Here is a 141471-nt window from a genome sequence, read left to right as displayed (position 1 = left end):
ACCATGTGGAAGTCTTTCAAATAGGTATCAAACAACTTAATTGCTACTTGCTCTTTGGTTTGGAGGAAGTAGTGACTTTGCAGGCTTCATCAAAGCCACTGGGCATCTGCTGGCTTATCAGAGAGCAAGGCAATAGGCACCTCACAAGCAGAAACAGCAGCTGTGTGCCTACCACTGGCCTCTCCAATACTGAAACAGCCAGGCACATTTACAGAAGCCGTTGCATGCGTACATAGCCTCATCTCATTCACTTGCAGCTGCTTTCACAGAGGGCTCAAGATGCTGGCAAAGATGTTGACAGCTACAGGGACACACCCTGGCATTCTTCCTCCATTCTCAGCGGCCTGAGAAAAGCACTGGGAATGTACGCAACTGGAGCAACCTAGAAAGACAGACAGAATCGGAGTGTTACTGTCAGTTCTGCTGGCCTTACATAGTTGCAACAGATAGGGGCAAATATCTCCCCACCATGCTGAGCTGTATCTGTGAGAGAACAGCCAGCAAGGCAACTGAGACATTCTAATCCTCTTTTTGGCAGAGATGAGACCATGTCTTTATACCAGGTCCCCAAAACAACAGCTAGGACACGACATGACATGTAGGACATCCTCTCTCAGAGACACTCTGAAATGCAGTTTCCACAACAAAAGAGATTGTTGGGAAGGGCATCTCGTGAGGACACCAGCAACCCGCTCACAATTTGCCCAGCAGATCCCAATACAGCTCTGAGCAGCACCTGGGGGCTGCGGGGGCAGCAGCAAATCAGGGAAACCCTTGAAAATGCATCTCAGACCCACAACACGGACAAAGTTTCCTGCACCCAAACCCCACCAAGACGCCCAGGCCCAGCTGCTCGGCGCAGGCCGGCACGCCTGGCTCGCAGGTCAGTTCCCCTCGGTGACAGGGCGCTGGGTCCCCTGCTCACAGCCCCAACAGCCCCTTCGGGAGCTCCTGCAGGGAAGCAGCCCCCTCGCCAGCACCGCTGACCCTGCTGCAGCGAGAGGGCACCCGCCGGCATTTGAACGCACCCGCAGCCCCCACCAGCCCCACTCGCACCCGCTCTCACTCCCGCTCCCTTCTCGCCTGCTTCGCTCCCTCCCTTCTCGCACCTCTCTCTTCTCTTGGCCTTTTCCCACTCTGGACTCCGATTGGCTGTCACAGCCGTCATTGAAGTCCATCCCCGCCCTCCTCCTCAGGACAGCCAATAGGAGGGCCGCACTCAGGCGATGCCATGGCAACGCTGCGCCCTCCTGCCCTGGAAGCCAGCTCCGCCCCCTCCCCCGCGGGATGGCGCCATCTTGTGGGCGGCAGCGCAGGGCGCGGTGGGGCCTGGGGGCAGCTCGGCACCGGGTGCCCGGGCAGTGCGGGGCCCCAGGCGCGGCCCCTCTGCCGCAGGGGCCCCACGGGGCTCCTCGCTGCCCTGCGCCCTGGGGGCCGTGCTGGGCTTGGAGGGCGGCCCTGGGGCCTGTGCTGGTGCCAGCCCTGGTGCCGGCACTGGGGCCCTGGGAATGGCCGGGGTGCCGGAGCCTGCGGGCGACGTGCTGCTGCTGCCAGGGCAGGGCAGTGTCCTCTCGGCCCTCCTGCCCCGGCCCCTTCCCCAGGGTAGCCCCAGGGCTTGGCAGCCCTCCCGCTCCGCCTGGCAGGGCTGGTCCACGGCGCAGCAGGGGCTGCTCTGTGTGGGGCCGGGCTGTGCCCCGAGGGGTCGCTCCGGAGGGCTGAGGAGCCCCATGGGGGCACAGGGCAGTGAGGCTGGGGACCAGCTCTGAGCCAGCTGGTGCTAGGAAGTAGGGGTGTGGGGTCATGAAGGGACTGGGGGAGATTGCTCTTTTGGGCTTACTGCAGCACTGCACCCCATAGCTCAGAGAAAAATCCTTGGGTCAGTCAGGACTTGGCAGTGGGGACCGTGCCTCCACCTGTTTCCAAGGTGCTCTCCCAAATAGGCTTTCTTTTGCATGCAGATGTTTTGAGTCCAATCTGCGCAAGGACACAGGCTATGACCATCTCGAGATGGTTCTCTGAGCCCAAAACATGCTGTACCAACTTGTACCAAGCATGAAAGGAACAGAGGTCCTCTCAAACAGGCAGAGGACCTGGGGTCATTACAAGGTGGTTTCCTTCTTGTACATGGACATTTCAGCAGGTTCTTGAGAGCCCCATGAGAGCAGCAGGTTGCCCCAGCCTCTGGGATGCAGGACCCTAATTCTTCTCAGAGCCGGATCGCAAAGGGGGACACGATCCCAGGGAAACCTGCCATGGATTCCCATGCCCCCCCACATACCCCAAAAGGCAATGGAGCTGGCCCCACAGAAGCCTTGAGGCTCAGCGCATCTCCTGACCCATGACCCAGGAGGCCTGGCTGTCCACTAAGACAGATGGGACCCTCAGAGATGACTCTTGTGGCAGCCCCCAGTCCTGTCCAGCCACCCCCACAGCCCTGGATTCACAGCAGTTTTTGCAGTTACCAATCTTTGTGCAACATCTCGGGAAGAAGTACCCAAAGCCCTTACCCTCAGTGGAGAGCTGCAGGAGCCTTGGGAACAAGGAACTGTGGTCTCGGCTGATGGTGTCCATCCAGCAGTCCTCCATCTCCCCTCTTTGCCCTCGGCTCACCTCTGCAGCCCAGGAGGAGGGATGTTCTTCCCTTCACCCAACACTCCTTTTCATCATGCTCCTGTTCCTCTGCATGTCAGCGACGGATCCCAGCACAGCCCCCATTAACTCCTGTCTCCAGTCTTGCCATGGAGCCACAACAAGGGCAGCGGCAGGGAGGGCGTGAGCAGTGCCCAGCAGCACCTAGGTCTCAGAGCGAAGTGAGGGCCCTCACCCAGGACACCATAGAGACCTCCCTGTGATGCAGCACATCCCGCTGTGACCTCAGCTTGTGTCATCTGGGGGCACAGCAGGTCAGTGCCATGGAGATTGCACCGCCAGGGAGAGAGCAGAGAGATTTCCTCTCCCCTCCTGGAAAGCAGGCATCTCCCTTCCCCCAGGTATTTTCCCAAACTTTCTGATAAATTCCTTCAAGAATGTCTCCAAGTGGTGCCAAAGTCAGGGAAATATCTGAAGTCGGGACCTGGAGAGGTCACTGCTGTGCTCCTGCACTCCCTGGCTGCTGCACGAGGCAACAGGATTCTGTGCAGGAATCTGGGGTTTGGGGGTTGGATTGGGTTTTGGCATTTTTACAGGATCAAAGTCCAGTGGGATGAAAAAGCACAAAGGGTGGCCACAGGCTGAGATGCTTAGATGAGCCTCAAAACTGGTGGCTGCTGTGGATCTCGCTTTTATTTGAAGTAGGGTATAGGAGAATAAGGGACAGGACGTAACCTTCCTCCTTTAGGCACCAAAGCAGGCTCTTTGATTTGAGAAGCCTTCAGCAAGGTTTCTCGCTCTGTGGTGCTTAAGATAGAGATGATACGCCAGAAAAGAGCAAACACACATCATCCAGAGAGCTCTACCCAGGACCCTCGTCCCTGCCAGACTCCAAAGCCATTGGTCAGGCCACGTAGCCAATTGGAGGAAGTTTTCCCATTTCCCATGAACTTAGTCCACCTTTCCTTCTGTGTGAGCCTGAGAAAAGCCAGGTCTCAACTCTGGGCTTCAGATGGTCCTTGGGCTTTTCAGTGTCACTTTGGGGCTCTGCTTCTCCCCTGGGTATGCTCCTCAGCCCCCTGCCCTTCCCCACACCAACCCCCTGGCTCCTCCAGGGATCTGTGCAGCCCAGGCACCCTGGATCCACACTGGCACCCTTGCTCTCCCACGATCTGTACAGCTCTGGCACCCTGGATCTCCGGCATTTGAGGATTCAAGGCTTCTCAGGACATCCCTCATACTGCAGTGCTGCTCTCTGGGCTCTGGTGCAGAGCCTACGAGGCAGTGCAATGCCTCAGGGCCTGCATTCAGAAGTTTGTAAGGGCACCTCCCAGCTCTGCACCTGCTAAAGCTTGCGAGCCTCCCTACAGTCAACCTTCCTGCTCTTCCTAGTCTCTGCAGAGCGCTGGGGCAAGTCTTGCAGGAGGGAGACTCCACCCCCCTTAAATACTGTCCAAGATGTGCCTTTCCAAGTCCCTACAGGAGTTAGTTTGCTTAGTCAGCCTCTAGTCATCTTTGACACAGGGAGCCCAACTCTACCTGCTGGCATCTCTGCCCTTTCTCTCCCTTGTCTCCTGTGTGCCTACCCAGTCTTCTCCATGCACCAGAGGCATGGGAAGTGTTGCCTGAGAGAACTCACCTGAAGCTATGACACGTTGTGGAGCTGAGGGCCTGACGGAGGCAAGTCTGGGATGACTGTTCTCCCATCTCCTCTCCTACTCCCAGCCCAAGGGTTAGGAAAGTCCTCTGGAGAGAGTGGTTGGTTTGGTATGGCTGGGATGGGTTTCCCTCGACATCGCTGGGTCCTGCCTGTGTTGCTCTGAGTGCCCAGAAAATTTCTCTTCTCTGGGGGCATGCATCAATGTTTTCCAGACTTTTGTACAGAAAGATAGCTTGCTCCAAGAGCCCCCAAATCCCCCTCCTCGCCCCCACACACACCTGCAGGACGGCACAGTCTTGTGGAGATATTTGTTTTGCTTCTCTGTCGTGACAGACATCTTTTGAGCTAACGTCCAGATTACAGCAGGGAAAAAAATGTTTGTTTAAAAAAATCTTATCCCTGGCAGCAAATACAAACTGACTCCTTACCCCTGCACCTCCACCATTCAGTAGAGCAGCAGCTCATGCCTCTCTGCTTTCCCCGTCAGTTTCACCACCCACCCAGAGTGTTTCAGCTTTCCATTAGGAGGGAACATCAAGCAGTAGAAGTGGCAAAGAAAGCGGCTTCTCTCTTCTTTTCACTCTTCACCTGCTGCCTTAGGTTTCACTAGTGATGGAGCTCTCACAGCTCAGGGCTTCTCTGCACCTCTCAGGCTGCCGTGCTGTGACAAGAATTTCTGCTCTAAAGCAGGATTCAGGAAATGTGGAGGTTGCTGCGAGTTCTTATGCAGGCACAAAGCTGAGTGTATCAGCTAGTTACAGATTAATAATCTACAAGTAGAATCACAAAGAAAGGAATAGTTTCCCAGCAGATACAGAAGTATTCCTAATGGCACTTGAGGGATAGCATATGACGTACTGTGAGTAATTCTGGTTTCCTTGGAAAAAAAAAGGAACTGAGATTGCAACAAAAAGCAACAAAGGCAGGCTATGCAAATGCCCCAGAAGTGAAGTGCCAATCACACGGAAGCACACTAGGAGAATTCAGTTTGACATAGCCAAACTAAGACAGAGGAAACAGGATTGTTCCGTACAGGAGAAGTTGCTCTATGGAGAGAGAATCAGTTACCCTCACAAGCAATGCTGCCACAAGGAGCAATACCCATAAAGTTGCCATCAGGAAATGCCACTTGGATTTGAAAAGACTTCAAATTCCTGAAAAGGAAATTCTGCATGTGGCTCTCAATCAAGGAAATATCTCACAAGGGAACTTAAGTCTATCTATAAAATCGATTCTGCGATAGATTTGCCTGGAGCAGGTGACTGAACTCCAGGACCCAGGAGATTCTTTGGGAGGGGATGAGATGTCAAGGAAAAACAGGCAAATAGGGACCCAAACCTGAGTCACAGGGACAGGCACAGGAAGCTAAGCAGTGCCCCTTTAGCCTCTAGGCTAACCCCACTGCCCAAGCACACAGCGTTCTTCTGTGCATAAGGAATAAGACGACTTAGTAACTGAGGATCAAACCACAACAAACTAAAAGCTGCTTGTGCCTATGCGATGGAAGGCATCAGGCAGTCTTCTTGCCTCTTTCAACCCCAGCCATCACTTGGGTAAGTTTTAGAGTGGAAAAAAAAAGGAGCATGAAGTGTATATGCCAACTTCTCACTGTTCCTTCAGTTTTTCTGAGGAAGAAGATAGGTCCTCCCTGATTAGAGGATACCTCTAGTATGGCCATACTTATCAATTTGTAAGTTATAATGAGACAGGGATAATAAAAGTTCTCTCGGACAGTGACACTCTGAGAGGGTGTGAGAGACTGTGTCACTCTGAGAAATTGAGACAGGTACATAAAACCATAAAAAAGAGGAAAAAAAAGAAGGAAATGGTCCCTTTGGAGAGATCATTAAGAACAAGCGTTTGAGAACTTGCAATTACATGCTGCACTTAGATTCCATTTTCCCTCCTGCTGAGTGCAGTGAAAGAAAAGCAAAGAATTTGAAAAGAAAATTCACATACACAGTCAAGAGGTATGAGAACATGACTACACGGCAGCAGACATTACCTCATCCTTGAACTAGCAAAGCTTCCTTAGTCTATGGATATCCTCAGGGGTGGCAGTGAGGTCGAAAGCACTACTCCTGATCTCCTCTGGCTTGCCTTCCTCTGATGCAGCAGTGAGCTCTCTCACAGTGGCCTGAAAAAACATAGTGAAAGCGCAAAGGGCTCACTGAGCGCACGAACCGGGATGGAGCAGTCGCCTGAAAAAAGGCCCATCAAAAAGCCGGTCAAGTTAGACCTTGGAAACTGTCACAGTGTTTCAGAGCAGAGGATCACAGGCTTCATCTCGCTGCTCAGGTAGCAACAGCAGCCGGGTTCTTTGTTTCACACTCCTCGCTTGGAAGGGCACAGTTGTTTCAGGCTGTTCTCACTTCAGCAGTAACAGGGGAAAGAGAGGAAGCTGACAGAAAACAGGAGGACTAGCACAGGAGGACTAGCACAGGAGGACTAGCACTAGCACTGAAAACAGGAGGGCTACACAAGAAAGCAGCTCAGGAATGAACACGAGAACAGCAAAGGCCTCTTGTGCCACATGACGCTGTAGCCCTCCCAACACTGAGGTTTCAGACAACCACAGCAGGCGTTCTCCAGACCAAGGCACCAAAGACAGGAGTCTGGAAGACCTGGAGGCGGCTGAGCTCCAAAGGGAGCTGAGCTGACAACCAAAGGGGAACAGACAACAACACTGGAGTCAGGCAATAAAGACACCACGGTGTGCATTAGAGTGGCTGCAACATGGCTGTTGGCATCCAAGTGTGCTTAAGGAAGGCAAACAACCCATGGGCCTGTTAGGATAAAACACTTGGATCTGCAGTAGGGATGGGTTCACAAAAAACAGAAAAAGGAAAGAAAAAAAAATCCCTTTTTCCTCAGGCTGTAGCATGACTCTGCAGGCCCTTGTTTTCCTAGCCCTCTGAAAGCCAAGTGCTAGCAAACAAGGACAGACCGTCTGACTAGCAGACAGTGCAAAGAGTCTTCCTCATGCATAAAACAGCGAGAAGGATACTTTTGCACACAAAAGCACCCAACCAACCAGCACATTCCTCCCTTTCCAAACTCCCAAGGTCCTTCTTTGGGATGGCTGCTTTCAAACTATCCCACTGTGTACTACTGTTTCTGTGCTCAGAATGGCACAGAAACAAAGTAAGTGACAGCAGGCAACCTCTGGGAAAGTGTCATTTCCTGAAGAATGCTCTCCTCTCCCCTGGGGAAAAAATAAGGCAGCAGAGCATTCTTTACAACATACAAAGAGTGCAATGGCTGAATACACTCAACCATCATTCCCTAAAAATGAAATGATAAGGAACACTAGCTTACCTCTGCACTGGCTTGCTTCACTGCTTTGCCCTTGTCACAAGCATTTTCTGCTGGTCTGTAATGCCTGAGAGAAGCAGAGAAAGACAGCAACGAGTTGTTTCAATGTCATCACCTCCAGTGCTGATGAATCCACCTCACGGTTAGGAGGTGCCCTTTTTGCAGTGCTCAGTCTGGATACATCCTCCATTCCACAAATGGACAAGGGAAAACATCACATCAACTTCCAGCACTATTCTTTCTGAGCAGCAAGAGAAAAAAAGAGAAAAGAGAAAGAAGAGCTCACATGCTTTCCCACTGTCTTCTCTCAATGCGTGGCAGGAGCCTTTCTCTTTTGCTGTGTCACTTTCACTCATTGGAAAAGGGGGAAGCCACCAGCACCTCCTCTGTAAAGCCCTTGTTGATCTACTGGGGAGGAAGACTGCAAGACGCATGTTATCCTGCCAGGGAAAACAGGAACATTTCCAAGCATACTTGCCTCCAAGCACAGTTAGCTCACTCCAAGTAAAGACCGGCACACCGAGTTACAACTGGACGTCTCCAAAATGCTCACTTGCATTTTAGAGGCCAGTCAGCAGAGTGACTATCTCCACCTGGAAAGGAGTACCATTAAACCACAGAGGCTCTGAACACCAAGCACATACACAGACATTCCCTGTATACACCTCTACTGCCCCCCAAAGGAGTACTTTCACTGTCACCAGAGATGGGACTGTTCACTCTGGCTCAGCCTTTGCGCCTAACACCTGGCTCCTGCTGAGGCCTGTGGTAGGCTGCGGGCAGCACCAAAGAGTCTGGAACTCTTTGGAATTAAGTCAATCCTTCCCCAGTAACCAAAAGGACCAATAGGGATGGTATGGACCAAACCTCCCAGCTCGAAGGTACGGGAAGGAAAATGCTCTCCACGCAAGGGTGTGTTCAAGTCCTTCTCCTTGGTCTAGCAAGGACAGTGCCCGTTTGCGGCCATCCTGTTGCTTTCTTCCTTAGCAACTGCAGGAAGAGAGGAAGCTTTCAACAAAGCTCTAGAGTGCTACATATAGTTACCTCAGGGCTCAGGCCCTGCTCTTTTCACAGTCCTCTTTTCTTCCCACTCCTGGACATGACAGCTTGTGACTGTTCCTAATTGAAAGCTGAAGAAAGATGTCACATTTTCACAGGTTGATCGAGAAAACTGAATACTGCACTGCCCCTGCACACTACGACAGCAGCTCCTGCCTATCTGCTTTCACCAACAGTTTCTCCACACACACCCAGGGTGTTTCAGCTTTCCACGAGGGGAGAACATCCCAGGGCAGAAGCAGCACAGGAAGCAGCTGCTCTGGTCCTCTCCCTCCTTGCTGCCTGCGGGGTCACTAGTGCTGCAGCTCTCACAGCTCAGGGCTTCTCGGCACCCGCCAGGCCGCAGTGCAGGCTGAAAACCCCCACTGTATCCCCGGGATGCTCACGGGCAAGCTGCTGCCCCCAGCACAGCGCAGAGGTTTCTCTCCCATCCCTCCCCTCCCCTCCCCTCCCGCAGACTTGCCCAGGCCCCGGGGCAGAGCGGGGCCCTGCGGCAGCAGCGCCCGGCAGCAGCGTTTCCCCACGCACCAGCACCAGCAGCCAGTGACACTCAGGCCCCGCCCCCAGAGCCGGAAGTGACGCCCCCTGCACCACAGACCCTCCCACCCCTCACTCCTCCAATAGCTCCCGTGGGGTGTGGCCTCGTGGGGTGGGACCCCAGGGAGGGGCGGGAGGGAGGCAGCAGTGCGCGTGCGCTGTTCAGGGGCCAGGTTGGGCGGGGCAGGGGAGCCAAGGGGAGGGACCAAGAGGGGCGTGGCAAAGAGGGAGGGGTGTGGCCGGTCAGGGCGGAGCATGCGCAGTGGCCCAGAGGAGAGTGAGGAGCGCGTTGGGGGCAGGTCCGTGCCTGGCCGGGCCCTGCGGGCGGGGAGGGCGCGAGAGGCGGCTGCTGCCGCGGGGCAGCATCTCCTGGCCCGGGGCCGCCCGGAGCCTTTAGCCGCAGCGCCGGGAGCTGCCACGCCGGGGCCGAGGGCCGCGGGCTGGGCAGAGAGAGTGGCCGTGCATGCGGGGGCAGCCAGAGCCGCCGCGGCCCGGCTGTGTGGCAGCAGCGAATGGGGAAGGCCCGGCCTGGCCTGAGCCGCCTCCGGCCCCCGGCAGCCCCCGGCTCTTCCGTCCTTTCTCCTTGTGGCCCCATGGCTCGGTGCTGGATGCTGTGGTGCCGGTTCCTCAGCACCATCCCAGCTGTGAGGAGAGGGTGCAGGTACAGCGGTGCTTGTCGTTTCTCGAGGCTGGAGGCAGGAGGCAGCCAGCGCCCTGGTGCACCTGCTGACAGCCCCGCTTTCCCCGGGGCAGGTCCCCAACTCCTCTCTGAGCCCAGCCCAGCTGTGGGCACCGTGAGGAGAAGGACGTGCGGAGGCTCCTGATGGCCGTGGCCAGAGCCAGGCTCTCAGGTATCGCGGCAAAGCGGCTGTGGAAGAGCTGTGCCCTTCTGGAGGGCGCTCACAGCCCCTCGGGACACCTCCCCAGAGACAGTCGAGGGTCTGAAGGTGACATTTCCTCAGGAAAGCAATGACCCACAGGCCCATCACAGCCCTGTGTGCTCAGCTCTGCCCCACAGACACCTCCTGGCAGCGAGGCAGTGTTGAGGGGCATCTGCATGTTGGCAGATGCTCGGGGTAGCGAGGACAGATCCAGCTGGGGTTGGCAAAGGTGCTGCTGGTGCTGTGCATGTCGGGGAAGGAACTTTGTGAGCTTCCTTCAGACCTGCTGGTCTCTCCATCAGCTTTGGAGTCTCGGGCTCTTGTCCAGGCTTGGCAGCCCCTTTCCCTTCCCCCCATACCAGCAGCAGGGACCTGAAAGCAGAGATGTGGGGAAGCTCCTTGCCTTTGGTGTCATCCCTGCCTGGAGCTACCTGCTGAGAAGCCCCTGGGAAGTGTCCTGGGGGTGAGCAGGAGCTGTGAGGAGCCCTGCCCCATGCAGACCCCTCTCCGTGGGGGAATGACCCTGCCCTGCGTGGGCCACTCCTCCACCCTAGAGCTTCCCCAGCCTGTGTTCAGACTGTTTGTAGTTATCCCTGTGTTGTCCCCAAACTGCGTTCTATTACCCAGTGTGCAAGCAACCAACAGACACACAGGGTCCAGAAAATTGTTTATTTCTGCACAGAGATGGGTGCCAGGTGGTAGATCCAAAAAGCTAGCACACCTTCTCTGCTTCTGACTCTTCTTCCCTTCTTTTCCTTGAGTCTTGTTTGCTATTTGCAGGGTTTTTTTCACAGCATCGCTGAAACAAGGGTGGCAGCGTTTCTTTGGCAGGACACTTGCCAAGTGCTGAGCTGATGGTGATTCAGCTGGGCAAGCTGGTGGGGGAGCAACCTAGAGGAGACACTGACTGCAAGAAGAGTGAGGAAGCAATGGCCTGGGATGGCAAGGAAAGGTGCCAGGTGGTGTGGGGAAAAACAAGCCCATCACGACAGCAGCAGGAATGCAGGGAGCTGTGGCATGGGCTGCACAAGGAGCCACTGGAGAGGGCTGAGGATTAGCAGGCAGAGCGAGGGGTAGCCTTGGAGTGGCTGTGTGCTCTGGAGTGCCTGAAGAAGGGCAGCCTGTGCAAGGGGCATGGAGTGCAGGGGTGGAGAGAGGCAACTTGGTGGTGCTGCCCAGCTGTCAGCTGCCAGGCAGGCTCCAAAGCTGAAAGCAGAGGCTTGGAGGCAAGGCCATGGGGATGGGTGTGCCCATGGGGACTGCCAAGGCGTTGTGCTGGGGGTGCCCCCAGCGATCCCCGGGGCTTGGTGAGGGGTGTTTCCATGGTGAGCGGCAGTGCTTTGTGATGGTGGTGGCATGGTGCCTCCAAGGCCCTGCTGATGGGGCTGTCTCCGTGGAGACTGTGTCCCTGCTGGAGCAGAGCCCCTGGGGTCCTCACTCTGAGGAGAGCCGCTCCATGAGGTGGCAGCAGCTGCCCTTGGGGCCAGAGCAGCAGGACCCTAGGAGAGGGTCATGCAGAGTTACAAGGAGCGGCAGCAAACGTCTGCTGCCAGGCTGCACACACACTGCCAGGCATGCCGGAGCGCAGGGGCGAGGTGAGCAATGGGGCTGGAGGCAGGGGCAGGCAGCAGGCATGGGAGCTGCCCGGAGAGCAGGCAGCTGGTTTGGCAAAGGAGCTGGGGTGAAAGAGGCAGGCAGGAGCTGCTGCAGCCAGTGAGGGATTTCTTGCCGGTCCTCGGGACTTTCCCTGGGACAAAGCACAGCAACCTGCATGCTCCAAGGCCCCCACAGAGCCCTGAGCTCTGCGCTGAGGGGCAGAGAGCAGCTCTGGGCCCAGCTCAGCCAGGCCGCGTGCAGCCAGAGCTTCCCTTGCCCACGGCCCTCAGGTTTCCTGCTCTTCGCCAGCCACTCGGACCAAGTCAACCGCCTCCACCCTGTGAGTCCTTCTGCCCACAGGTCGCCAGCAGGAGCTGCACGCAGCAGTGCAGCACAGCCGGAGCCCAGCTTGCTCCCACCAAAGGCACAGGCTGCCTCGGCTGCCCAACGCACAGGGCTCACAGGCTTCTGCACGTGTCCTCGCAAAGGTGCAGAGATGACCATGATGGTGACTTTGTAAGCCTCTGCCTGACTCCCTGGAGCTGCTGAGGAGCAGGTGGGAAGTGCTGGCAAGGAGCAGGAAGTCTCTGCCTGCCAGCAGGCTGACTGCATGCTTCGCCTGGCAGCCTGCAAGGACATACCTGGGGGTGCCCAAGGCAGCTGCCATTTCCCATCTCTTGCCCCACACTGACAAAGCCTCTGCCCAGCCAGTCTGGCTAGCAGAAGAAGCAGAGCACCCTCAAGACCCCTGCCTTGCTCTCTCCTGCTCTTACCAGGGCTCAGCTCCAGCCGAGGCTGCCTCCTGCAAGGCTTGGCCCTCTCCCAAGTGCTTCTTACAGCCAGGTGGCCCTGGCATCATGTACAACCAGAGGCACCAAATTCAACAAGCCTTCAGAAATGTTTGGCTTTGTACGTCATTTTCACTTGGCAGATTTTGGAAGGACGTGACTTCTTTGGGGTGTCTGACATGGCATTTTCATACACCACCTGCTTTGCCATCCCACTGCTGTTTGTGCTGGCATCTCGTTATTTATTTTATTTCCCTCACATACACACCCCACTTAGACTTTCTCAATCTTAGCATGCTGCTGGAGCAAAGGAAAGGAACTGGGGTGTGTGGTAGCAGTAGGCGGGGAATACAGAGGGAAATACTGTTCAAAAAGTTCAGAAAGCAGATGTGTAAAAGTAGGGGACTCTGCTGAAAGAGTGAGATTTTTCTGCTGTCTTGCTATGGGCAAAAGCAGGAAATGAAGAGAAAAGAAACTTTTGATTTGCATAGCAGCTCTATGGAAAGAAGTGGGGACAGGATGCAATGGGGCCACATTGGGGCCCCTCGCCAGCAGGCAGTGGGCTCATTGTAAAGGAGTTTTGGGTGCCAAACCAGGAAGAGCATTCCTCCTCCTCAGCTACAGAGGTGAGCCAAGGACAAGGAGCAAGTAGAGATGGAGAACTGCTGGACCAATACCATCAGCCCAGGCAACAGTTCCTTGTTCCCAATGCTCCTGCAGCTCCCTGGGGGCCTTCAGGGGCTCCTGTTTGAGGAGGCACACAGAAACTGTGAACTGAAAAACTTGCTGTGGATCCCGGGCAAAATCCTGCCTGAGAGACATGTGTGGCTCGGGAGACCATGTGGCAGCCAGGACGTCTGGCTCCTGGGGCTGGGGCTGCCCTAATGCCCAAGGCCCCTCTGGAGATGTAGGAATTTATAAGAAATGTTTGGGAAATAACTGGGGGGAGGGAGGGGATTGCTTTCCAGGAGGGGAGAGGAAATCTCTCTGCTCCCTGGCTGGGCCATCTCCACGGCAATGGCATAGTGAGCCCCCACATGACACGAGCTGAGGTCACAGCAGGATGTGCTGCATCACAGGGAGGTCTCCATGGTGCCGTGGGTGGGGGCCCTCACTGCCCTGCGAGGCCCAGGCGCTGCTGGGCACTGCTCACGCAGTCCTCACCACTGTCCTTCGTAGTGGCTCTGTGGAAATGACGGGGGACAGGAGGCAACGGGGCTGCACTAGGAGCCCTTGTAGACATGCGGAGGAGCAGCAGCATGTCGGCAAGGAGTATTGGGTGATGAGATGGGAAGAGCGTCCCTCGTCCTGGGCTTGAGAGGTGAGCTGAGGGCAAGGGACAAGCGAGATGGAGGACTGCTGCAGGGACACCATCAGCCAGGAATGCACTTGCTTGTTTCCAGTGCTTCTGTAGCTCTCCAGTGAGGATTGACACCGTTTGTATCCTTTTAGGATTCTAACTTGGCAGAGCAGATTTGGGGCTCTGAGATTTCATCCTGAGATGGCCGCAGCCTCTGTCCTCCTGCCAAACGGGCTCCAACCTCTGCACCCAAGACAGCCTGTTTTGGAGAGCACTTTGTGAACAGGTGGAGGCGCCACTGTCACCCTCTAAGACCTGGCTATCCCAAGGACTTTTCTCTGGGGGGTGCACTGCTGGGGTGAGCCCAACATGACCAACTCCCCCAGCCTCCTCCTGACCCCACACCTCCACTCCCTGGCAACAACAGGCCCAGAGCTGGTCTCCCCCTCGCTGCCCTGTGCCCCCATGGGGCTCCTCAGCCCTCTGGAGTGACCCCTCCAGAACCCCCTCCCAGCCCTGCCAGGCACAGCAGGAGGGCTGCCAAGCCCTGGGGCTGCCCTGGAGAAGGGGCCGGGGCAGGAGGGCCGAGAGGACACTGCCCTGCCCTGGCGGCAGCAGCACCTCACCCGCAGGCTCCGGCGCTCCGGCCATTCCCAGGGCCCCAGTGCTGGCACCAGGGCTGGCACCAGCACAGGCCCCAGGGCCGCCCTCCAAGCCCAGCAGGGCCCCCAGGGCGCACGGCAGCAAGGAGCCCCGCGGGGCCCCTGCGGCAGAGCGGCTGTGCCTGGGGCCCCGCACTGCCCGGGCACCCGGTGCCGGGCTGCCCCCAGGCCCCGCCGCGCCCCGCGCTGCTGCCTACAAGATGGCGCCGTCCCGCGGGGGAGGGGGCAGAGCTGGCTGCCAGGGCAGGAGGGCGCAGCGTTGCCATGGCATCGCCTGAGTGCGGCCCTCCTATTGGCTGTCCTGAGGAGGAGGGCAGGGATGGATTGGAATGACGGCTGTGTCAGCCAATCGGAGTCCAGAGTGGGAAAAGGCCAAGAGAAGAGAGAGGTGCGAGAAGGGAGGGAGCGAAGCAGGCGAGAAGGGAGCGGGAGTGAGAGCGGGTGCGAGTGGGGCTGGTGGGGGCTGAGGGTGCGTTCAAATGCAGGTGGGTGCCCTCTCGCTGCAGCAGGGGCAGCGGTGCTGGTGAGGGGGCTGCTTCCCTGCAGGGGCTCCCAAAGGGGCTGTTGGGGCTGTGAGCAGGGGACCCAGCGCCCTGTCACCGAGGGGAACTGACCTGCGAGCCAGGCGTGCCGGCCTGCGCCGAGCAGCTGGGCCAGGGCGCCTTGGTGGGGTTTGGGTGCAGGAATCTTTGAACCTTTTATGGGTCTGAGATGCATTTTCAAGCGTTTCCCTGATTTGCTGCTGCCCCCACAGCCCCGGGTGCTACTCAGAGCTGTGTCTGGGATCTGCTGGTCAAAGTGAGAGCAGGTTGCTGGTGTCCTCGCGAGGTGTCGTGCCCAAGTCGTTGTGATTGCGCCATAGTTCTTGGTGTGCTCCAGGACCTGTGACCCTGGGAGCAGCCTGAAGGGTGTTTGCAGAAGAGCTCTGTTAAGTGTGAGGTGTTTTGCTTTTCAGGGGGCTTGGAAGTTGAGGAAAGGCCATTTTCACACTCGCGGTTGTTATTCGCATAATCCTAGATGAGGATGAAGAATTGCTGAATTCTGGCTCTGCTGATTTCAGCAATTGAAATGTCCTGTACGGAGTCCGTTGCCATGTCTCAAATTGTCAGTGCGTAAAATAGGAGAGTGCTTGTTGTGCTTGATGTGCAGAGGATTGGCTGTGCTTGTTCAGCATTTGGGAAGGAAGTAGACTTGTGAGCTGTGGGAAGGCTTCTCCCTCTGACTGGGACATGAGGCCCTGCTCTCTTGCTACATATAGAGACTACCTAGGCAGAAGAGAATCTTTTTTGGGGAGGAGGGGGGTTGCAACTGCTACGCAATGGGTGCTTTGCTGCACTGTGAGCATTGTGAAGCCAGAAGTGAATCAGGGAGGCCATTTGGGAGGTGGCTCAGCCGTGGGAAAGGGCAGGGGGAGCTGCAGGCAGCAGCAGGGTGGGCAGTGAGGTCCCTAGTGTTTAAAAGGGCTGTATGAGAAAATGCCCTGTGTGCCATCAAGTGTTTGTAGGTAGCTGGTGGGGCTGGAGGAGGCCCATGGCTCAGCTGTTGATGGTGAGGTCAGTTCTGCGCGAGTCCCTGATAGGCCGGCTGGAGGGAGAAGGCGTGGCTGTTGCTTGTGATGTCACTTCCCGTGGAGCAGTGGATAGGGCAGCAGCAGGTCCGCACTGGGATGCGTTTTTGAGATGGTTTCTGCCTGAGCAGCGGATCAGCCAGGATTTGTCTGCTGGCTGGGGAAGTTCTAGTGAGGTAATTCCTGCCTTGGGGGCTTTTTGGCCAGTGACACAGACCTGGTTGTGCAGGTGGCTGTGAGGTCCCGTCTTTCTGAGTCCCTGATAGAGCGGCAGCAGGCAGTTAGGCCTGGGCATTGAGAGTGAGGTCTCTTTTGTTCGAGTACCTGCTAGGACAGCAGTGGCTTATGGCTGGGGAAGTTATTTTTGAGGCAAGCCCAAGTAGTGTCTGTGAAGCCCGTAGGCCATCAGCAGGCATGTGTTGGGGGTTTGCCCTTGTGAGCAGCTGACAGGTCAGGAGAAGCCTCATGGCCTGGATGGTGGTGGTGAGGTGACTCCTGGGTTTGTTGCATGTGCCCAGAGGAGAGATTGAGCCCTGCAGAGCTCTATAGCAGCAGAGAAAGGCAACAAATTAATCAAGCAGAAGTAGATGTCCCCCATCATCTAACACAAATTCTAGTCTACTCTGTCATCCTGCGTTAGTACTGCTACGTTTCAAATGTGGATGATGTTCTCTGGTGAACATGGACATGGAGCTTGACTTGTTGAGTTCCTAAGTAGAAGCTTGCAGCCTACTCCTGGTCATCATGGGAGTCCAACTAGATCTTTTAAACTACTGAATAAATCTAGTGCTGGTGTACGCAGTGGTGCTAATAATCTCTTCTTCCCAAGGTGTGTGTTAGGCATGGGCGTTGAGTGTGAGGTCTCTTTTGTCTAAGTACCTGCTCAGGCAGCAGTGGTTCATGGCGGGGGAAGATATTTTGAGGAAACGTGTGTCTCTGAAGCCTGTAGCAGCTGTAGGCGTGTGTTGGGGGTTTGCCCTTGTGAGGTCACCTCTCTGAGCAGGTGGTAGATCAGGAGAAGACACGCAGCCTGGATGGTGGTGGTGAGGTCACTTCTGGGTTTGTTGCGTGTGCCCAGAGGAGGGACTGACCGCTGCAGAGCTCTACAGCAATATGTAAATGTAACTATTAGGTCAAGCAGATGTTCCAAATCGTCTGACAGGAATTCTGTTCCAGTCTGTCATCCTGTGTCAGTACTACTACATGAAAAATGTGGGTGTTGTTCTCTGGTGAATATGGACATGGAGTTTGACTTTCCAGTTGTTGCTAAGTAGAAGCTTGCAGGCTGCTCCCGGTCAGCTAGGGAGTCCAGACAGAGTTTTGAGGCTGCTAAATAAATCTGATGCTGGTGTAAGCACTGGTGTTAGTAATCTCTTCTCCCCATTGTCTGTGTGTGCTTTAGAAATTCCCCCTGTGGAAACAGCAAGGAGCTTATGAGATGTTCCTGCAAGGTCTAAATGCTGTGCCTGTCTTTCAGGTGTCCATCTCCTTTTATGACACATTTGGAACTGTAATACATTAGAGGTTGGTGCTTTTCTGGCCAAGTGTGCAGCCAGTGGAGAATGGGTGCAAAGTCTGTTGGAGGAGACAGAAGGAATGTCACCCTGAAACAAGTATGGGCCATATTTTGAAAGAGATGTTCTTTTCAGAGAAGTTGAGGCACAAACGAATGGCAAGAGGTGGCCTGATCAGGGCTTGTGAGAGCACTCGTCTGCTTCCTGGAGAAGGGAAGTAACTGTGTATAGGACTGTGAGTGGATGCTGAGAGGCAGTGATTGTTGCAAAGCCTTGGAGGACTAGAAGGGAACTGCAGAGTTGGAGAGCTGGGCTTTCTGTGTTGTGGGGCACTTGGGGTGCCCTCTGTGTTGCTGATGCAGAGGTGCACGTTTGCTGGCCCCCGTCTGTGAGGCGAGCAGTGGTGTGTGCAGGGTGTCACAGTGCAGGGCTGCCATGTGGTGGGTCCGGGTGGTGATCCCAGTATTTTGGTGCTCAGCATTGGAGGAGAGAGCTGGAGAGGGCGGTGCTGTGTGTGGGCAGTGGTGCCAGAGTGGGGAGCTGGGGAGCACTGCAAGGTGAGGGTGTGACTATGCTGGCTGGGCCTAGGCTGCCCTGGTGTCATGGGCCAGAGTTGCTGGCAGCCTGCTGCCTTTGACGCACTGACGTTCAGGCCTTGGGGTTGCCAAGCGCTTGCCAGCACCTGCAGCATGGATTTTTCCTGAAGGCCAGGGAGTGTTTCTCCTTGCTCCAGGATGTGAACCAAGCCTGCTTTTTCCCTCTTTCCTCTCATTTCCTCTTGCTCATAAGAGCTTTGGTCTGCAGCAGTGTGTGCTTAGAGGAGCGGACGTTGTGGGAGATGCGCTTTTCTGGCTGGGCCTTAGCCTGCTGGAATCCCTTTGAAGGAGTGAAGGCCTTGTGGTGTTGTGGTCTTTGGAGAAAGGCAGGTGAGTTCTTGGGAGCTGACTGTCAAGGGGCTGAGTCCTTCCTGTACCACATTTCTTTGGAGGAGTGCCTTTGAATGGGAGCAGCAAGGCAAAAGTGCCCTGCAAGGGATGTGCAGCCCAGGTCTCTCTTCCTTGCAGGTGCAGTCTCTGCAAGTTACCCCACCATCGTGCTGTAGTGTGAGCTTTCTGTGCTGCAGCGGGGAGATAAGGAAGCAGCCACGTGCAGACATTGGTGTGCTAAGTGTGGTGTGGTTAGGTGCTGACCCTGCTGACCCTGGCAAGGGACTGGATTTTGCCAGTGCTTTGGGTGGTGGTGGTGAGGAGCCCCACTTCGCTCTAGCTGCATTGCTCGGAGTAGCTGGAATCATGGCAGTGGTGGTGAGCACATACATCCCACTGCTAGCCTCCCAGCTGTTTGGCGTGCATTATGTCCCCTCTGTTCTTGAAGCCTTTTACTGCTGGCTATGTTGTGGGAAGGCCTAAGCTCAGGAGCTGTGTCATGTAAGGTACTGCTCTGGAGATGGCTCAGCACCACACTTTGTCCTCTGGCATCACTCCCTGGATTCTCTGAGGATGATCGATGGTGAATGGCAGGTCATCAACGCTAGGGCCCAGGTCTGTGTGCTCCCTGACTGAGTTTCTGTGCCAACCTCAGCTGTCGAGTGTTGTGGAGTGGCTTGTGAATGGGACAATCAAGACCTTCTGCTCCTGTCAGGCATGGTGGGTCATGCTTCCTGGTGTACTTAAGACATGGAACACCATCTTTGACCCTTTCTTGCCCAAAGCATCCCTCTGGCAGCATGCGATTCCCAAGCAGCCTTGCATTTATTTCAGAGATTCACAAAGCTGCCATGAGCTCGAGCTGTCTCTGAGGCCACTGCATTTCCCTTGGTGCTGAAGCCTGCCCCCAGCCAGTCATCTCTGGATACCTTGTGGGCTGTCAGGGGCAGCTGTCATCTGCATGTGGAGAATGAGCCTGTGGATCTGTCCTTCCTTTTTGTTCAAGTGAAGCTGCCTTTTGCCATTTCAGAAGAAAGTGTTTGTCCTGCTTCCCAGCTGTAGGGAAGAGAAGGCGTGAGGATGGGCTTCCCTTTGAAGGCTCTAGGGGCCTGTCAGTAGGGAGGCCCCTTTGGGTGAGTGCCTTGAGGGCATGTGAGGCAAAAGTGAGCGGCAAGAGCTGGCCTGATCAGCAGCTGTGAGAGCGCTTGCTCTCTGCTTCCTGGAGATGGGAAGTGACCATGTCAGGGCTGTGAGTGGATGTTCAGAGGAAGCACTGTTTCCAAGGCGTTGGAGGCCTAGAAGGGACTGGAAGGGCTGAAGAGTTGGGCTTTCTGTGTTGTGGGGCCCTTGGGGGTGTCCTGTGTGCTGCCATGTGTGGTGCTGTGCCCTGTGCGCCACTGATGCACAGGCACATGTTGGCTCAGTGTTATGCTGCTCAGCATGGGAGGAGGTGTGTGGAGAGAGCAGTGCTCTGCTCCCAGAGGCCAGCCTGCCATCCCAGTATCCTTGTGGGAGCCCTGGGTGAGCACTGGTGCTGACTGTGCTCCCTGCTTGGAGCATCCTGGTGTGAGCGAGGGACACTTGCAGTTAGTTGTTTTCTGTCAGCTGAGGGTCCAGGCTTGCAGTTTCTGAAGGTCTTGATGCTTCCTGAGTCTTCTGGGTTTTACGGACTCTGCTGGAGAAAGTGGTCTGCTAATTCCTTCAAGGCTTTCTGTGGAATCTGGACCCTCCTTGCATCTTCCCATCTCAGAACGTACTGCATCCTAATCGATTCTGTCTTTCTTTCTTTCTAGGTTGCTCCAGTTGTGTAGGTTCCCCGTGCAATCCTCGAGCCACTGAGGATGGAGGCAGGATGCCAGGGTGTGTCCCTGTAGCTGTCAGCATCTTTGCCACCATTGTGAGCCCTCTGTGAAAGCGGCTGCAAGTGAATGAGATGAGGCTATGCGTGGATGTGAAGGCTTCCATGAATGCGCCTGTCTTCCATGGGTGACCTGAGGCGTGTGGGTTCACCTCCTGGTACCTCTGCTGAGCTGCACGTCCCACATCATACAGCTGCTGTTACTGCCAGCACACTCAGGAAATGAGATTGTGGCCCTTGCTTTTCCTAGAAGGTTGTGGTGCCCTGTAGGATGAGTGAAAGACCCTTATAATGAAAGCCAGCATCTGTCGAGTGCCTTTGTGTGAGTGCCCGAAATCCTTGGTAGCTTGAACAGAGGTCTCAGAGCTGTTGGGCTCCTGGCTCTGCGAGGGCTGAAGATGTGCCCAGGGCCAGGCTGCTCGTGGCACTCAACCCTCAGTGCTGTGTGAACCCAGCTGTGGAGCCGGGACTCCTGCTGCAGAGGCCGCGCAGCCGGGAGAGCTGGCATTTCAGCAGCCCTGCAGCCTGGGGCTGTCTCCTTGCTAGGGCCTCATTTCAAAACCTCTGCATCTTTGCAGAGTTCCCTCCATACTTAGGTGGAGATTCTTGAGCAGATTGGGGATGGAAAGCAGCAGCCTGCTCTGCCCAAAGAGAGCAGGATCCTGCCCAGTGTAAAGAACCGCATCATGCCAGGAGCCAGCTCTGTGCCTGATCATTTGCACGTGCCTTGTGAGCCTGGAGTGCCTTGGCCACCTTTGGTGTTAGTGCAAGAGGTTCCCTGCGTGCCTGGGTTTTGGAGTCAAGGGAAGGCAGTGAGGAGAACAGTGCCTGGGGAGTGTGCAAGTGGGGAGTGCCCTGCATCCCTGTCTTCTTGATGGCACTTGGTTGCATGTAGTAGACGAGGCAGCTGCGTGGGGCAGAGACGGTGGCACAGCTGGCACAGCAGAGGTCTGGCATTATGTGGAGGGCTGTTGCAGTGCTGAGTTGCTCTGTCAGTGTCAGACAGCCTTTGCAGTGCAGCTGCTGCCTGGGCTGATCTCTCAACGTTGGCCCTAGAAATGGAAGTGGCATCCTGCTGTCAATCTGTAGGTGCTTGTAACCGTAATATGTGAGACTTGATGGGAATGGTCTGTGTTGTAACGTTTTAGTGCCTAGATCAATATCGCTGTGTTAAGCGGCATACAAATACGTAACTAACAAGGTCTTGGAAATCTGTGAGAAAGAACAGCAGTTGGTTACATATGGATTGTGTGGCTTCCAGCCACAGAATAACCATGAGAAGCAGTTAACATGAAGGTCAGAAGTTGAAGAGTAATGAAGTAGCGACCCCCAAAGTCAAGTGTGGCCCCCGAAATAAGTCTGCACACGCGTGCAGTATGATAGCCCGGTTATGCGACTGGGGCGGAGTTGGGCTAGACTCCCTGCATTTGATGGCCCCATGTGCCAGGACTCCTGCCTACCGCAAATAATCATAAATACCTGATTTTTTCCGAAGGAGAGAGAGGCTGCTACACAACAGAGGACCACTTTGCCTCCTCGGGGACGCCCGCAAAGATTGTTCCTGCCGACTCTCTCTCTCGCCATGCAGACGATCGGGAGAAGCATTGGAGTGGTCCTTGTCGAGATTACCATCGTGTCAGTCTGTTTGTAAGTATCTCCTGATAAACTGCTTGCTACTGAAGAGTGTTTGTGTGTGTCTGTGTATGTGTGTGTGTGTGTGTTTGAACTGGCTTGCCAAACGAGATGTTTGCCCCCGGGAATCTAATTAGAACATAAATTGGTGACGAAAATGGGATTCCTGGGGTTTGCAGCATTGTCAGATTGGTGAAGCGAACAACTGTATGGAAGCTGAGCCACCTGCATTGGTGGGACTCGATCAGTGGGGTGCACAGCTGTACTGAGACCTGCATCACCTGCATTGGTGGGACTCGGTCAGTGGGGTGCACAGCTGCACCGAGGCCTAGCCATGTGCATTGGTCAGACTTGGTCAGTGGTTGCACAGCTGCACGAAGACCTCGCCACCTGCATTGGTGGGACTTGGTCAGTTGAGTACAGGGATGTACTGAGGCCGAGCCACCTGCATTGGTGGGACTCGTTCAGTGGGGTGCAGAGCTGTACTGAGTCTGAGCCACCTGCATTGGTGGGACTTGGTCAGTGAGGTGCACAGCTGCACCGAGGCCGAGCCACATGCATTGGTGGGACTCGGTGAGTGGGTTGCACAGCTGTACTGAGGCCAAACCACCTGCATTGGTGGGACTCGGTGAGTGGGATGCACAGCTGTACGGAGGCCTTGCCACCTGCGTTGGTGGGACTCGGTCAGTGGGGAGCACCGCTGTATCGAGTCCGAGCCACCTGCATTAGTCAGACTTGGTCAGTTGGGTGCACAGCTGCACCAAGGCCGTGCCACCTGCATTGGCGGGACTCATTCAGTTGAGTGTACAGCTATAACGAGGCATAGCCACGTGCATTGGTCAGACTCGGTCAGTGGGTTGCATAGCTGTATGGAGGCTTTGCAACCTGCATTGGTGGGACTCAGTCAGTGGGGAGCACATCTGTAACGAGGCTGTACCATGTGCATTGGTGTGATTCGGTCAGTGAGGTGCACAACTGAACAGAGATCTCACCAACTGCATTGGTGGGACTCATTCAGTTGGGTGCACAGCTGTACTAAGTCTGAGCCACCTGCATTGGTGTGATTCGTTCAGTGTGGTGCAGAGCTGTACTGAGGCCGAGCAATGTGCATTGGTGGGACTCGGTCAGTGGGGAGCACAGCTGTACTGAGGTCGCACCACCTGCATTGGAGGAACTCGTTCAGTGGGATGCACAGGTGTACCGAGGCCGAGCCACCTGCATTGGCGGGACTCAGTGAGTCGGGTGCACAGCTGTACTGAGGCCGAGCCACGTGCATTGGTGGGACTCGGTCAGTGGGTTCCACAGCTGTACTGAGTCTGAGCCACCTGCATTCGTGGGACACGGTGAGTGGGGTGTACAGCTGTACTGAGGTCCCACCGCCTGCATTGGTGGGACTCGGTCAGTGGGGAGCACAGCTGTACCGAGACCTGCACCAGCTGCATTAGTCGGACTCAGTCAGTGGGGTACACAGCTGCACCAAGGCCGTGCTACCTGCATTGGCGGGACTCAGTCAGTGGGGTGCACAGCTATAACGAGGCCTCGCCACCTGCATTGGTGGGACTCAGTCAGTGCGGTTCACTGCTCCCACGAGGCCTCACCACCTGCATTGGTGGGACTCAGTCAGTAGGGTGAACAGCTGTACTGAAGCTTTGCCACCTGCATTGGTGAGACACGGTCAGTGGGGAGCACAGCTGTACTGAGGTCGCACCACCTGCATTGGACGGACTCGTTCAGTGGGATGCACAGGTGTAACGAGTCTGCGCCATGTGCATTGGTGGGACTGGGTCACTGGGTTGCACAGCTGCACCAAGACCTCGCCACCTGCATTGATGGACTCAGTGAGTCGGGTGGCCGAGCCACATGCATTGGTCAGACACGGTCAGTGGGTTGCACAGCAGTACTGAGTACTTTCCACCTGCATTGGTGGGACTCGGTCAGTTGAGTACAGAGATGTACTGAGGCCGAGCCACCCGCATTGGTGGGACTAGGTCAGGGGGGTGCAGAGCTGTACTGAGTCTGAGCCACCTGCATTGGTGGGACTCGGTGAGTGGGTTGCACAGCTGTACTGAGGCCAAACCACCTGCATTGGTGGGACTCGGTGAGTGGGGTGCACAGCTGCACCAACGCCGTGCCACCTGCATTGGCGGGACTCAGTCAGTGGGGTGTACAGGTATAACGAGGCGTAGCCACATGTATTGGTCAGACTCGGTCAGTGGGTTGCATAGCTGTATGGAGGCTTCGCCACCTGCATTGGTGGGACTCAGTCAGTGAGGTGCACAACTGAACCAAGATCTCACCACCTGCATTGGTGGGACTCATTCAGTTGGGTGCACAGCTGTACTAAGTCTGAGCCACCTGCATTGGTGTGATTCGTTCAGTGTGGTGCAGAGCTGTACTGAGGCCGAGCAACGTGCATTGGTGGGACTCGGTCAGTGGGGAGCACAGCTGTACTGAGGTCGCACCACCTGCTTTGGAGGAACTCGTTCAGTGGGATGCACAGCTACACCAAGACCTCTCCACCTGCATTGATGGACTCAGTGAGTCGGGTGCACAGCTGTACTGAGGCCAAGCCACGTGCATTGGTGGGACTCGGTCAGTGTTTTGCACAGCTGTACTGAGTCTGAGCCACCTGCATTCGTGGGACTCGGTAAGTTGGGTACAGAGCTGTACTGAGTCTGAGCCACCTGCATTGGTGGGACTCGGTCAGTGAGGTGCACAGCTGCACCGAGACCGAGCCACGTGCATTGGTGGGACTCGGTCAGTGGGTTGCACAGCTGTACTGACACCGTACCAGCTGCATTGGTGGGACTCATTCAGTTGGGTACACAGCTGTACTGAGACCGAGCAACGTGTATTGGTCAGACACGGTCAGTGGGGAGCACAGCTTTACTGAGGTCGCACCGCCTGCATTTGTGGGATTCGGTGAGTGGGGTGCACAGCTGTACGGAGGCCTTGCCACCTGCATTGGTGGGACTCGGTCAGTGGGGAGCACCGCTGTATCGAGTCCGAGCCACCTGCATTAGAAAGACTCGGTCAGTGGGGTGCACATCTGCACCGAGGTCGCACCACCTGCATTGGAGGGACTCGTTCAGTGGGATGCACAGCTGTAACGAGTCTGCGCCATGTGCATTGGTGGGACTGGGTCAGTGGGTTGCACAGCTGCACCAAGACATCGCCACCTGCATTGATGGACTCAGTGAGTCGGATGGCTGAGCCATATGCATTGGTCAAACTCGGTCAGTGGGTTGCACAGCAGTACTGAGTATTTTCCACCTGCATTGGTGGGACTCGGTCAGTGGGGAGCACCACTGTATCGAGTCCGAGCCACCTGCATTAGTCGGACTCGATTAGTGGGGTGCATAGCTATAACGTGGCCTCGCCACCTGCATTGGTGGGACTCAGTCAGTGGGGTTCACTGCTGCCACGAGGCCTCACCACATGCATTGGTGGGACTCGGTCAGTGGGGAGCACAGCTGTACTGAGGTCGCACCACCTGCATTGGAGGGACTCGTTCAGTGGGATGCACAGCTGTACTGAGGCCGAGCCACCTGCATTGGTGGGAATCGGTGAGTGGGGTGTACAGCTGTACCGAGACCTGCACCACCTGCATTGGTTGGACTCGGTCTGTGGGGTGCACAGCTGTACCAAGGCCGTGCCACCTCCATTGATGGACTCAGTGAGTCGGGTGCACATCTGCACCGAGGCCGTGCCATCCTCATTGGCAGGACTCAGTCAGTGGGGTGCACAGATATAACGAGGCTGAGCCACCTGCATTGGTGGTACTCGGTCAGTGGGGTGCACAGCTACACCAAGACCTCGCCACCTGCATTGATGGACTCAGTGAGTCGGATGCAGAGCTGTACTGAGGCCGTACCACGTGCATTGGTCAGACTCGGTCAGTGGGTTCCACAGCTGTACTGAGTACTTGCCACCTGCAATGGTGGGACTCGGTGAGTGGGTGCACAGCTGTATGGAGGCCTCGCTACCTGCATTGGTGGGACTCGGTCAGTTGGGTGCACAGCTGTACCGAGACCTGCACCACCTGCATTGGTGGGACTCGGTCAGTCGGGAGCACCGCTGTATCGAGTCCGAGCCACCTGCATTAGACGGACTTGGTCAGTGGGTTGCACATCTGCACCGAGGCCTTGCCACCTGCATTGGTAGGACTCGTTCAGTGGGATGCACAGCTGTACCGAGGCCGAGCCATCTGCATTGGTGGGACTCGGTCAGTGGGTTGCACAGCTACACCAAGACCTCACCACCTGCATTGATGGACTCAGTAAGTCGGGTGCACAGCTGTACTGAGGCCGAGCCACGTGCATTTTTCAGACTCGGTCATTGGGGTGCACAGCTACACTGAGACCGTGCCATCCTCATTGGTGGGACTCAGTCAGTGAGGTGCAGAGCTGCACCGAGACCGAGCCACCTGCATTGGTTGGACTCGGTCTGTGGGTTGCACAGGTTTACTGAGGCCTTACCACCTGCATTGGTGGGACTCGGTCAGTGGGGTACAGAGCTGTACTGAGTCTGAGCCACCTGCATTGATGGGACTCGGTCAGTGAGGTGCACAGCTGCACTGAGGCCAAACCACCTGCATTGGTCGGACTCAGTCAGTGGGGTGCACAGGTGCACTGAGGCCGAGCCACGTGCATTAGTCAAACTCGGTGAGTGGGTTGCACAGCTGTACTGATGCCGTACCACCTGCATTGGTGGTACTTGGTCTGTTGGATGCAGGGCTGTACTGAGGCCAAGCCACGTGCACTGGTCAGACTCGGTCAGTGGGTGGCACAGCTGTACTGAGGCCTCGCCAGCTGCATTGGTGTGACTCGGTCAGTGGGGTGCACAGCTGTATCGATACCCGCACCACCTGCATTGGTGGGACTCGATCAGTCGGGCGCACAGCTGTACTGAAGCTTTGCCACCTGCATTGGTGGGACACTGTCAGTGGGGAGCACCACTGTATCGAGACCGAGGCACCTGTGTTAGTCAGACTATGTCAGTGGGGTGCACAGCTGTACCGAGGCCGTGCCACGTGCATTGGTCAGACTCGGTCAGTGGGTTGCATAGCTGTACGGAGACCGAGCCAACCTGCATTAGTGGGAATCGGTCAGTGGGGTGCACAGCTGCACCAAGACCTCGCCACCTGCATTGATGGACTTGGTCAGTGGGGTGCACAGCTGTACTGAGGCTGAGCAAAGTGCATTGGTCAGTCTCGGTCAGTGGGTTGCACAGATGTACCGAGACTTGCACCACGTGCATTGGTGGGACTCGGTCAGTGGGGAGCACCGCAGTATCGAGTCCGAGCCACCTGCATTGGTCAGAGTCGGTCAGTGGGGTGACAGCTGTACTGAGACTGTGCCACCTGCTTTGGTGGGAGTCGGTCAGTGGGGTGCACAGCTGTACCGAGGTCTCGCCACCTGCATTGGTCGGAGTCGGTCAGTGGGGTGCAGAGCTGCACTGAGGCCTTGCCACCTGCATTTGTGGGACTCGGTAAGTGGGGTTCATTGCTGCAGTGGGGCCTCGCACCCTGCATTGGTGGGACTCAGTCAGTGGGGTTCACTGCTGCAGCGAGGCCTCGCCACCTTCATTGGTGGGACTCGGTCAGTAGGGTGCACAGCTGTACTAAGGCTGAGCCATGTACATTGGTGGGACTCGGTGAGTGGGTTGCACAGCTGTACTGAGGTCGCACCACCTGCATTGGTGGGACTTGGTCAGTTGGGTGTACATGTGTACTGAGTCTTAGGCACCTGCATTGGTGGGACTCGGTGAGTGGGGTGCACAGCTGTACTGAGGCCGAGCCACCTGCATTGGTGGGAATCAGTAAGTGCGGTACACAGCTGTACTCAGTCTGAGCCATCTGCATTGGTGGGACTCGGTCTCTGGGGTGCACAGCTGTACCGAGGCCGAGCCACGTGCATTGGTGTGACTCGGTGAGTGGGGTGCACAGCTGTACTAAGGCTGAGCCATGTACATTGGTCAGACTCGGTCAGTGGCTTGCATAGCTGTACTGAGGCCGCATGACCTGCGTTGGTGGGACATGGTCAGTTGGGTGCACGGATGTACCGATGCTGCACCACCTGCATTGGTGGAAGTCGGTGAGTGGGGTGCACAGCTGCACCGGGACCTTGCCACCTGCTTTGTTGGGAGTCGGTCAGTGGGGTGCACAGTTCTACCAAGGCTGTGCTACCTGCATTGGTGGGACTCGGTCAGCGGGGTACAGAGCTGTACCGAGGCCGCGCACCTGCATTGGTGGGACTCGGTCAGTGGGTTACACAGCTGTACCGAGGCCGAGCCACCTGCATTGGTGTGACTCGGTGAGTGGGGTGCACAGCTGTACAGAGGCTGCGCCACCTGCATTGGTGGTACTCGGTCAGTGGGATGGACAAACACACTGAGGCTCCGCTACCTGCATTGGTGGGACTCAGTCAGTGGGGGGCACAGCTGTACCAAGCCCGAGCCACCTCCGTTGGTGGGACTCGGTCTGCGGGGTGCACAGCTCTACTGAGGCCGAATCACGTGCATTAGTGGGACTCGGTCAGTGGGGTGCACAGCTGTACTGAGGACGAGCCTCCAGCATTGTTGGGACTCGGTCAGTGGAGTGCACAGCTGTACTGAGGCCGAGCCACCTCCATTAGTGTTACTCGGTCAGTGCGGTACCCCGCTGTACTGAGGCCGCAAGACCTGCTTTGGTGTAACTCAGTCAGTGGGGTGCACAGCTGTAACGAGGCCTTGCAACCTGCATTGGTGGAATTCTGTCCGTGGGGTTCACAGCTGCACCGAGGCCAAGCCACATGCATTAGTGGGACTCGGTCAGTGCGGTACACAGCTGTACAGAGGCTGCACGACCTGCATTGGTTGGACTCGGTCAGTGTGGTGCACCGTTGTACCGAGGCTGCGCCACCTGCATTGGTGGGACTCGGTCAGTGGGGTGCACAGCTGTACTGAGGACGAGCCACCAGCATTGTTGGGACTCGGTCAGTGGGGTGCACAGCTGTACCGAGGTGAGCCACATTCATTGGTGGGACTCGGACAGAGGGGTGCACAGCTGCACCGAGGCCGAGCCATGTGCATTTGTGGGACTCGGTAAGTTGGGTGCACAGCTGTACCAAGGTGAGCCACCTGCGTTGGTGGAACTCAGTCAGTGGGGTGCACAGCTGCACCGAGCCCTCGCCACCTGCATTGTTGGGACTCGGTCAGTGGGTTGCACAGCTGCACCGAGGCCGAACCACCTGCATTTGTGGGACTGGGTTAGTGGGGTTCACAGCTGTACTGAGGTTGCGCCACCTGCATTGGTGGGACTTGGTCAGTGGGGTGCACAGCTGTAAAGACACTCCGTAACCTGCATTGGTGGGACTCGGTCAGTGGGGTGCACAGCTGTACCAAGGCCAATCCACCAGCACTGGTTGTACTCGGTCAGTGGGGTGCACAGCTGTAATGAGGCTGCACCACCTGCATTGGTGGTACTCGGTCAGTGGGTTGCACAGCTGTAGTGAAGCGAGCCACCTGTATTGGTTGGACTCGGTCAGTGGGGTGCACAGCTGTACTGAGTACTTGCCACCTGCACTGGTGGGACTTGTTCAGTGGGATGTACAACTGCACTGAGACCGCGCTACCTGCATTGGTGGGACTTGGTCAGTGGGGTGCACAGCTGTACCGAGGCTTTGCCACCTGCATTGGTGGGACTCGGTCAGTGGGGTGCACAGCTGTACCGAGGCCTTGCAACCTGCATTGGTGGAACTCGGTCAGTGAAGTGCACAGCTGTACCGAGCCCTCGCCACCTGCATTGGTGGGACTCGGTCATTAGGGTGCACAGCTGCAATGAGGCTGAGCCATGTGCATTGGTGCAACTCGGTCCGTGGGGTGCGCAGCTGTACCAAGGCCACACCACCTGCGTTGGTGGGAATCGGTCAGTGTACTGCACATCTGCACCGAGCCCTCGTCACCTGCATTGTTGGGACTCGGTGAGTGGGGTGCAGAGCTCCACCGAGGCTGAGCCACCTGCATTGGTGGGACTCGGTCAGTGGGGTGCGCAGCTGTACCGAGGCTGCGCCACCTTCATTGGTTGGACTCGGTCAGTGGGGTGCACAACTCTACTTAGTCTGAGCCACCTGCATTGGTGGAACTCAGTCAGTGGGGTGCACAGCTGCACTGAGACCACGCTACCTGCATTGGTGGGACTCGGTGAGTGGGGTGCACAGCTGTACCGAGATCTGCACCACCTGCATTGGTGGGACTCGATCAGTGAGGAGCACTGCTGTATCGAGTCTGAGCCACCTGCATTAGTCAGACTCGGTGAGTGGGGTGCACAGCTGCACCTAGGCCATGCCACCTGCATTGTCAGGACTCGGTGAGTGGGGTGCACAGCTGCACCTAGGCCATGCCACCTGCATTGTCAGGACTCGGTCAGTGGGGTGCACAGCTATAACGAGGCCGAGCCACCTGCATTGTTGGAACTCGGTCAGTGGGGTGCACAGCTCTACCGAGGCATAGCCACATGCATTGGTCAGACACAGTCAGTGGGTTGCATAGCTGTACGGAGGCTTCGCCACCTGCATTGGTAGGACACGGTCAGTGGGGAGCACAGCTGCACCAAGACCTCGCGACCTGCATTGATGGACTAGGCCATTGGGGTGCACAGCTGCTCCGAGGCCAAGCCACGTGCATTGGTCAGACTCGATCAGTGGGTGCACAGCTGTACTGAGGCCGAGCCACGTTCATTGGTCAGACTCGGTCAGTGGGTGCACAGCTGTACTGAGGGCCAGCCACCTGCATTGGTAGGACTCGGTCAGTGGGGTGCACAGCTGCACCAAGACCTCGCCACATACATTGATGGACTCGGTTAGTGCGATGCGCAGCTGTACCGAGGCCTCGCCACCTGCATTGGTAGTACTCGGTCAGTGGCGAGCACCGCTGTATCCAGTCCGAGCCACCTGCAATGGTCGAACTCGGTCAGTGGGGTGCACAGCTACACCAAGGCCTCGCCACCTGCATTGATCGACTCGGTGAGTGGGGTGCACAGCTGTACTGAGGCTGAGCCACATGCATTGGTCAGACTCTGTCAGTGGGGTGTACAGCTACACCAAGGCCTCGCCACCTGCATTGATGGACTCGGTCATTGGGGTGCACAGCTGCTCCGAGGCCGAGCCACGTGCATTGGTGGGACTCGGTCGGTGGGTTGCACAGCTGTACTGGGACCTCGCCACGTTCATTGGTGGGACTCAGTCAGTTGGGTGCACAGCTGTACTGAGGCCGAGCCACCTGCATTGGTCAGTCTCGGGCAGTGGGTTGCACAGCTGTACTGAGGCCGATCCACAGGCATTGTTGGGATTCGGTCAGTGGGTTGTACAGCTGCACGAAGTCCTCGCCACCTGCATTGATGGACTCATTCAGTCGGGTGCATAGCTGCACTGAGGCGACCCACCTGCATTGGTAGGGCTCGGTCAGTGGGGTACACAGCTGTACTGAGGCCGAGCCACCTGCATTGGTGGGACTCGGTCAGTGGGGTGCACAGCTGCACCGAGTCTGAGGCACCTGCATTGGTGTGACTCGGTGAGTGGGGTTCACAGCTGTACCGAGGCTTCGCCACCTGCATTGGTGGGACTCGGTCACTGGGGTGCAAAGCTGCACCGAGGTCTCGCCACCTGCATTGGTGGGTATCGGTCAGTGGGATGCACAGCTTTACTGAGGCCTGGCCACGAGAATTGGCGGGACTTGGTTAGTGAGGTGCACAGCTGTACCGAGGCGAGCCACCTGCATTGGTGGGACTCGGTTAGTGGGATGCACAGTTCTACCAAGGCTGCATGACGTGCATTGGTTGGGCTTGGTCAGTGGGGTTCACAGCTGTACCGAGTCTGAGGCACCTGCATTGGTGGGAGTCGGTGAGTGGGGTGTACAGCTGTAGCGAGGCCTCGCGACCTGCATTGGTAGGACTATTTAAGTAGGGTGCACAGCTCTATCGAGGCCTAGCCACCTGCATTGCTGGGACTCGGTCAATGAGGTGTACAGCTGTACCGAGTCTATGACACCTGTATTGGTGGGACTCAGTGAGTGGGCTGCACAGCTGCACCGTTGCTGAGCCACGTGCACTGGTGGGACTCTGTCAGTGGGGTGCACAGCTGTACCGAGGCCGAGCCACCTGCATTGGTGGGAGTGAGTTAGTGGATTGCACAGCTGTACCGAGGCGAGCCACGTGCATTGGTGGGACTTGGTCAGTGGGGTACACATCTGTACCGAGTCTGAGCTACCTGCATTGGTGGGACTCAGTGAGTGCAGTGCACAGCTGCACCGAGGCCGAGCCACGTGCATTGGTGGGACTCGGTCAGTGGGTAGCACACCTGTACTCAGGCCGAGCGACCTGCATTGTTGGGACTCAGTCAGTGGGGTGCAGAGCTGTACTGAGTCCGAGCCACCTGCATTGGTGGAACTCTGTCAGTGGGGTACACAGCTGTAAAGTCTCGCCACCTGCATTGGTGGGACTCGGTCAGTGGGATGCACAGCTGCACCGAGGCTGCGCCAGTGTCACTGGTGGGACTCGGTCAGTCGGGTGCACAGCTGTATTTAATGTGAGCCACCTGCATTTGTGGGACTCGGTCAGTGGGGTGCACAGCTGTAACCAGGCTGCGTTACATGCATTGGCAGGACTCATTCGGTGCAGTGAACAGCTGGACTGAGGCTGCACCACCTGCCTTGTTGGGACTCGGTCAGTGGGGTGCACAGAGAAATACTTTTGGAGAAATACTGTGAGAAAAGCCTTGCAAATAGGTAACAAGACTTTAGTACAAGGGAGGTTGAAAAGCCGTACTGCAAAGTATAACCAGCTCCGGTCAAATTAGCCTTGATAAAACCGCAGTGCTTCGAAAAATGCGATGGGTAGGTAAGACAAAAACAGCAGAGTAACCCAGAAGTGACCTTAGGTTCATTAAGGCTTATTAACATATTAAACTTCACACCCCTAAATGAATAATGAGATGGAAATGACATGATAATAATTTTACCGCCTCTTCTTCACTTCCTATGCTAATTAACAAGAGTGTGAAAGTGCAACCACAGAACAATTACGTGATGTAATGAAACTGTAACCAATAGAAAGATTTGTATAAAATACTCCCTGAAAAGTGTGTATAAATCAAGAATGAGAGGGGGAGAAGGTGTGCTAGCTTTGTGGATTTACCACCTAGAACCCATCTCTGTGCAGAAATGAAATAAACAAATACCTTGACCCTGTGTGTCTATTGGTTGCTTGCACACTGGGTAACAGAACCCAGATTTGGGACAACAGCAGGACAAACACTTTCTTCTGAAATGGCAAAAGGCAGTGAGAGCTACAGGGGGCTCCTCACCACTACCACCCAAAGCACAGGCAAAATCCATTCCCTTGCCAGGGTCAGCAGGGTCAGCACCTAACCACACCACACTGTAGCACACTGATGGCTATACGTAGCAGCTTTCTTATTTCCCCGCTGCAGCATAGAAAGGTCACACTACAGAAGAATGGTGGGGTAATTTGCAGAGACTGCACCTGGAAGGAAGAGAGACCTGGGCTGCGCATCCCTTGCAGGGCACTTTCGCCTTGCTGCTCCCATTCAAATGCACTCCTCCAAAGAAATGTGGTACAGGAAGGACTCAGCCCCTTGACAGTCAGCTCCCAAGAACTCACCTGCCTTTCTCCAAAGACGACCACACCACAAGGCCTTCACTCCTTCAAAGGGATTCCAGCAGGCTAAGGCCCAGCCAGAAAAGCGCATCTCCCACAACGTCCGCTCCTCTCAGCAAACACTGCTGCAGACCAAAGCTCTTATGAGCAAGAGGAAATGAGAGGAAAGGAGGGAAAATGCAGGCTTGGTTCACATCCCGGAGCAAGGAGATATACACTCCCTGGCCTTCAGGAAAAATCCATGCTGCAGGTGCTGGCAAGTGCTTGGCAACCCCAAGGCCTGAACGTCAGTGCATCAAAGGCAGCAGGCTGCCAGCAACTCTGGCCCATGACACCAGGGCAGCCTAGGCCCAGCCAGCATATTCATACCCTCACCTTGCAGTGCTCCCCAGCTCCCCACTCTGGCACCACTGCCCACACACAGCACCGCCCTCTCCAGCTATCTCCTCCCATGATGAGCACCAAAACACTGGGACCACCACCTGGCTCCCCAACAGGGAACCCCTGCAGTGCGACACCCTGCCCACACCACTGCTTGCCTGACAGACGGGGGCCAGCAAACATGCACCTCTGCATCAGCAATGCACAGGGCACCACAAGTGCCCCACAACACAGCCCAGCTCTCGAACTCTGCAGTTCCCTTCTAGTCCTCCAAGGCTTTGCAACACGCACTGCCTCTCAGCATCCACTCACAGTCCTACACATGGTTACTTCCCTTCTCCAGGAAGCAGACGAGTGCTCTCACAAGCCCTGATCAGGCCACCTCTTGCCATTCGTTTGTGCCTCAACTTCCCTGAAAAGGAAATCTCTTTCAAAATGTGGCCGGTACCTGTTTGGGGGTGACATTCCTTCTGTCTCCTCCAACAGACTTGGCACCCATTCTCCACTGGCTGCATACTCAGACAAAAATCATCAATTTCCAAGGTGTTACAGATCCAAATGTGTCATAAAAGCATGTGGACACCTGAAAGACAGGCACAGCATTTAGACCTTGCAGGAACATCTCACAAGCTCCCTCCTGTTTCCACAGGGGGAATTTCCAAAGCACACACACATGCTGGCAATCAGAGATAACTAACGCTGCTTACACTAGCATTAGATTGATTTAGCAGTTTAAAAAGCCCAGCTGGACTCCCTAGCTGTCTGGCAGCAGGCTGCAAGCTTCTACTTAGCAACAAGGGGGAAAAACAAACTCCATGTCCATATTCACTGGAGAACATCACCCACATTTTAAATGTAGTAGTACTAACTCAGGATCATGGAGCGGTATAGAATTTGTGTCAGACGATGGGGAACATCTGCTTGATTAATTAGTTGACCTTCTGTATTGCTGTAGAGCTCTGCAGCGGTCAATCCCTCCTCTGGGCACACGCAACAAACCCAGGAGTCACCTCACCACCACCATCCAGGCCATGTGGCTTCTCCCGACCTGTCAGCTGCTCACAAGGGCAAACTCTCATTACATGCCTGCTGATGGCCTACGGGCTTCAGAGACACTAGTTGTCTCAATATAACTTCCCCAGCCATGAACCACTGCTGCCTGAGCAGGGACTCGGACAAAAGAGACCTCGCACTCAACACCCATGCCTAACTGCCTGCTGCCGGTCTATCAGGGACTCAGACAGACGGGACCTCACAGCCACCTGCACAACCAGGTCTCTGTCACTGGCCAAAAAGCCCCTAAGGCAGAATTACCTCACTAGAACTTCCCCAGCCAGCAGACAAATCCTGGCTGATCCGCTGCTCAGGCAGAAACCATCTCAAAAACGCATCCCAGTGCGGACCTGCTGCTGCCCTATCCACTGCTCCACGGGAAGTGACATCACAAGCAACAGCCACGCCTTCTCCCTCCAGCCGGCCTATCAGGGACTCGCGCAGAACTGACCTCACCATCAACAGCTGAGCCATGGGCCTCCTCCAGCCCCACCAGCTACCTACAAACACTTGATGGCACACAGGGCATTTTCTCATACAGCCCTTTTAAACACTAGGGACCTCACTGCCCACCCTGCTGCTGCCTGCAGCTCCCCCTGCCCTTCCCACGGCTGAGCCACCTCCCAAATGGCCTCCCTGATTCACTTCCTGGCTTCACAATGCTCACAGTGCAGCAAAGCACCCATTACGTAGCAGTTGCAACCCCCCAAAAATACATTAGCTTTCACCTAGGTAGTCTCTATATGTAGCAAGAGAGCAGGGCCTCATGTCCCAGTCAGAGGGAGAAGCCTTCCCACAGCTCACAAGTCTACTTCCTTCCCAAATGCTGAACAAGCACAGCCAATCCTCTACACATCGAGCACGACAAGCACTCTCCTATTTTACGCACTGACAATTTGAGACATGGCAACGGACTCCGTCCAGGACATTTCAATTGCTGAAACCAGCAGAGCCAGAATTCAGCAGCTCTTCCTCCTCATCTAGGATTATGGGAATAACAACCGCGAGTGTGAAAATGGCCTTTCCTCAACTTCCAAGGCCTCTGAAAAGCAAAACACCTCACACTTAACAGAGCTCTTCTGCAAACACCCTTCAGGCTGCTCCCAGGGTCACAGGTCCTGGAGCACACCAAGAACTATGGAGCAAGCACAACGACTTGGGCACGACACCTCGCGAGGACAGCAGCAACCTGCTCTCACTTTGACCAGCAGATCCCAAACACAGCTCTGAGCAGCACCTGGGGGCTGCGGGGGCAGCAGCAAATCAGGGAAACCCTTGAAAATGCATCTCAGACCCACAAAAGGTTCAAAGTTTCCTGCACCCAAACCCCACCAAGCCACCCAGGCCCAGCTGCTCGGCGCAGGCCGGCACGCCTGGCTCGCAGGTCAGTTCCCCTCGGTGACAGGGCGCTGGGTCCCCTGCTCACAGCCCCAACAGCCCCTTCGGGAGCTCCTGCAGGGAAGCAGCCCCCTCGCCAGCACCGCTGACCCTGCTGCAGCGAGAGGGCACCCGCAGGCATTTGAACACACCTGCAGCCCCCACCAGCCCCACTCGCACCCGCTCTCACTCCCGCTCCCTTCTCGCCTGCTTCGCTCCCTCCCTTCTCGCACCTCTCTCTTCTCTTGGCCTTTTCCCACTCTGGACTCCGATTGGCTGACACAGCCGTCATTCCAATCCATCCCCGCCCTCCTCCTCTGGACAGCCAATAGGAGGGCCGCACTCAGGCGATGCCATGGCAACGCTGCGCCCTCCTGCCCTGGCAGCCAGCTCCGCCCCCTCCCCCGCGGGACGGCGCCATCTTGTGGGCGGCAGCGCGGGGCGCGGCGGGGCCTGGGGGCAGCCCGGCACCGGGTGCCCGGGCAGTGCGGGACCCTGGGCGTGGCCGCTCTGCCGCAGGGTCCCTGCGGGGCTCCTCGCTGCCCTGCGCCCTGGGGGCCGTGCTGGGCTTGGAGGTCGGCCCTGGGGCCTGTGCTAGTGCCAGCCATGGTGCCACACTGGGGCCCTGGGAATGGCCGGAGCGCCGGAGCCTGTGGGTGAGGTGCTGCTGCCGCCAGGGCAGGGCAGTGTCCTCTCGGCCCTCCTGCCCCGGCCCCTTCCCCAGGGCAGCCCCAGGGCTTGGCAGCCCTCCCGCTGCGCCTGGCAGGGCTGGGAGGGGGTTCTGGAGGGGTCGCTCCAGAGGGCTGAGGAGCCCCATGGGGGCACAGGGCAGCGAGGGGGAGACCAGCTCTGGGCCTGTTGGTGCCAGGGAGTGGAGGTGTGGCGTCAGGAGGAGGCTGGGGGATTTGCATCAGTGCACCCCACAGAGAAAAGTCCTTGGGGTGACAGTGGCGCCTCCACCTGTTCACAAAGTGCTCTCCCAAACAGGCTGTCTTGGGTGCAGAGGTTGGAGCCCGTTTTGCAGGAGGACAGAGGCTGTGACCATATCAGGATGGCATCTCAGAGCCCCAAATCTGCTCTGCCAAGTTAGAATCCTAAAAGGATACAAACGGTGTCAATCCTCACTGGAGAGCTACAGAAGCACTAGAAAGAAGCAAGTGCATTCCTGGCTGATCGTGTCCCTGCAGCAGTCCTCCATCTCGCTTGTCCCTTGCCCTCAGCTCACCTCTCAAGCCCAGGACGAGGGACGCTCTTCCCATCTCATCACCCAATACTCCTTTCCAACATGCTGCTGCTCCTCTGCGTGTCGACAAGGGCTCCCAGTGTAGCCCTGTTGCCTCCTGTCCCCCATAATTGCCACAGAGCCACTACGAAGGACAGTGGTGGGGACTGCGTGAGCAGTGCCCAGCAGCGCCTGGGCCTTGCAGGGCAGTGAGGACCCCCACCCACGGCACCATGGAGACCTCCCTGTGATGCAGCACATCCTGCTGTGACCTCAGCTCGTGTCATGTGGGGGCTCACTATGCCATTGCCGTGGAGATGGCCCAGCCAGAAAGCAGAGAGATTTACTCTCACGTCCAGGAAAGCAATCCCCTCCCTCCCCCCAGTTATTTCCCAAACATTTCTGATAAATTCCTTCATCTCCAGAGGGGCCTTGGGCATCAGGGCAGCCCCAGACCCAGGACCCAGGCGTCCTGGCTGCCACATGGCAAAGCAGGTGGTGTATGAAAATGCCATGTCAGACACCCCAATGAAGTCACGTCCTTCCAAAATCTGCCAAGTGGAAATGACGTACAAAGCCAAACAATTCTGAATGCTTGTGGAGTTTGGTGCCTCTGGTTGTACATGATGCCAGGGACACAGGGCTGTAAGAAGCACTTGGGAGAGGGCCAAGCCTTACAGGAGGCAGCCTCGGCTGGAGCTGAGCCCTGGCAGGAGCAGGAGAGAGAAAGGCAGGGGTCTTGAGGGTGCTCTGCTTCTCCTGCTAGCCAGGCTGGCTGGGCAGAGGCTTTGTCAGTGTGGGGCAAGAGATGGGAAATGGCAGCTGCCTTGGGCACCCCCAGGTATGTCCTTGCAGGCCGCCAGGCAAAGCATGCAGTCAGCCTGCTGGCAGGCAGAGACCTCCTGCTCCTTGCCAGCACTTCCCACCTGCTCCTCGGCAGCTCCGGGGAGTCAGGCAGAGGCTTACAAAGCCACCATCATGGTCATCTCTGCACCTTTGCGAGGACACGTGCAGAAGCCTGTGAGCCCTGTGCGTTGGGCAGCCGAGGCAGCCTGTGCCTTTGGTGGGAGCAAGCTGGGCTCCGGCTGTGCTGCACTGCTGCGTGCAGCTGCTGCTGACCACCTGTGGGCAGAAGGACTCACAGGGTGGAGGCGGTTGACTTGGTCCGAGTGGCTGGTGAAGAGCAGGAAACCTGAGGGCCGTGGGCAAGGGAAGCTCTGGCTGCACGCGGCCTGGCTGAGCTGGGCCCAGAGCTGCTCTCTGCCCCTCAGCACAGAGCTCACGGGCTCTGTGGGGGCCTTGGAGCATGCAGGTTGCTGTGCTTTGTCCCAGGGAAAGTCCCGAGGACCGGCAAGAAATTCCCCCCTGGCCGCAGCAGCTCCTGCCTGCCTCTTTCACCCCAGCTCCTTTGCCAAACCAGCTGCCTGCTCTCCGGGCAGCTCCCATGCCTGCTGCCTGCCCCTGCCTCCAGCCCCATGGCTCACCTTGCCCCTGCGCTCTGGCATGCCTGGCAGTGCATGTGCAGCCTGGCAGCAGACGTTTGCTGCCACTCCTCGTCCCTCTGCAGGATCCTCTGCCGGGGTCCTGCTGCTCTGGCCCCAAGGGCAGCTGCTGCTCCTCAGGGAGCGGCTCTCCTCAGTGGGAGGACCCCAGGGGCTCTGCTCCAGCAGGGACACAGTCCCCATGGAGACAGCCCCATCACCAGGGCCTTGGAGGCACCATGCCACCACCATCACAAAGCCCTACTGCTCACCGTGGCAACAGCCGTCACCAAGCCCCGGGGATCGCTGGGGGCACCCCCAGCACAACGCCTTGGCAGTCCCCATGGGCACACCCATCCCCATGGCCTTGCCTCCAAGCCTCTGCTTTCAGCTTTGGAGCCTGCCTGGCAGCTGAGAGCTGGGCAGCACCACCAAGTTGCCTCTCTCCACCGCTGCACTCCATGCCTCTTGCACAGGCTGCCCTTCTTCAGGCACTCCAGAGCACACAGCCACTCCAAGGGCAACCCTTGCTCTTCCTGCTAATCCTCAGCCCTCTCCAGTGGATCGTTGTACAGCCCACGCCACAGCTCCCTGCATTCCTGCTGCTGTCGTGATGGGCTTGTTTTTCCCCACACCACCTGGCACCTTTCCTTGCCATCCCATGCCATTGCTTCCTCACTCTTCCTGCAGTCAGTGTCTCCTCTAGGTTGCTCCCCCACCAGCTTGCCCAGCTGAATCACCATCAGCTCAGCACTTGGCAAGTCTCTTGCCAAAGAAATGCTGCCACCCTTGTTTCAGCGATGCTGTGAAAAAAACCCTGCAAATAGCAAACAAGACTCAAGGAAAAGAAGGGAAGAAGAGTAAGAAGCAGAGAAGGTGTGCTAGCTTTGTGGATCTACCACCTGGCACCCATCTCTGTGCAGAAATAAAGAAACAATTTTCTGGACCCTGTGTGTCTGTTGGGTGCTTGCACATTGGGTAATAGAACGCAGTTTGGGGACAACACAGGGATAACTACAAACAGTCTGAACACAGGCTGGGGAAGCTCTAGGGTGGAGGAGTGGCCCACGCAGGGCAGGGTCATTCCCCCACGGAGAGGGGTCTGCATGGGGCAGGGCTCCTCACAGCTCCTGCTCACCCCCAGGACACTTCCCAGGGGCTTCTCAGCAGGTAGCTCCAGGCAGGGATGACACCAAAGGCAAGGAGCTTCCCCACATCTCTGCTTTCAGGTTCCAGCTGCTGGGGTGGAGGGAAGCAAGGGGAGCTGCCAAGCCTGGACAAGGGCCTGAGACTCCAAAGCTGATGGAGAGACCAGCAGGTCTGAAGGAAGCTCACAAAGTTCCTCCCCTGACATGCACAGCACCAGCAGCACCTTTGCCAACCCCAGCTGGATCTGTCCTCGCTACCCCGAGCACCTGCCAACATGCAGATGCCCCTCAACACTGCCTCGCTGCCAGGAGGTGTCTGTGGGGCAGAGCTGAGCACACAGGGCTGTGATGGGCCTGTGGGTCATTGCTTTCCTGAGGAAATGTCACCTTCAGACCCTCGACTGTCTCTGGGGAGGTGTCCCGAGGGGCTGTGAGCGCCCTCCAGAAGGGTATAGCTCTTCCACAGCCGCTTTGCCGCGATACCTGAGAGCCTGGCTCTGGCCACGGCCATCAGGAGCCTCCGCACGTCCTTCTCCTCACGGTGCCCACAGCCTGGCTGGGCTCAGAGAGGAGTTGGGGACCTGCCCCGGGGAAAGCGGGGCTGTCTGCAGGGGCACCAGGGCGCTGGCTGCCTCCTGCCTCCAGCCTCGAGACACGACAAGCACCGCTGTACCTGCACCCTCTCCTCACAGCTGGGATGGTGCTGAGGAACCGGCACCACAGCATCCAGCACCGAGCCATGGGGCCACAAGGAGAAAGAACGGAAGAGCCGGGGACTGCCGGGGGCCGGAGGTGGCCCAGGCCAGGCCGGGCCTTCCCCATTCGCTGCTGCCACACAGCCGGGCCGCGGCGGCTCCGGCTGCCCCGCGCGCACGGCCGCTCGCTCTGCCCAGCCCGCGGCCCTCGGCCCCGGCGTGGCAGCTCCCTGCACTGCGGCTAAAGGCTCCGGGCGGCCCCGGGCCGGGAGATGCTGCCCCGCGGCAGCAGCCGCCTCTCGCCCCCTCCCCGCCCGCAGGGCCCGGCCAGCCACGGACCCGCCCCCAACGCGCTCCTCACTCTCCTCTGGGCCACTGCGCATGCTCCGCCCTGACCGGCCACGCCCCTCCCTCTTTGCCACGCCCCTCTTGGTCCCTCCCCTTGGCTCCCCTGCCCCGCCCAACCTGGCCCCTGAACAGCGCATGCGCACTGCTGCCTCCCTCCCGCCCCTCCCTGGGGTCCCGCCCCACGAGGTCACGTCCAACGGGAGCCAATTGGAGGAGTGAGGGGTGGGAGGGTCTGTGGTGCAGGGGGCGTCACTTCCGGCTGTGGGGGCGGGGCCTGTGTGTCCCTGGCTGCTGGTGCTGGTGCGTGGGGAAACGCTGCTGCCGGGCGCTGCTGCCGCAGGGCCCCGCTCTGCCCCGGGGCCTGGGCGAGTCTGCAGGAGGGGAGGGGAGGGGAGGGATGGGAGAGAAACCTCTGCACTGCGCTGGGGGCAGCAGCTTGCCTGTGAGCATGCCGGGGACACAGTGGGGGGTTTCAGCCTGCACTGCGGCCTGGTGGGTACCGAGAAGCCCTGAGCTGTGAGAGCTGCAGCACTAGTGACCCCGCAGGCAGCAGGGAGGGAGAGGACCAGAGCAGCTGCTTCCTGTGCTGCTTCTGCCCCGGGATGTTCTCCCCTCCTGGAAAGCTGAAACACCCTGGGTGTGTGGGGGGGAAACTTGGTGAAAGCAGATAGGCAGGAGCTGCTGTCGTAGTGTGTGGGGGCAGTGCAGTATTCAGTTTTCTCGATCAACCTGTGAAAATGTGACTTCTTTCTTCAGCTTTCAATTAGGAACAGTCGCAAGTTGTCATGTCCAGGAGTGGGGAGAAAAGAGGGCTGTGAAAAGAGCAGGGCCTGAGCTCTGAGGTAACTATATGTAGCACTCTAGAGCTTTGTTGAAAGCTTCCTCTCTTCCTGCAGTTGCAAAGGAAGAAAGCAACAGGATGGCCGCAAACGGGCACTGTCCTTGCTAGACCAAGGAGAAGGACTTGAACACACCCTTGCGTGGAGAGCATTTTCCTTCCAGTACCTTTGAGCTGGGAAGTTTGGTCCATACCATCCCTATTGGTCCTTTTGGTTACTGGGGAAGGATTGACTTAATTCCAAAGAGTTCCAGACTTGGCAGGTATAAACAAAGAGTTACTGAAAAACCTGCAAGGATAGCCGACCTCATTCTTTTTGTCCGTGAGGGCGTGGTGTATGTGTTTGCTCTCGCTGTAGCCTAATGGTGCTGCCCGCAGCCTACCACAGGCCTCAGCAGGAGCCAGGTGTTAGGCGCAAAGGCTGAGCCAGAGTGAACAGTCCCATCTCTGGTGACAGTGAAAGTACTGCTTTGGGGGGCAGTAGAGGTGTATACAGGGAATGTCTGTGTATGTGCTTGGTGTTCAGAGCCTCTGTGGTTTAATGGTACTCCTTTCCAGGTGGAGATAGTCACTCTGCTGACTGGCCTCTAAAATGCAAGTGAGCATTTTGGAGACGTCCAGTTGTAACTCGGTGTGCTGGTCTTTACTTGGAGTGAGCTAACTGTGCTTGGAGGCAAGCATGCTTGGAAATGTTCCTGTTTTCCCTGGCAGGATAACATGCGTCTTGCAGTCTTCCTCCCCAGTAGATCACCAAGGGCTTTACAGAGGAGGTGCTGGTGGCTTCCCCCTTTTCCAATGAGTGAAAGTGACACAGCAAAAGAGAAAGGCTCCTGCCACGCATTGAGAGAAGACAGTGGGAAAGCATGTGAGCTCTTCTTTCTCTTTTCTCTTTTTTTCTCTTGCTGCTCAGAAAGAATAGTGCTGGAAGCTGATGTGATGTTTTCCCTTGTCCATTTGTGCAATGGAGGATGTATCCAGACTGAGCACTGCAAAAAGGGCACCTCCTAACCGTGAGGTGGATTCATCAGCACTGGAGGTGATGACATTGAAACAACTCGTTGCTGTCTTTCTCTGCTTCTCTCAGGCATTACAGACCAGCAGAAAATGCTTGTGACAAGGGCAAAGCAGTGAAGCAAGCCAGTGCAGAGGTAAGCTAGTGTTCCTTATCATTTCATTTTTAGGGAATGATGATTGAGTGTATTCAGCCATTGCACTCTTTGTATGTTGTAAAGAATGCTCTGCTGCCTTATTTTTTCTCCAGGGGAGAGGAGAGCATTCTTCTGCAAATGACACTTTCCCAGAGGTTGCCTGCTGTCACTTACTTTGTTTCTGTGCCATTCTGAGCACAGAAACAGTAGTACACAGTGGGGTAGGTTGAAAGCAGCCATCCCAAAGAAGGACCTTGGGAGTTTGGAAAGGGAGGAATGTGCTGGTTGGTTGGGTGCTTTTGTGTGCAAAAGTATCCTTCTCGCTGTTTTATGCATGAGGAAGACTCTTTGCACTGTCTGCTAGTCAGGCGGTCTGTCCTTGTTTGCTAGCACTTGGCTTTCAGAGGGCTAGGAAAACAAGGGCTTGCAGAGTCATACTACAGCCTGAGGAAAAAGGGATATTTTTTTCTTTCCCTTTTCTGTTTTTTGTGAACCCATCCCTACTGCAGATCCAAGTGTTTTATCCTAACAGGCCCATGGGTTGTTTGCCTTCCTTAAGCACACTTGGATGCCAACAGCCATGTTGCAGCCACTCTAATGCACACCGTGGTGTCTTTATTGCCTGACTGCAATGTTGTTGTCTGTTCCCCTTTGGTTGTCAGCTCAGCTCCCTTTGGAGCTCACCTGCCTCCAGTTCTTCCAGACTCCTGTCTTTGGTGCCTTGGTCTGGAGGACGCCTGCTGTGGTTGTCTGAAACCTCAGTGTTGGGAGGGCTACAGCGTCATGTGGCACAAGAGGCCTTTGCTGTTCTCGTGTTCATTCCTGATATGCTTTCTTGTGTAGCCCTTCTGTTTTCAGTGCTAGTGCTAGTCCTCCTGTGCTAGTCCTCCTGTGCTAGTCCTCCTGTTTTCTGTCAGCTTCCTCTCTTTCCCCTGTTACTGCTGAAGTGAGAACAGCCTGAAACAACTGTGCCCTTCCAAGCAAGGAGTGTGAAACAAAGAACCCGGCTGCTGTTGCTACCTGAGCAGCAAGCTGAGGAAGCCCATGATCCTCTGCTCTGAAACACTGTGACAGTTTCCAAGGTCTAACTTGACCGGCTTTTTGGTGGGCCTTTTTTCAGGCGACTGCTCCATCCAGGTTCGTGCGCTCAGTGAGCGCTTTGCGCTTTCACTGTGTTTTTTCAGGCCACTGTGAGAGAGCTCACTGCTGCATCGGAGGAAGGCAAGCCAGAGGAGATCAGGAGTAGTGCTTTCGGCCTCACTGTCACCCCTGAGGATATCCATAGACTAAGGAACCTTTGCTAGTTCAAGGATGAGGTAATGTCTGCTGCCGTGTAGTCATGTTCTCATACCTCTTGACTGTGTATGTGAATTTTCTTTTCAAATTCTTTGCTTTTCTTTCACTGCACTCAGCAGGAGGGAAAATGGAATCTAAGTGCAGCATGTAATTGCAAGTTCTCAAATGCTTGTTCTTAATGATCTCTCCAAAGGGACCATTTCCTTCTTTTTTTTCCTCTTTTTTATAGTTTTATGTACCTGTCTCAATTTCTCAGAGTGACCCAGTCTCTCACACGCTCTCAGAGTGTCACAGTCTGAGAGAACTTTTATTATCCCTGTCTCATTATAACTTACAAATTGATAAGTATGGCCATACTAGAGGTATCCTCTAATCAGGGAGGACCTATCTTCTTCCTCAGAAAAACTGAAGGAACAGTGAGAAGTTGGCATATACACTTCATGCTCCTTTTTTTTCCAAGGAAACCAGAATTACTCACAGTACGTCATATGCTATCCCTCAAGTGCCATTAGGAATACTTCTGTATCTGCTGGGAAACTATTCCTTTCTTCGTGATTCTACTTGTAGATTATTAATCTGTAACTAGCTGATACACTCAGGTTTGTGCCTGCATAAGAACTCGCAGCAACCTCCACATTTCCTGAATCCTGCTTTAGAGCAGAAATTCTTGTCACAGCACGGCAGCCTGAGAGGTGCAGAGAAGCCCTGAGCTGTGAGAGCTCCATCACTAGTGAAACCTAAGGCAGCAGGTGAAGAGTGAAAAGAAGAGAGAAGCCGCTTTCTTTGCCACTTCTACTGCTTGATGTTCCCTCCTAATGGAAAGCTGAAACACTCTGGGTGGGTGGTGAAACTGACGGGGAAAGCAGAGAGGCATGAGCTGCTGCTCTACTGAATGGTGGAGGTGCAGGGGTAAGGAGTCAGTTTGTATTTGCTGCCAGGGATAAGATTTTTTTAAACAAACATTTTTTTTCCCTGCTGTAATCTGGACGGTAGCTCAAAAGATGTCTGTCACGACAGAGAAGCAAAACAAATCTCCACAAGACTGTGCCGTCCTGCAGGTGTGTGTGTGGGGGTGGGGGGGATTTGGGGATCTTGGAGCAAGCTATCTTTCTGTACAAAAGTCTGGAAAACATTGATGCAAGCCCCCAGAGAAGAGAAATTTTCTGGGCACTCAGAGCAACACAGGCAGGACCCAGCGATGTCGAGGGAAACCCATCCCAGCCATACCAAACCAACCACTCTCTCCAGAGGACTTTCCTAACCCTTGGGCTGGGAGTAGGAGAGGAGATGGGGGAACAGTCATCCCAGACTTGCCTCCATCAGGCCCTCAGCTCCACAACGTGTCATAGCTTCAGGTGAGTTCTCTCAGGCAACACTTCGCATGCCTCTGGTGCATGGAGAAGACTGGGTAGGCACACAGGAGACAAGGGAGAGAAAGGGCAGAGATGCCAGCAGGTAGCGTTGGGCTCCCTGTGTCAAAGATGACTAGAGGCTGACTAAGCAAACTAACTCCTGTAGGGACTTGGAAAGGCACATCTCGGACAGTATTTAAGAGGGGTGGAGTCTCCCTCCTGCAAGACTTGCCCCAGCGCTCTGCAGAGACTAGGAAGAGCAGGAAGGTTGGCTGTAGGGACGCTTGCAAGCTTTAGCAGCTGCAGAGCGGGGAGGTGCCCTTACAAACTTCTGAATGCAGGCCCTGAGGCATTGCACTGCCTCGTAGGCTCTGCACCAGAGCCCAGAGAGCAGCACTGCAGTATGAGGGATGTCCTGAGAAGCCTTGAATCCTCAAATGCCGGAGATCCAGGGTGCCAGAGCTGTACAGATCGTGGGAGAGCAAGGGTGCCAGTGTGGATCCAGGGTGCCTGGGCTGCACAGATCCCTGGAGGAGCCAGGGGGCTGGTGTGGGGAAGGGCAGGGGGCTGAGGAGCATACCCAGGGGAGAAGCAGAGCCCCAAAGTGACACTGAAAAGCCCAAGGACCATCTGAAGCCCAGAGTTGAGACCTGGCTTTTCTCAGGCTCACACAGAAGGAAAGGTGGACTAAGTTCATGGGAAATGGGAAAACTTCCTCCCATTGGCTACGTGGCCTGACCAATGGCTTTGGAGTCTGGCAGGGACGAGGGTCCTGGGTAGAGCTCTCTGGATGATGTGTGTTTGCTCTTTTCTGGCGTATCATCTCTATCTTAAGCACCACAGAGCGAGAAACCTTGCTGAAGACTTCTCAAATCAAAGAGCCTGCTTTGGTGCCTAAAGGAGGAAGGTTACGTCCTGTCCCTTATTCTCCTATACCCTACTTCAAATAAAAGCGAGATCCACAGCAGCCACCAGTTTTGAGGCTCATCTAAGCATCTCAGCCGGTGGCCACCCTTTGTGCTTTTTCATCCCACCGGACTTTGATCCTGTAAAAATGCCAAACCCCAATCCAACCCCCAAACCCCAGATTCCTGCACAGAATCCTGTTGCCTAGTGCAGCAGCCAGGGAGTGCAGGAGCACAGCAGTGACCTCTCCAGGTCCCCACTTCAGATGTTTCCCTGACTTTGGCACCACCTGGAGACATTCTTGAAGAATTTATCAGAAAGTTTGGGAAAATACCTGGGGGAAGGGAGATGCCTGCTTTCCAGGAGGGGAGAGGAACTCTCTCTGCTCTCTCCCTGGTGGTGCCATCTCCATGGCACTGACCTGCTGTGCCCCCAGATGACACAAGCTGAGGTCAGAAAGGGATGTGCTGCATCACAGGGAGGTCTCCATGGTGTCCTGGGTGAGGGCCCTCACTTCCCTCCAAGACCTAGGCACTGCTGGGCACTGCTCACGCCCTCCCTGCCGCTGCCCTTGTAGTGGCTCCATGGCAAGACTGGAGACAGGAGTTAATGGGGGCTGTGCTGGGATCCGTTGCTGACATACAGAGGAACAGGAGCATGATGAAAAGGAGTGTTGGGTGAAGGGAAGAACATCCCTCCTCCTGGGCTGCAGAGGTGAGCCGAGGGCAAAGAGGGGAGATGGAGGACTGCTGGATGGACACCATCAGCCGAGACCACAGTTCCTTGTTCCCAAGGCTCCTGCAGCTCTCCACTGAGGGTAAGGGCTTTGGGTACTTCTTCCCGAGATGTTGCACAAAGATTGGTAACTGCAAAAACTGCTGTGAATCCAGGGCTGTGGGGGTGGCTGGACAGGACTGGGGGCTGCCGCAAGAGTCATCTCTGAGGGTCCCATCTGTCTTAGTGGACAGCCAGGACTCCTGGGTCATGGGTCAGGAGATGCGCTGAGCCTCAAGGCTTCTGTGGGGCCAGCTCCATTGCCTTTTGGGGTCTGTGGGGGGGCATGGGAATCCATGGCAGGTTTCCCTGGGATCGTGTCCCCCTTTGCGATCTGGCTCTGGGAAGAATTGGGGTCCTGCATCCCAGAGGCTGGGGCAACCTGCTGCTCTCATGGGGCTCTCAAGAACCTGCTGAAATGTCCATGTACAAGAAGGAAACCACCTTGTAATGACCCCAGGTCCTCTGCCTGTTTGAGAGGACCTCTGTTCCTTTCATGCTTGGTACAAGTTGGTACAGCATGTTTTGGGCTCAGAGAAGCCATCTCGAGATGGTCATAGCCTGTGTCCTTGCGCAGATTGGACTCAAAACATCTGCATGCAAAAGAAAGCCTATTTGGGAGAGCACCTTGGAAACAGGTGGAAGCACGGTCCCCACTGCCAAGTCCTGACTGACCCAAGGATTTTTCTCTGAGCTATGGGGTGCAGTGCTACAGTAAGCCCAAAAGAGTCATCTCCCCCAGTCCCTTCATGACCCCACACCCCCACTTCCTAGCACCAGCTGGCTCAGAGCTGGTCCCCCCCCTCACTACCCTGTGCCCCCATAGGGCTCCTCAGCCCTCTGGAGCGACCCCTCGGGGCACAGTCCAGCCCCACACAGAGCAGCCCCTGCTTGGCCGTGGCCCAGCCCTGCTAGGCGCAGCTCTCTCAGCCTCTACCTGTATGCCCCATGCTCCAGGCCTTGACTGTCTTGGTGTCCCTGTGCTGGACTCCCTACTGTGTGTTTGTGCCTTTGCAGAACTGGAGTGTCCAGAGGAGACCCGATATACAGACATGGTCTCACCTTTGCCAAAAAGAGGAGTAGAAGCTCTCAGTGGCCCCACAGGCTGTGCTCTCACAAATACAGCTCAGCGTAGAGGGGAGACATTTGCCGCCGACTGTTGCGACTGTGGAAGGCCAGCAGAGCTGACAGTAACACTCTGATTTTCTCTTTCTTTCTAGGTTGCTGCAGTCCCATATGTTGCTGGTGTAGTCCTAAAACTGCTGAGGATGGAGGCAGGATGCCAGGGTGTGTGCCTGTACCTGTCAACATCTCTGCCACCATTGTGATCTGTCTGTGAAAGCAGCTGCAAGAGGTGAGGTGCTGAATGAGGTGAGGCTGCTGCGAGTGGATGTGAAGGCTTCTGTAAGTGCACCTGGCTTCCATGGGTGACTTGGGGTGTAGGTTCACGTCCGCTGTGCTGCAACTTCTGCATCGCACAAATGCTGTTAGTGCCAGCTTGCTCTGCAAATGCTACTGTGTTCCCTCCTTTTCCAAGTAGGCTGTGGTGCCACATATTTGTCTGAGTGTCCCAAAGCCACTGTAGCTTGAAATTGAGGATGTCTCACAGTTGTTGGGTTCCTGTCTCTGTGAGGGGTGAAGATGTGCCCAGGGTCAGATTGTGAATGCAGCTGTGGAGCTCAGAGTGCTGCTGCAAAGCCCGTGCAGCCAGACAGGTGGCATTTCAGCAGACCGCCAGGCTGGGGCTGTCTCCTTGCTTGGGCCTCGTTTCAAAACCTCTGCACACTTTTTCCCTTCACAGGGCAGCCTGAGCAAGGGGCATGGAGTGCAGGGCTGGAGAGAGGAACCTTGGTGGTGCTGCCCGGCTCTCAGCTGCCAGGCAGGCTCCAAAGCTGAAAGCAGAGGCTTGGAGGCAAGGCCATGGGGATGGGTGTGCCCATGGGGACTGCCAAGGCGTTGTGCTGGGGGTGCCCCCAGCGATCCCCGGGGCTTGGTGACGGCTGTTGCCACGGTGAGCAGTAGGGCTTTGTGATGGTGGTGGCATGGTGCCTCCAAGGCCCTGGTGATGGGGCTGTCTCCATGGGGACTGTGTCCCTGCTGGAGCAGAGCCCCTGGGGTCCTCCCACTGAGGAGAGCCACTCCCTGAGGAGGCAGCAGCTGCCCTTGGGGCCAGAGCAGCAGGACCCCGGCAGAGGATCCTGCAGAGGGACGAGGAGCGGCAGCAAACGTCTGCTGCCAGGCTGCACATGCACTGCCAGGCATGCCAGAGCGCAGGGGCAAGGTGAGCCATGGGGCTGGAGGCAGGGGCAGGCAGCAGGCATGGGAGCTGCCCGGAGAGCAGGCAGCTGGTTTGGCAAAGGAGCTGGGGTGAAAGAGGCAGGCAGGAGCTGCTGCGGCCAGGGGGGAATTTCTTGCCGGTCCTCGGGACTTTCCCTGGGACAAAGCACAGCAACCTGCGTGCTCCAAGGCCCCCACAGAGCCCGTGAGCTCTGTGCTGAGGGGCAGAGAGCAGCTCTGGGCCCAGCTCAGCCAGGCCGCGTGCAGCCAGAGCTTCCCTTGCCCATGGCCCTCAGGTTTCCTGCTCTTCACCAGCCACTCGGACCAAGTCAACCACCTCCACCCTGTGAGTCCTTCTGCCCACAGGTGGCCAGCAGGAGCTGCACGCAGCAGTGCAGCACAGCCAGAGCCCAGCTTGCTCCCACCAAAGGCACAGGCTGCCTCGGCTGCCCAACGCACAGGGCTCACAGGCTTCTGCATGCGTCCTCGCAAAGGTGCAGAGATGACCATGATGGTGGCTTTGTAAGCCTCTGCCTGACTCCCCGGAGCTGCCGAGGAGCAGGTGGGAAGTGCTGGCAAGGAGCAGGAGGTCTCTGCCTGCCAGCAGGCTGACTGCATGCTCTGCCTGGCAGCCTGCAAGGACATGCCTGCGGGTTCCCTAGGCAGCTGCCATTTCCCATCTCTTGCCCCACACTGACAAAGCCTCTGCCCAGCCAGCCTGGCTAACACAAGAAGCCTATCACCCGCAAGACCTCTGCCTTGCTCTCTCCTGCTCCTGCCAGGGCTCAGCTCCAGCCGAGGCTGCCTCCTGCAAGGCTTGGCCCTCTCCCGAGTGCTTCTTACAGCCCTGTGTCCCTGGCATCATGCGCAACAAGAGACACCAAATTCCACAAGCATTCAGAATTGTTTAGCTTTGTAGGTCATTTCCACTTGGCAGATTTTGGAAGGACATGACTTCATTGGGGTGTCTGACATGGCATTTTCATACACCACCTGCTTTGCCATCCCACTGCTGTTTGTGCTGGCATCTCGTTATTTATTTTATTTCCCTCACATACACACCCCACTTAGTCTTTCTCAATCTTAGCATGCTGCTGGAGTAAAGGAAAGGAACTGGGGTGTGTGGGGGGGTAGGCGGGGAATACAGAGGGTGTTGAAAAAGTGCAGAAAGCAGATGTGCAAAAGTAGGGGACTCTGCTGAAAGAGTGAGATTTTTCTGCTGTCTTGCTATGGGCAAAAGCAGGAAATGAAGAGCAAGAAGAGAAAAGAAACTTCTGTCTTCCATAGCAACTCTATGTAAAGAGGTGTGGACAGGATGCAATGGGTCCACATTGGGGCCTACCGCCAGCAAGCAGTGGGGCAGGGGCTCATTGTAAAGGAGCTTTGGGTGACAAACCAAGAAGAGCATCCCTCCTCCTCAGCTACAGAGGTGAGCCAAGGACAAGCAGCAAGTAGAGATGGAGGACTGCTGGACCAATACCATCAGCCCAGACAACAGTTCCTTGTTCCCAATGCTCCTGCAGCTCCCTGGGAGCCTTCTGGGGCTCCTGTTTGAGAAGGCACACAGAAACCCTTAACTGAAAAAACTGCTGTAGATCCTGGGCAAAATCCTGCCTGAGAAGCTTGTGTGGCTCGGGAGACCATGTGGCATCCAGGGCTCCTGGGTCCTGATTTTGGGGCTGCCCTGATGCCCAAGGCCCCTCTGGGGATGGGGGAAATCCAGGGCCAGGTATCCCTGGGAGTGGGATGCCTGTGGTGTGCAAAAATGACCTCTCTCGGGCCTCTTTCTAGCTATTTCCCTGACTTTGCATCATCTGGAGACATTCCTGAAAGGATTTATCAGAAATGTTTGGGAAATAACTGGGGGAAGGGAAGGGATTGCTTTCCAGGACGTGAGAGGAAATCTCTCTGCTCCCTGGCTGGGCCATCTCCACGGCAATGGCATAGTGAACCCCCACATGACACGAGCTGAGGTCACAGCAGGATGTGCTGCATCACAGGCAGGTCTCCCTGGTGCCATGGGTGGGGGCCCTCACTGCCCTGCGAGGCCCAGGCACTGCTGGGCACTGCTCACGCAGTCCCCACCACTGTCCTTCGTAGTGGCTCCGTGGCAATGACGGGGGACAGGAGGCAACGAGGCTGCACTAGGAGCCCTTGTCGACATGCGGAGGAGCAGCAGCATGTTGGAAAGGAGTATTGGGTGATGAGATGGGAAGAGCGTCCCTCGTCCTGGGCTTGAGAGGTGAGCTGAGGGCAAAGGGGCAAGCGAGATGGAGGACTGCTGCAGGGACACCATCAGCCAGGAATGCACTTGCTTGTTTCCAGTGCTTCTGTAGCTCTCCAGTGAGGATTGACACCGTTTGTATCCTTTTATGATTCTAACTTGGCAGAGCATATTTGGGGCTCTGAGATGCCATCCTGAGATGGCCACAGCCTCTGTCCTCCTGCCAAACGGGCTCCAACCTCTGCACCAAAGACAGTCTGTTTGGGAGAGCACTTTGTGAACAGGTGGAGGCATCACTGTCACCCTGTAAGACCTGGCTACCCCAAGGACTTTTCTGTGGGGGGTGCACTGCTGGGATGAGCCCAATATGGCCATCTCCTCCAGCCCCCTCCTGACCCCACACCTCCACTCCCTGGCACCAACAGGCCCAGAGCTGGTCTCCCCCTCACTGCCCTGTGCCCCCATGGGGCTCCTCAGCCTTCTGGAGCGACCCCTCGGGGCACAGCCCGGCTCCACACAGAGCAGCCCCTGCTTGGTTGTGGCCCAGCCCTGCCAGGCGCAGCGGGAGGGCTGCCAAGCCCTGGGGCTACCCTTGCGAAGGGACCGGGGCAGAAGGGCCGAGAGGACACTGCCCTGCCCTGGCGGCAGCAGCACGTCGCCCGCAGGCTCTGGCACCCCGGCCATTCCCAGGGCCCCAGTGTGGCACCAGGGCTGGCACCAGCACAGGCCCCAGGGCCGCCCTCCAAGCCCAGCACGGCCCCCAGGGCGCAGGGCAGCGAGGAGCCCCGTAGGGACCCTGCGGCAGAGCGGCCACGCCCGGGGCCCCGCACTGCCCGGGCACCTGGCGCCGGGCTGCCCCGAGGCCCCGCCGCGCCGCCCACAAGATGGCGCCGTCCCGCGGGGGAGGGGGCAGAGCTGGCTGCCAGGGCAGGAGGGCGCAGCGTTGCCATGGCATCGCCTGAGTGCGGCCCTCCTATTGGCTGTCCTGAGGAGGAGGGCGGGGATGGACTGAATGACAACTGTCTCAGCCAATCGTAGTTCAGAGTGGGATAAGGCCAAGAGAAGAGTGAGGTGCGAGAAGGGAGGGAGCGAAGCAGGCGAGAAGGGAGCGGGAGTGAGAGCGGGTGCGAGTGGGGCTGGTGGGGGCTGCGGGTGCGTTCAAATGCCGGCGGGTGCCCTCTCGCTGCAGCAGGGTCAGCGGTGCTGGCGAGGGGGCTGCTTCCCTGCAGGGGCTCCCGAAGGGGCTGTTGGGGCTGTGAGCAGGGGACCCAGCGCCCTGTCACCGAGGGGAACTGACCTGTGAGCCAGGCGTGCCAGCCTGCGCCGAGCAGCTGGGCCTGGGCGGCTTGGTGGGGTTTGGGTGCAGGAAGCTTTGAACCTTTTGTGGGTCTGAGATGCATTTTCAAGGGTTTCCCTGATTTGCTGCTGCCCCCGCAGCCCCCAGGTGCTGCTCAGAGCTGTGTTTGGGATCTGCTGGGCAAAGTGTGAGCAGGTTGCTGGTGTCCTCGCAAGGTGTCACGCCCAAGTCGTTGTGCTTGCTCCATAGATCTTGGTGTGCTCCAGGACCTGTGACCCTGGGAGCAGCCTGAAGGGTGTTTGCAGAAGAGCTCTGTTAAGTGTGAAGTGTTTTGCTTTTCAGGGGCCTTGGAAGTTGAGGAAAGGCCATTTTCCAACTCGCCGTTGTTATTCCCATAATCCTAGATGAGGATGAAGAATTGCTGAATTCTGGCTCTGCTGATTTCAGCAATTGAAATGTCCTGTACGGAGTCCGTTGCCATGTCTCAAATTGTCAGTGCGTAAAATAGGAGAGTGCTTGTTGTGCTCGGTGTGCAGAGGATTTGCTGTGCTTGTTCAGCAATGGGGAAGGAAGTAGACTTTGAGCTGTGGGAAGGCTTCTCCCTCTGACTGGGACATGAGGCCCTGCTCTCTTGCTACATATAGAGACTACCTAGGTGAAAGCTAATGTATTTTTGGGGGGTTGGAACTGCTACGTAATGGGTGCTTTGCTGCACTGTGAGCATTGTGAAGCCAGGAAGTGAATCAGGAGGTGGCTCAGCCGTGGGAAAGGGCAGGGGGAGCTGCAGGCAGCAGCAGGGTGGGCAGTGAGGTCCCTAGTGTTTAAAAGGGCTGTATGAGAAAATGCCCTGTGTGCCATCAAGTGTTTGTAGGTAGCTGGTGGGGCTGGAGGAGGCCCATGGCTCAGCTGATGATGGTGAGGTCAGTTCTGCACAAGTCCCTGATAGGCCGGCTGGAGGGAGAAGGCGTGGCTGTTGCTTGTGATGTCACTTCCCGCGGAGCAGCGGATAGGGCAGCAGCAGGTCCGCACTGGGATGCGTTTTTGAGATGGTTTCTGCCTGAGCAGCGGATCAGCCAGGATTTGTCTGCTGGCTGGGGAAGTTCTAGTGAGGTAATTCCTGCCTTGGGGGCTTTTTGGCCAGTGACAGAGTCGTGGTTGTGCAGGTGACTGTGAGGTCCCGTCTGTCTGAGTCCCTGATAGACCGGCAGCAGGCAGTTAGTCTTGGGCGTTGAGAGTGAGGTCTCTTTTGTCCGAGTACCTGCTAGGACAGCAGTGGCTTATGGCTGGGTAAGTTATTTTTGAGGCAGCTAGTGTCTCTGAAGCCCATAGGCCATCAGCAGGCATGTGTTGGGGGTTTGCCCTTGTGAGCAGCTCACAGGTCAGGAGAAGTGACATGGCCTGGATGGTGGTGGTGAGGTGACTCCTGGGTTTGTTGCGTGTGCCCAGAGGAGAGACTGACCCCTGCAGAGCTCTATAGCAGCAGAGAAAGGCAACAAATTAATCAAGCAGAAGTAGATGTCCCCCATCATCTAACACAAATTCTAGTCTACTCTGTCATCCTGCGTTAGTACTGCTACGTTTCAAATGTGGATGATGTTCTCTGGTGAACATGGACATGGAGCTTGACTTTGTTGAGCTCCTAAGTAGAAGCTTGCAGCCTACTCCTGGTCATCATGGGAGTCCAACTAGATCTTTTAAACTACTGAATAAATCTAGTGCTGGTGTACGCAGTGGTGCTAATAATCTCTTCTTCCCAAAGTGTGTGTTAGGCATGGGCGTTGAGTGTGAGGTCTCTTTTGTCTGAGTACCTGCTCAGGCAGCAGTGGTTCATGGCGGGGGAAGTTATTTTGAGGAAACGTGTGTCTCTGAAGCCCGTAGCAGCTGTAGGCGTGTGTTGGGGGTTTGCCCTTGTGAGGTCACTTCTCTGAGCAGGTGGTAGATCAGGAGAAGACACACAGCCTGGATGGTGGTGGTGAGGTGACTTCTGGGTTTGTTGTGTGTGCCCAGAGGAGGGACTGACTGCTGCAGAGCTCTACAGCAATATGTAAATGTAACTATTCAGTGAAGCAGATGTTCCACATCGTCTGACAGGAATTCTGTTCCAGTCTGTCATCCTGTGTCAGTACTACTACATGAAAAATGTGGGTGTTGTTCTCTGGTGAATATGGACGTGGAGTTTGACTTTCCAGTTGTTGCTAAGTAGAAGCTTGCAGGCTGCTCCCGGTCAGCTAGGGAGTCCAGACGGAGTTTTGAGGCTGCTAAATCAATCTGATGCTGGTGTAAGCAGTGGTGTTAGTAATCTCTTCTCCCCATTGTCTGTGTGTGCTTTAGAAATTCCCCCTGTGGAAACAGCAAGGAGCTTATGAGATGTTCCTGCAAGGTCTAAATGCTGTGTCTGTCTTTCAGGTGTCCACCTCCTTTTATGACACATTTGGAACTGTAATACATTAGAGGTTGGTGATTTTCTGTCCAAGTGTGCAGCCAGTGGAGAATGGGTGCCAAAACTGCTGGAGGAGACAGAAGGAATGTCACCCCCAAACAGGTACCGGCCACATTTTGAAAGAGATGTTCTTTTCAGAGAAGTTGAGACACAAATGAGTGGCAAGAAGTGACCCGATCAGGGCTTGTGAGAGCACTCGTCTGCTTCCTGGAGAAGGGAAGTAACTGTGTATAGGACTGAGTGGATGCTTAGAGGCAGTGATTGTTGCAAAGCCTTGGAGGACTAGAAGGGAACTGCAGAGTTGGAGAGCTGGGCTTTCTGTGTTGTGGGGCACTTGGGGTGCCCTCTGTGTTGCTGATGCAGAGGTGCACGTTTGCTGGCCCCCATCTGTGAGGCGAGCAGTGGTGTGTGCAGGGTGTCACAGTGCAGGGCTGCCGTGTGGTGGGTCCGGGTGGTGGTCCCAGTGTTTTGGTGCTCATCATGGGAGGAGATAGCTGGAGAGGGCGGTGCTGTGTGTGGGCAGTGGTGCCAGAGTGGGGAGCTGGGGAGCACTGCAAGGTGAGGGTGTGACTATGCTGGCTGGGCCTAGGCTGCCCTGGTGTCATGGGCCAGAGTTGCTGGCAGCCTGCTGCCTTTGATGCACTGAAGTTCAGGCCTTGGGGTTGCCAAGCGCTTGCCAGCACCTGCAGCATGGATTTTTCCTGAAGGCCAGGGAGTGTTTCTCCTTGCTCCGGGATGCGAACCAAGCCTGCATTTTCCCTCCTTTCCTCTCATTTCCTCTTGCTCATAAGAGATTTGGTCTGCAGCAGTGTGTGCTGAGAGGAGCGGACGTTGTGGGAGATGCGCTTTTCTGGCTGGGCCTTAGCCTGCTGGAATCCCTTTGAAGGAGTGAAGGCCTTGTGGTGTGGTGGTCTTTGGAGAAAGGCAGGTGAGTTCTTGGGAGCTGACTGTCAAGGGGCGGAATCCTTCCTGTACCACATTTCTTTGGAGGAGTGCCTTTGAATGGGAGCAGCAAGGCAAAAGTGCCCTGCAAGGGATGTGCAGCCCAGGTCTCTCTTCCTTCCAGGTGCAGTCTCTGCAAGTTACCCCACCATCGTGCTGTAGTGTGAGCTTTCTGTGCTGCAGCGGGGAGATAAGGAAGCAGCCACGTGTAGCCATCAGTGTGCTAAGTGTGGTGTGGTTAGGTGCTGACCCTGCTGACCCTGGCAAGGGACTGGATTTTGTCAGTGCTTTGGGTGGTGGTGGTGAGGAGCCCCACTTAGCTCTAGCTGCATTGCTCGAAGTAGCTGAAGTCCAGGCAGTGGTGGTGAGCACATACATCCCACTGCTAGCCTCCCAGCTGTTTGGCGTGCATTATGTCCCCTCTGTTCTTGAAGCCTTTTACTGCTGGCTATGTTGTGGGAAGGCCTAAGCTCAGGAGCTGTGTCATGTCAGGTACTGCTCTGGAGATGGCTCAGCACCACGCTTTGTCCTCTGGCATCACTCCCTGGATTCTCTGAGGATGATCGATGGCAAATGGCAGGTCATCAAGGCCAGGGCCCAGGTCTGTGTGCTCCGTAACTGAGTTTCTGTGCCAACCCTAGCTGTCGAGTGTTGTGGAGTGGCTTGTGAATTGGACAGTCAAGTCCTTCTGCTCCTGTCAGGCATGGTGGGTCATGCTTCCTGGTGTACTTAAGACATGGAGCACCATCTTTGACCCTTTCTTGCCCAAAGCATCCCTCTGGCAGCAGGCGATGCCCAAGCAGCCTTGCATTTATTTCAGAGATTCACAAAGCTACCATGAGCTCCAGCAGTCTCTGAGGCCACTGCATTTCCCTTGGTGCTGAAGCCTGCCCCCAGCCAGTCATCTCTGGGTACATTGTGGGCTGTCAGGGGCAGCTCTCATCTGCATGTGGAGAATGAGCCTGTGGATCTGTCCTCCTTTTTTGTTCAAGTGAAGCTGCCTTTTGCCATTTCAGAAGAAAGTGTTTGTCCTGCCTCCGAGCTGTCGGGAAGAGAAGGCGTGAGGATGGGCTTCCCTTTGAAGGCTCTAGGGGCCTGTCAGTAGGGAGGCCCCTTTGGGTGAGTGCCTTGAGGGCATGTGAGGCAAAAGTGAGCGGCAAGAGCTGCCCTGATCAGCAGCTGTGAGAGCGCTTGCTCTCTGCTTCCTGGAGATGGGAAGTGACCATGTCAGGGCTGTGAGTAGATGTTCAGAGGAAGCACTGTTTCCCGTGCCTTGGAGGCCTAGAAGGGACTGGAAGGGCTGGAGAGTTGGGCTTTCTGTGTTGTGTGGCCCTTGGGGGTGTCCTGTGTGCTGCCATGTGTGGTGCTGTGCCCTGTGCACCACTGATGCACAGGCACTTGTTGGCTCAGTGTTGTGCTGCTCAGCATGGGAGGAGATGTGTGGGGAGAGCAGTGCTCTGCTCCCAGAGGCCAGCCTGCCATCCCAGTGTCCTTGTGGGAGCCCTGGGTGAGCACTGGTGCTGACTGTGCTCCCTGCTTGGAGCATCCTGGTGTGAGCGAGGGACGCTTGCAGTTAGTTGTTTTCTGTCAGCTGAGGGTCCAGGCTTGCAGTTTCTGAAGGTCTTGATGCTTCCTGAGTCTTTTGGGTTTTACGGACTCTGCTGGAGAATGTGGTCTGCTCATTCCTTCAAGGCTTTCTGTGGAATCTGGACCCTCCTTGCATCTTCCCATCTCAGACCATACTGCATCCTAATCGATTCTGTCTTTCTTTCTTTCTAGGTTGCTCCAGTTGTGTAGGTTCCCCGTGCAATCCTCGAGCCACTGAGGATGGAGGCAGGATGCCAGGGTGTGTCCCTGTAGCTGTCAGCATCTTTGCCACCATTGTGAGCCCTCTGTGAAAGCAGCTGCAAGTGAATGAGATGAGGCTATGCGTGGATGTGAAGGCTTCCATGAATGCGCCCATCTTCCATGGGTGAGCTGGGGCGTGTGGGTTCACCTCCTGGTACCTCTGCTGAGCTGCACGTCCCACATCATACAGCTGCTGTTACTGCCAGCACACTCAGGAAATGAGAACCTTGCTTTTCCTAGAAGGTTGTGGTGCCCTGTAGGATGAGTGAAAGACCCTTATAATGAAAGCCAGCATCTGTCGAGTGCCTTTGTGTGAGTGCCCGAAATCCTTGGTAGCTTGAACAGAGGTCTCAGAGCTGTTGGGCTCCTGGCTCTGCGAGGGCTGAAGATGTGCCCAGGGCCAGGCTGCTCGTGGCACTCCACCCTCAGTGCTGTGTGAACCCAGCTGTGGAGCCGGGACTCCTGCTGCAGAGGCCGCGCAGCCAGGAGAGCTGGCATTTCAGCAGCCCTGCAGCCTGGGGCTGTCTCCTTGCTAGGGCCTCATTTCAAAACCTCTGCATCTTTGCAGAGTTCCCTCCATACTTAGGTGGAGATTCTTGAGCAGATTGGGGATGGAAAGCAGCAGCCTGCTCTGCCCAAAGAGAGCAGGATCCTGCCATGTGAAAAGAGCCACATCATGCCAGGAGCCAGCTCTGTGCCTGATCATTTGCACGTGCCTTGTGAGCCTGGAGTGCCTTGGCCACCTTTGGTGTTAGTGCAAGAGGTTCCCTGCGTGCCTGGGTTTTGGAGTCAAGGGAAGGCAGTGAGGAGAGCAGTGCCTGGGGCGTGTGCAAGTGGGGAGTGCCCTGCATGCCTGTCTTCTTGATGGCACTTGGTTGCATGTAGTAGACGAGGCAGCTGCGTGGGGCAGAGACGGTGGCACAGCTGGCACAGCAGAGGTGTGGCGTTCTGTGGAGGGCTGTTGCAGTGCTGAGTTGCTCTGTCAGTGTCAGACAGCCTTTGCAGTGCAGCTGCTGCCTGGGCTGATCTCTCAACGTTGGCCCTAGAAATGGAAGTGGCATCCTGCTGTCAATCTGTAGGTGCTTGTATCCGTACTACGTGAGACTTGATGGGAACGGTCTGTGTTGTAACTTTTTAGTGCCTAGAACAATACCACTGTGTTAAGCGGCATACAAATACATAAATAACAAGGTCTTGGAAATCTGCGAGGAAGAACAGCAGTTGGTTACATATGTATTGTGTGGCTTCCAGCCACAGAATAACCATGAGAAGCAGTGAACATGAAGGTCAGAAGTTGAAGAGTAATGAAGTAGCGACCCCCAAAGTCAAGTGTGGCGCCCAAAATAAGTCTGCACACGCGTGCAGTAAGATAGCCTGGTTATGCGACTGGGGCGGAGTTGGGCTAGACTCCCTGCATTTGATGGCCCCATGTGCCAGGACTCCTGCCTACCGCAAATAATCATAAATACCTGTTTTTTTCCGAAGGAGAGAGAGGCTGCTACACAACAGAGGACCACTTTGCCTCCTCGGGGATGCCCGCAAAGATTGTGCCTGCCGACTCTCTCTGTCGCCATGCAGACGATCGGGACAAGCGTTGGAGTGGTCCTTGTCGAGATTACCATCGGGTCGGTCTGTTTGTAAGTATCTCCTGATAAACTGCTTGCTACTGAAGAGTGTTTGTGTGTGTGTGTGTGTGTGTGTTTGCACTGGCTTGCCATATGAGATGTTTGCCTCCGGGAATCTAACTAGAACATAAATGGGTGAGGAGAATGGGATTCCTGGGGTTTGCAGCATAGTGAGATTCGTGAAGTGAACAATTGTACGGACGTTGAGCCACCTGCATTGGTGGGAGTCGGTGAGTGGGGTACACAGCTCTACCGAGGCTGCGCCACCTGCATTGGTGGGACTCGGACAGTGGGGTGCACTGCTGTACCGAGGCTGCACCACGTGCATTGGTGGGACTCGGACAGTGGGGTGCACAGCTGAACTGACGCTGAGCCACCTGCATTGGTGGGACTCGGTAAGTGGGGTGCACAGCTATATCGAGGCCGAGCCACCTCCATTGGTCGGAGTCGGTCTGTGGGCTGCACAGCTGTAATGAGGCCGAGCCACCTGCATTGGTGGGACTCGGTCAGTGGGGTGCACCGCTCTACCGAGTCTGCACCACCTGCATTGGTTGGACTCGGTCAGTGGGGTGCACAGCTGTATGGAGGCTTCGCCACCTGCATTGGTGGGTCTCGGTCAATGTGGTGCACAGCTGCACCGAGGCCGAGCTACGTGCATTGGTGGGACTCGGTCAGTGGGGAACACAGCTGTACCGAGGCCTTGCCAACTGCATTGGTGGGACTCGGTCAGTGGGGTGCACTGCTGTACCAAGTCTGCACCACCTTCATTGTTTGGACTCGATTAGTGGTGTTCACTGCTGCAGCGAGGCCTCTCCACCTGCATTGGTGGGACTCGGTCAGTGGTGTTCACTGCTGCAGCGAGGCCTCTCCACCTGCATTGGTCGGACACAGTCAGTGGTGTTCACTGCTGCAGCAAGGCCTCTCCACCTGCATTGGTGGGACACGGTCAGTGAACACAACTGTACCGATGACAAGCCACGTGCAATGGTGTGACTCAGTGAGTAGGGTGCACAGCTGTACCGAGGCTGAGCCACCTGCATTGCTGGGACTCCGTCATTGGGGTGCACAGCTGCACCAAGGCCGAGCCACGTGCATTGGTATGACTCGGTCAGTGTGTTGCACAGCTGTACTGAGACCGAGCCACGTGCATTGGTGGGACTTGGTCAGTGGGCAGCACAGCTGCACTGAGGCCTTTCCACCTGCATTGGTGGGACTCGGTCAGTGGGGTTCACTGCTGCAGCGAGCCTTCGCCACCTGCATTGGTGGGACACGGTCAGTGGGGTTCACCGCTGTATCGAATCCGAGCCACCTGCATTAGTCGGACTCGGTCAGTGGGGTGACCATCTGCATCGAGGCCGAGCCACCTGCATTGGTGGGATGTGGTCAGTAGCGTACACAGCTGCATCGAGGCCTCGCCACCTGCATTGGTGGGAATCGGTCAGTTGGCTGCACAGCTGTACCGAGGCGAGCCACCTGCATTTGTGGGACTGGGTCAGTTGGTTGCATAGCTCTACCGAGTCCTCGGTACCTACATTGGTAAGACTCGGTCAGTGGTGAGCACAGCTGCACCGAGGCTGAGCCACCTGCATTGGTGGGACTCAGTCAGTAGGGTGCACAGCTGGACTGAGGTCGAACCACGTGCAATGGTGGGACTCGGTCAGTGGGGTGCACAGCTGTACTTAGGCCGAGCCACCTGCATTGTTGGGACTTGGTAAGTGGGATTCACAGGTGTACCGAGGCCTCGCCACCTGCATTGGTGGGAATCGGTCAGTGGCGTACACAGCTGCATCAAGGCCGAGTCACCTGCATTGGTGGGACTCGGTCAGTGGCGTTCACTGCTGCAGCGAGCCTTCGCCACCTGCATTGGTGGGACTCGGTCAGTAGGGTTCACTGCTGCAGTGAGGCTTCGCCACCTGCATTGGTGGGAATCGGTCAGTTGGCTGCACAGCTGTACCGAGGCGAGTCACCTGCATTTGTGGGACTGTGTCAGTGGGTTGCATAGCTCTACCGAGTCCTCAGTACCTACATTGGTGGGACGTGGTCAGGGGCGTACAGAGCTGTACCGAGGCTGCTCCACCTGCCTTGTTGGGACTTGGTCAGTGGGATGGACAAACGCACTGAGGCTGCACCACCTGCATTGGTGGCACTCAGTTAGCGGGGTGCACAGCTGTACCGAGTCTGCACCACCTGCATTGGTGGGACTCGGTGAGTGGGGTGCACAGCTGTATCGAGGCCGAGCCAGCTGCATTGGTGGGACTCTGTGAGTGGGGTGCACAGCTGTATTGAGGCCAAGCCACCTGCATTGGTGGGACTCTGTCAGTGGTGTTCACAGCTGCATCGAGGCCGAGCCATGTGCATTGGTGGGACGTGGTCAGTGGTGTGCACAGCTGTACTGAGGCGAGCCACCTGCATTTGTGGGACTGGGTGAATGGGTTGCAAAGCTCTACCGAGTCCTCGGTACCTAAATTGGTGGGACTCGGACAGTGGGGTGCACTGCTGTACCGAGGCTGCACCACCTGCATTGCTGGGACTCGGTCTGTGGGGTGCACAGCTGTACTGAGGCCGAGCCACCTGCATTGGTGGGACTCGGTCAGTGGGGTGCACAGCTGTACTGAGGCCGAGCCACCTGCATTGGTGGGACTTGGTCAGTGGGATGCACAGCTGCACTGAGGCCTCGCCACCTGCATTGGTGGGAATCGGTGAGTGGGGTGCACAGCTGTACCGATGTGAGTCACCTGTATTGGTGGGATGCGGTCAGTGGCGTACACAGCTGCATCGAGGCCTCGCCACCTGCATTGGTGGGACTCAGTCAGCGGGTGCACAGCTGTACCGAGGCCGAGCCACGTGCATTGGTGGGACTCGGTCAGTGAGGTGCACAGCTGTACCGAGGCTGAGCCACCTGCATTGGTGGGAATCGGTGAGTGGGGTGCACAGCTGTACCAAGGTGAGCCACCTGCATTGGTGGGACTGGGTCAGTGGGGTGCACAGCTTACTGAGGCTGCTCCACCTGCATTATTGGGACTTGGTCAGTGGGATGGAGAAACGCACTGAGGCCGCTCTACCTGCATTGGTGGGACTCAGTCAGTGGGGTGCAAAGCTGTACCGATGCTAGCCAAGTGCATTGGTGGGACTTGGTCAGTGGGATGCACTGCTGTACCGAGTCTGCACCACCTGCATTGGTGTGACTCGGTCAGTGGGGTGCACAGCTGTACCAAGGCTTCACCACCTGCATTGGTGGGACTCGGTCAGTAGGGTGCACAGCTGTACTGAGGCCGAGCCAGCATTGTTGGGACTTGGTCAGTGGGTTTGTCAGCTGTACTGAGGCCGAGCCACCTGCATTGGTCGGACTTGGTCAGTGCAGTACACAGGTGTCCTGAGGCCGCAAGACCTGCTTTGGTTTGACTCGGTGAGTGGTGTGAACAGCTGTACCGAGTCTGCACCACCTGCATTGGTGGGACTCGGTGAGTGGGGTGCACAGCTGTACCAAGGCCGAGCCACGTCCATTGGTGGGACTTGGTCAGTGGGCTGCACAGCTGTACCGAGGAGAGCCACCTGCATTGGTGGGACTCGGTCAGTGGGGTGCACAGCTGTTCCGAGGCCTCGCCACCTGCATTGGTGGGACTCGGTCAGTGGTGTGCACAGCTGTACTGATGCCTCGCCACCTGCATTGTTGGGACTCTGTCAGCGGGGTGACAGGTGTACTGAGGCTGCGCCACCTGCAGTGGTTGGACTCAGTCAGTGGGGTGCACAGCTGTACTGAGGCCTCGCCATCTGCATTGGTGGGACTCGGTCAGTGGTGTGCACAGCTGTAATGAGGCTGCGCCACCTGCATTGGTGGGACTCGGTCAGTGGGGTGCACAGCAGTACCGAGGCTGAGCCACCTGCCTTGGTGGGACTCGGTCAGTGGGGTGCTCAGCTTTACTGAGGCTGCGGACCATGCAGGTTGGACTCGGTCAGTGGCATGCACAGCTGTACTTAGCCTGTGCCACGTGCTTTGGTGGGACACAGTCAGTGGGGTGCACAGTTGTACTCAGGCTTCGCCACCTGCATTCATGTTACTCATTGAGGGGGGTGCAGAGCTGTACCGAGGCTGAGCCACCTGCATTGGTGGGACTCTGTCAGCGGGGTGACAGCTGTACCGAGGGCTCGCCACCTGTATCGGTGGGACTCAGTCAGTGGCGTGCACAGAGAAATACTGTTAGAGATATTCTGTGAGAAAAGCATTGCAAATAGGTAACAAGACTTTAGGACAAGGGAGGTAGAAAAGCAGTACTGCAAAGTATAAGCAGCTTTGGCCTAATTAGCCTTGATAAAACCCCAGTGCTTCGAAGAATGCGAGGGTTAGGGAAGACAAAAACAGCATTATAACCCAGAAGTGACCTGAGGTTCATTAAGGCTTATTAACATATTAAACTTCACACCCCTAAATGAATAATGAGATGGAAATGACATGATAATGATGTTACTGCCTCTTCTTCACTTCCTATGCTAATTAACAAGAGTGTGAAAGCGCCAGCGCAGAGCAGTTACCTGATGTAATGAAACTGTAACCAATAGAAAGATTTGTATAAAATACTCCCTGAAAAGTGTGTATAAATCAAGAATGAGAGGGGGAGAAGGTGTGCTAGCTTTGTGGATTTACCACCTCGCACCCATCTCTGCGCAGAAATGAAATAAACAAATATCTTGACCCTGTGTGTCTATTGGTTGCTTGCACGCTGGGTAACAGAACCCAGATTTTGGACAACAGCAGGACAAACACTTTCTTCTGAAATGACAAAAGGCAGTGAGAGCTACATGGGGCTCCTCACCACCACCCAAAGCACAGGCAAAATCCAGTCCCTTGCCAGGGTCAGCAGGGTCAGCACCTAACCACACCACACTGATGGCTACACGTGGCTGCTTTCTTATTTCCCCGCTGCAGCACAGAAAGCTCACACTACAGCACGATGGTGGGGTAACTTGCAGAGACTGCACCTGGATGGAAGAGAGACCTGGGCTGCGCATCCCTTGCAGGGCACTTTTGCCTTGCTGCTCCCATTCAAAGGCACTCCTCCAAGCAGATCTCCTACAGGAAGGACTCAGCCCCTTGACAGTCAGCTCCCAAGAACTCACCTGCCTTTCTCCAAAGACCACCACACCACAAGGCCTTCACTCCTTCAAAGGGATTCCAGCAGGCTAAGGCCCAGCCAGAAAAGCGCATCTCCCACAACGTCCGCTCCTCTCAGCACACACTGCTGCAGACCAAAGCTCTTATGAGCAAGAGGAAATGAGAGGAAAGGAGGGAAAATGCAGGCTTGGTTCGCATCCCGGAGCAAGGAGATATACACTCCCTGGCCTTCAGGAAAAATCCATGCTGCAGGTGCTGGCAAGTGCTTGGCAACCCCAAGGCCTGAACGTCAGTGCATCAAAGGCAGCAGGCTGCCAGCAACTCTGGCCCATGACACCAGGGCAGCCTAGGCCCAGCCAGCATATTCATACCCTCACCTTGCAGTGCTCCCCAGCTCCCCACTCTGGCACCACTGCCCACACACAGCACCGCCCTCTCCAGCTATCTCCTCCCATGATGAGCACCAAAACACTGGGACCACCACCTGGCTCCCCAACAGGGAACCCCTGCAGTGCGACGCCCTGCCCACACCACTGCTTGCCTGACAGACGGGGGCCAGCAAACATGCACCTCTGCATCAGCAACGCACAGGGCACCACAAGTGCCCCACAACACAGCCCAGCTCTCGAACTCTGCAGTTCCCTTCTAGTCCTCCAAGGCTTTGCAACACGCACTGCCTCTCAGCATCCACTCACAGTCCTACACATGGTTACTTCCCTTCTCCAGGAAGCAGACGAGTGCTCTCACAAGCCCTGATCAGGCCACCTCTTGCCATTCGTTTGTGCCTCAACTTCCCTGAACAAGAAATCTCTTTCAAAATGTGGCCGGTACCTGTTTGGGGGTGACATTCCTTCTGTCTCCTCCAACAGACTTGGCACCCATTCTCCACTGGCTGCATACTCGGACAAAAATCATCAATTTCCAAGGTGTTACAGATCCAAATGTGTCATAAAAGCATGTGGACACCTGAAAGACAGGCACAGCATTTAGACCTTGCAGGAACATCTCACAAGCTCCCTCCTGTTTCCACAGGGGGAATTTCCAAAGCACACACACATGCTGGCAATCAGAGATAACTAACGCTGCTTACACTAGCATTAGATTGATTTAGCAGTTTAAAAAGCCCAGCTGGACTCCCTAGCTGTCTGGCAGCAGGCTGCAAGCTTCTACTTAGCAACAAGGGGGAAAAACAAACTCCATGTCCATATTCACTGGAGAACATCACCCACATTTTAAATGTAGTAGTACTAACTCAGGATCATGGAGCGGTATAGAATTTGTGTCAGACGATGGGGAACATCTGCTTGATTAATTAGTTGACCTTCTGTATTGCTGTAGAGCTCTGCAGCGGTCAATCCCTCCTCTGGGCACACGCAACAAACCCAGGAGTCACCTCACCACCACCATCCAGGCCATGTGGCTTCTCCCGACCTGTCAGCTGCTCACAAGGGCAAACTCTCATTACATGCCTGCTGATGGCCTATGGGCTTCAGAGACACTAGTTGTCTCAATATAACTTCCCCAGCCATGAACCACTGCTGCCTGAGCAGGGACTCGGACAAAAGAGACCTCGCACTCAACACCCATGCCTAACTGCCTGCTGCCGGTCTATCAGGGACTCAGACAGACGGGACCTCACAGTCACCTGCACAACCAGGTCTCTCTCACTGGCGAGGAAGCCCCTAAGGCAGAATTACCTCACTAGAACTTCCCCAGCCAGCAGACAAATCCTGGCTGATCCGCTGCTCAGGCAGAAACCATCTCAAAAACACATCCCAGTGCAGACCTGCTGCTGCCCTGTCCACTGCTCCGTGGGAAGTGACATCACAAGCAACAGCCACGCCTTCTCCCTCCAGCCGGCCTATCAGGGACTCGCGCAGAACTGACCTCACCATCAACAGCTGAGCCATGGGCCTCCTCCAGCCCCACCAGCTACCTACAAACACTTGATGGCACACAGGGCATTTTCTCATACAGCCCTTTTAAACACTAGGGACCTCACTGCCCACCCTGCTGCTGCCTGCAGCTCCCCCTGCCCTTTCCCACGGCTGAGACACCTCCCAAATGGCCTCCCTGATTCACTTCCTGGCTTCACAATGCTCACAGTGCAGCAAAGCACCCATTACGTAGCAGTTGCAACCCCCCAAAAATACATTAGCTTTCACCTAGGTAGTCTCTATATGTAGAAAGAGAGCAGGGCCTCATGTCCCAGTCAGAGGGAGAAGCCTTCTCACAGCTCAAGGTCTACTTCCTTCCCCATTGCTGAACAAGCACAGCAAATCCTCTACTCATCAAGCACTCTCCTATTTTACGCACTGACAATTTAAGACATGGCAACGGACTCCGTCCAGGACATTTCAATTGCTGAAACCAGCAGAGCCAGAATTCAGCAGCTCTTCCTCCTCATCTAGGATTATGGGAATAACAACGGTGAGTGTGAAAATGGCCTTTCGTCAGTTTCCAAGGCCCCTTAAAAGCAAAACACCTCACACTTAACAGAGCTCTTCTGCAAACACCCTTCAGGCTGCTCCCAGGGTCACAGGTCCTGGAGCACACCAAGAACTATGGAGCAAGCACGACTTGAGCATGACACCTTGCGAGGACACCAGCAACCTGCTCTCAACTCTGACCAGCAGATCCCAAACACAGCTCTGAGCAGCACCTCGGGGCTGCAGGGGCAGCAGCAGTTGAGGGAAAAATTCAAAAATGCATCTCAGACCCACAACACGTGCAAAGCTTCCTGCACCCAAACCCCACCAAGCCGCCAGGGCCCAGCTGCTCGGCACAGGCCGGCACGCCTGGCTCGCAGGTCAGTTCCCCTTGGTGACAGGGCGCTGGGTCCCCTGCTCACAGCCCCAACAGCCCCTTCAGGAGCCCCTGCAGGGAAGCAGCCCCCTCGCCAGCACCTGCTGCAGCGAGAGGGCACCTGCCGGCATTTGAACGCACCCTCAGCCCCCACCAGCCCCACTCGCACCCGCTCTCACTCCCGCTCCCTTCTCGCCTGCTTCGCTCCCTCCCTTCTCGCACCTCTCTCTTCTCTTGGACTTTTCCCACTCTGGACTCCGATTGGCTGAGACAGCCGTCATTCCAATCTATCCCCGCCCTCCTCCTCAGGACAGCCAATAGGAGGGCCGCACTCAGGCGATGCCATGGCAACGCTGCGCCCTCCTGCCCTGTCAGCCAGCTCTGCCCCCTCCCACCACGGGACGGCGCCATCTTGTGGGCGGCAGTGTGTTGCGCGGCGGGGCCTTGGGGCAGCCCGGCACCGGGTGCCCGGGCAGTGCGGGGCCCCGGGGGTGGCCGCTCTGCCGCGGGGGCCCTGTGGGGCTCCTTGCTGCCGTGCGCCCTGGGGGCCGTGCTGGGCTTGGAGGTCGGCCCTGGGGCCTGTGCTGGTGCCAGCCCTGGTGCTAGCGCTGGGGCCCTGGGAATGGCCGGGGTGCCGGAGCCTGCGGGCGATGTGCTGCTGCCGCCAGGGCAGGGCAGTGTCCTCTCGGCCCTCCTGCCCCGGCCCCTTCCCCAGGGTAGCGCCAGGGCTTGGCAGCCCTCCCGCTGCGCCTGGCAGGGCTGGGAGGGGGTTCTGGAGGGGTCGCTCCAGAGGGCTGAGGAGCCCCATGGGGCACAGGGCAGCGAGGGGGAGACCAGCTCTGGGCCTGTTGTTGCCAGGGAGTGGAGGTGTGGGGTCAGGAGGAGGCTGGGGGAGTTGGTCATGTTGGGCTCACCCCAGCAGTGCACCCCCCAGAGAAAAATCCTTGGGATAGCCAGGACTTACAGGGTGATAGTGGTGCCTCCACCTGTTCACAAAATGCTTGCCCAAACAGGCTGCCTTGGGTGCAGAGGTTGGAGCCCATTTTGCAGGAGGACAGAGGCTGTGGCCATCTCAAGATGAAATCTCAGAGCCCCAAATATGCTCTGCCAAGTTAGAATCATAAAGGGATACAAACGGAGTCAATTCTCACTGGAGAGCTACAGAAGCACTGGAAACAAGCAAGTGCATTCCTGGCTGATGGTGTCCCTGCAGCAGTCCTCCATCTCGCTTGCCCCTTGCCCTCAGCTCACCTCTCAAGCCCAGGACGAGGGACGCTCTTCCCATCTCATCACCCAATACTCCTTTCCAACATGCTGCTGCTCCTCTGCGTGTCGACAAGGGCTCCTAGTGCACCCCCGTTGCCTCCTGTCCCCCGTCACTGCCACGGAGCCACTACGAAGGACAGTGGTGGGGACTGCGTGAGCAGTGCCCAGCAGCGCCTGGGCCTCGCAGGGCAGTGAGGACCCCCACCCACGGCACCAGGGAGACCTCCCTGTGATGCAGCACATCCTGCTGTGACCTCAGCTCGTGTCATGTGGGGGCTCACTATGCCATTGCCATGGAGATGGCCCAGCCAGGGAGCAGAGAGATTTCCTCTCCCCTCCTGGAAAGCAATCCCCTCCCTTCCCCCAGTTATTTCCCAAACATTTCTGATAAATTCCTTCATCTCCAGAGGGGCCTTGGGCATCAGGGCAGCCCCAGACCCAGGACCCAGGCGTCCTGGCTGCCACATGGTCTCCCGAGCCACACAAGCTTCTCAGGCAGGATTTTGCCCGGGATCCACAGCAAATTTTTCAGTTCAGAGTTTCTGTGTGCCTCCTCAAACAGGAGCCCCTGAAGGCCCCCAGGGAGCTGCAGGAGCATTGGGAACAAGCAACTGTTGCCTGGGCTGATGGTATTGGTGCAGCAGTCCTCCCTCTCACTTGTTGCTTGTCCTTGGCTCACCTCTGTAGCTGAGGAGGAGGGATGCTCTTCCTGGTTTGGCACCCAAAACTCCTTTACAATGAGCCCCTGCCCCACTGCCTGCTGGTGAGGGGCCCCAATGTGGCCCCATTGCATCCTGTCCCCACTTCTTTCCATAGAGCTGCTGTGGAAGACAGAAGTTTCTTTTCTCTTCATTTCCTGCTTTTGCCCATAGCAAGACAGCAGAAAAATCTCACTCTTTCAGCAGAGTTCCCTACTTCTACACATCTGCTTTCTGCACTTTTTCAACACCCTCTGTATTCCCCGCCTACCCCCCCCACACACCCCAGTTCCTTTCCTTTGCTCCAGCAGCATGCTAAGATTGAGAAAGCCTAAGTGGGGTGTGTATGTGAGGGAAATAAAATAAATAACGAGATGCCAGCACAAACAGCAGTGGGATGGCAAAGCAGGTGGTGTATGAAAATGCCATGTCAGACACCCCAAAGAAGTCATGTCCTTCCAAAATCTGCCAAGTGGAAATGATGTACAAAGCTAAACAATTCTGAAGGCTTGTGGAATTTGGTGCCTCTTGTTGTACATGATGCCAGGGACACAGGGCTGTAAGAAGCACTTGGGAGAGGGCCAAGCCTTGCAGGAGGCAGCCTCGGCTGGAGCTGAGCCCTGGCAGGAGCAGGAGAGAGCAAGGCAGAGGTCTTGCAGGTGATCTGCTTCTTCTGCTAGCCAGGCTGTCTGGGCAGAGGCTTTGTCAGTGTGGGGCAAGAGACGGGAAATGGCAGCTGCCTTGGGCACCCGCAGGCATGTCCATGCAGGCTGCCAGGCAGAGCATGCAGTCAGCCTGCAGGCAGGCAGAGACCTCCTGCTCCTTGCCAGCACTTCCCACCTGCTCCTCGGCAGCTCCGGGGAGTCAGGCAGAGGCTTTCAAAGCCATCATCATGGTCATCTCTGCACCTTTGCGAGGACACGTGCAGAAGCCTGTGAGCCCTGTGCGTTGGGCAGCCGAGGCAGCCTGTGCCTTTGGTGGGAGCAAGCTGGGCTCTGGCTGTGCTGCACTGCTGCGTGCAGCTGCTGCTGGCCACCTGTGGGCAGAAGGACTCACAGGGTGGAGGTGGTTGACTTGGTCCGAGTGGCTGGTGAAGAGCAGGAAACCTGAGGGCCGTGGGCAAGGGAAGCTCTGGCTGCACGCGGCCTGGCTGAGCTGGGCCCAGAGCTGCTCTCTGCCCCTCAGCACAGAGCTCACGGGCTCTGTGGGGGCCTTGGAGCATGCAGGTTGCTGTGCTTTGTCCCAGGGAAAGTCCCGAGGACCGGCAAGAAATTCCCCCCTGGCCGCAGCAGCTCCTGCCTGCCTCTTTCACCCCAGCTCCTTTGCCAAACCAGCTGCCTGCTCTCCGGGCAGCTCCCATGCCTGCTGCCTGCCCCTGCCTCCAGCCCCATGGCTCACCTCGCCCCTGCGCTCTGGCATGCCTGGCAGTGCATGTGCAGCCTGGCAGCAGATGTTTGCTGCCACTCCTCGTCCCTCTGCAGGATCCTCTGCCGGGGTCCTGCTGCTCTGGCCCCAAGGGCAGCTGCTGCTCCTCAGGGAGCGGCTCTCCTCAGTGGGAGGACCCCAGGGGCTCTGCTCCAGCAGGGACACAGTCCCCATGGAGACAGCCCCATCACCAGGGCCTTGGAGGCACCATGCCACCACCATCACAAAGCTCTGCTGCTCACCATGGAAACACCCCTCACCAAGCCCCGAGGATCACTGGGAGTACCACCAGCACAACGCCTTGGCAGTCCCCATGGGCACACCCATCCCCATGGCCTTGCCTCCAAGCCTCTGCGTTCAGCTTTGGAGCCTGCCTGGCAGCTGACAGCTGGGCAGCACCACCAAGTTGCCTCTCTCCACCACTGCACTCCATGCCCCTTGCACAGGCTGCCCTTCTTCAGGCACTCCAGAGCACACAGCCACTCCAAGGCTACCCCTCGCTCTGCCTGCTAATCCTCAGCTCTCTCCAGTGGCTCCTTGTGCAGCTTACACCACAGCTCCCTGCATTCCTGCTGCTGTCGTGATGGGCTTGTTTTTTCCCACACCACCTGGCACCTTTGCTTGCCATCCCAGGCCATTGCTTCCTCACTCTTCTTGCAGTCAGTGTCTCCTCTAGGTTGCTCCCCCACCAGCTTGCCCAGCTGAATCACCATCAGCTCAGCACTTGGCAAGTCTCCTGTCAAAGAAACGCTGCCACCCTTGTTTCAGCGATGCTGTGAAAAAAACCCTGCAAATAGCAAACAAGACTCAAGGAAAAGAAGGGAAGAAGAGTCAGAAGCAGAGAAGGTGTGCTAGCTTTGTGGATCTACCACCTGGCACCCATCTCTGTGCAGAAATGAAAGAAACAATTTTCTGGACCCTGTGTGTCTGTTGGGTGCTTGCACACTGGGTAATAGAATGCAGTTTGGGGACAACACAGGGATAACTACAAACAGTCTGAACACGGGCTGGGGAAGCTCTAGGGTGAAGGAGTGGCCCACGCAGGGCAGGGTCATTCCCCCACGGAGAGGGGTCTGCATGGGGCAGGGCTCCTCACAGCTCCTGCTCACCCCCAGGACACTTCCCAGGGGCTTCTCAGCAGGTAGCTCCAGGCAGGGATGACACCAAAGGCAAGGAGCTTCCCCACATCTCTGCTTTCAGGTCCCAGCTGCTGGGGTGGGGGGAAGGGAGAGGAGCTGCCAAGCCTGGACAAGGGCCTGAGACTCCAAAGCTGATGGAGAGACCAGCAGGTCTGAAGGAAGCTCACAAAGTTCCTTCCCCGACATGCACAGCACCAGCAACACCTTTGCCAACCCCAGCTGGATCTGTCCTCGCTACCCCGAGCACCTGCCAACATGCAGATGCCCCTCAACACTGCCTCGCTGCCAGGAGGTGTTTGTGGGGCAGAGCTGAGCACACAGGACTGTGATGGGCCTGTGGGTCATTGCTCTCCTGAGGAAATGTCACCTTCAGACCCTTGACTCTCTCTGGGGAGGTGTCCGGAGGGGCTGTGAGCGCCCTCCAGAAGGGCACAGCTCTTCCACAGTCGCTTTGCCACGATACCCGAGAGCCTGGCTCTGAACACAGCCCTCAGGAGCCTCCGCACGTCCTGCTCCTCACGGTGCCCACAGCCTGGCTGGGCTCAGAGAGGAGTTGGGGACCTGCCCCAGGGAAAGCGGGGCTGTCTGCAGGGGCACCGGGGCGCTGGCTGCCTCCTGCCTCCAGCCTCGAGACACGACAAGCACCGCTGTACCTGCACCCTCTCCTCACAGCTGGGATGGTGCTGAGGAACCGGCACCACAGCATCCAGCACCGAGCCATGGGGCCACAAGGAGAAAGGACGCAAGAGCCGGGGGCTCCCCGGGGCCGGAGGCGGCCCAGGCCAGGCCGGGCCTTCCCCATTCGCTGCTGCCACACAGCCGGGCCGCGGCGGCTCCGGCTGCCCCGCGCGCACGGCCGCTCGCTCTGCCCAGCCCGCAGCCCTCGGCCCCGGCGCGGCAGCTCCCACCGCTGTGGCTAAAGGCTCCGGGTGGCCCCGGGCCGGGAGATGCTGCCCCGCGGCAGCAGCCACCTCTCACCCCCTCCCCGCCCGCAGGGCCCGGCCAGCCTCGCACCCGCCCCCACCCCGCCACTCACCGCCCTCCTCTGGGCCACTGCGCATGCTCTGCCCTGACTGGCCACGCCCCCAACTCTTTGCCACGCCCCTCTTGGTCCCTCCCCTCGACTCCCCTGCCCACCCCAAACCCGGCCCCTGAACAGCGCATGCGCACCGCTGCCTCCCTCCCGCCCCTCCCTGGGGTCCCGCCCCGCGAGGTCACGTCCAACGGGAGCCAATTGGAGGAGTGAGGGGTGGGAGGGTCTGTGGTGCAGGGGGCGTCACTTCCGGCTGTGGGGGCGGGGCCTGTGTGTCCCTGGCTGCTGGTGCTGGTGCGTGCGGAAACGCTGCTGCCGGGCGCTGCTGCCGCAGGGCCCCGCTCTGCCCCGGGGCCTGGGCGAGTCTGCGGGAGGGGAGGGGAGGGGAGGGATGGGAGAGAAACCTCTGTGCTGTGCTGGGGGCAGCAGCTTGCCCGTGAGCATCCTGGGGACACAGTGGGGGGTTTCAGCCTGCACTGCGGCCTGGCGGGTACCGAGAAGCCCTGAGCTGTGAGAGCTGCAGCACTAGTGACCGCGCAGGCAGCAGGGCAGGAGGGAGAGGAACAGAGCAGCTGCTTCCTGTGCTGCTTCTGCCCCGGGATGTTCTCCCCTCCTGGAAAGCTGAAACACCCTGGGTGTGTGTGGAGAAACTGTTGGTGAAAGCAGATAGGCAGAAGCTGCTGTCGTAGTGTGCGGGGGCAGTGCAGTATTCAGTTTCCTCGATCAACCTGTGAAAATGTGACTTCTTTCTTCAGCTTTCAATTAGGAACAGTCGCAAGGTTTCATGTCCAGGAGTGAGGAGGAAAGAGGGCTGTGAAAAGAGCAGGGCCTGAGCCCTGAGGTAACTATATGTAGCACTCTAGAGCTTTGTTGAAAGCTTCCTCTCTTCCTGCAGTTGCTAAGGAAGAAAGCAACAGGATGGCCGCAAACGGGCACTGTCCTTGCTAGACCAAGGAGAAGGACTTGAACACACCCTTGCGTGGAGAGCATTTTCCTTCCAGTACCTTTGAGCTGGGAAGTTTGGTCCATACCATCCCTATTGGTCCTTTTGGTTACTGGGGAAGGATTGACTTAATTCCAAAGAGTTCCAGACTTGGCAGGTATAAACAAAGAGTTACTGAAAAACCTGCAAGGATAGCCGACCTCATTCCTTTTGTCCGTGAGGGTATGGTGTATGTGTTTGCTCTCGCTGTAGCCTAATGGTGCTGCCCGCAGCCTACCACAGGCCTCAGCAGGAGCCAGGTGTTAGGCGCAAAGGCTGAGCCAGAGTGAACAGTCCCATCTCTGGTGACAGTGAAAGTACTGCTTTGGGGGGCAGTAGAGGTGTATACAGGGAATGTCTGCGTATGTGCTTGGTGTTCAGAGTCTATGTGGTTTAATGGTACTCCTTTCCAGGTGGAAATAGTCACTCTGCTGACTGGCCTCTAAAATGCAAGTGAGCATTTTGGAGACGTCCAGTTGTAACTCGGTGTGCTGGTCTTTACTTGGAGTGAGGTAACTGTGCTTGGAGGCAAGCATGCTTGGAAATGTTCCTGTTTTCCCTGGCAGGATAACATGCGTCTTGCAGTCTTCCTCCCCAGTAGATCAACAAGGGCTTTACAGAGGAGGTGCTGGTGGCTTCCCCCTTTTCCAATGAGTGAAAGTGACACAGCAAAAGAGAAAGGCTCCTGCCACGCATTGAGAGAAGACAGTGGGAAAGCATGTGAGTTCTTCTTTCTCTTTTCTCTTTTTTTCTCTTGCTGCTCAGAAAGAATAGTGCTGGAAGCTGATGTGATGTTTTCCCTTGTCCATTTGTGCAATGGAGGATGTATCCAGACTGAGCACTGCAAAAAGGGCACCTCCTAACCGTGAGGTGGATTCATCAGCACTGGAGGTGATGACATTGAAACAACTCGTTGCTGTCTTTCTCTGCTTCTCTCAGGCATTACAGACCAGCAGAAAATGCTTGTGACAAGGGCAAAGCAGTGAAGCAAGCCAGTGCAGAGGTAAGCTAGTGTTCCTTATCATTTCATTTTTAGGGAATGATGATTGAGTGTATTCAGCCATTGCACTCTTTGTATGTTGTAAAGAATGCTCTGCTGCCTTATTTTTTCTCCAGGGGAGAGGAGAGCATTCTTCTGCAAATGACACTTTCCCAGAGGTTGCCTGCTGTCACTTACTTTGTTTCTGTGCCATTCTGAGCACAGAAACAGTAGTACACAGTGGGGTAGGTTGAAAGCAGCCATCCCAAAGAAGGACCTTGGGAGTTTGGAAAGGGAGGAATGTGCTGGTTGGTTGGGTGCTTTTGTGTGCAAAAGTATCCTTCTCGCTGTTTTATGCATGAGGAAGACTCTTTGCACTGTCTGCTAGTCAGACGGTCTGTCCTTGTTTGCTAGCACTTGGCTTTCAGAGGGCTAGGAAAACAAGGGCTTGCAGAGTCATGCTACAGCCTGAGGAAAAAGGGATATTTTTCCATTATTTATTTTTTTTGTTGTTGTTTTTTGTGAACCCATCCCTACTGCAGATCCAAGTGTTTTATCCTAACAGGCCCATGGGTTGTTTGCCTTCCTTAAGCACACTTGGATGCCAACAGCCGTGTTGCAACCAGTCTAATGCACACTGTGGTGTCTTTATTGCCTGACTGCAGTGTTGTTGTCTGTTCCCCTTTGGTTGTCAGCTCAGCTCCCTTTGGAGCTCACCTGCCTCCAGTTCTCAGACTCCTGTCTTTGGTGCCTTGGTCTGGAGAACGCCTGCTGTGGTTGTCTGAAACCTCAGTGTTGGGAGGGCTACAGCGTCATGTGGCACAAGAGGCCTTTGCTGTTCTCGTGTTCATTCCTGAGCTGCTTTCTTGTGTAGCCCTCCTGTTTTCAGTGCTAGTGCTAGTCTTCCTGTGCTAGTCCTCCTGTTTTCTGTCAGCTTCCTCTCTTTCCCCTGTTACTGCTGAAGTGAGAACAGCCTGAAACAACTGTGCCCTTCCAAGCGAGGAGTGTGAAACAAAGAACCCGGCTGCTGTTGCTACCTGAGCAGCAAGCTGAGGAAGCCTGTGATCTTCTGCTCTGAAACACTGTGACAGTTTCCAAGGTCTAACTTGACCGGCTTTTTGGTGGGCCTTTTTTCAGGCGACTGCTCCATCCCGGTTCGTGCGCTCAGTGAGCCCTTTGCGCTTTCACTGTGTTTTTTCAGGCCACTGTGAGAGAGCTCACTGCTGCATCGGAGGAAGGCAAGCCAGAGGAGATCAGGAGTAGTGCTTTCGACCTCACTGCCACCCCTGAGGATATCCATAGACTAAGGAACCTTTGCTAGTTCAAGGATGAGGTAATGTCTGCTGCCGTGTAGTCATGTTCTCATACCTCTTGACTGTGTATGTGAATTTTCTTTTCAAATTCTTTGCTTTTCTTTCACTGCACTCAGCAGGAGGGAAAATGGAATCTAAGTGCAGCATGTAATTGCAAGTTCTCAAACGCTTGTTCTTAATGATCTCTCCAAAGGGACCATTTCCTTCTTTTTTTTCCTCTTTTTTATGGTTTTATGTACCTGTCTCAATTTCTCAGAGTGACCCAGTCTCTCACACGCTCTCAGAGTGTCACAGTCTGAGAGAACTTTTATTATCCCTGTCTCATTATAACTTACAAATTGATAAGTATGGCCATACTAGAGGTATCCTCTAATCAGGGAGGACCTATCTTCTTCCTCAGAAAAACTGAAGGAATAGTGAGAAGTTGGCATATACACTTCATGCTCCTTTTTTTTCCACTCTAAAACTTATCCAAATGATGGCTGGTGTTGAAAGAGGCAAGAAGACTGCCTGATGCCTTCCATCGCATAGGCACAAGCAGCTTTTAATTTGTTGTGGTTTGCTCCTCAGTTACTAAGTTGTCTTATTCCTTATGCACAGAAGAACGCTGTGTGCTTGGGCAGTGGGGTTAGCCTAGAGGCTAAAGGGGCACTGCTTAGCTTCCTGTGCCTGTCTCTGTGACTCAGGTTTGGGTCCCTATTTGCCTGTTTTTTCTTGACATCTCATCCCCTCCCAAAGAATCTCCTATGTCCTGGAGTTCAGCCACCTGCTCCAGGCAAATCTATCGCAGAATCGATTTTATAGATAGACTTAAGTTCCCTTGTGAGATATTTCCTTGATTGAGAGCCACATGCAGAATTTCCTTTTCAGGAATTTGAAGTCTTTTCAAATCCAAGTGGCATTTCCTGATGGCAACTTTATGGGTATTGCTCCTTGTGGCAGCATTGCTTGTGAGGGTAACTGATTCTCTCTCCATAGAGCAACTTCTCCTGTACGGAACAATCCTGTTTCCTCTGTCTTAGTTTGGCTATGTCAAACTGAATTCTCCTAGTGTGCTTCCGTGTGATTGGCACTTCACTTCTGGGGCATTTGCATAGCCTGCCTTTGTTGCTTTTTGTTGCAATCTCAGTTCCTTTTTTTTTCCAAGGAAACCAGAATTACTCACAGTACGTCATATGCTATCCCTCAAGTGCCATTAGGAATACTTCTGTATCTGCTCTGAAACTATTCCTTTCTTCGTGATTCTACTTGTAGATTATTAATCTGTAACTAGCTGATACACTCAGCTTTGTGCCTGCATAAGAACTCGCAGCAACCTCCACATTTCCTGAATCCTGCTTTAGAGCAGAAATTCTTGTCACAGCACGGCAGCCTGAGAGGTGCAGAGAAGCCCTGAGCTGTGAGAGCTCCATCACTAGTGAAACCTAAGGCAGCAGGTGAAGAGTGAAAAGAAGAGAGAAGCCGCTTTCTTTGCCACTTCTACTGCTTGATGTTCCCTCCTAATGGAAAGCTGAAACACTCTGGGTGGGTGGTGAAACTGACGGGGAAAGCAGAGAGGCATGAGCTGCTGCTCTACTGAATGGTGGAGGTGCAGGGGTAAGGAGTCAGTTTGTATTTGCTGCCAGGGATAAGATTTTTTTAAACAAACTTTTTTTTTTCCCTGCTGTAATCTGGACGGTAGCTCAAAAGATGTCTGTCACGACAGAGAAGCAAAACAAATCTCCACAAGACTGTGCCGTCCTGCAGGTGTGTGTGTGTGTGTAGGGGGGGATTTGGGGATCTTGGAGCAAGCTATCTTTCTGTACAGAAGTCTGGAAAACATTGATGCAAGCCCCCAGAGAAGAGAAATTTTCTGGGCACTCAGAGCAACACAGGCAGGACCCAGCGATGTCGAGGGAAACCCATCCCAGCCATACCAAACCAACCACTCTCTCCAGAGGACTTTCCTAACCCTCGGGCAGGGAGTAGGAGAGGAGATGGGGGAACAGTCATCCCAGACTTGCTTCCATCAGGCCCTCAGCTCCACAACATGTCATAGGTTCAGCTGAGTTCTCTCAGGCAACACTTCCCATGCCTCTGGTGCATGGAGAAGACTGGGTAGGCACACAGGAGACAAGGGAGAGAAAGGGCAGAGATGCCAGCAGGTAGAGTTGGGCTCCCTGCGTCACAGATGACTAGAGGCTGACTACGCAAACTAACTCCTGTAGGGACTTGGAAAGGCACATCTCGGACAGTTTTTAAGGGCGGTGGAGTCTCCCTTCTGTAAGACTTGCCCCAGGACTCTGCAGAGACCAGGAAGAGCAGGAAGGTTGGCTGTAGGGACGCTCGCAAGCTTTAGCAGCTGCAGAGTGGGGAGGTGCCCTTACAAACTTCTGAATGCAGGCCCTGAGGCATTGCAGTGCCTCGTAGGCTCTGCACCAGAGCCCAGAGAGCAGCACTGCAGTATGAGGGATGTTCTGAGAAGCCTTGAATCCTCAAATGTGGCAGATCCAGGGTGCCAGAGCTGTACAGATCGTGGGAGGGCAAGGGTGCTGGTGTGGGGAAGGGCAGGGGGCTGAGGAGCGTACCCAGGGGAGAAGCAGAGCCCCAAAGTGACACTGAAAAGCCCAAGGACCATCTGAAGCCCAGAGTTGAGACCTGGCTTTCCTCAGGCTCACACAGAAGGAAAGGTGGACTAAGTTCATGGGAAATGGGAAAACTTCCTCCAATTGGCTACGTGGCCTGGCCCATGGCTTTGGAATATGGCAGGGACGAGACTCCTAGGCAAAGCCCTCTAGATGTTGTGTGTTTGCTCTTTTCTGGCATATCATCTCTATCTTAAGTACCACAGAGCGAGAAACCTTGCTGAAGGCTTCTCAAATCAAAGAGCCTGCTTTGGTGCCTAAAGGAGGAAGGTTACGTCCTGTCCCTTATTCTCCTATACCCTACTTCAAATAAAAGCGAGATCCACAGCAGCCACCAGTTTTGAGGCTCATCTAAGCATCTCAGCCTGTGGCCACCCTTTGTGCTTTTTCATCCGACCGGACTTTGATCCTGTAAAAATGCCAAACCCCAATCCAACCCCAAACCGCAGATTCCTGCACAGAATCCTGTTGCCTCGTGCAGCAGCCAGGGAGTGCAGGAGCACAGCAGTGACCTCTCCAGGTCCCCACTTCAGATGTTTCCCTGACTTTGGCACCACCTGGAGACATTCTTGAAGGAATTTATCAGAAAGTTTGGGAAAATACCTGGGGGAAGGGAGATGCCTGCTTTCCAGGAGGGGAGAGGAACTCTCTCTGCTCTCTCCCTGGTGGTGCCATCTCCATGGCACTGACCTGCTGTGCCCCCAGATGACACAAGCTGAGGTCACAGAGGGATGTGCTGCATCACAGGGAGGTCTCCATGGTGTCCTGGGTGAGGGCCCTCACTTCGCTCTGAGACCTAGGTGCTGCTGGGCACTGCTCACGCCCTCCCTGCCGCTGCCCTTGTAGTGGCTCCATGGCAAGACTGGAGACAGGAGTTAATGGGGGCTGTGCTGGGATCTGTTGCTGACATGCAGAGGAGCACGATGAAAAGGAGTGTTGGGTGAAGGGAAGAACATCCCTCCTCCTGGGCTGCAGAGGTGAGCCGAGGGCAAAGAGGGGAGATGGAGGACTGCTGGATGGACACCATCAGCCGAGACCACAGTTCCTTGTTCCCAAGGCTCCTGCAGCTCTCCACTGAGGGTAAGGGCTTTGGGTACTTCTTCCCGAGATGTTGCACAAAGATTGGTAACTGCAAAAACTGCTGTGAATCCAGGACTGTGGGGGTGGCTGGACAGGACTGGGGGCTGCCAGAAGAGTCATCTCTGAGGGTCCCATCTGTCTTAGTGGACAGCCAGGACTCCTGGGTCATGGGTCAGGAGATGCGCTGAGCCTCAAGGCTTCTGTGGGGCCAGCTCCATTGCCTTTTGGGGTCTGTGGGGGGCATGGGAATGCATGGCAGGTTTTCTACGGATCGTGTCCCCCTTTGCGATCTGGCTCTGAGAAGAATTGGGGTCCTGCATCCCAGAGGCTGGGGCAGCCTGCTGCTCTCATGGGGCTCTCAAGAACCTGCTGAAATGTCCATGTACAATAAGGAAACCACCTTGTAATGACCCCAGGTCCCCTGCCTGTTTGAGAGGACCTCTGTTCCTTTCATGCTTGGTACAAGTTGGTACAGCATGTTTTGGGCTCAGAGAAGCCATCTCGAGATGGTCATAGCCTGTGTCCTTGCGCAGATTGGACTCAAAACATCTGCATGCAAAAGAAAGCCTATTTGGGAGAGCACCTTGGAAACAGGTGGAGGCACGGTCCCCACTGCCAAGTCCTGACTGACCCAAGGATTTTTCTCTGAGCTATGGGGTGCAGTGCTGCAGTAAGCCCAAAAGAGCCCTATCCCCAAGTCTCTTCACGACCCCACACCCCTACTTCCTAGCACCAGCTGGCTCAGAGCTGGTCCCCCCCCTCACTGCCCTGTGCCCCCATGGGGCTCCTCAGCCCTCCGGAGTGACCCCTTGGGGCACAGTCCAGCCCCACATAGAGCAGCCCCTGCTGGGCCGTGGCCCAGCCCTGCTAGGCGCAGCTCTCTCAGCCTCTACCTGTATGCCCCATGCTCCAGGCCTTGACTGTCTTGGTGTCCCTGTGCTGGACTCCCTACTGTGTGTTTGTGCCTTTGCAGAACTGGGGTGTCCAGAGGGGACCTGATATACAGACATGGTCTCACCTGTGCCAAAAAGAGGAGTAGAAGCTCTCAGTGGCCCCACAGGCTGTGCTCTCACAAATACAGCTCAGCGTAGAGGGGAGACATTTGCCGCCGACTGTTGCGACTGTGGAAGGCCAGCAGAGCTGACAGTAACACGCTGATTTTCTCTTTCTTTCTAGGTTACTGCAGTCCCATATGTTGCTGGTGTAGTCCTAGAACTGCTGAGGATGGAGGCAGGATGCCAGGGTGTGTGCCTGTACCTGCCAACATCTTTGCCACCATTGTGATCTGTCTGAGAAAGCAGCTGCAAGAGGTGAGGTGCTGAATGAGGTGAGGCTGCGAGTGGATGTGAAGGCTTCTGTAAGTGCGCCTGGCTTCCATGGGTGACTTGGGGTGTAGGTTCACGTCCGCTGTGCTGCAACTTCTGCATCCCGCACAAATGCTGTTAGTGCCAGCTTGCTCTGCAAATGCTACTGTGTTCCCCCCTTTTCCAAGAAGGCTGTGGTGCCACATATTTGTCTGAGTGTCCCAAAGCCACTGTAGCTTGAAATTGAGGATGTCTCACAGTTGTTGGGTTCCTGTCTCTGTGAGGGGTGAAGATGTGCCCAGGGTCAGGTTGTGAATGCAGCTGTGGAGCTCAGAGAGCTGCTGCAAAGCCCGTGCAGCCAGACAGGTGGCATTTCAGCAGACCGCCAGGCTCGGGCTGTCTCCTTGCTTGGGCCTCGTTTCAAAACCTCTGCACACTTTTTCCCTTCACAGGGCAGCCTGAGCAAGGGGCATGGAGTGCAGGGCTGGAGAGAGGAACCTTGGTGGTGCTGCCCGGCTCTCAGCTGCCAGGCAGGCTCCAAAGCTGAAAGCAGAGGCTTGGAGGCAAGGCCATGGGGATGGGTGTGCCCATGGGGACTGCCAAGGCGTTGTGCTGAGGGTGCCAACAGCGATCCCCGGGGCTTGGTGACGGCTGTTGCCACGGTGAGCAGTAGGGCTTTGTGATGGTGGTGGCATGGTGCCTCCAAGGCCCTGGTGATGGGGTGGTCTGCATGGGGACTGTGTCCCTGCTGGGAGCAGAGCCCCTGGGGTCCTCCCACTGAGGAGAGCCGCTCCCTGAGGAGGCAGCAGCTGCCCTTGGGGCCAGAGCAGCAGGACCCCGGCAGAGGATCCTGCAGAGGGACGAGGAGCGGCAGCAAACGTCTGCTGCCAGGCTGCACATGCACTGCCAGGCATGCCAGAGCGCAGGGGTGAGGTGAGCCATGGGGCGGGAGGCAGAGGCAGGCAGCAGGCATGGGAGCTGCCCGGAGAGCAGGCAGCTGGTTTGGCAAAGGAGCTGGGGTGAAAGAGGCAGGCAGGAGCTGCTGCGGCCAGGGGGGAATTTCTTCCTGGCCCTGGGGATTTTCCCTGGGACAAAGCACAGCAACCTGCATGCTCCAAGGCCCCCACAGAGCCCGTGAGCTCTGTGCTGAGGGGCAGAGAGCAGCTCTGGGCCCAGCTCAGCCAGGCCGCGTGCAGCCAGAGCTTCCCTTGCCCACGGCCCTCAGGTTTCCTGCTCTTCACCAGCCACTTGGACCAAGTCAACCACCTCCACCCTGTGAGTCCTTCTGCCTACAGGTGGTCAGCAGCAGCTGCACGCAGCAGTGCAGCACAGCCAGAGCCCAGCTTGCTCCCACCAAAGGCACAGGCTGCCTCGGCTGCCCAACGCACAGGGCTCACAGGCTTCTGCACGTGTCCTCGCAAAGGTGCAGAGATGACCATGATGATGGCTTTGTAAGCCTCTGCCTGACTCCCCGGAGCTGCCGAGGAGCAGGTGGGAAGTGCTGGCAAGGAGCAGGAGGTCTCTGCCTGCCAGCAGGCTGACTGCATGCTTTGCCTGGCAGCCTGCAAGGACATACCTGCGGGTGCCCAAGGCAGCTGCCATTTCCCATCTCTTGCCCCACACTGACAAAGCCTCTGCCCAGACAGCCTGGCTAGCAGAAGAAGTAGAGCACCCTCAAGACCCCTGCCTTTCTCTCTCCTGCTCCTGCCAGGGCTCAGCTCCAGCCGAGGCTGCCTCCTGCAAGGCTTGGCCCTCTCCCAAGTGCTTCTTACAGCCAGGTGGCCCTGGCATCATGCACAGCCAGAGGCACCAAATTCCACAAGCCTTCAGAAATGTTTGGCTTTGTAGGTCATTTCCACTTGGCAGATTTTGGAAGGACGTGACTTCATTGGGGTGTCTGACATGGCATTTTCATACACCACCTGCTTTGCCATCCCACTGCTGTTCGTGCTGGCATCTCGTTATTTATTTTATTTCCCTCACATACACACCCCACTTAGGCTTTCTCAATCTTAGCATGCTGCTGGAGCAAAGCAAAGGAACTTGGGTGTGTGATGGTGGTAGGCGGGGAATACAGAGGGTATTGAAAAAGTGCAGAAAGCAGATGTGTAAAAGTAGGGAACTCTGCTGAAAGAGTGAAATTTTTCTGCTGTCTTGCTATGGGCAAAAGCAGGAAATGAAAAGAAACTTTTGATTCGCATAGCAGCTCTATGGAAAGAAGTGGGGACAGGATGCAATGGGTCCACATTGGGGCCCCTCGCCAGCAGGCAGTGGGGCAGGCCCTCATTGTAAAGGAGTTTTGGGTGCCAAACCAGGAAGAGCATCCCTCCTCAGCTACAGAGGTGAGCCAAGGACAAGCAGCAAGTGAGAGGGAGGACTGCTGGACCAATACCATCAGCCCAGGCAACAGTTGCTTGTTCCCAACGCTCCTGCAGCTCCCTGGGGGACTTCTGGGGCTCCTGTTTGAGGAGGCACACAGAAACTCTGAACTGAAAAACTTGCTATGAATCCCAGGCAAAATCCTGCCTGAGAGGCTTGTGTGGCTCGGGAGACCATGTGGCATCCAGGACGCCTGGCTCCTGGGGCTGCCCTGATGCCTAAGGCCCCTCTGGAGATGAAGGAATTTATCAGAAATGTTTGGGAAATAACTGGGGGGAGGGAGGGGATTGCTTTCCAGGAGGGGAGAGGAAATCTCTCTGCTCCCTGGCTGGGCCATCTCCACGGCAATGGCATAGTGAGCCCCCACATGACATGAGCTGAGGTCACAGCAGGATGTGCTGCATCACAGGGAGGTCTCCCTGGTGCCGTGGGTGGGGGCCCTCACTGCCCTGCGAGGCCCAGGCGCTGCTGGGCACTGCTCACGCAGTCCCCACCACTGTCCTTCGTAGTGGCTCTGTGGAAATGATGGGGGACAGGAGGCAACGGGGCTGCACTAGGAGCCCTTGTCGACACGCAGAGGAGCAGCATGTTGGCAAGGAGTATTGGGTGATGAGATGGGAAGAGCGTCCCTCGTCCTGGGCTTGAGAGGTGAGCTGAGGGCAAGGGACAAGTGAGATGGAGGACTGCTGCAGGGACACCATCAGCCAGGAATGCACTTGCTTTTTTCTAGTGCTTCTGTAGCTCTCCAGTGAGGATTGACACCGTTTGTATCCTTTTATGATTCTAACTTGGCAGAGCAGATTTGGGGCTCTGACATGCCATCCTGAGATGGTCACAGCCTCTGTCCTCCTGCCAAACGGGCTCCAACCTCTGCACCCAAGACAGCCTGTTTGGGAGAGCACTTTGTGAACAGGTGGAGGCGCCACTGTCACCCTGTAAGACCTGGCTACCCCAAGGACTTTTCTGTGGGGGGTGCACTGCTGGGGTGAGCCCAACATGACCAACTCCCCCAGCCTCCTCCTGACCCCACACCTCCACTCCTTGGCACTAACAGGCCCAGAGCTGGTCTCCCCCTCGCTGCCCTGTGCCCCATGGGGCTCCTCAGCCCTCTGGAGTGATCCCTCCAGGACCCCCTCCCAGCCCTGCCAGGCACAGTGGGAGGGCTGCCAAGCCCTGGGGCTACCCTGGGGAAGGGGCCGGGGCAGGAGGGCCGAGAGGACACTGCCCTGCCCTGTAAGCAGCAGCACGTCGCCCGCATGCTCCGGTGCCCCGGCCATTCCCAGGGCCCCAGCGCTGGCACCAGCACAGGCCCCAGGGCCGACCTCCAAGCCCAGCACGGCCCCCAGGCCGCAGGGCAGCAAGAAGCCCCGCGGGGCCCCTGCGGCAGAGTGGCCGCGCCCGGCGCCCCGCACTGCCCGGGCACCCGGTGCCGGGCTGCCCCCAGGCCCCGCCGTGCCCCGCGCTGCCGCCCACAAGATGGCGCCATCCCGCGGGGGAGGGGGCGGAGCTGGCTGCCAGGGCAGGAGGGCGCAGCGTTGCCATGGCATCGCCTGAGTGCGGCCCTCCTATTGGCTGTCCTGAGGAGGAGGGCGGGGATGGATTGGAATGACAACTGTCTCAGCCAATCGGAGTCCAGAGTGGAAAAAGGCCAAGAGAAGAGAGAGGTGCGAGAAGGGAGGGAGCAAAGCAGGCGAGAAGGGAGCGGGAGTGAGAGCGGGTGCGAGTGGGGCTGGTGGGGGCTGCGGGTGCGTTCAAATGCCGGCGGGTGCCCTCTCGCTGCAGCAGGGTCAGCGGTGCTGGCGAGGGGGCTGCTTCCCTGCAGGGGCTCCCGAAGGGGCTGCTGGGGCTGTGAGCAGGGGACGCAGCGCCCTGTCACCGAGGGGAACTGACCTGCGAGCCAGGCGTGCCGGCCTGTGCCGAGCAGCTGGGCCTGGGCGGCTTGGTGGGGTTTGGGTGCAGGAATTTTTGTACCTTTTGTGAGTCTGAGATGCATTTTCAAGGGTTTCCCTGATTTGCTGCTGCCCCCGCAGCCCCCAGGTGCTGCTCAGAGCTGTGTCTGGGATCTGCTGGGCAAAGTGAGAGCAGGTTGCTGGTGTCCTTGCGAGGTGTCGTGCCCAAGTCGTTGTTCTTGCTCCATATGTCTTGGTGTGCTCCAGGACCTGTGACCCTGGGAGCAGCCTGAAGGGTGTTTGCAGAAGAGCTCTGTTAAGTGTGAGGTGTTTTACTTTTCAGAGGCCTTGGAAGTTGAGGAAAGGCCATTTTCACACTCGCGGTTGTTATTCCCATAATCCTAGATGAGGATGAAGAATTGCTGAATTCTGGCTCTGCTGATTTCAGCAATTGAAATGTCCTGTACGGAGTCCGTTGCCATGTCTCAAATTGTCAGTGCGTAAAATAGGAGAGTGCTTGTCGTGCTCGATGTGTAGAGGATTTGCTGTGCTTGTTCAGCATTTGGGAAGGAAGTAGACTTGTGAGCTGTGGGAAGGCTTCTCCCTCTGACTGGGACATGAGGCCCTGCTCTCTTGCTACATATAGAGACTACCTAGGTGAAAGCTAATGTATTTTTGGGGGGTTGCAACAGCTACGTAATGGGTGCTTTGCTGCACTGTGAGCATTGTGAAGCCAGGAAGTGAATCAGGGAGGCCATTCGGGAGGTGTCTCAGCCGTGGGAAAGGGCAGGGGGAGCTGCAGGCAGCAGCAGGGTGGGCAGTGAGGTCCCTAGTGTTTAAAAGGGCTGTATGAGAAAATGCCCTGTGTGCCATCAAGTGTTTGTAGGTAGCTGGTGGGGCTGGAGGAGGCCCATGGCTCAGCTGTTGATGGTGAGGTCAGTTCTGCGCGAGTCCCTGATAGGCCGGCTGGAGGGAGAAGGCGTGGCTGTTGCTTGTGATGTCACTTCCCGTGGAGCAGTGGATAGGGCAGCAGCAGGTCCGCACTGGGATGTGTTTTTGAGATGGTTTCTGCCTGAGCAGCGGATCAGCCAGGATTTGTCTGCTGGCTGGGGAAGTTCTAGTGAGGTAATTCCTGCCTTGGGGGCTTCCTGGACAGGGACAGCGATGTGGTGGTTCAGGTGGCTGTGAGGTCCCGTCCGAGTCCCTGATAGAGCGGCAGCAGTCAGTTAGTCGTGGGCGTTGAGTGTGAGGTCTGTTTTGTCCGAGTACCTGCTCGGGCAGCAGTGGTTCATGGCTGGGGAAGTTATTTTGAGGCAGCTAGTGTCTCTGAAGCCCGTAGGCCGTCAGCAGGCATGTGTTGGGGGTTTGCCCTTGTGAGCAGCTCACAGGTCGGGAGAGGCGACATGACCTGGATGGTGGTGGTGAGGTGACTCCTGGGTTTGTTGCGTGTGCCCAGAGGAGGGATTGACCGCTGCAGAGCTCTACAGCAATACAGAAGGTCAACTAATTAATCAAGCAGATGTTCCCCATCGTCTGACACCAATTCTATTCCACTCCATGATCCTGAGTTAGTACTACTACATTTAAAATGCGGGTGATGTTCTCTAGTGAATATGGACATGGAGTTTGTTTTTCCCCCTTGTTGCTAAGTAGAAGCTTGCAGCCTGCTGCCAGACAGCTAGGGAGTCCAGGTAAACTGCTTTTTAAACTGCTAAATCAATGTAATGCTGGTGTAAGCAGCGTTAGTAATCTCTGACTTCCAGCATGTGTGTGTGTGCTTTGGAAATTCCCCCTGTGGAAACAGGAGGGAGCTTGTGAGATGTTCCTGCAAGGTCTAAATGCTGTGCCTGTCTTTCAGGTGTCCACGTGCTTTTATGACACATTTGGATCTGTAACACCTTGGAAATTGATGTTTTTTGTCCGAGTATGCAGCCAGTGGAGAATGGGTGCAAAGTCTGTTGGAGGAGACGGAAGGAATGTCACCCCCAAACAGGTACCGGCCACATTTTGAAAGAGATTTCTTGTTCAAGGAAGTTGAGGCACAAACGAGTGGCAAGAGGTGGCCTGATCAGGGCTTGTGAGAGCACTCGTCTGCTTCCTGGAGAAGGGAAGTAACCATGTGTAGGACTGTGAGTAGATGCTGAGAGGCAGTGCGTGTTGCAAAGCCTTGGAGGACCAGAAGGGAACTGCAGAGTTGCAGAGCTGGGCTGTGTTGTGGGGCACTTGTGGTGCACTATGCATTGCTGATGTAGAGGTGCGTTTTTGCTGCAGCCCTCAGTGAGGCGAGCAGTGGTGTGTGCCGGGTGTCACAGTGCAGGGGTTCCCTGTTGGGGAGCCAGGTGGTGGTCCCAGTGTTTTGGTGCTCATCATGTTAGGAGACCGCTGGAGAGGGCGGTGCTGTGTGTGGGCAGTGGTGCCAGAGTGGGGAGCTGGGGAGCACTGCAAGGTGAGGGTGTGACTATGCTGGCTGGGCCTAGGCTGCCCTGGTGTCATGGGCCAGAGTTGCTGGCAGCCTGCTGCCTTTGATGCACTGAGGTTCAGGCCCTGGGGATGCTAAGCGATTTCCAGGATCTGCAGCATGGATTTTTCCTGAAGGCCAGGGAGTGTTTCTCCTTGCTCCAGGATGCGAACCAAGCCTGTGTTTTCCCTCCTTTCCTCTCATGTCCTCTGGCTCATAAGAGCTTTGGTCTGCAGCAGTGTTTGCTGAGAGGGAAAGACTTTGTGGGAGATGCGCTTTTCTGGCTGGGCCTTAGCCTGCTGGAATCCCTTTGAAGGAGTGAAGGCCTTGTGGTGTGGTGGTCTTTGGAGAAAGGTAGGTGAGTTCTTGGGAGCTGTCTGTCAAGGGGCTGAGTCCTTCCTGTAGGAGATCTGGTTGGAGTAGTGCCTTTAAATGGGAGCAGCAAGGCAAAAGTGCCCTGCAAGGGATGCGCAGCCCAGGTCTCTCTTCCTTCCAGGTGCAGTCTCTGCAAGTTACCCCACCATCGTGCTGTAGTGTGAGCTTTCTGTGCTGCAGCGGGGAAATAAGGAAGCAGCCACGTGTAGCCATCGGTGTGGTGTGGTTAGGTGCTGACGCTGGCAAAGAACTGGATTTTGCCTGTGCTTTGGGTGGTAGTGGTGAGGAGCCCCATGTAGCTCTCACTGCCTTTTGCCATTTCAGAAGAAAGTGTTTGTCCTGCTGTTGTCCCAAATCTGGTTTCTGTTACCCAGCGTGCAAGCAACCAATAGACACACAGGGTCAAGATATTTGTTTATTTCATTTCTGCACAGAGATGGGTTCTAGGTGGTAAATCCACAAAGCTAGCACACCTTCTCCCCCTCTCATTCTTGATTTATACACACTTCTCAGGGAGTATTTTATACAAACCTTTCTATTGGTTACAATTTCATTACATCAGGTAATTGCTCTTCGGTTGTGCTTTCACACTCTTGTTAATTAGCATAGGAAGTAAAGAAGAGGCGGTAACATCATTATCATGTCATTTCCATCTCATTATTCATTTAGGGGTGTGAAGTTTAATATGTTAATAAGCCTTAATGAACCTAAGGTCACTTCTGGGTTATTCTGCATTTTTCGAAGCACTGCGGTTTTATCAACGCTAATTTGGCCGGAGCTGGTTATACTTTGCAGTACTGCTTTTCTACCTCCCTTGTCCTGGAGTCTTGTTACCTATTTGCAAGGCTTTTCTCACAGTATTTCTTTAAGAGTATATCTCTGTGCACCCCACTGACCGAGTCCCACCAATGCAGGCGGCACGGTCTCGGTGCAGGTGTGCACCCTACTGACCAACTCCCATCAATGCAGGTGCCTCAGCCTCGGTACATCTCTGCACCCCACTCACCGAGTTCCACCATTGCACTTGGCTCGGCATCGGTACAGTTGTGCTCCCCACTGACCGTGTCCCTCCAATGCAGGTGGCAAGGCCTCAGTGCAGCTGTGCACCCCACTGATCTACTCCGATCAATGCAGTTGGCTCGGAGTTCATACAGCTGTGCACCCCACTGCCCAAGTCCAACCAATGCTGCTGGTGCAGACTCGGAACAGCACTGCACCCCACTCACCGAGTCCCACCAATGCAGGTGGCAAGGCCTGGTACAGCAGTGTAACCCACTGACAGAGTCCCACCAATGCAGGTGGCAAGGCCTCGGTGCAGCTGTGCACCCCACTGACCAAGTCCCACCAATGCAGGTTGCAAGTACTCAGTACAGCTGTGCACCAAACTGACCGAGTCCCACCAATGCAGGTGGCAAGGCCTCAGTGCAGCAGTGCACCCCACTGATCGACTCCAACCAATCAAGGTGGCTCGGTGTTCATACAGCTGTGCACCGCACTGACCGAGTTCCACCAACGCAGGTGGCGAAGCCTCCGTACACCTATGCAACCCACTGACCGAGTCTGACAATTGCAGGTGGCTCAGACTGGATACAGCGGTGCTCCCCACTGACCGAGTCCCACCAATGCAGGTGGCAAGGCCTCCGTACAGCTGCGCACCCCACTCACCGAGTCACACCAATGCAGGTGGCAAGGCCTCGGTGTAGCTGTGCAACCCACTGACCGAGTCCGACCAATGCAGGTGGTGCGACCTAAGTACAGCTGTGCACCCCACTGACCGAGTTGATCAATGCACGTGGCGAGGTCTTGGTGCAGCTTTGCACCGCACTGACCAAGTCTGACCAATGCAGGTGGTGAAGTCTCGGTGCAGCTGTGCACCCCACTGACCGAGTCCTACCAATGCAGGTGGCGAAGCCTCCGTACAGCTATGCAACCCACTGACTAAGTCTGACCAATGCACGTGGCTACGCTTCGGTACACCTGTGCACCCCACTGACCGAGTCCCACCAATGCAGGTGGCTCGGCCTCGTTATACCTGTGCACCCCACTGACCGAGTCCCAACAATGCAGGTGGTAAGGCCTTGGTGCAGCTGTGCACCCCACTAACCGAGACTAACCAATGCAGGTGGGGAGGCCTCAGTACAGCTGTGCACCCCACTCACCGAGTCACTCCAATGCACGTGGCTCGGCCTCAGTACAGCTGTGCACCCCACTGACCGAGTCCATCAATGCAGGTGGTAAGGCCTAAGTACAGCTATGCAACCCACTGACCGAGTCTGACCAATGCACGTGGCTCGGCCTCAGTACAGCTGTGCACCCCACTGACCGAGTCCATCAATGCATGTGGCGAGGTCTTGGTACAGCTGTGCACCCCACTGACCGAGTCCCACCAATGCATGTGGCTCGGCCTCAGTACAGCTGTGCAACCCACTGATCGACTCCAACCAATGCAGGTGGCTCGGTGTTCATACAGCTGTGCTCCCCACTGACCGAGTCCCACCATTGCAGGTGGCGAGGCCTCCGTACAGCTGCGTACCCCACTGACCGAGTCCTACCAATACAGGTGGCAAGGCCTCGGTGTAGCTGTGCACCCCACTGACCGAATCCATCAATGCACGTGGCGAAGTCTTGGTGCAGCTTTACACCCCACTGACCGAGTCTGACCAATGCATGTGGCTCAGCCTCAGTACAGCTCTGTACCAACTGACCGAGTCCCACCAATGCAGGTGGCGAAGTTTCGGTGTAGCTGTGCACCCCACTGACGGAGTCCCACCAATGCAGGTGGTAAGGGGAGCTATGCACCCAACTGACTGAGTCCCACCAATGCAGGTGGCGAGGCCTCCGTACAGCTGCGCACCCCACTGACCGAGTCCGACCATTGCAGGTGGCTCGGACTGGATACAGCGGTGCTCCCCACTGACCGAGTCCCACCAATGCAGATGGCGAGGCCTCCGTACAGCTGCGCACCCCACTGACCGAGTCCTACCAATGCAGGTAGCAAGGCCTCAGTACAGCTGTGCAACCCACTGACCAAGTCCGACCAATGCAGGTGGCTCAGACTAAGTAGAGCTGTGCACCCGACTGACCGAGTCTGACCAATGAACGTGGCGAGGCCTCAGTACAGCTGTGCACCCGACTGACTGAGTCCATGAATGCAGGTGGCGAGGTCTTGGTGCAGCTGTGCAACCCACTGACCGAATTCCAGCAATGCAGGTGGTAAGGCCTCAGTACAGCTGTGCAACCCACTGACCAAGTCTGACCAATGCACGTTGCTGGGCCTCAGTTCAGCTGTGCACCCAACTGACTGAGTCCCACCAATGAACGTGGCAAGGCCTCAGTACAGCTGTGCAACCCACCGACTGAGTCTGACCAATGCATGTGGCTCGGCCTCCGAGAAGCTGTGCACCCCAATGACCGAGTCCATCAATGCAGGTGGCGAGGCCTTGGTGTAGCTGTGCACCCCACCGACCAAGTCCCACCAATGCAGGTGGGACGGCCTAGGTGCAGCTGTGCAACCCACTGACCGAGTCCGACCATTGCAGGTGGCTCAGACTGGATACAGCGGTGCTCCCCACTTACCGATCCCACCAATGCAGGTGGTACGACCTCAGTACAGCTGTGCACCCCACTCACTGAGTCCATCAATGCACGTTGCGAGGCCTCGGTGTAGCTGTGCACCCCACTGACCGAGTCCCACCAATGCAGGTGGCGAAGTCTCGGTGCAGCTGTGCACCCCACTGACCGAGTCCCACCACTGCACATGGCGTAGCCTCGTTACAGCTGTGCTCCCCACTGACTGTGTCCTACCAATGCAGGTGGCGAAGCCTCCGTACAGCTGTGCTCCCCACTCACCGAGTCCCACCAATGCAGGTGGCGAGGCCTCCGTACAGCTATGCACCCCACTGACCGAGTCCCACCAATGCAGGTGGTAAGGCCTCAGTACAGCTGTGCAACCCACTGACCGAGTCTGACCAATGCACGTGGTTCGGCCTCAGTACAGCTGTGCACCCCACTGACCGAGTCCATCAATGTATGTGGCGAGGTCTCGGTGCAGCTGTAAACTCCACTGACCGAGTCCCACCAATGCACGTGGCTTGGCCTCAGAATTGGTCTGCCCAGAACTGGCTTTGCCTGCAAACCTGCTGCTGCCCCGAGCTGTGCCATAGATGGGAACAGCTGTCGCTGGCTCTGCTGCAGCCCTCCAGCAGCCTCTGGCAGTGCCTCGGGGCTTACAGATGTGCCTGTGGATGCTGCACATGTGGCTGCTCAGCTGGATGAGGTTTGGGAGCCTCTGCAGGACCCCAGGGGTAAGGAGTCAGGTTTTATTTGCTGCCAGGGACAAGATTGTTTTAAACAAATGTTTTTTTCCCTCCTGTAATCTGGATGGTAGCTCAAAAGATGTCTACCATGACAGAGAAGCAAAACCAATCTCCTCTCTGATTGCAGATGTGCCTGTAGGTGAAGCTTTCCCAGCCTTTCACCTGGACGAGGTTTTGGCCTCTCTGCAGAACGCTACAGGCAAGTAGTTAATACTTTTTTTTTCCCTGAATTAAGCAGCTTGTGATGTTACGTAATTTCTCTTTGCACTCCAGTGATCACTTTTGTGACTCCAAAGCCATATATCTGAATACATAAGTGAAGGAAATCTCTTCTCCAGTTGCAGATGTGGCTGGAGGGAGGCTTCTGCTGATTCTCAGCTAGCTGAGGTTTTGGAGAGAGGTCTGAATCGCACAGGTGAGGTGTGGCTATTCAATACTGGCACGAATCGTCTTTTCTCTTGTAATATCTGTCTGCCCTCCAGATGAATCCAGGCTACCCAGCAAACATCTTTGGTATGAAGCCCAGATTCATACCAGTTGTACAACGGGCTCTTGTACAAGGCAAGTGTAAAGGGTCTGTTTTGTGTGCTGGGGCAAAATGCTGCCTCTCCAGCTGTGGCTTCTTTGGTATCCCATTAGAGACCTCCTGTCAGGGACGTTGCACCAAGGGCCAGGCTGTTGGTGCAGCTGGTCTTTGAGGGATGTAAAATCCTGCATCAGTGCAGGATTTGGGGAGGTGCTGGTTCCAGTTGAAAGGGCGCCTGCCCCGCTCTGCAACTTTGAGAATCTAGACCCACATGTACATCCTGTGCAGTGACATGATCCACTCGCCTTCCCTGCAGTTTGTATCATATTGGAAAAATCACACTGGTACCTTCTCATTTGTATTTGGTTGTAGATGTGCCTGTAGACACTTGTGACCCTGCCTCTCAGGTGACTCCTGAATTCAAAGCCTGGGAGGGATCCTGTGGGTAAATGGTCTCTGTGCATTTCCGTGCACAAAGAAGCCTTTCTGGTTTTGTGTTGTATTCTTTGAAATGTAAGTTACTACTTTCTCTGAAGATCCTTGGAGGGAAGCTTCCCAGATAAAGCATCTGAATATTCTGCAGGATTTTCAGAAGCTGTGAGGAAAATACTACAGGGGGAATTTCTGATAAGCTCCCTGGCATGATGGGACTTGCTTCTCAGAAGGATTTTGTCCCCAGCTGAAATGCCTGCCCCTTTTTCCTGTCCTCTGTGATGTGAATCCTTCAATGTCCTCTTACAGTTGCCCTCCCCCCAGATGCCAAAAAGTGGCATGTGAGCAGGAAGAGCACATGCAAGTTTCTCATCATCCAGCCTGTCTGGTTTTGCTGTCTGCACCAGTTTCTTGGAAGATGTTGTGCACATCTTGGAAGATGTTTTGGGAAGGAGGCAGTCACAGAGTGCTTGTCTCTGATAGAGGAGCCAAGTGTATGGAAGGAAGAGGGATGCCAGGTAATTGCTGTCCCTTGTCACCTGGTGTAATACCTCTAACTGCTTGTGTGCCTCTGTGCTCCTTCCTTAGGAGATAGGAAGATCAGCCAGCGGTGGCTTTTTGGAGAGGCCTTTCATCTCTGGTATGTGGCGATTATTGCTGCTTGTGATTTACTGGGGCAGATGTTGCAGTCTATGTCACTGCAAGGGGACCCTCGTGTGCAGTGAGACAGGAGAAGGAGACCCTGTGCAAGACTCTTGTTGTGTTTAGTGCTTTTAATTCTGAAGCCCAGGTGTGTCACCTTGATCTCATCCAATCGCACCTTGGAAAGCACCATGTGAATTCTAGTTCTCTCCTGAGTCTAGTAGAGCAGCCTGCTCTTGACGGAAAGGTAGTGTACACATTTTGGAAGATTCTGTGAGTGCAGCAATGGTGCTGCTTGTAGGAGGAAGATGGCAGTGAAAGCTCCCTTGATGCTCACATACATCTTCAGGGGAGCCTCTGAGACCTAGAGGGTGTTTTTCTGTTGGCCAAGGCTAGAGGACCAGCTTGTAGGTAGAATGATTATTTCTGGGCTTCCCACACTTAGCTGCATGCCTTTGGTGCTGTGAGGGGATGCAAAAGTCCCCAGAGAGCAGTGCTGGAACCCAGATGCATTCAAGTGTTCCCTGGAAGAGCTGTGAGAGGCGGAAGGTGAGATGATGCCGGTGTGTTAGGGAAGCCAGAGCACACAGTGACTGCTGGGCTGGGAAGTGCCGCTGGTACTGTTCCAGCTGCAGCTGTGCCTCTCTGCAGCCAGGGCCCCCAATGTCCCTGAGCAAGAGAGCAGGAGCAGAAGAGAGCCTGCCTCTGTGAGCTGGGCTTAGGGTGCTGAGCTGGGAGTGCCTTCCTTGGCAGTGAGCTGGGAGTTCCCGCTGTTACTTGTAGAACCTAGAAAACGTTGCAGCTGCAGGGTTTTCTCTCAGGCAGACATGTTAACTCCTCAGCTTCCCTGGGAAATCTGGAGGCACCATTAGGTGAGGAGTAATGCAGAGTCTGCCACTCTAGTGTGCAGAATGGTAGTATTTCTCCTCCAGGTGGGGTAAGGAGAAGAAAGTGGAGGCTTCAGCTCATAAAGATCTACACAAACGCATTGTAATAGCTTCTGAAGTCATCTCCGGTGTGGTAGTGGCGAGGGTAGTCTTGGTGGTAGTAGTCTCTTTGCTGCTGAAGAAGAGAGAAGGGTAAACTGCGTTATTTTCCCCATGTATTGGTGGATGGCTGCTCTTAGCAATTCAGAGCTCTAGTGCTGTGGAATGCAAAGTGAGCTGTCAACAGTCCTGTTGAGATTTCTGCTCTCAAATTTTCTTAATTGGCCTCGTGATTCATACCAACAAATACACTGTGCTGAAGCTTGCTTTTATTCTATCAGGGAACCAGTCAGGCCTGTCACCAACACTGCCTGTAAAAGGGAAGAGGGCAGAGCAAATTCAGGCCGAGGAAGGCAGGAGGCTGACCTGTTGCTGTGGAAAATATGGACTTGAAGAATAGCTTCAGTCCACTGCTAGTGAATTAGGACACCCTGTGTTCTAATGGTGATATCTCATATGTTTTGCCTCAGCCTGGAGGCTGGAGCAGCTCTGATCCTAGTGATGACTCTTTCTCGGGTTCATGTATGTCTTTGGATTCTGCAGAAAAAGAGCCTCTGTTGACAGTAGCTGAACCTGATCACTCCAAGCCTGTGTATCTTTGTATAACTGCATACTGTGTTTTTTCAAGGGGCCACAGCTGATGCTGCAATGCCCTTAGCAGCCTGGAGACACCCTGAAGGCACCTAGACCACCAGTTGGGCGGTTCCAGTTGTGAGCCCGTGAGGATGTTTTCCAGAGGTCTGTATCACAATGTGGATTTCCACAGGCACCTCTCCTTGTTAGGGATGTCCCTTCAAAGGGCTCAGGTTTCTGCTAGGGTGTTTCTTATAAAGCACGACATTGTTTAAACCAGGAGAGACACTTGTTCTCAAGCCAGTGGGAGCTGCTGAAGACTTGAGGTGAAGTGCTGGGGGCCATGAAGGGATGGATCTCTTTGTACCCAGCCTCCCTGAGGTGTCCTCTTTAGGGCTGCCATTAAGGTTTCCTTTTTGGAAGGGCAAATGGTTAAAACTGTGGAATCCGTGGCTGTGATTAATTCCCCAAAGATTTCTTGGAGCCGGTGCTTGGAATGAGAGGTGTAAAAGGGAAAGAAAAAGCAGGCTGTGTTGTGGAAGAGAAAGAGCACAGAGAGATCTGCCTGGGACCCCTAATGAATGTTCCTCTGCATCAGCTCCTTCCTGCTGAAAGGGCCCAAGGCACAGCAGAATCGCAGTGACTCCCCTGGGATGCAGCAGGCAGGGTGAAACCTGACTGTAAAACCTTGGCTTCACAGGAGCCCCAGATCAGAGACTGCTACTCAGTTTTGCTCTACAAATGTACTGGGTATTTCTACATCTCCTGAACTTTTTGTTCTCTGTGCCAGCTCACAGCACAAATGTCTGCATCCACCCGCCCCCAGTTTCCTTACCCAAATGTCCTCATCCATCAGGCTGCCGTGGCCAGCCCAGCTGCAGCACCTGGCAGCTCCTGTCTCTGCACAGGGGAAGAAGTTCTGCTACTGCAACCCCTCAGCAGCTCTTGCTGCTGCTGAGCCCTGCTGTCCCAGCAGGAGCTCAGCTGCATCTGTGACACAGGACATCCTGCTCCGTCTCCAGTCTCAGCTTCTCTCTGGCCAACAAGTCAGGCCAAGGATCGAGCACAGACTGGAGGAAGAGCACTGCCCACTCAGCTGAGATTGTGCTCCAGGCAGATAAAGGTCTAACGCTGCCACAGGGGTCTCTGGCAGAGCTGTCTGCACAGCAGGCAGAGCTCTGAAGTGCTCCCACGTTCCCACACAGTCACAGGAGCAGGGACTCAGCTGGCCTCTTTGGCTGCCCCACGGCACTGCACCCTCCCTTCTCCCCATTCAGGGGGAGATGTACAGACATGACCACTCAGCGTGGATACATGCTGGTCCCTCGTCTGTCCTTTGTATCAGGGAGGGGGATGGCACAGCTCAGCTCAGCTCAGCTCCAGCAAGACGTGCATGCATCCTCCGTGCTGCTCTTCAGCTTCTCTGGCCATCCCATGTGGTCCAGAAAGGATGTCCCATAGCAACATGCATGTCCCAGGCAGCAGCAGATCTGCTGTCCCAGAGCCAGCTCACAAGGGATGTACCCTCCAGAGATGTTTGGCTTTTGTTGTGACTGAGCTCAAGTGAGAGGAGTGGGGAGAAGCAGGTGATTGCTTGGGCAGCTTTGAGAATGAACTTGAAAATGTGTGCCTGTAGGGACAGTGACTGCAGACCACCCACTGCCCCCAAAGACTCCTTCCGGGCTGGTCTTGAGTCAGGAATAGGAGCATCTTTGATGAGGATGTTGACTGAGTCTGTGTGCACGGTGCAGAACAGGTTAGCAGTGCATCACTGTAACCCCTTGGCCACCTCATTGTCACGCTGTTGTTGGCAGTTGGTATTTTTCAACTTTGAATAAAACAGATCCAGCCATTGTGGGTACTTCTGGACTTGTGGGTTTTTTTTTTTTTTTTTTTTTTTTTTTGAACATTGGGACTGAGCAGCAGGGAGAAGTCTGAACTACATGTCCTGTGTTCTTGTAGGCAGTGCTGAATAGACCAGCCCTGCACACTGCTGTCTGGTGTGAGGAGGGGAATTTTCCCTTTTCCCTCTGGGTTTCCTGGGTCAGTTCGAGGGAGCAGAAAAGAGCATTTCCTGTGAGCAGGGGAGGCGCCAGGAGGTTCCCAGCATATCAAGAGGCCAGTGAAGACACAGGCAGGAGATGCTTTGGGAAACTCTTGGGGTTCATTTGTGGCTGCTCAGGATGCTCTTTCTTCTCTTTCTTGGAAGATGACACAGGGCAGAAGAGAGAGCCTTCAATAAACCCTGACTGATTATATTTTAGCCCTAGTAAAGTGTATGCCTTGTGCTGGGTGCTGGTCCTAACACTGTGGATCTCCCAGCCTCCCGGAGGTGTCCTCATTGGGGCTGCCATTAAGGTTTCCCTTTTGGAAGGGAAAATGGTTATCCTTCCAAGTCCTTTGGACTGCTCAGCTGGATCAGGACATAGCTGGGGCAGGGAGGGTCAGGAGACGTTGTGAAGGATCCCTGTACAGCTGTGCGCAAGTACAGAAATTCAGGCCCGAATTCACCCCAGGGTGTTGTAATCAGAATAGAAATGGTGATGTGCTCAGCAATCTGCTGCCTGCTCTAGGAGAAGGCCATAACTTTTAACAGTGTGTGCGTGCCAGGAACAAGGCTGAACTACATAACACCTACTGTTAGACTTTGGAAAGGACGTGCCAGTAAAGAAGCAGAGTAAGGCGCACCTTAAGTGCTTTTTGTAACCCAGCCTCCAGGAGGCAGGCAATATTGCTGAGTAAAAAAGAATTTCAATAACCTTTCCTCACATTTCCCCCAAGCCTGTTTTTTTTTCCTACATTGCTTTCAGCCTTCCTACTCAGCTGTTAGATCCTCCCGAGCAGCGTTCCTTGTCAAACCAGACAGCCCCCTATTCACAAGTGCAGGGAGCCTTTTCACCCACAAGTGCATTGCTCGAGTCTGGCGAGCTGGGAGGTTTGTGCAGGTCCTGCTCCTGCACTTAAGTGAATGTGTCAGCACAAGGCAGGAGAGACGTCCGGAGGTCGGGAAAACGGTCTTCCACTCACAGATCCCACCAGTGGGAGAGCCAAGAGAAGTCTGAGGGGGCTGGGTGGGAAAGCGAGAAAATGAACGTGATGGGAGTAGGAACATGTGAGCCAGAGGTCCTGCTGGGATATGAGGCCGCAAAACTGCTGGGCAGGGGATGAAAACTGTGGAAGGGCAGAGGTACTGTGTGAGCAGGAAGCGGGTTATGGTGTCAAAATTACCTGTTCTCGTTTGTGCATTCACAGGCACCAGTAATGCGCAGCAGGAGTCAGATTTTCAAGTATTTTAATTTTTATTGCTAGCAATAAGCTGCCTCTTGGCTGGCAGCACAAGAAGGGGCCGCAAGCAGCTTTTTGTTACAACTTTGAAGCAATAGTTAATTGTTACATATTCAATACTTTAATTTACATAACCAGCCAGATCGATCCACAATTTTTACTTCTACCCATCCTCTTGCTGTGTTACAGTACAAGAGAGTTCCGTGACAGCCTCATATGGTCCATCTTCTTCATGAGCTGATTTTGCACCTCTTCTGCTGGTACCTTGGAACAACTTTTGTACTGCTGGTGAGGTTAAGCTGGCTTCTTTGCAGATCTTCAACAAGAACAGGCCTAAGGCGAGGTCAGATAAGATGTTCTGCTTGCAGGGTACACGAGCTCGCATGTTCTTTTTCTGCAAAACTAGAGGACAGTGGAAATCTCCTTAACATTCCTTCCTTTCATTTCATGCATACCACCTTTCAATATTACGCTGGTCTACACCGATATCTCCTTACACATGGAGAGGCAGATTTGACCCATGCATGAGACAAGAGAAAAGCACAGTTCTCTCTCACTGCCAGTATCAATGTTAAAATTATTAAAATACATCTGGTCCACACTCCCAGACCTGGCAGCCATGACCACAACCATGACCAGTTCTGTTGCTAGGAAATTAAGCAGTTACTGCTCTTTGGCTACTCGATGGAAGGTACGCACATGTCGTTGAATGATGTTTGCATAATATTTGTTTTTGTTTCCATAAAAAACACAGACAGTGTATACCAACACACACACTCCCCACTGTGTGGCCAGTAGGTAATCTAAAGCCCAGCGATTCTGGAGGGCTAATGGAGAGAAAGACTTCGCTTCTACTTTTAGATTTTTTGAGGCAATTAAGAGTAGTGTTTTGAATGATTTCAAGGGTGGCAGAGATGACACCCACACTTGGGAACAGTGCACACATTAACTGATTTAATTTTTTAGGTCTTTTCACTGTGTTAAAATAGTACGGTTCCCGACTAGGATGGTCTTGCTTCTGTGCCCAGGAGGCAGGAGGTAACATCAGTCTCAGTGGTACGTTTATATTTGATAGTCCCCATTTGCCTGAGTATATCATTTGAAAAGGATTTTCACCTATGCACCAGCTGCTATACTTCTAAATGCACACTGTCCAGCTGCTATTACCAGGTGTGACCGCAAGGCAGGCAAGTGCAGGTCAGAATCCAGCAGAGAGAGATGCTCAAAGTCTCTGTTCCTGTGAGGAACGGCTGTGAGAGCTGGGCCTCTTTAGCCTGGGGAAGAGAAGCCTGAGGGGGGATCTTATCAATGTCTTCAGTATTGAAGGGAGGGTGTCAAGGGGACAGGGGGATAGGGACAAACTCTTTTGAGTTGTCCCATGTGATAAGGGCAGAATCTTTTTCCTTCTCTGGAGATATTCAAAGCCTGCCTGGATGCAACCCTCTCTAACGTCCTCTAGGTGACCCTGCTGGAGCAGGGGGGTTGGACTAGATGATCTCCAGAGGTCCCTTCCAACCCTTCCTATTCTGTGGTTCTATGATTTTTATGATTTATGTGTCCCCCAGGTCAACTTTGAGCAAGACACAAGTTTGTGCCGAGCTCTCTTCAGTCACAACTGCCCAGCATCTGCCTGCCAGCAGAGAGAAAGAACACTACAACCTTTTCAAGGTGACATTCAGGGATGACGACAGTTTAAATACCTGGCTGTAGTAGCAATACCTACTGTTGAACAGAAGCACATCTTTCTCCAGTTTTAGGAGAGCACTCACCATGTGGGAGACCTTTTCCTGCCCTTATCAAACACTCTGGGGGTCTGAAGTAGTTTGACCATACGGGAAGAGCCATTTTCTCTTCATATTCAGGAATGAATGGAGAGAGCTTGGATTTGCTAAAGCAGCCACAGCCAGAGAACACAGATGGTCACCACGCAGACGCAAGGAAAAAAAAAATCTATCTCTGCTTAGATAGCTCTGTCTCCAGCAGCAATGCACACCTTATGCTCTGGCTTTAAAATGTAGGTTTAACCAAGGGCCTGGGAAAAAGGAATAAGGACACCGGGGTCAATAGAAATAAACAGAAACAACGGGCCCTGACCTGTAAGCTCTTTGAAATAGCTCTCCATGCAAGGGTGTGTTCACATCCTTCTCCTTGCTCTAGCAAGGACAGAGCCCATTTGTGGGCATCTTTTTCCTTTCCTCCTTAGCAAAAGCAGGACAAGAGGAAGCTACCAAAACAGCACGAGAGCTCTAAATGTACATACCTCAGGGCTCAGGCCCTGCTCTTTTCACAGCCATCTTCTTTCCTCTTTTTCTTTACTGCAGAGGACAGACTGCTAACGTTTGTACCTTAAAGATGAAAATAAATCAAATTTTCACAGGTTGATCGAGAAAACTGAATACTACACTGCCCCAGCACACTACAACAGCAGCTCCTGCCTATCTGCTTTTCCTAACAGTTTCCCCACACACACCCAGGGCATTTCAGCTTTCCAGGAGGGGAGAACATCCCGGGGCAGAAGCAGCACAGGAAGCAGCTGCTCTGTTCCTCTCCCTCCTGCCCTGCTGCCTGCGTGGTCACTAGTGCTGCAGCTCTCACAGCTCAGGGCTTCTCGGCACCTGCCAGGCCGCAGCGCAGGCTGAAAACCCCCGCTGTGTCCCCGGGATTCTCACGGGCAGCAGCTGCCCCCAGCGCAGCGCAGAGGTTTCTCTCCCGTCCCTCCCCTCCCCTCCCCTCCCGCAGACTCGCCCAGGCCCCGGGGCAGAGCGGGGCCCTGCGGCAGCAGCGCCCGGCAGCAGCGTTTCCCCACGCACCAGCACCAGCAGCCAGGGACACACAGGCCCCGCCCCCAGAGCCGGAAGTGACGCCCCCTGCACCACAGACCCTCCCACCCCTCCTGCAATACCTCTCGTGGGGCGTGGCCTCGTGGGGTGGGACCCCAGTGAGGGGCGGGAGGGAGGCAGCAGTGCGCAAGTGCTGTTCAGGGGCCGGGTGGGAGGGGCGGGCAGGGGGAGCCAAGGGGAGGGGCCCTGAGGGGAGTGTAGGGGCGTGGCAAAGACCTGGGGGGGCGTGGCCGGTCAGGGCGGAGCATGCGCAGTGGCCCAGAGGAGGGCGGTGAAGGCGGGGTGGGTGCGGGGCTGCCCGGGCCCTGCGGGCGGGGAGGGGGCGAGAGGCGGCTGCTGCCGCGGGGCAGCGTCTCCCGGCCTGGGACCGCCCGGAACCTTTAGCCGCAGCACCGGGAGCTGCCGCACCGGGGCCAAGGGCCGCGGGCTGGGCAGAGCGAGCAGCTGTATGCGCGGGGGCAGTCGGAGCCGCCACGGCCCGGCTGTGTGGCAGCAGCGGTGGGGAAGGCCCGGCCCAGCCTGGGCCGCCCCCAGCCCCCGGCAGCCCCTGGCTCTTGCGTCCTTTCTCCTAACAGCCCCGTGGCTTGGTGCCGGCTGTGTTGGCCATTTCTCAGCACCATCCCGGCTGTGAGGAGAGGCCGTGGCTACAGCGGTGCTTGTGGGGGCTCCAGGCAGGAGGCAGCCAGCGCCCAGGTGCCCCTGCTGACAGCCCCGCTTTTCCCCGGGGCCGGTCCCCAGCTCCTCTCTGAGCCCAGCCCAGCTGTGGGCACCGTGAGGAGCAGGATGTGCGGAGGCTCCTGATGGCTGTGGCCAGAGCCAGGCTCTCGGGTATCGCGGCAAAGCAGCTGTGGAAGAGCTGTGCCCTTCTGGAGGGCGCTCACAGCCCCTCAGGACACCTCCCCAGAGACAGTCGAGGGTCTGAAGGTGACATTTCCTCAGGAGAGCAATGACCCACAGGCACATCACACCCCTGTGTGCTCAGCTCTGCCCCACAGACACCTCCTGGCAGCAAGGCAGTGTTGAGGGGCATCTGCGTGTTGGCAGGTGCTCGGGGTAGCGAGGACAGATCCTGCTGGGGCCAGCAAAGGTGCTGCTGGTGCTGTGCATGCCGGGGAAGGAACTTTGTGAGCTTCCTTCAGACCTGCTGGTCTCTCCATCAGCTTTGGAGTCTCAGGCTCTTGTCCAGGCTTGGCAGCTCCTCTCCCTTCCCCCCACCCCAGCAGCTGGGACCTGAAAGCAGAGATGTGGGGAAGCTCCTTGCCTTTGGTGTCATCCCTGCCTGGAGCTACCTGCTGAGAAGCCCCTGGGAAGTGTCCTGGGGGTGAGCAGGAGCTGTGAGGAACCCTGTCCCACGCAGACCCCTCTCCGTAGGGGGAGTGACCCTGCCCTGTGAGGGCTACTTCTTCACCCTAGAGCTTCCCCAGCCCGTGTTCAGCCTATTTGTAGTTATCCCTGTGTTGTCCCCAAACTGCGTTCTATTACCCAGTGTGCAAGCACCCTATAGACACACAGGGTCCAGAAAATTGTTTCTTTCATTTCTGCACAGAGATGGGTGCCAGGTGGTAGATCCACAAAGCTAGCACACCTTCTCTGCTTCTTACTCTTCTTCCCTTCCTCTCCTTGAGTCCTGTTTGCTATTTGCAGTTTTTTTTCCCACAGCATTGCTCAAACAAGGGTGGCAGCGTATCTTTGGCAGGAAACTTGCCAAGTGCTGAGCTGATGGTGATTCAGCTGCGCAAGCTGGTGAGGGGAGCAACCTAGAGGAGACACTGACTGCAAGAAGAGTGAGGAAGCAATGGCCTGGGATGGCAAGCAAAGGTGTCAGGTGGTGTGGGAATTGGCAAACCTGTCACAACAGCAGCAGGAATGCAGGGAGCTCTGCTGTGGGCTGCACAAGGAACCAGTGGAGAGTGTGGGGCTGAGGATTAGCAGGCAGAGCGAGGGATAGCCTTGGAGTGGCTGTGTGCTCTGGAGTGCCTGAAGAAGGGCAGCCTGTGCAAGGGGCATGGAGTGCAGGGGTGGAGAGAGGCAACTTGGTGGTGCTGCCCAGCTCTCAGCTGCAGGCATGCAGGCATGGGAGCTGCCCGGAGAGCAGGCAGCTGGTTTGGCAAAGGAGCTGGGGTGAAAGAGGCAGGCAGGAGCTGCTGCGGCCAGGTGGGAATTTCTTGCTGGCCCTCGGATTTTCCCTGGGACAAAGCACAGCAACCTGCATGCTGCAAGGCCCCCACGGAGCCTGTGAGCTCTGTGCTGAGGGGCAGAGAGCAGCTCTGGGCCCAGCTCAGCCAGGCCGCGTGCAGCCAGAGCTTCCCTTGCCCACGGGCTTCAGCTTGTTGACTCTTCAGCAGCCACCCGTACCAAGGCAACCGCATCCACCCTGTGAATCCTTCTGCCCACAGGTGGCCAGCAGCAGCTGCACGCAGCAGTGCAGCACAGCCGGAGCCCAGCTTGCTCCCACCAAAGGCACAGGCTGCCTCGGCTGCCTGACGCACAGGGCTCACGGGCTTCTGCACGTGTCCTCGCAAAGGTGCAGAGATGACCATGATGTGGCTTTGAAAGCCTCTGCCTGACTCCCTGGAGCTGCCGAGGAGCAGGTGGGAAGTGCTGGCAAGGAGCAGGAAGTCTCTGCCTGCCGGCCAGCTGACTGCATGCTCTTCCTGGCAGCCTGCAAGGACATGCCTGGGGGTGCCCAAGGCAGCTGTAATTTCCCATCTCTTGCCCCACACTGACAAATCCTCTGCCCAGCCAGACTGGCTAGCAGGAGAAGCAGAGAACCCCTCAAGACCCCTGCCTTGCTCTCTCCTGCTCCTGCCAGGGCTCAGCTCCAGCCGAGGCTGCCTCCTGCAAGGCTTGGCCCTCTCCCAAGTGCTTCTTACAGCCCTGTGTCCCTGGCATCATGTACAACCAGAGGCACCAAATTCCACAAGCATTCAGAATTGTTTAGCTTTGTACATCATTTCCACTTGACAGATTTTGGAAGGACATGACTGCTTTGGGGTGTCTGACATGGCATTTTCATACACCACCTGCTTTGACATCCCACTGCTGTTTTAGGAGGCACACAGAAACCCTTAACTGAAAAAAACTGCTGTGGATCCCGGGCAAAATCTTGCCTGAGAAGCTTGTCTGGCTCGGGAGATCATGTAGCAGCCAGGACTCCTGGGTCCTGGGGCTGGGGCTGCCCTGATGCCCAAGGCCCCTCTGGAGATGAAGGAATTTATGAGAAATGCTTGGGAAATAACTGGGGGAAGGGAGGGGATTGCTTTCCAGGAGGGGAGAGGAAATCTCTCTGCTCCCTGGCTGGGCCATCTCCATGGCAATGGCATAGTGAGCCCCCACATGACACGAGCTGAGGTCACAGCAGGATGTGCTGCATCACAGGGAGGTCTCCATGGTGCCGTGGGTGGGGGTCCTCACTGCCCTGCGAGGCCCAGGCGCTGCTGGGCACTGCTCACGCAGTCCCCACCACTGTCCTTCGTAGTGGCTCCGTGGCAATGACGGAGGACAGGAGGCAACGGGGCTGCACTAGGAGCCCTTGTCGACACGCAGACGAGCAGCAGCATGTTGGCAAGGAGTATTGGGTGATGAGATGGGAAGAGTGTCCCTTGTCCTGGGCTTGAGAGGTGAGCTGGGGGCAAAGGGGCAAGCGAGATGGAGGACTGCTGCAGGGACACCATCAGCCAGGAATGCACTTGCTTGTTTCCAGTGCTTCTGTAGCTCTCCAGTAAGGATTGACACCGTTTGTATCCTTTTATGATTCTAACTTGGCAGAGCAGATTTGGGGCTCTGAGATGCCATCTTGAGATGGCCATAGCCTCTGTCCTCCTGCAAAACGGGCTCCCACATCTGCACCCAAGACAGCCTGTTTGGGAGAGCACTTTGTGAACAGGTGGAGGCACCACTTTCAGCCTGTAAGACCTGGCTACCCCAAGGACTTTTCTCTGGGGGGTGCACTGCTGGGGTGAGCCCAACATGACCATCTCCCCAACACCCCTCCTGACGCCACACCTCAACTCCCTGGCACCAACAGCCTCAGAGCTGGTCTCCCCCTCACTGCCCTGTGCCCCCATGGGGCTCCTCAGCCCTCTGGAGTGACCTCTCCAGGACCCCCACCGAGCCCTGCCAGGCACAGCGGGAGGGCTGCCAAGCCCTGGGGCTGCCCTGGGGAAGGGGCCGGGGCAGGAGGGCCAAGAGGACACTGCCCTGCCCTGGCAGCAGCAGCATGTCGCCCGCAGGCTTCGGCACCCCGGCCATTCCCAGGGCCCCAGTGCCGGCACCAGGGCTGGAACCAGCACAGGCCCCAGGGCTGCCCTCCAAGCCCAGCACGGCCCCCAGGGCGCACGGCAGCAAGGAGCCCCGCGGGGCCCCTGCGGCAGAGCGGCCGCGCCTGGGGCCCCGCACTGCCCGGGCACCCGGCGCCGGGCTGCCCCCAGGCCCCGCCGTGCCCCGCGCTGCCGCCCACAAGATGGCGCTGTCCCGCGGTGGGAGAGGAGGGGGCAGAGCTGGCTGCCAGGGCAGGAGGGCGCAGCGTTGCCATGGCATCGCCTGAGTGCGGCCCTCCTATTGGCTGTCCTGAGGAGGAGGGCAGGGATGGATTGGAATGACGGCTGTGTCAGCCAATCGGAGTCCAGAGTGGGAAAAGGCCAAGAGAAGAGAGAGGTGCGAGAAGGGAGTGAGCGAAGCAGGCGAGAAGGGAGCAGGAGTGAGAGCGGGTGCGAGTGGGGCTGGTGGGGGCTGCGGGTGCGTTCAAATGCCGGCGGGTGCCCTCTCACTGCAGCAGGGTCAGCGGTGCTGGCGAGGGGGCTGCTTCCCTGCAGGGGCTCCCGAAGGGGCTGTTGGGGCTGTGAGCAGGGGACCCAGCGCCCTGTCACCGAGGGGAACTGACCTGTGAGCCAGGCGTGCCGGCCTGCGCCGAGCAGCTGGGCCTGGGCGGCTTGGTGGGGTTTGGGTGCAGGAAACTTTGTCCGTGTTGTCGGTCTGAGATGCATTTTCAAGGGTTTCCCTGATTTGCTGCTGCCCCCGCAGCCCCCAGGTGCTGCTCAGAGCTGAGTTTGGGATCTGCTGGGCAAAGTGTGAGCGGGTTGCTGGCGTCCTCACGAGATGCCCTTCCCAACAATCTCTTTTGTTGTGGAAACTGCATTTCAGAGTGTCTCTGAGAGAGGATGTCCTACATGTCATGTCGTGTCCTAGCTGTTGTTTTGGGGACCTGGTATAAAGACATGGTCTCATCTCTGCCAAAAAGAGGATTAGAATGTCTCAGTTGCCTTGCTGGCTGTTCTCTCACAGATACAGCTCAGCATGGTGGGGAGATATTTGCCCCTAACTGTTGCAACTATGTAAGGCCAGCAGAACTGACAGTAACACTCCGATTCTGTCTGTCTTTCTAGGTTGCTCCAGTTGCGTACATTCCCAGTGCTTTTCTCAGGCCGCTGAGAATGGAGGAAGAATGCCAGGGTGTGTCCCTGTAGCTGTCAACATCTTTGCCAGCATCTTGAGCCCTCTGTGAAAGCAGCTGCAAGTGAATGAGATGAGGCTATGTACGCATGCAACGGCTTCTGTAAATGTGCCTGGCTGTTTCAGTATTGGAGAGGCCAGTGGTAGGCACACAGCTGCTGTTTCTGCTTGTGAGGTGCCTATTGCCTTGCTCTCTGATAAGCCAGCAGATGCCCAGTGGCTTTGATGAAGCCTGTGAAGTCACTACTTCCTCCAAACCAAAGAGCAAGTAGCAATTAAGTTGTTTGATACCTATTTGAAAGACTTCCACATGGTAAATACCAGAGGACAAGGAGACACATTATTAGTCTTGTGGCTGTGAGGTCAGTTCAGCCTGACTGCCTGCTAGGGCGGTGGTAGGCCCATGGCTGCGGGCTGCGCGTGTGAGGTCCCCTGTACCTCGGTGCCTGATGGAGCAATGCCAGGCTTACAGGTGTCGTTTATGCTTGTGAGGTCACTTCTGCCTGAGGCCCTGGTGGGCCAGAGCCAGGCCTACAGACGCTATTTGTGGGTGTGAGGTGGCTTCTGCAGCAGTGCCTGACGTGACAGTGCTGGTCATGTGGCTGCGGATAGTTGCTGTGAGGTCCCCCGTGCCTCGGTGCCTGACAGGCCAGTGCTGGTTCAAAGGCTGCTGTTAGTTGCTGTGAGGTCCCTTGTGCAGCGATATTTTATAGGACTGTAGTAAGCCCATGGCTGCTGCTCGTGGCTGTGAGGTCACTTCTGCCTGCGTGCCTGATAGGTCAGTGCCAGGTACACAGCTGGTGTTTATGGTTTGTAGGTTACTTCTGCCCCAGTGTTTGATAGGCCAGTGCTGGGCACGTGGCTGTTTTTTGTGGTTGTGAAGACACTCGTGCCTCAGTGCCCAGTCGGCCAGTGCCAGGCCCCCAGCTGCTGGCTGTGCTTGTGAGGTCTCTTGTGCCTCAGTGCCTGAAAGCCAGCACTGGTCACTAGGCTGCTGTTTGCAGTTCTGAGGTCACTAGTGCAGTGGTGCCTGATGGGCGAGTGCCAGGCCCATGGCTGTTGTTTGTGGTTATGAGATCTTCTCTTGTGGTTGTGTGGATCGTCTCTTTCTAATGATCCCTGAAAAACAGTCTATTCTGGATCTCAAGGTCCAGAAAGCGGTCTATTCTGGATCTCCAGCTCCAGAATGCATCCCTGCATCTCCTCGGCATTTCCCCGGGTCATGTCTGCTGTTGTTGTGGGTGTGAAAGACATTGGTGCTGTGTGTGACAAAGATGACTGAAAGGTTGGAGCATCTCCCATAGGAGGAGATGCTGAGAGGGCTGGGACTGTTTTCCTGTTGTAAAACAGACTGCTAGTGTCTTTAGACATCCTTTGAGGGTGTCTAAATATCTGGTGGGAAGGTGTAAGGAAGGTGAGAGCGTGGCTCTGAGTGTTTCTCTGTGATAGCCGGGGAGAGGAGGAGAGGCAATGGGCACAAAATGGCAAATCATGAATTTCCACCTGAAGGTAGGAAAATACCTTCAGGTATTGTGAGGGTGGTTAAATGCTGGAAGAGGTTCCCTGAGAGGCTGTGGAGTTTCGACTTTGTGAGATACTCTAAACCTGCCTGACCTAGACCTGGGTAAGCTTTTGTAGGTGCCCCTTCTTGATCAGGGGGGTTGGAGCAGGGGATCTCCAGAGGTCCCTGCCAATATCGTCTTTTTTGTCATTCTGTGAAAACAGCAAAACTCACACTGAAAACAACCATTTCGAGAAAAAAAGAAAGAAGCCAAAGGGTTGCTAGAAACAACTAGATTGGCTCAGTTGCTTTCAGTGCTTATGGATGTGGAAGGGAAAGAAGAGAGTTTTTGATTTCAGGTCTGTTCTTTTCATACCATGTTCATTAAGAAAAACAAATCTCTGGCGGGGATATCAGGATGGAGGCAGCTGTGATGTTGCTGGCGGGGGGTCAAAGGACTACAGCAGAGGGGTCTGGAGGCAGCAGCTGCCTCGTCTGCCTGGTGCAGCTGAATTTGTGCATGTGCTTGTTCCTCAGGCTGCCCTTGTGAGAGAATTTCACTCTCTCTCCCGAGGCAGAGAGGCTGAGAAGAGCAGTTGCTCAGCTGAGATGCTGAGGCCCAAGTGGTGGGGGTGCTCACTTGCTCTAGAGGTATTGTGGGGTTGTTTTCTTTCTTTCAGGAAAACAATTTCCTGATGTGAAGAAGCAAGGACTCGTCCTAGCTTAGAAGTGGCTAGGATGAGTGTCCATGAGTGTGTTCTGCACCTTTCTTAGTTCTAGCATTTCTAATGCTCGGCATCCAGATGTGAGGCCCCTTGTACTTCCTTTTCATCCTTTGGAAAACTTACCTGCTAGTGGTGCACCTTCTTGTCTCTGTTGCCATGTTGGCCAACTCCTTTGCTCACAACAGTCCATGCACTGCCATCTGCCTCCAGGCTAAGCCGTCCTAGCTCTCTCAGGCTCTCCTCGGGTGAGAGATGTGGAAGACCTGTAGTCATCTTGATAGCCCTGTCCTGGACTCTTTCCAGCAGGTGCATGTCTTTCTTGTACAGGAGAGCCTAGATTTGGAAAAAGCATTCCACAGGTGGGGCCTCACCAGTGCTGAGCAGAAGGGAAGGATCACCTCTCTCGAGCTGCTGGCAATGCTCTTCCTAATTCAGCTGAGGATACTGTTGGCCCCTTTTGCTGTGTGAACGCGTTGCTGGCTCATGACCAACTTGTGACCAGGATCCCCAGGTCCTTCCCTGGAAACCTGCTCCTCAGCATCTCGGCAGTGGGGTGACGCTGCCACTTGCCACCAGTGCCCCCAGAACTAGGGCTGGCTTCATCCCCCTTCCTGCAAATGCCTCCTTCCCCTTTTCAGGCTCACACAGGGGCCTTGAGAAACACATTGAATCACAAGGCAGAGCAGGACGTGGTGAACAGCGTCATCGGTGGCCAGCCAGCTATCAGGAAAGCAGTCAGCTGAGGCCAGAGACCTTGTCACGAAGGGCTTTGGAAGGGCTGTGTGAGCGGGCGCAGGTCATGGGCTTGTGTGGGAGCACAGTGTCACGTTGAGCTCCTGCACCAGAACATCTGTATCAGAGGAGGCATGGCTCTGGAGCAGAGATGGAGATCATCTTGCCTTGTCTCATTGCCCCAACAACCAGACCCATCCTTTCGTCGTTTTCGGATTGCCTCGCTGGGAATCCACCTTTGTGTCAGGCTCGGGGCAGGCTTGTGCATTTGCACCTTTCCCTGAAGGACAAGTTGCCTTCAGAGCTGCAGCTCAACCGTGCAGCTGCCCCATTATGCTCCTGAGAAAGGTGTCAGCGAGGCTGTGGTGGTATTCAGCATGGCATGCCATCCAAGAAAAAGGTAAGCGCCTATCATAGTCCCTGACATCCTCACTCTTGAGCTGCTCTGCCTGCACACGTAGGTTGGCCAGGCTCTGCAGATGAGTCTGTTGGTGGAGGTTTTGTAGCAGAGCTGAAAAAAAGGGGCCTATTCAAAGCAGTGAGAGAAATGGAGGCTCTGCACGTAGTCTCCCTGTGAGATAGCATGCAAGAGCCAGCACTAGTGCGTGCACTGTCCGAGTGAGGCGTGCCCATGGGGACGGGCTGTCTTTGTGGGTGGTGTGGGCAGCCCATGCCTGATGAGGGGCCTCAGTCATTTGCAGCGTGCCCGTGTTTGGGTGCAGCTGGCAGTAGGCCCCTGTTGTGCTGGGTGCCCCCGAGGCAGGCAGGAGCAATTGTGGTGCTGGGAGGGGATGCACATCCCGCCTGAGCGGGACCTGCCTGTGCAGAACATGCGTACCCTCTGTGCGGCTTGTTGTGTAGCCCCAGTGCTGCTGGGGACCCAGCAGCACGTTGTCCCTGGTGATGCCCCGGGACAATGTGCCCTTGCTGTGTTTGCAGGCAGTGCGCAGGAAGTCTAGCACCATGGACATAGAGACCGCTTGGAGTCTTCCGGCAAAGAAGCAACATATACGGCCTGCTGCAGAGGAGATGCCAGAGCCGGTGAGGCCTTTTTGTAGGGAGCACAGGCCTGACATGGTACTGGGTATTCCCATAGGCACAGAGTGACCTAGGCAGATAGAATTCCTGGAATTGATTAGAGTCCAACTTTTCTCCATACCAGAGCATCTCCAACCTGGTGTGGCACTCTGCCCTGTTACTGGTCCAAGAAGTGGGACCAGGCTCTCTTTCCTTGTGTGCTTCAATGCAAAGTCTGAAAGTTAGGCACAGCAGGTCTCACCACACCACCAGCATCATCAGACTCAAATCTCCTGTCTGGACCAAAATGTAGAAGCCCGTGACTTTGAGGCAGAAAATGCTCTCCGGTGTCCACAGCACCTGGACAGTTGGCCCAGGCAGTGGGACAGGTCGGACGGAGATAGGCCAGCGTCTGTTTGAGTCTCCCTTGAAGGATCCTGTGTACTGCTAGGGGATCCTAGATGGGAACAGGGAGATCTTTCAGGATGTGCTGTTGGGCTGCTCTCCACCCCTGGAAAGCTCCAGGGAGAAAACCTTCCAAGCTGGTCTTGAGCCAAAGGAAGAGATGGGTGCTATTGCTGAGCTGCCAGCAGAGTCGTGGGATTCATCTCCTCTGTGCTCCTCTTACCCCCATAGGAAAGGGACTGAGGAGAGATGGGAGGGAGGCATCTCAGCAGTGGGGTGATGCTGCCACTTGCCAGCCGTGCCCCCAGGACTAGGGCTGGCTTCATTCCCCTTCCTGCAAATGCCTCCTTCCCTTTTTCAGGCTCAGAAGAGGGCTAGGAGCAGCACGTCAGAGCAGCAGACAGAGCAGGACATGGTGACCAGCATCATCGGTGCGCAGGTATCAGGAAAGCAGTCAGCTGAGGCCAGAGACCTTGTCGGGAAGGGCTTTGGAGGGGCACTGTGAGCGGGCGCAGGTCATGGGTCATGTGGGAGCAGAGTGTCACGTTGAGCTCCTGCACCAGAACATCTGTATCAGAGGAGGCATGGCTCTGGGGCAGAGATGGAGATCATCTTGCCTTGTCTCATTGCGCTGACAACCAGACCCTTCCTTTCCCCCTTTCCTCTTTGCCTCATTCTGACTGCATCTTCAGACCAGGCTTGGGGCAGGTGTGTGGTGCACTCGCACCTTTCCCTGAAGGGCAAGCTGCCATCACAGCCATGCAGCTCCCCCATAACGCTCCTGAGAAAGGTGCCCTAGAGGCTGTGCTGCCAGTATCGTATTCAGCCTGGCGTGCCAGCCAGCTCACCTCTGAGGCAGGGACCCCCACAGCCAAGGCATCTCTTGTCCTCCTAGGTTTTCACCATCTCCCTCCTTGGGGCTCCTGTTGAGTCAACGGACTGGTGCTCTGAAGGAGGGACAACAAGGAGAAAAGTAAGACGCCACTGCCAGACCAAGCCAAGAAGGTGAGAGCCTGTGTACAGCAGGCATCACGCATGCACAGGGCTGTTAAAGCCTCCCAGGTGCTCCTGCCATATCCCCGAGCCCAGCCAACCGCCAACATTACTCACAGGTCAGGAATTGACTGGGGCTGGCAGTGGGGCAGACATGGGGCTCCTGCTCAGTGCCCACAGCCGGGGCAGGGACTCACCTCCATGCAAGCTGTGGTTAGGGGTTGCAAGACAGGCCTTACGCTGGCTTAGGTTGCTCCCTCTCCCAAGAGCCAAGTCACATGGCAGCCTGGGCCATGCTCCACCAGCCCCGAGTGCCAAGGCCATGCTGCCACCCACGTGGTGGCAGTGGGCCTCAGAGGGATGTGGGGGGATCACTCTGGGCTCCTTCCCCAATGCTGAGCCCAGCACATGTGACTGTAGGACACAGCAATACCTGGCCAAGCTGACATCAGGAGCCCAGATCCCTGCGCTGGTGACCTTCATCACACCACAGCAAGGAGGTACGCTAAGGGCCGTGCAGTTTGGGGGATGGCACCCTGTGCCCCCGCTCCCCACCACTGCTGGGGAAAGGGTCTCTGCGGGAGGGAGCAGTGGGGGAGAGGAGCGCTCGAGGGACAGCTCCTGCCAGCAGAGAGCTCAGCCGTGGGCGCCCCCAGTCCATCGGGCTGGCATGCACTAGTAACATGAGAGGAGAGCACACCAGCCACCAGCAGCTTTACCAGTCCCCTCCCCTAGCACAGAGCACTGACCACAGCCATGTTCACAGCCGGGAGAAAACAAAGTATTTGATTAAGGCAGCTACAAATGGACTTCTGCAATGCTGCTCAGAGTTTTAGCAGTCTGGGAAAAGGGGCCTCAATCTACTATCTAAAATACTGGAAAATGCTGGGATGGTGCCCAAAGACAGGGATTGCTGCAAAGGACAGCACTGTCTTGTAGGCTGTAACACCTGGCAAAGCAGACGGGGCAGACACTGAGCCCCAGCCCTTCCTGTGCAGCACCAACTTCTGCTTCTGCTGCAGTTCAGCACAAACGCGCTCCCCTGAGGCTTGTTTTGAGGAGCGCCCTGGTATGAAATGCTGTCGTGGGAGAATAACCTCCCGGTAAAGACACTTACAGGGACCCAAGCTTTTCACTGCCACCAAAATCACAGGCCTGCAGGCCTCCTTGATCATTCTCTTGGCAAAACCAGGAATTAAAGTCAGAAACAACTGTGGTAATTTCTAGTGCATCATTGTCTTTAGCCTCCAGAGATGGGCGGCATTGGATTGTGAGCCTTCAGGAGCCACCAGGAAGACAGAGCATAGCCAGCAGTCACCCCCCGTGGCAGCCCACAATCGCCACTTCAGTCACTAGCGAGAAAAAGAAAATCAAGAGTATAGTGGAGGGGAGAGCCAAGATACAGCGTAGAAGGGTCTTAAGGGAAAAGGCTCATAAGGCAATAGGCTCATAATATTGTACTGTACTACATGCAGACTTCTAATAGATACAGTTCTGTGTAAATTGTACCGTAGTCTGATAGAGTAAACTATACTGTAAATTTTACTATATACTGTTAAGTTGTATTACAAGTATGTAATACTGAATACATAAATAAAAGCGTATGGCATTCTCCATGGGGAGCTGAGTGATGCTGCTGGGGAGGCTCTGGGCAGGGAGCTCTGTGTAACCCGGGAACTCACCAAACGCTGCAGGGTCCCTCTTCCTCCTTGCCTGGGAGTGGGGCGGGGAGGAGGCAGCAGGATCCCATGGCAGGGCCTGATCCCTGCTGCCCCCTCCCTGCCCGGCCCCCACAGCCTCCTGAGCTGCAGTGAGGCATCACGAGGCCTTTGGGGGGATGTGAGGAGACTCCCCAGCCCCAAGCGCAGCTGGCTCTGTGCCCCGAGCAGGCAGGCAAACGTGGCCACTGGGACCGGCAGCGGACGGGCAGCTGTCCACATGGGGCCGGGTGCCAGGGACCTTCCTTGCACTGCTGTGACCCACAGCTGGGCGCTGGCAGGTCACTGTCACCGCGGGAGCTGGAACCGGCTGGGCTGTGGGGGCCTTCTATGCCCCCGGCCTCCAGTCAGGGTCTGCTCCTCTCGGGACCCCTCATCTACCCTCCCAGGCAGCCCATGCCCCCCCCACCACCACCATGTGCTGCTGGAGTTTCATCAGGATTTAGCAGAATTTGGGGCACAGTGACATTGTTAAGATTGATCTCAATCTTCCTTTATGAATGTTAAGAAAATGCTATAACCATCAGTTAATAATTACATGATGTCAGTACTCATCAATTTAAATAAATACTTGGAAATACAAATGTTGTAATAGTTATTTTCAAAAACCATTTCAAGTTATTTTTTTGGAAGGGCTCCTTCTACCTTACCACCAAGCTTATACTTTCCAGAGGGTGGTTCCGGGGGCTTCGATGAGTATTTTGCCCCTTTTTGTTCCAGCAGAGGTTGGGTTCAGTGCTGATGGAGAGGGAAGGTCTTGGTAGGGGGTGAGAGCTTCCTCGGTGGCTCCTCGGGTAGGGGTGTCCCCCACAGCCCTCTCTGTGTGTCTTTCGGTGCCCCCCAACACCCTCCTGCTGCCTTTTGGAGAAACCCAGCTCCCTATGAGGGCTACTAAAGGATACGGTATCTGGCGAAATAGCTCCCCTCAGACCACTTTTTCCCCTGCCTTGGGACTGGTGGTATCGGAAAAGGTTCAGCCGACGGTTAAAGTCCAGGGTAGGGGTTGGGACAAAGCCTCAAGCTCTCAAAAAGGCACCTGCAGGCCCCTGGGTGGTCGACAACTTCTACCCTGACCAGCACACTCAAACTCTGCGCCATCGCAAGCGTGTCTCTTCCAGTGTTGGCATGCACAGAGGTGTCAGAGCTGTGCTCTGGCAGGAGGTCAGAGGAGGGAATGACTTTGGAGGTTAGGGAGTGGGGAGAGGCTTCGGGAGGGCTGGGGCTTGGCTTACAGTTCCCGGTAATCAGCTAAGGTATGTTTTAGAGTTTGAGGTTAGAGGACTGGGTTCAGGCTGGAGTTTGGGGCTTACATATTAAAGCTAGGCATAAGAGCTAGCAGCTAGAGTGACTCTTGGGGGAAAAGCTGGGCATTACCTGTAAGGAATTACGGGTTTGGGTTTGGGCTTTGTGATCAGAGTATCAGATGGGGACTGAAATGGGGCCTTGGGGGAAGGGTTAGGGTAGGGTTTAGGATTAGAGGTAGTGCTTAAGGTCAGTTGTTAGGCTTAGTGGCAAGGGCCTCACACAAGTGGTATCACAGTCACCGACCTCATCACCAGTACCTGAATCTCCTGTACCTCCCCCAAATCTGTTACCTGTTATTACCACTCGCTGTGATCTCTCTAATTTACAGGATGCCCTAATGCACCCCAGGGTGCCTTTGGCCTTCTTGGCCACAAGGGCACATTGCTGGCTCATGGTCAACTTATTGACCACCAGGACTCCCAGGTCCTCCTCTGCAGAGCTGCTTTCCAGCAGGTCAGCCCAAACCATTCCGGTGCTCTCTGTCACGCTCCCATCTGTGCCATCTCTCACTCCCTCCAGCCCCACGGCTCGCCTCGCCCCTGCACTCTGGTGTGCCTGGGAGTCCATTACGGACGGGGAGCAGGTGTTTGCCTGCTGCTTCCTCTCCCTCTTCAGGATCCTCTCCTGAGGACCTGCCTCTCTGGCACCAAAGGGAGCAGCTCCCTCCTGACCCAGCTGCTCTCCTCAGAGTGAGGACCCCGGTGGCCCTGCTCACAGCGGGGACACAGTCCCCATGCAGACCGCCCCATCACAGTGGCCTTGCAGGCACCATGCCACCACCATCACAAAGCCCTGCTGCTCACCGTGGCAACAGCCCCCAGCAAGGCATTCCTGCATGGGAATACCCCTCTGCCAGGATTTCAAAAGGTAAAACTCAAGGTGATAAAAAATGACCGTGTCCTCCAGTTCAGCTTTTACCCAGAGACATGTTTCCTGTGGATCCTTCATTCACACCTCGCCAGCTTCGGTCTCCCAGCAGACACAAAGCACAACCCAGCCCCCTCCAGGCGACGTCCAGGGATAACTACAGACAGGCTGAACATGGGCTGGGGAAGCTCCTGGCAGGGCAGGCTCATTCCCCCATGGAGAGGGGGGCTGCATGGGGCACGGCACAGTCCCTGTGCCCTCAGCTGTGCTTTACTTCCCCTCCAAAGCAGCCACGCTGCAAAGTGCCCATTTCACATCTCCTCCAACAAAGTTCCCCATGACCTGGCCACTCGGTTTAATGCAACAGAGGAAAATCCAGAGCGCAGGAGCCCAGCTGGGGATCAGCGGTACCTCTCCCTCTCTTCAAGGAGGCGAGATGTCTGCCGAGGGCTGCGGAGTTAAACCGGAAGGGGCTGAGCGTGAGGAGAGAAGCCGAGAAATGCTGTTGGCCACGCTCGGGCCATTGCTGATGGTGAGAAGCTCGCAGCTTCTTCTCTCCTTCTCAGGGCCTAACAGCGGGGATGGCCGGGGTGTCCCACTCGGGCGCCAGGCTCCCAAGCCTGCTGCGCTCCCAGGCTGGGGCTGCCCAAGGAGCAGACCCTCTTTCCGAAGGGGAAGCAGGGGAGCAGCAAACACCCCCGTGTTGGCAGGCACTTATGCAGGGAAGTGCTGCTGCCGTAGGTTTTGCTCCAGGAGTTTTCTCTTGGCCTCCAGCCACTTCTCCCGCAGAAATGCCTGGGCACTGAGCAGAGATGGAGCCTGCGTTCCCCACGGTGAAGTGCTCCTGCAACAGCGGTGACAAATCCTCTCTCACCCGCTGGCTGGCAGCACTGCTGCCACTGTCGTCCCACAGCCCCAGCACACGCCGTCCCTTTGGTACCCAGAGCCCCTTTTGGCCCTGTAGGGATTTGGGGCTTGAAGTTAGGGCATCAGAGAGGCTCCTGGAGGGAAGATCTCCCCCAGGTCCTTTGGGACCCCCAGAAGCCGGGGAATGCTACCCCCAGCCCCGCGGATGAGGGAGAGGAAAAGGGGACGTCGTGTGCGCAGGGCTATGGCACTGGGCTGTGCCAGGCCTTGGCCGCCGCTGTGCGCGCTTACTCTTGCCAGGGTTCGGCAGCTGGAAAGTCACTCTCTTCGCTCGAGCAGCTGGCTTCCCGCCCTGCATTTTGGGTTTGCTCTGTCTCCTGGGCTCTTCTGGAGGATGAGGAGTCCTTCTCACTGGAGGGCCCAAATGCTGCCAAGGAAGTGAGGCTGGGAGAAGTAAGAGTACAAGCAGTGGGGTTCTTTCCTGGGTGCCTTGGGGCAGAGATGCCCTCCGGCACCCATGCTGTGCCTCCAACATGAGATCTTCACACACCATCTTGTGTGGAGCGCACCAAGCCTGGCTGCTCTGCCTTTGCCTGTCACCTGGGATTCTGGAGAAGAGCTCTCGAGCTTTGATGCAGAAGTGCCCACGGTGGCCTGAAGGGCCTCCTTCCCCAAGAAAAGCCTTTTGTAATGGTCCTGCATCTTGGCTGTGCTCTCCAGCCTTTCCCTTTTGGCCAGCAGTGGATCGTGCACATCCAGGGAAGTGTCTTCCACACTGATCCCTCCCATCCAGTGGTGATACTGTCAGGCAAGGGAGGGAAAAGAGAAAGCAGTGGAGATGGAGGTGCATCGAGAAGAAACTTCACGCCACATGAGGCAGGCGTGCAGGGCTGAATGGCTTCAAAGGCTGCCAGTACCTTATTCCTCCAGCCTGGCCATGTAGTTTGGTTGGCATATGCATCCCAGAAGTATCCCATATTCCATATCCCACTTCTTCAGAAGCTTGTGGATTTTCTGCAGGGCCACAGCATGGCAATACCATCAAGCATGAGTTGGGTAGCTCTCCCTCTCTCTCCTGCTCTCTGGCACAAACCTTTCTGCCCATGGGGTTTTGCTCACCACTGCTGGGGCATGGACATATGGTACGCTCCCAAACCCCATCCAGCCACAAGGGTCTCTTCTGCCATGAGCAGTGACCACAGCAGTCAATGCGCTCAGGAGAGCCGGGATGCTTGCCCTCACAGGAAAACCCACCATTGCTGTTGCTGGCATCAACAGTGCCCACAGAAGGGACCCTGCTGTGGTCCACAGAAACACAGGAGGCAACAGTGTCCTGCAAAACTACCAAGCGGCTTCCCTCTCCTGCACCAAGGCCCGAAGGAAGCACTTTTCCAAAAGGGACTGCCAGGCAACTAGGCTTTTCTCTAGGAACAGCTGCCATAAGAAATGTATCCACCCTGAGCACCTGCTGCCGCTATTTCCCGGCAGGCTCTGCACTCCTGCAGCGTCTTCGGGACTTCAGCTGGATAAAGGAGTCTCCTTTTGCCATCCTCCTCTACCCGGGGCAGCTGGCCAGACAGGGCACGTGCACTCTAGGGAGAGGCACCATGGGCAGTGGGTAGGTGCACAGGAGGACTTTACTCTCCACTCCATGCTCACAAGCTATGCGCTGCCTTTGGACACATGCTTCCCATTGCAACAGGTAATCCCAACAGGCTCAGTCCTCTCTCACTCCTCTCTGGCAAGAGCCCAGTGCTGAGCACAGCGTGCAGAAACACTTGCCCCCTTGGCAAGCCAGGAGAAAAAGCCTCTGCCCCCCTTGCCCCTGCTGCAGTCTCCAGGCACTCTGAGCACAGGTCCCTCAGGCAAACACATCCTGCTCAGCCCCAGACAAAGGAGCCAACGAGGCACCACTTCTCCCTTCCCAATTCCCAGGGCGTTCCCCAAATGCTCTGCCTACTGGGAGCAGAGTCAGCACAGAAATGACTCTGTCCTCGATGGGAAGAAAACTACTCATTCCCCTTCAGGCTTCACAGGGACACTGTGTGCAAGGCAAGAGCTCACTCCCCTGGTGACAGCAGCACCCTCCCCAGCAAGTCTCACCTGGCTGCAGGTGTTTTGATCTGGACTCTCTCCTCTCTGGGTTTACTTTCAGTGGCCTTGGGTATTTGGGGCAGATGGTGCTTCCCTCGAAAGCGGGAGTCCTTGGCCGCACATTCCTCTGTGCAAGCTGAAAGAGGAGACCCTTCAGAACAGCACTTGCCCTGTGCTGGCCACCTTGGGCCACGTGGGGCTTGCCGGGAGCTCCTGTGGACCTCACGGAGTCCGCTTTGGGAGAAAGTGTGTCTCCCAGGGAAGCACTGTGTCCTGCTCCAGGGACACTCGGGTGGGCTCTTGCGGCCTGCTGCCCCCTGCGGCTTTACACAGGTCCCGGAGGCAGGGACCCGAGCAGAGCTGTGCACAGCACAAGGGCGAACTGCCGCCAGCCCAGCATGGTGGGGAGGGTCTGCAAGTACAGGGCCTGCTCTGCCCCTCCGGACACCTAAGAAGACGCAGCGGGGAAAAAGCCTGGGCAGCGGCCTGGCCCCCGCACAAGCAGCCCAGCAGGGATGAGGGGAAGCCAAAGGGCTCCTGTCCGCCATGGACACCTCGGGCCGTCTCTTGGCATCTCTGCAGCAGTCGGACTCCCTGGGGCCACGCTGTCCCCTTCGCCCCCCAGGCGTGCTCCGCCAGGGCTCTGGGCACTGCCGCCAGCCCTCCCCAGGCATGCCCCCCGGCACCCAACTCCGCGCAGCACCTGTGCTGGGAAGAGTGTCTGGGACAGCCCTCCTGGCAGGGCTCCGCAACGCCGTACCCTCAATGCCATGCCGCTGAGTACAGCAAGCTGCCGGCCCTCCCGAGGGTGCAGTGATCACGGCTTTAGCCACATGCTGGGAGCTGCCGCATCGGGGCTGAAGGCTGCAGGCTGGGCAGAGTGAGTGGCCGTGTGCGTGGGGGCAGTCGGAGCCGCTGCGGCCCAGCTGTGTGGCTTCAGCGGCCGGGGAAGGCCCAGCCAGGCCTGGGCCGCCTCCGGCCCCACGGGAGCTCTCCACTTTTGCGCCCTTTCCCCTGGCAGCCCTGCAGCTCGGTGCCACATGCGGAGGCCATTTCTCTGCGCAGTCTCAGCTGTGAGGAGAGGGTGCAGGTACAGCGGTGCTGGTGGTGGCTCCAGGTGCCCCACAGACACCTCCTGGCAGTGGGGCAGTGTTGAGGGGCATCTGCCTGTTGGCAGGTGCTCGGGGCCATGGGGACAGATGCTGCTGGGGCCAGCAAAGGTGCTGGTGCTGTGCATGGGCAGAGAGTGGGGGAGGGCACTTTCTGAGCTTTCTCACAGACCTGCTGGTCTCTCCGTCAGCCTCAGGGTCTCAGGCCCAAGGGTCCAGGAAGATCTGCAGGGAGAGCAATGGATTTGCTACAGGTGGGATGGATTTCCCTTGGCATCTCCAAGTCTGTATCATGTGCTTTATTTTATTTTATTTTTCCTTGCAATCAAGAAAAATCCTTCTCTGTCTATTTTCAGCTAGTTCTCTAAGGAAAGAAGGTGGGAATCAGGGCATATGTGTTGTAGCATTCAGTTGCCGACTTCAGTGGAATAAGGGCAGCTTGTCGTAGGAGTCATATAAGTGCCAGGCAACTGATGAGAGAAATGGCAGGGTTGGGGAGATGAGGAGGAAGATGCTCTATACAGTGTCTGACGTCTAGGACGCTGTTTTTCATGCATGTCCAGACTTCATTAGGAGACTGTCTGGATCGATGTCAGTTGGGGATTGTTGACTTCCCTTCTTCTGATAGCTGAAAAATAATGATCATAGAATAAAAACCCTTTCAGAAATACTTGTGTATTGTTGCCATCTCCATCTTTCAGCTACATTACAAAGACCTCTTCAATTAGCCATACAGGACTTGAAGAAATTAAAAGGAAAGATGGCTCTGCCATCTCCACAGCAGTGACCTACTGAGCCCTGTATCTGTACTACCTGATACTTGGTGGGAATGGTCCGTGTTGTAACTTTTGTATCTGTACTACCTGATACTTGGTGGGAATAGTCTAGTGCTGTAACTTTTTAGTGCCTCGAACAATACTGCTGTGTTAAGTGTAATACAATAAGTAACTAACAAGGTCTTGGAAATCTGCGGGAAACAGCAGTTGGTTACATATAGATTCTTCCAGCCACAGAATAACCGTGAGAAGCAGTCAACATGAAGGTCAGAAGTTGAAGAGTAATGAAGTAGTGACCCCCAAAGTCAAGTGTGGCCCCCGAAATAAGTCTGCACGCGTGTGCAGTATGATAGCCCGGTTATGCGACTGGGGCGGAGTTGGGCTAGACTCCCTGCACTTGTTGGCACCATGTGTCGGCACTCCCGCCTACCGCAAATAAATACCAGAATTTTTCTGAAGGAGAGGGAGACTGCTACACAACAGAGGACCACGTTGCCTCCTCGGGGACGCCTGAAGGGATTGTGCCTGCCGACTCTCTCTCTCACCATGCAGATGATCGGGACAAGTGTTGAGGTGGTCCTTCTTGAGATTACCGTCAGGTCGGTCTGTTTGTAAGTATCTGCTAATAAACTGCTTGCTTCTGAAGAGCATTTGTGTGTGTGTATGTGTTTATGCTGGCTTGCCAAACTGGATGTTTGGCCCCCGGGAATCTAACTAGAACAAGCCCCCAGATGACATGAGCTGAGGTCACAGTAGAATGTGCTGCCCCACAGGGAGGTCTCCCTGCTGCTGCGGTGATGCCCTCCCTGCCCACAGCTGCCCTGTGGAGATGCTCCACAGCAAGCAGTGGGGACAGGAGGCAGCAGGGCCATGCTGGGGCCCCTTGCCAACATGCAGAGGAGCAGGAGCATGTCAGAGAAGAGCTTTGGATGATGAGACAGGAAGAGCATGCTTTTTCCACAGCTGGAGAGGCAAGCCAAGAGTAAAAGGGCAAGCGAGATGGAGGACTGCTGGAGCAGTACATCAGCCTGGACTGCAGTTCCTTGTTTCCAGCACTCCTGCTGCTTTCCACCAAGGGTAAGGCTTTGGGGAGCTCCTTCCAGAAGTGTTGCAGAGAGATGCAAAACCTGTTGTGGATCCCAGTCTGTGGGGGTGACTGGACAGGGCTGAGGGCTCCTGCAAGAGCCCTGCTTGAGAGCCTTCTCTGGCTTGGGAGACAATGTAGCAACCAGGACTCGTGGGTCCTGGGGCTGCCCGAAGCCCCAGGGCTCCTCAGGGGATGGGGGAAATCCAGGGCCAGGTTTCCCTGGGATTGGGACATGCTTTGGGGTCTGGCTCTGGCAGGAGAGGGGTCTCCTGTATCAGAGGCTGGGGTCTTTCAGCTCCTGGGGGTTTCTCAAGACTTGCTGGAAATGCCTTTGCTGGAAATGGAGCCTTCACTTTGTATTAACTTTGAGTCGTCTGCTTGTTTGGGAGAACCTTTGATCCTTTCCCCTGGATCCTCTTGTGCTTCTAGTTCGGCAGAGCATGTTTTGGGCCCTGAGGTGCCATCTTAAGATGGCCACCACCCCTGTCCTCCTGGAAATTGGGCTCAAACATCTACACCCAAAAGACAGCAAGTTTGGGAGAGCAGCCTGTAAAGAGAAAGAGTCCCATTCCCACTGCACCAGTCCTGGCTGTCCTCAAGGATTTGTCTCTGAGCTGTGGTGGGTGGTGCTGGGGTGAGTCCAGCAGAGCCATCTATCCCAGCCCCCCTCACAACCCTACATCACCTCTCCCCAGACACCGGCAGGCTGAGAGGGGTCTCCCCATCACTGCTGCATACCCTGTGGGGCTTCTCAACCCTCTGGGGCAACCGCCTAGGGCACAGCCAGTGGTCACACTTTCTGCTTTTCAATCCAATGTGACTTTGATCCTGTAAAAATGCCAAACCCCAAACCAACTCCAACATCTAGATCCTTGCACAGGTCTGCCCAGTGCAATGAGCTGTCAGTGCATGATCCCAGAGGTGACTTTTCCAGTGCCCTCTTTGAGGTATTTCACTGGTTTTGGTACTATCTGGAGATGTTTCTGAAGGATTCATCAGAAAATTATGGAAAATAATTGTGGTAAAGGGAGGCAACTGCTTCCAGGATGCGAGAGGAAATCTCTCTGCCTCCTCTCGGGTGGTGCCATCTCCATGGCAATGATGTAGTGAGCCCCCAGATGACACAAGCTGAGGTCACAGGGGGATGTGCCCCATCACACGGTGGTCTCCCTGGTGCTGTGGCAGGTGGCCCTCACTGTCCTGTGAGGACCAGGCCTTAATGAACCTAAGGTCACTTCTGGGTTATAGTGCTGTTTTTGTCTTACCTAACCCTCGCATTCTTCGAAGCGCTGATGTTTATCAAGGCTATTTAGCCGGCGCTCGTTACACTTTGCAGTACTGCTTTTCTCTCTACCTTGTCCTAGAGTCTTGTTACCTATTTGCAAGGTTTTTTTCACAGTATTTCTCTAACAGTATTTCTCTGTGCACCCCACTGACTGAGTCTCACCAATGCAGCTTCTGCAGCCTCGGTAAAGCTGTGCACCCCACTGACCGAGTCCCACCAATGCAGCTGGCGCAGCCTCAGTACAGATGTGCAACCCACTCACCGAGTCCCACCAATGCAGGTGGGGAAGTCTCGGTACAGCTGTGTACCCCACTAACCGAGTCCCACCAATACACGTGGCTCAGCCTCAGTACAGTTGTGCACTCCACAGACCGAGTCACACCAATGATGGTGGCTCAGCCTCAGTACAGCTGTGCAACCCACTGACCAACTCCCACCAATTCTGGTACCACGGCCTCAGTGCAGCTTTGCATCCCACTGACTGAGACCCACCAATGCAGGTAGCACGGCCTCAGTACAGCTTTGCATCCCACTGATCGAGTCCAAGCAATGCATGTGGCTCAGCATTGGTACAGCTGTGCACCCCACTAACCGAGTCCCACCAATACAGGTGGCGCAGCCTCAGTACAGCTCTGCACCCCACTGATCGAGTCCCAGCAATGCAGGTGGCGCAGCCTCGGTACAGTGGTGCACCCCACTGACCGAGTCCCACCGATGCAGGTGGCAAAGCCTCGGTACAACTGTGCACCCCACTGACCAAGTCCCACCAATGCAGGTGGCTCAGCGTCGGTACAGCTGTGCACCCCACTCACCGAGTCCAACCAGTGCAGGTGGTGTCGCCTCTGTGAACCTGTGCACCCCACTGACCGAGTCCTACCAATGCAGGTGGCGTAGCCTCCGTACAGCTGTGCGCTTCACCAATCTCACTATGCTGCAAACCCCGGGAATCCCTTTCTTGTCACCGATTTATGTTCTAGTTAGATTCCCGGGGCAAACATCTGGTTTGGCAAGCCAGCACAAATACACACACATACACACAGACGCACACACACACACACACACACACAAACACTCTTCAGTAGCAAGCAGTTTATTAGGAGATACTTACAAACAGACTGACCCGATGGTAATCTCGACAAGGACCACCTCAACGCTTGTCCCGATCGTCTGCATGGCGAGAGAGAGAGTCGGCAGGCACAATCTTTGCGGGCGTCCCCGAGGAGGCAAAGTGGTCCTCTGTTGTGTAGCAGCCTCTCTCTCCTTCGGAAAAAATCAGTTATTTATGATTATTTGCGGTAGGCAGGAGGCCTGGCACATCGGGCCAACAAGTGCAGGGAGTCTAGCCCAACTCCGCCCCAGTCGCATAACTGGGCTATGATACTGCACGCGTGTGCAGACTTATTTCGGGGGCCACACTTGACTTTGGGGGTCGCTACTTCATTACTCTTCAACTTCTGACCTTCATGTTGACTGCTTCTCATGGTTATTCTGTGGCTGGAAGCCACACAATCCATATGTAACCAACTGCTGTTCTTTCTCGCAGATTTCCAAGACCTTGTTAGTTACGTATTTGTATGCCACTTAACACAGCGGTATTGATCTAGGCACTAAAAAGTTACAACACAGACCATTCCCATCAAGTCTCACGTAGTACGGATACAAGCACCTACAAATTGACAGCAGGATGCCACTTCCATTCTAGGGCCAACGTTGAGAGATCAGCCCAGGCAGCAGCTGCACTGCAAAGGTTGTCTGACACTGACAGAGCAACTCAGCACTGCAACAGCCCTCCACAGAACGCCACACCTCTGCTGTGCCAGCTGTGCCACCGTCTCTGCCCCACGCAGCTGCCTTGTCTACTACATGCAACCAAGTGCCAGCAAGAAGACAGGCATGCAGGGCACTCCCCACTTGCACACGCCCCAGGCACTGCTCTCCTCACTGCCTTCCCTTGACTCCAAAACCCAGGCATGCAGGGAACCTCTTGCACTAACACCAAAGGTGGCCAAGGCACTCCAGGCTCACAAGGCATGTGCCAATGATCAGCACAAGATCAGGCACAGAGCTGGCTCCTTGCATGATGCAGTTCTTTACACTGGGCAGGATCCTGCTCTCTTTGGGCAGAGCAGGCTGCTGCTTCCTACCTCCATGCCCTCAGGAACCTCCAGCTAGGAAGGTGGTGAGGGGAGGGCAAGTGGATTTTATTTAGGAATACAGAAGTTGCAGATACAATGTAGAGTCCTGAAGGCCCCCTGAGCCCAAACTAGCTTCACTTCCTTTCCTTTCCTTACTTGGACATGGAGTCCTTGTGAAGGGAAAAAGGATGCAGAGGCTTTGAAATGAGGCCCAAGCAAAGAGACAGCCCCAGGCTGGAGGGCTGCTGAAATGCCAGCTCTCCTGGCTGCGCGGCCTCTGCACCAGGAGTCCAGGCTCCACAGCTGGGTTCACACAGCACTGAGGGCTGGTGCCATGGAAAATGTGACCTTGGCACATCTTCAGCCCTCACAAAGCCAGGAGCCTAAGAACTGTGACACTTCCTCAGTTCAAGCTACCAAGGCTTTGGGGCACTCACACAAAGGCACTCGAAACATGCTGGCATTTATCTTAAGGGTCTTTCACACATCCTACACGGCACCACCACCTTCTAGGAAAAGGAAGGGGAACACTAGCATCTGCTGAGTGGGTTGGCAGTAAAAACATTTCTGGGATGCAGAATGTGCAGCACAGCAGAGCTACCAGGAGGTGAACCCTCACCCTAGGTCACCCATGGAAGCCAAGCGCATTTATCGAACCCCTCGCATCCATACGTAGCCTCATCTCATTCACTTGCAGGTACTTTCACAGAGGCTCACGATAATGGCAAAGATGCTGACAGGTACAGGGACACACCCTGGCATCCTGCCTCCATCCTCAGTGGCTTGAGGACTGCATTGGGAGCCTCTACTATTGGAGCAACCTAGAAAGAGAAAAAGAATCGGAGTGTTACTGTCAGTCCGGCTGTCCTTCCATAGTCGCAACAGTCAGGGGCAAATGTCTCTCCTCTGTGCCGAGCTGCCTCTGTGAGAGCACAGCCAGCACGGCCACTGACATGTTCTATCTACCTTCTTGTCACTGGTGAGACTGTGTCTGTATACGGGGTCCCGTCTGGGCTCTCCAATTCTGCAAAGGCACAAGCACACAGCAGGGAGTCCAGCACAGGCATACCAAGACGGTCAGGTGTTGGAGCGAGGGATATATAAGGACAGTTGTCCATTACCCTGAGAGCCCTGACTTCTTGTGAGGTGGCATCTTCCCCATCTGCCGGTGTCTGGGTAGGCACAAAGTGGAGAAATGGCTCTGACTGCTCTCCTTAACTACCCATCTCTCGGATGGATCAAAATGGATTAGGGTCTGAGAGGGGAAGATGCAAGGAGGGTCCAGATTCCACAGAAAGCCTTGAAGGAGTGAGCAGACCACTTTCTCCAGCAGAGTCCGTAAAACCCAAAAGACTCAGGAAGCATCAAGACCTTCAGAAACTGCAAGCCTGAACCTCAGCTGACAGAAAACAACTAACTGCAAGCATCCCTCGCTCACACCAGGATGCTCCAAGCAGGGAGCACAGTCAGCACCAGTGCTCACCCAGGGCTCCCACAAGGACACTGGGATGGCAGGCTGGCCTCTGGGAGCAGAGCACTGCTCTCTCCACACACCTCCTCCCATGCTGAGCAGCACAACACTGAGCCAACATGTGCCTGTGCATCAGTGGCGCACAGGGCACAGCACCACACATGGCAGCACACAGGACACCCCCAAGGGCCCCACAACACAGAAAGCCCAACTCTCCAGCCCTTCCAGTCCCTTCTAGGCCTCCAAGGCATGGGAAACAGTGCTTCCTCTGAACATCCACTCACAGCCCTGACATGGTCACTTCCCATCTCCAGGAAGCAGAGAGCAAGCGCTCTCACAGCAGCTGATCAGGCCAGCTCTTGCCACTCACTTTTGCCTCACGTGCCCTCAAGACACTCACCCAAAGGGGCCTCCCTACTGACAGGCCCCTAGAGCCTTCAAAGGGAAGCCCATCCTCACGCCTTCTCTTCCTTACAGCTGGGAAGCAGGACAAACAGTTTCTTCTGAAATGGCAAAAGGCAGTGAGAGCTAAGTGGGGCTCCTCACCACCACCACCAAAAGCACAGGCAAAATCCAGTCCCTTGCCAGGGTCAGCAGGGTCAGCACCTAACCACACCACACTTAGCACACTGATGGCTACACGTGGCTGCTTTCTTATTTCCCCGCTGCAGCACAGAAAGCTCACACTACAGCACGATGGTGGGGTAACTTGCAGAGACTGCACCTGCAAGGAAGAGAGACCTGGGCTGCGCATCCCTTGCAGGGCACTTTTGCCTTGCTGCTCCCATTCAAAGGCACTCCTCCAAACAGATCTCCTACAGGAAGGACTCCGCCCCTTGACAGACAGCTCCCAAGAACTCACCTGCCTTTCTCCAAAGACCACCACACCACAAGGCTTTTACTCCTTCAAAGGGATTCCAGCAGGCTAAGGCCCAGCCAGAAAAGCGCATCTCCCACAACGTCCGCTCCTCTCAGCAAACACTGCTGCAGACCAAAGCTCTTATGAGCAAAAGGAAATAAGAGGAAAGGAGGAAAAACACAGGATTGGTTCATATCCCGGAGCAAGGAGAAACACTCCCTGGCCTTCAGGAAAAATCCATGCTGCAGATCCGGGAAATCGCTTAGCCTCCCCAAGGCCTGAACCTCAGTGCATCAAAGGCAGCAGGCTGCCAGCAGCTCTGGCCCATGACACCAGGGCAGCCGAGGCCCAGCCAGCATAGTCACACCCTCACCTTGCAGTGCTCCCCAGCTCCCCACTCTGGCTCCACTGCCCACACACAGCACCGCCCTCTCCAGCTATCTCCTCCCATGCTGAGCACCAAAACACTGGGACCACCACCTGGCTCCCCAACAGGGAACCCCTGCACTGTGACACCCTGCACACACCACTGCTCGCCTCACTGAGGGCTGCAGCAAAAACGCACCTCTACATCAGCAACGCATAGTGCACCAGAAGTGCCCCACAACACAGCCCAGCTCTGCAACTCTGAAGTTCCCTTCTGGTTCTCCAAGGTTTTGCAACACGCACTGCCTCTCAGCATCTACTCACAGTCCTACACATGGTTACTTCCCTTCTCCAGGAAGCAGAGGAGTGCTCTCACAAGCCCTGATCAGGCCACCTCTTGCCATTCGTTTGTGCCTCAACTTCCCTGAACAAGAAATCTCTTTCAAAATGTGGCCGGTACCTGTTTGGGGGTGACATGCCTTCTGTCTCCTCCAACAGACTTTGCACCCATTCTCCACTGGCTGCATACTCGGACAAAAATCATCAATTTCCAAGGTGTTACAGATCCAAATGTGTCATAAAAGCATGTGGACACCTGAAAGACAGGCACAGCATTTAGACCTTGCAGGAACATCTCACAAGCTCCTTGCTGTTTCCACAAGGGGAATTTCCAAAGCACACACACATGCTGGCAATCAGAGATAACTAACGCTCCTTACACCAGCATTAGATTGATTTAGCAGTTTAAAAAGCCCAGCTGGACTCCATAGCTGTCTGGCAGCAGCCTGCAAGTTTCTACTTAGCAACAAGGGGGAAAAACAAACTCCACATCCATATTCACTAGAGAACATCACCCGCATTTTAAATGCAGTAGTACTAACTCAGGATCATGGAGTGGAATAGAATTGGTGTCAGACGATGGGGAACATCTGCTTGATTAATTAGTTGACCTTCTGTATTGCTGTAGAGCTCTGCAGCGGTCAATCCCTCCTCTGGGCACACGCAACAAACCCAGGAGTCACCTCACCACCACCATCCAGGCCATGTGGCTTCTCCTGACCTGTCAGCTGCTCACAAGGGCAAACCCCCAACACATGCCTGCTGATGGCCTACAGGCTTCAGAGACACTAGCTGCCTCAAAATAACTTCCCCAGCCATGAACCACTGCTGCCCGAGCAGGTACTCGGACAAAACAGACCTCACACTCAACGCCCAGGCCTAACTGCCTGCTGTCGGTCTATCAGGGACTCAGACAGACGGGACCTCACAGCCACCTGCACAACCAGGTCTCTGTCACTGGCCAAAAAGCCCCCAAGGCAGGAATTACCTCACTAGAACTTCCCCAGCCAGCAGACAAATCCTGGCTGATCCGCTGCTCAGGCAGAAACCATCTCAAAAACACATCCCAGTGCGGACCTGCTGCTGCCCTATCCACTGCTCCACGGGAAGTGACATCACAAGCAACAGCCACGCCTTCTCCCTCCAGCTGGCCTATCAGGGACTCGCGCAGAACTGACCTCACCATCAACAGCTGAGCCATGGGCCTCCTCCAGCCCCACCAGCTACCTACAAACACTTGATGGCACACAGGGCATTTTCTCATACAGCCCTTTTAAACACTAGGGACCTCACTGCCCACCCTGCTGCTGCCTGCAGCTCCCCCTGCCCTTTCCCACGGCTGAGCCACCTCCCAAATGGCCTCCCTGATTCACTTCCTGGCTTCACAATGCTCACAGTGCAGCAAAGCTCCCATTACGTAGCAGTTCCAACCCCCCAAAAATACATTAGCTTTCACCTAGGTAGTCTCTATATGTAGCAAGAGAGCAGGGCCTCATGTCCCAGTCAGAGGGAGAAGTCTTCCAACAGCTACAAGTCTACTTCCTTCCCAAATGCTGAACAAGCACAGACAATCCTCTACACATCGAGCACGACAAGCACTCTCCTATTTTACGCACTGACAATTTGAGACATGACAATGGACTCCGTCCAGGACATTTCAATTGCTGAAACCAGCAGAGCCAGAATTCAGCAATTCTTCCTCCTCATCTAGGATTATGGGAATAACAACCGCGAGTGTGAAAATGGCCTTTCCTCAACTTCCAAGGCCCCTGAAAAGTAAAACACCTCACACTTAACAGAGCTCTTCTGCAAACACCCTTCAGGCTGCTCCCAGGGTCACAGGTCCTGGAGCACACCAAGAACTATGGAGCAAGCACAACGACTTGGGCACGACACCTCGCGAGGACACCAGCAACCTGCTCTCACTTTGACCAGCAGATCCCAAACACAGCTCTGAGCAGCACCTGGGGGCTGCGGGGGCAGCAGCAAATCAGGGAAACCCTTGAAAATGCATCTCAGACCCACAAAAGGTTCAAAGCTTCCTGCACCCAAACCCCACCAAGCCGCCCAGACCCAGCTGCTCGGCGCAGGCCGGCACGCCTGGCTCGCAGGTCAGTTCCCCTCGGTGACAGGGCGCTGGGTCCCCTGCTCACAGCCCCAACAGCCCCTTCGGGAGCCCCTGCAGGGAAGCAGCCCCCTCGCCAGCACCGCTGACCCTGCTGCAGTGAGAGGGCACCCGCCGGCATTTGAACGCACCCTCAGCCCCCACCAGCCCCACTCGCACCCGCTCTCACTCCCGCTCCCTTCTCGCCTGCTTCGCTCCCTCCCTTCTCGCACCTCTCTCTTCTCTTGGCCTTTTCCCTCTCTGGACTACGATTGGCTGAGACAGTTGTCATTCAGTCCATCCCCGCCCTCCTCCTCAGGACAGCCAATAGGAGGGCCGCACTCAGGCGATGCCATGGCAACGCTGCGCCCTCCTGCCCTGGCAGCCAGCTCTGCCCCCTCCCCCGCGGGACGGCGCCATCTTGTGGGCGGCTCGGTGGGGCCTGGGGGCAGCTCGGCACCGGGTGCCCGGGCAGTGCGGGGCCCCGGGCGTGGCCGCTCTGCCGCAGGGTCCCTACGGGGCTCCTCGCTGCCCTGCGCCCTGGGGGCCGTACTGGGCTTGGAGGGCGGCCCTGGGGCCTGTGCTGGTGCCAGCCCTGGTGCCGGCACTGGGGCCCTGGGAATGGCCGGGGTGACGGAGCCTTTGGGCGACGTGCTGCTGCCGCCAGGGCAGGGCAGTGTCCTCTCGGCCCTCCTGCCCCAACCCCTTCCCCAGAGTAGCCCCAGGGCTTGGCAGCCCTCCCGCTCCGCCTGGCAGGGCTGGGAGGGGGTCCTGGAGGGGTCACTACAGAGGGCTGAGGAGCCCCATGGGGGCACAGGGCAGTGAGGGGGAGACCAGCTCTGGGCCTGTTGGTGCCAGGGAGTGGAGGTGTGGGGTCAGGAGGGGGCTGGAGGAGATGGCTATGTTGGGCTCACCCCAGCAGTGCACACCACAGAGAAAAGTCCTTGGGGTAGCCAAGACTTACGGGGTGACAGTGATGCCTCCACCTGTTCACAAAGTGCTCTCCCAAACAGACTGTCTTTTGGATGCAGAGGTTGGAGCCTATTTTGCAGGAGGACAGAGGCTGTGGCCATCTCAGGATGGCATGTCAGAGCCCCAAATATGCTCTGCCAAGTTAGAATCATAAAAGGATACAAACGGAGTCAATCCTCACTGGAGAGCTACAGAAGCACTGGAAACAGGCAAGTGCATTCCTGGCTGATGGTGTCCCTGCAGCAGTCCTCCATCTCGCTTGTCCCTTTGCCCTCAGCTCACCTCTCAAGCCCAGGACGAGGGACGCTCTTCCCATCTCATCACCCAATACTCCTTGCCAACATGCTGCTGCTCCTCCACATGTCGACAAGGGCTCCTAGTGCAGCCCCGTTGCCTCCTGTCCCCCGTCATTGCCACAGAGCCACTACGAAGGACAGTGGTGGGGACTGTGTGAGCAGTGCCCAGCAGTGCCTGGGCCTCGCAGGGCAGTGAGGGCCCCCACCCACGGCACCATGGAGACCTCCCTGTGATGCAGCACATCCTGCTGTGACCTCAGCTCGTGTCATGTGGGGGCTCACTATGCCGTCGCCATGAGATGGCCCAGCCAGGGAGCAGAGAGATTTCCTCTCACGTCCTGGAAAGCAATCCCTTCCCTTCCCCCAGTTATTTCCCAAACATTTCTGATAAATCCTTTCAGGAATGTCTCCAGATGATGCAAAGTCAGGGAAATAGCTAGAAAGAGGCCCGAGAGAGGTCATTTTTGCACACCACAGGCATCCCACTCCCATGGATACCTGGCCCTGGATTTCCCCCATCCCCAGAGGGGCCTTGGGCATCAGGGCAGCCCCAAAATCAGGACCCAGGAGTCCTGGATGCCACATGGTCTCCCGAGCCACACAAGCTTCTCAGGCAGGATTTTGCCCGGGATCCACAGCAGTTTTTTCAGTTAAGGGTTTCTGTGTGCCTCCTCAAACAGGAGCCCCAGAAGGCTCCCAGGGAGCTGCAGGAGCATTGGGAACAAGGAACTGTTGTCTGGGCTGATGGTATTGGTCCAGCAGTCCTCCATCTCTACTTGCTCCTTGTCCTTGGCTCACCTCTGTAGCTGAGGAGGAGGGATGCTCTTCCTGGTTTGGCACCCAAAACTCCTTTACAATGAGCCCCTGCCCCACTGCCTGCTGGCAGAAGGCCCCAATGTGGACCCATTGCATCCTGTCCACACCTCTTTACATAGAGTTGCTATGGAAGACAGAAGTTTCTTTTCTCTTCTTGCTCTTCATTTCCTGCTTTTGCCCATAGCAAGACAGCAGAAAAATCTCACTCTTTCAGCAGAGTCCCCTACTTTTGCACATCTGCTTTCTGCACTTTTTCAACACCCTCTGTATTCCCCGCCTACCACCATCACACACCCCAGTTCCTTTCCTTTGCTCCAGCAGCATGCTAAGATTGAGAAAGTCTAAGTGGGGTGTGTATGTGAGGGAAATAAAATAAATAACGAGATGCCAGCACGAACAGCAGTGGGATGGCAAAGCAGGTGGTGTATGAAAATGCCATGTCAGACACCCCAAAGAAGTCATGTCCTTCCAAAATCTGCCAAGTGGAAATGACGTACAAAGCCAAACAATTCTGAAGGCTTGTGGAGTTTGGTGCCTCTGGTTGTACATGATGCCAGGGATACAGGGCTGTAAGAAGCACTTGGGAGAGGGCCAAGCCTTGCAGGAGGCAGCCTCGGCTGGAGCTGAGCCCTGGCAGGAGCAGGAGAGAGCAAGGCAGGGGTCTTGAGGGTGCTCTGCTTCTTCTGCTAGCCAGGCTGGCTGGGCAGAGGCTTTGTCAGTGTGGGGCAAGAGATGGGAAATGGCAGCTGCCTTGGGAACCCGCAGGCATGTCCTTGCAGGCTGCCAGGCAGAGCATACAGTCAGCCTGCTGGCAGGCAGAGACCTCCTGCTCCTTGCCAGCACTTCCCACCTGCTCCTCGGCAGCTCCAGGGAGTCAGGCAGAGGCTTTCAAAGTCACCATCATGGTCATCTCTGCACCTTTGCGAGGACACGTGCAGAAGCCCGTGAGCCCTGTGCGTTGGGCAGCCGAGGCAGCCTGTGCCTTTGGTGGGAGCAAGCTGGGCTCCGGCTGTGCTGCACTGCTGCGTGCAGCTGCTGCTGGCCACCTGTGGGCAGGAGGACTCACAGGGTGGAGGCGGTTGACTTGGTCCGAGTGGCTGGTGAAGAGCAGGAAACCTGAGGGCCGTGGGCAAGGGAAGCTCTGGCTGCACGCGGCCTGGCTGAGCTGGGCCCAGAGCTGCTCTCTGCCCCTCAGCACAGAGCTCACGGGCTCTGTGGGGGCCTTGGAGCATGCAGGTTGCTGTGCTTTGTCCCAGGGAAAATCCCGAGGACCGGCAAGAAATTCCCCCCTGGCCGCAGCAGCTCCTGCCTGCCTCTTTCACCCCAGCTCCTTTGCCAAACCATCTCTCTGGGCAGCTCCCATGCCTGCTGCCTGCCTCTGCCTCCCGCCCCATGGCTCACCTCACCCCTGCGCTCCGGTGTGCCTGGTAGTGCGTGTGCAGCCTGGCAGCAGATGTTTGCTGCCGCTCCTCGTCCCTCTGCAGGATCCTCTGCCGGGGTCCTGCTGCTCTGGCCCCAAGGGCAGCTGCTGCCTCCTCAGGGAGCGGCTCTCCTCAGTGGGAGGACCCCAGGGGCTCTGCTCCCAGCAGGGACACAGTCCCCATGCAGACCACCCCATCACCAGGGCCTTGGAGGCACCATGCCACCACCATCACAAAGCCCTGCTGCTCACCGTGGCAGCAGCGGTCACCAAGCCCCGGGGATCGCTGGGGGCACCCCCAGCACAACGCCTTGGCAGTCCCCATGGGCACACCCATCCCCATGGCCTTGCCTCCAAGCCTCTGCTTTCAGCTTTGGAGCCTGCCTGGCAGCTGAGAGCCGGGCAGCACCACCAAGGTTCCTCTCTCCAGCCCTGCACTCCATGCCCCTTGCACAGGCTGCCCTGTGAAGGGAAAAAGTGTGCAGAGGCTTTGAAATGAGGCCCAAGCAAGGAGACAGCCCGAGCCTGGCGGTCTGCTGAAATGCCACCTGTCTGGCTGCACGGGCTTTGCAGCAGCTCTCTGAGCTCCACAGCTGCATTCACAACCTGACCCTGGGCACATCTTCACCCCTCACAGAGACAGGAACCCAACAACTGTGAGACATCCTCAATTTCAAGCTACAGTGGCTTTGGGACACTCAGACAACTATGTGGCACCACAGCCTTCTTGGAAAAGGAGGGAACACAGTAGCATTTGCAGAGCAAGCTGGCACTAACAGCATTTGTGCGATGCAGAAGTTGCAGCACTGCGGACGTGAACCTACACCCCAAGTCACCCATGGAAGCCAGGCGCACTTACAGAAGCCTTCACATCCACTCATAGCAGCCTCACCTCATTCAGCACCTCACCTCTTGCAGCTGCTTTCTCAGACAGATCACAATGGTGGCAAAGATGTTGACAGGTACAGGCACACACCCTGGCATCCTGCCTCCATCCTCAGCAGTTCTAGGACTACACCAGCAACATATGGGACTGCAGTAACCTAGAAAGAAGGAGAAAATCAGAGTGTTACTGTCAGCTCTGCTGGCCTTCCACAGTCGCAACAGTCGGCGGCAAATGTCTCCCCTCTACGCTGAGCTGTATTTGTGAGAGCACAGCCTGTGGGGCCACTGAGAGCTTCTACTCCTCTTTTTGGCACAGGTGAGACCATGTCTGTATATCGGGTCTCCTCTGGACACCCCAGTTCTGCAAAGGCACAAACACACAGTAGGGAGTCCAGCACAGGGACACCAAGACAGTCAAGACCTGGAGCATGGGGCATACAGGTAGAGGCTGAGAGAGCTACACCTGTCAGGGCTGGGCCACGGCCCAGCAGGGGCTGCTCTGTGTGGGGCTGGACTGTGCCCCGAGGGGTCGCTCCAGAGGGCTGAGGAGCCCCATGGGGGCTCAGGGCAGTGAGGGGGGGGGCAGCTCTGAGTCAGCTGGTGCTAGGAAGTGGGGGTGTGGGGTCGTGAAGGGACTGGGGGAGATGACTCTTTTGGGCTTACTGCAGCACTGCACCCCATAGCTCAGAGAAAAATCCTTGGGTCAGTCAAGACTTGGCAGTGGGGACCGTGCCTCCACCTGTTTCCAAGGTGCTCTCCCAAATAGGATTTCTTTTGCATGCAGATGTTTTGAGTCCAATCTGCGCAAGGACACAGGCTATGACCATCTCGAGATGGCTTCTCTGAGCCCAAAACATGCTGTACCAACTTGTACCAAGCATGAAAGGAACAGAGGTCCTCTCAAACAGGCAGAGGACCTGGGCTCATTACAAAGTGGTTTCCTTCTTGTACATGGACATTTCAGCAGGTTCTTGAGAGCCCCATGAGAGCAGCAGGCTGCCCCAGCCTCTGGGATGCAGGACCCCAATTCTTCTCAGAGCCGGATCGCAAAGGGGGACACGATCCCAGGGAAACCTGCCATGGATTCCCATGCCCCCCACAGACCCCAAAAGGCAATGGAGCTGGCCCCACGGAAGCCTTGAGGCTCAGCGCATCTCCTGCCCCATGACCCCGGAGTCCTGGCTGTCCACTAAGACAGATGGGACCCTCAGAGATGACTCTTGTGGCAGCCCCCAGTCCTGTCCAGCCACCCCCACAGCCCTGGATTCACAGCAGTTTTTGCAGTTACCAATCTTTGTGCAACATCTTGGGAAGAAGTACCCAAAGCCCTTACCCTCAGTGGAGAGCTTCAGGAGCCTCGGGAACAAGGAACTGTGGTCTCGGCTGATGGTGTCCATCCAGCAGTCCTCCATCTCGCCTCTTTGCCCTCGGCTCACCTCTGCAGCCCAGGAGGAGGGATGTTCTTCCCTTCACCCAACACTCCTTTTCATCATGCTCCTGTTCCTCTGCATGTCAGCGACGGATCCCAGCACAGCCCCCATTAACTCCTGTCTCCAGTCTTGCAATGGAGCCACAACAAGGGCAGCGGCAGGGAGGGCGTGAGCAGTGCCCAGCAGCACCTAGGTCTCAGAGCGAAGTGAGGGCCCTCACCCAGGACACCATGGAGACCTCCCTGTGATGCAGCACATCCCACTGTGACCTCAGCTTGTGTCATCTGGGGGCACAGCAGGTCAGTGCCATGGAGATGGCACCACCAGGGAGAGAGCAGAGAGATTTCTTCTCCCTTCCTGGAAAGCAGGCATCTCCCTTTCCCCAGGTATTTTCCCAAACTTTCTGATAAATTCCTTCAAGAATGTCTCCAGGTGGTGCCAAAGTCAGGGAAACATCTGAAGTGGGGACCTGGAGAGGTCACTGCTGTGCTCCTGCACTCCCTGGCTGCTGCACTAGGCAACAGGATTCTGTGCAGGAATCTGCGGTTTGGGGGTTGGATTGGGGTTTGGCATTTTTAGAGGATCAAAGTCCGGTCGGATGAAAAAGCACAAAGGGTGGCCACAGGCTGAGATGCTTAGATGAGCCTCAAAACTGGTGGCTGCTGTGGATCTCGCTTTTATTTGAAGTAGGGTATAGGAGAATAAGGGACAGGACGTAACCTTCCTCCTTTAGGCACCAAAGCAGGCTCTTTGATTTGAGAAGCCTTCAGCAAGGTTTCTCGCTCTGTGGTGCTTAAGATAGAGATGATACGCCAGAAAAGAGCAAACACATCATCCAGAGAGCTCTACCCAGGACCCTCGTCCCTGCCAGACTCCAAAGCCATTGGTCAGGCCACGTAGCCAATTGGAGGAAGTTTTCCCATTTCCCATGAACTTAGTCCACCTTTCCTTCTGTGTGAGCCTGAGAAAAGCCAGGTCTCAACTCTGGGCTTCAGATGGTCCTTGGGCTTTTCAGTGTCACTTTGGGGCTCTGCTTCTCCCCTGGGTATGCTCCTCAGCCCCCTGCCCTTCCCCACACCAGCCCCCTGGCTCCTCCAGGGATCTGTGCAGCCCAGGCACCCTGGATCCACACTGGCACCCTTGCTCTCCCACGATCTGTACAGCTCTGGCACCCTGGATCTCCGGCATTTGAGGATTCAAGGCTTCTCAGGACATCCCTCATACTGCAGTGCTGCTCTCTGGGCTCTGGTGCAGAGCCTACGAGGCAGTGCAGTGCCTCAGGGCCTGCATTCAGAAGTTTGTAAGGGCACCTCCCCGCTCTGCAGCTGCTAAAGCTTGCGAGCCTCCCTACAGTCAATCTTCCTGCTCTTCCTAGTCTCTGCAGAGAGCTGGGGCAGGTCTTGCAGGAGGGAGACTGCACCCCTCTTAAATACTGTCCGAGATGTGCCTTTCCAAGTCCCTACAGGAGTTAGTTTGCTTAGTCAGCCTCTAGTCATCTTTGACACAGGGAGCCCAACTCTACCTGCTGGCATCTCTGCCCTTTCTCTCCCTTGTCTCCTGTGTGCCTACCCAGTCTTCTCCATGCACCAGAGGCATGGGAAGTGTTGCCTGAGAGAACTCACCTGAAGCTATGACACGTTCTGGAGCTGAGGGCCTGACGGAGGCAAGTCTGGGATGACTGTTCCCCCGTTTCCTCTCCTACTCCCAGCCCAAGGGTTAAGAAAGTCCTCTGGAGAGAGTGGTTGGTTTGGTATGGCTGGGATGGGTTTCCCTCGACATCGCTGGGTCCTGCCTGTGTTGCTCTGAGTGCCCAGAAAATTTCTCTTCTCTGGGGGCTTGCATCAATGTTTTCCAGACTTTTGTACAGAAAGATAGCTTGCTCCAAAATCCCCAAATACCCCCCTACACACACACACACACACCTGCAGGACGGCACAGTCTTGTGGAGATTTGTTTTGCTTCTCTGTCGTGACAGACATCTTTTGAGCTACCGTCCAGATTACAGCAGGGAAAAAAAAATGTTTGTTTAAAAAAATCTTATCCCTAGCAGCAAATACAAACTGACTCCTTACCCCTGCACCTCCACCATTCAGTAGAGCAGCAGCTCATGCCTCTCTGCTTTCCCTGTCAGTTTCACCACCCACCCAGAGTGTTTCAGCTTTCCATTAGGAGGGAACATTAAGCAGTAGAAGTGGCAAAGAAAGCGGCTTCTCTCTTCTTTTCACTCTTCACCTGCTGCTTTAGGTTTCACTAGTGATGGAGCTCTCACAGCTCAGGGCTTCTCTGCACCTCTCAGGCTGCCGTGCTGTGACAAGAATTTCTGCTCTAAAGCAGGATTCAGGAAATGTGGAGGTTGCTGCGAGTTCTTATGCAGGCACAAAGCTGAGTGTATCAGCTAGTTACAGATTAATAATCTACAAGTAGAATCACGAAGAAAGGAATAGTTTCCCAGTAGATACAGAAGTATTCCTAATGGCACTTGAGGGATAGCATATGACGTACTGTGAGTAATTCTGGTTTCCTTGGAAAAAAAAGGAACTGAGATTGCAACAAAAAGCAACAAAGGCAGGCTATGCGAATGCTCCAGAAGTGAAGTGCCAATCACACGGAAGCACACTAGGAGAATTCAGTTTGACATAGCCAAACTAAGACAGAGGAAACAGGATTGTTTCGTACAGGAGAAGTTGCTCTATGGAGAGAGAATCAGTTACCCTCACAAGCAATGCTGCCACAAGGAGCAATACCCATAAAGTTGCCATCAGGAAATGCCACTTGGATTTGAAAAGACTTCAAATTCCTGAAAAGGAAATTCTGCATTAAAGTTTCCATCAGGAAATGCCACTTGGATTTGAAAAGACTTCAAATTCCTGAAAAGGAAATTCTGCATGTGGCTCTCAATCAAGGAAATATCTCACAAGGGAACTTAAGTCTATCTATAAAATCGATTCTGCGATAGATTTGCCTGGAGCAGGTGACTGAACTCCAGGACCCAGGAGATTCTTTGGGAGGGGATGAGATGTCAAGGAAAAACAGGCAAATAGGGACCCAAACCTGAGTCACAGCGACAGGCACAGGAAGCTAAGCAGTGCCCCTTTAGCCTCTAGGCTAACCCCACTGCCCAAGCACACAGTGTTCTTCTGTGCATAAGGAATAAGACGACTTAGTAACTGAGGAGCAAACCACAACAAACTAAAAGCTGCTTGTGCCTATGCGATGGAAGGCATCAGGCAGTCTTCTTGCCTCTTTCAACCCCAGCCATCACTTGGGTAAGTTTTAGAGTGGAAAAAAAAGGAGCATGAAGTGTATATGCCAACTTCTCACTGTTCCTTCAGTTTTTCTGAGGAAGAAGATAGGTCCTCCCTGATTAGAGGATACCTCTAGTATGGCCATACTTATCAATTTGTAAGTTATAATGAGACAGGGATAATAAAAGTTCTCTCGGACTGTGACACTCTGAGAGCGTGTGAGAGACTGGGTCACTCTGAGAAATTGAGACAGGTACATAAAACCATAAAAAAGAGGAAAAAAAAGAAGGAAATGGTCCCTTTGGAGAGATCATTAAGAACAAGCGTTTGAGAACTTGCAATTACATGCTGCACTTAGATTCCATTTTCCCTCCTGCTGAGTGCAGTGAAAGAAAAGCAAAGAATTTGAAAAGAAAATTCACATACACAGTCAAGAGGTATGAGAACATGACTACACGGCAGCAGACATTACCTCATCCTTGAACTAGCAAAGGTTCCTTAGTCTATGGATATCCTCAGGGGTGGCAGTGAGG

The sequence above is a fragment of the Rhea pennata genome, unplaced genomic scaffold (genome assembly GCF_028389875.1).
Source record: "Rhea pennata isolate bPtePen1 unplaced genomic scaffold, bPtePen1.pri scaffold_23_1, whole genome shotgun sequence".
In the NCBI taxonomy this organism is placed as follows: Eukaryota; Metazoa; Chordata; class Aves; order Rheiformes; family Rheidae; genus Rhea; species Rhea pennata.
This window is presented reverse-complemented; position numbering follows the sequence as displayed.